General features: G+C 37.9%; 3 protein-coding genes and 1 long non-coding RNA gene across 5 annotated transcripts; 3 read left to right on the top strand and 1 right to left on the bottom strand.

Annotated features, from left to right (window-relative positions):
* Window positions 1-25,321: 25,321 nt before the first annotated feature.
* On the top strand, window positions 25,322-70,043 carry LOC120312891 (zinc metalloproteinase-disintegrin-like NaMP). Its single transcript, XM_039354197.1, has 25 exons — window positions 25,322-25,498; window positions 31,084-31,196; window positions 32,625-32,701; window positions 34,515-34,593; window positions 39,626-39,702; window positions 41,095-41,290; window positions 42,681-42,743; window positions 44,397-44,468; window positions 45,433-45,602; window positions 46,661-46,745; window positions 48,061-48,191; window positions 50,070-50,247; window positions 52,020-52,109; window positions 53,176-53,371; window positions 54,728-54,830; window positions 56,198-56,354; window positions 57,330-57,410; window positions 59,181-59,259; window positions 60,204-60,309; window positions 60,610-60,706; window positions 61,333-61,395; window positions 62,196-62,243; window positions 62,766-62,834; window positions 64,398-64,475; window positions 65,713-70,043. Exons 1-25 carry the CDS (start codon window positions 25,447-25,449, stop codon window positions 65,731-65,733), a joined length of 2,481 nt encoding a protein of 826 aa, XP_039210131.1. The 5' UTR covers window positions 25,322-25,446; the 3' UTR covers window positions 65,734-70,043.
* Window positions 70,044-81,404: 11,361 nt separating this feature from the next.
* Window positions 81,405-104,904, top strand: LOC120312892 (zinc metalloproteinase-disintegrin-like NaMP). Its single transcript, XM_039354198.1, is given in 18 exon segments — window positions 81,405-81,421; window positions 81,423-81,565; window positions 82,349-82,455; window positions 83,239-83,315; window positions 84,167-84,245; window positions 85,700-85,776; window positions 87,640-87,838; window positions 89,123-89,185; window positions 89,709-89,780; window positions 90,721-90,890; window positions 92,390-92,474; window positions 94,276-94,406; window positions 96,094-96,271; window positions 97,573-97,662; window positions 98,735-98,930; window positions 99,923-100,025; window positions 102,452-102,581; window positions 104,456-104,904. Coding segments are annotated over 18 exon segments (1,965 nt in total). The 3' UTR covers window positions 104,504-104,904.
* LOC120312898 lies at window positions 101,746-112,191 on the bottom strand. Of its 2 annotated transcripts, XR_005557988.1 has the most exons (3): window positions 112,004-112,191; window positions 111,260-111,461; window positions 101,746-102,555 (listed from the first exon to the last, which is right to left on the bottom strand). It is a non-coding gene; the product is annotated as an uncharacterized LOC120312898 (long non-coding RNA). The 2 variants fall into 2 exon arrangements; XR_005557987.1 differs by lacking the exon at window positions 112,004-112,191 and having other exon boundaries at window positions 111,260-111,633.
* Window positions 112,192-112,265: 74 nt separating this feature from the next.
* On the top strand, window positions 112,266-136,102 carry LOC120312894 (zinc metalloproteinase-disintegrin-like VAP1). Its single transcript, XM_039354199.1, has 17 exons — window positions 112,266-112,443; window positions 114,246-114,343; window positions 115,205-115,275; window positions 116,742-116,820; window positions 118,067-118,143; window positions 119,906-120,098; window positions 122,481-122,543; window positions 123,205-123,276; window positions 124,097-124,266; window positions 125,681-125,765; window positions 126,873-127,003; window positions 127,530-127,707; window positions 128,725-128,814; window positions 129,859-130,051; window positions 132,553-132,655; window positions 134,735-134,867; window positions 135,642-136,102. The coding sequence occupies exons 1-17, from the start codon at window positions 112,281-112,283 to the stop codon at window positions 135,684-135,686; spliced, it is 1,944 nt and encodes a 647-aa protein (XP_039210133.1). The 5' UTR covers window positions 112,266-112,280; the 3' UTR covers window positions 135,687-136,102.
* The last annotated feature ends 8,077 nt before the right edge of the window (window positions 136,103-144,179 follow it).

Genomic DNA, 144,179 nt, shown 5'->3' with positions numbered 1-144,179 from the left:
TGCTCTAGGAGTTCATGGTGACCTAACCCTAACCCTAAGTTGAATTTTCCTCCAATGGGATTTCCCCATGTATTTTACCAGGAAACATAGATAGGGCAGGCTAGAAAAGTCAGTGCCCTCCTAACCATTCCCAAGGACTCCAAATTTATTGGCGACGTCTATTTTGCTCTAGGAGTTCATGGTGACCTAACCGTAACTAACTTTTCTAGCCTGCCCTATCTGTGATTCCTGGTAAAGTACATGGGAAAATCCCATTGGAGGAAAATTCCACTTAGGGTTAGGGTTAGGTCATGATGAACTCCTAAAGCAAAATGGACATCGCCAACAAATTCGGACTGCTTGGGTATGGTTAGGAGGGCAGTGACTTTTCTAGCCTGCCCTATCTATGTTTCCTGGTAAAATACATGGGAAAATCCCATTGGAGGAAAATTCCACTTAGGGTTAGGGTTAGGTCACCATGAACTCCTAGAGCAAAATGGACGTCACCAACAAATTCAGAGTGCTTGGGTATGGTTAGGAGGAAATTGACTTTTCTAGCCTGCCCTATCTATGTTTCCTGGTAAAATACATGGGAAAATCCCATTGGAGGAAAATTCTACTTAGGGTTAGGGTTAGGTCATCATGAACTCCTAAAGCAAAATGGACATCGCCAAGAAATTCGGAGTGCTTGGGTATGGTTAGGAGGGCACTGACTTTTCTAGCCTGCCCTATCTATGTTTCCTGGTAAAATACTTGGTAAAATCCCATTGGAGGAAAATTCCACTTAGGGTTAGGTCACCATGAACTCCTAGAGCAAAATGAACATCGCCATTAAATTTGGAGTCCTTGGGTATAGTTAGTAGGGCAGTGACTTTTGTAGCCTGCCCTATCTATGTTTCCTGTAAAATATATGGGAAAATCCCATTGGAGGAAAATTCCACTTAGTGTTAGGGTTAGGTCACCATGAACTCCCAGAGCAAAATGAACATCACCAACAAATAGGGCAGAATAGAAAAGTCAGTGCCCTCCTAACCATACACAAGCACTCCAAATTTGTTGGCGGTGTCCATTTTGCTCTAGAAGTTCATGATGACCTAACCCTAACCCTAAGTGGAATTTTCCTCCAATGGGATTTTCCCATTTATTTTACCAGGAAACATAGATAGGGCAGGCTAGAAAAGTCAGTGCCCTCCTAACCATTCCCAAGGACTCCAAATTTATTGGCGACGTCTATTTTGCTCTAGGAGTTCATGGTGACCTAACCGTAACTAACTTTTCTAGCCTGCCCTATCTGTGATTCCTGGTAAAGTACATGGGAAAATCCCATTGGAGGAAAATTCCACTTAGGGTTAGGGTTAGGTCATGATGAACTCCTAAAGCAAAATGGACATCGCCAACAAATTCGGACTGCTTGGGTATGGTTAGGAGGGCAGTGACTTTTCTAGCCTGCCCTATCTATGTTTCCTGGTAAAATACATGGGAAAATCCCATTGGAGGAAAATTCCACTTAGGGTTAGGGTTAGGTCACCATGAACTCCTAGAGCAAAATGGACGTCACCAACAAATTCAGAGTACTTGGGTATGGTTAGGAGGGCATTGACTTTTGTAGCCTGCCCTATATATGTTTCCTCGTAAAATACATGGGAAAATCCCATTGGAGGAAAATTCCACTTAGGGTTAGGGTTAGGTCACCATGAACTCCTAGAGCAAAATGGATATCGCCAATAAATTTGGAGTCCTTGGGCATGGTTAGGAGGGCACTGACTTTTCTAGCCTACCCTATCTATGTTTCCTGGTAAAATACATGGGGAAATCCCATAGGAGGAAAATTCCACTTCGTGTTAGGGTTAGGTCACCATGAACTCCCAGAGCAAAATGAACATCACCAACAAATTGGGCAGAATAGAAAAGTCAGTGCCCTCCTAACCATACACAAGCACTCCAAATTTGTTGGCGGTGTCCATTTTGCTCTAGAAGTTCATGATGACCTAACCCTAACCCTAAGTGGAATTTTCCTCCAATGGGATTTTCCCATGTTTTTACCAGGAAACATAGATAGGGCAGGCTAGAAAAGTCAATGCCCTCCTAACCATACCCAAGCACTCCGAATTTGTTGGTGACATCCATTTTGCTCTAGGAGTTCATGGTGACCTAACCCTAACCCTAAGTGGAATTTTCCTCCAATGGGATTTTCCCATGTACTTTACCAGTTAACATAGATAGGGCAGGCTAGAAAAGTCAGTGCCCTCCTAACCATACCCAAGCACTCCAAATTTGTTGGTGATGTCCATTTTGCTCTAGGAGTTCGTGATGACCTAACCCTAACCCTAAGTGGAATTTTCCTCCAATGGGATTTTCCCATGTATTTTACCAGGAAACATAGATAGGGCAGGCTAGAAAAGTCAGTGCCCTCGTAACCATACCCAAGCACTCCGAATTTATTGGTGATGTCCATTTTGCTCTAGGAGTTCATGGTGACCTAACCCTAAACCTAAGTGGAATTTTCCTCCAAAGGGATTTTCCCATGTACTTTACCCGGAAACATAGATAGGGCAGGCTAGAAAAGTCAATGCCCTCCTAACCATACCCAAGCACTCCGAATTTATTGGTGACGTTCATTTTGCTCTAGGAGTTCATGGTGACCTAACCCTAACCCTAAGTTGAATTTTCCTCCAATGGGATTTCCCCATGTATTTTACCAGGAAACATAGATAGGGCAGGCTAGAAAAGTCAGTGCCCTCCTAACCATTCCCAAGGACTCCAAATTTATTGGCGACGTCTATTTTGCTCTAGGAGTTCATGGTGACCTAACCGTAACTAACTTTTCTAGCCTGCCCTATCTGTGATTCCTGGTAAAGTACATGGGAAAATCCCATTGGAGGAAAATTCCACTTAGGGTTAGGGTTAGGTCATGATGAACTCCTAAAGCAAAATGGACATCGCCAACAAATTCGGACTGCTTGGGTATGGTTAGGAGGGCAGTGACTTTTCTAGCCTGCCCTATCTATGTTTCCTGGTAAAATACATGGGAAAATCCCATTGGAGGAAAATTCCACTTAGGGTTAGGGTTAGGTCACCATGAACTCCTAGAGCAAAATGGACGTCACCAACAAATTCAGAGTGCTTGGGTATGGTTAGGAGGAAATTGACTTTTCTAGCCTGCCCTATCTATGTTTCCTGGTAAAATACATGGGAAAATCCCATTGGAGGAAAATTCTACTTAGGGTTAGGGTTAGGTCATCATGAACTCCTAAAGCAAAATGGACATCGCCAAGAAATTCGGAGTGCTTGGGTATGGTTAGGAGGGCACTGACTTTTCTAGCCTGCCCTATCTATGTTTCCTGGTAAAATACTTGGTAAAATCCCATTGGAGGAAAATTCCACTTAGGGTTAGGTCACCATGAACTCCTAGAGCAAAATGAACATCGCCAATAAATTTGTAGTCCTTGGGTACAGTTAGTAGGGCACTGACTTTTGTAGCCTGCCCTATCTATGTTTCCTGTAAAATATATGGGAAAATCCCATTGGAGGAAAATTCCACTTAGTGTTAGGGTTAGGTCACCATGAACTCCCAGAGCAAAATGAACATCACCAACAAATTGGGCAGAATAGAAAAGTCAGTGCCCTCCTAACCATACACAAGCACTCCGAATTTGTTGGCGGTGTCCATTTTGCTCTAGAAGTTCATGATGACCTAACCCTAACCCTAAGTGGAATTTTCCTCCAATGGGATTTTCCCATGTATTTTACCAGGAAACATAGATAGGGCAGGCTAGAAAAGTCAATGCCCTCCTAACCATACCCAAGCACTCCGAATTTGTTGGTGACATCCATTTTGCTCTAGGAGTTCATGGTGACCTAACCCTAACCCTGAGTGGAATTTTCCTCCAATGGGATTTTCCCATGTACTTTACCAGGAAACCTAGATAGGGCAGGTTAGAAAAGTCAGTGCCCTCCTAACCATACCCAAACACTCTGAATTTATTGGAGATGTCCATTTTGCTCTAGGAGTTCATGGTGACCTAACCCTAAACCTAAGTGGAATTTTCCTCCAAAGCGATTTTCCCATGTACTTTACCCGGAAACATAGATAGGGCAGGCTAGAAAAGTCAATGCCCTCCTAACCATATCCAAGAACTCCAAATTTGTTGGCGGTGTCCATTTTGCTCTAGAAGTTCATGATGACCTAACCCTAACCCTAAGTGGAATTTTCCTACAATGGGATTTTCCCATGTATTTTACCAGGAAACATAGATAGGGCAGGCTAGAAAAGTCAGTGCCCTCCTAACCATACACAAACCATCCGAATTTGTTGGCGGTGTCCATTTTGCTCTAGAAGTTCATGATGACCTAACCCTAACCCTAAGTGGAATTTTCCTCCAATGGGATTTTCCCATGTATTTTACCAGGAAACATAGATAGGGCAGGCTAGAAAAGTCAGTGCCCTCCTAACCATACCCATGCACTCCGAATTTGTTGGTGATGTCCATTTTGCTCTAGGAGTTCATGGTGATCTAACCCTAACCCTAAGTGGAATTTTCTTCCAATGGGATTTTCCCATGTATTTTACCAGGAAACATAGATAGGGCAGGCTAGAAAAGTCAGTGCCCTCCTAACCATACCCAAGTACTCCGAAGTTGTTGGTGATGTCCATTTTGCTCTAGGAGTTCATGGTGACCTAACCGTAAACCTAAGTGGAATTTTCCTCCAAAGGGATTTTCCCATGTACTTTACCAGAAAACCTAGATAGGGCAGGCTAGAAAAGTCAATGCCCTCCTAACCATATCCAAGCACTCCGAATTTATTGGTGATGTCCATTTTGCTCTAGGAGTTCATGGTGACCTAACCCTAAACCTAAGTGGAATTTTCCTCCAAAGGGATTTTCCCATGTACTTTACCCGGAAACATAGATAGGGCACGCTAGAAAAGTCAATGCCCTCCTAACCATACCCAAGCACTCCGAATTTATTGGTGACGTTCATTTTCTCTAGGAATTCATGGTGACCTAACCCTATCCCTAAGTGGAATTTTCCTCCAATGGGATTTCCCCATGTATTTTACCAGGAAACATAGATAGGGCAGGCTAGAAAAGTCAGTGCCCTCCTAACCATTCCCAAGGATTCCAAATTTATTGGCGACGTCCATTTTGCTCTAGGAGTTCATGGTGACCTAATCCTAACTGACTTTTCTAGCCTGCCCTATCTGTGTTTCCTGGTAAAGTACATGGGAAAATCCCATTGGAGGAAAATTCCACTTAGTGTTAGGGTTATGTCACGATGAACTCCTAAAGCAAAATGGACATCGCCAAGAAATTCGGACTGCTTGGGTATGGTTAGGAGGGCACTGACTTTTCTAGCCTGCCTTATCTATGTTTCCTGGTAAAATACATGGGAAAATCCCATTGGAGGAAAATTCCACTTAGGGTTAGGGTTAAGTCACCATGAACTCCACTTAGGGTTAGGGTTAGGTCACCGTGCAGCCTGGTTGGAGAAGTGCCCAGGCGGGGAGAGGGAGAGGGAGAGGGAGAGGGAGTGGGAGGGAGTTGGAGAGGGAGGGAGAGAGAGAGAGAGAGAGAGAGAGAGAGAGAGAGAGAGAGAGAGAGAGAGTGCCAAGAGGATGACAGCAACGGAAGAGCTTAGTTCAGCCTCCTCCGTGGAAAGGACCATGAAACAACGCAGCCTCCCTTAGGAGATGCTCGATGGAAATGAATCCGATGCTGCAACGGCCCCCAGCTCGAAGCCGTGCAGAGATGGATAGAAGAGTGGTGTCTCGGTTCCTAAAACCATTGGAAATATGTGTTTTCCGATGGTCTTAGGCAACCCCTGTGAAAGGGTCATTTGACCCCCAAAGGGGTCGTGACCCAGATGTTGAGAACCGCTGATCTAATCCTTCTCTTCAATAAACTAGACATACATAGTTCCCTTTACCTTCTTTCCCCAAAAAAGAGTTGGACCAATTCGTAGAAGTCATAGAGATCAAAGCTGTTTCTTTTTCAAAATCTATTGCTTTTGAAATGAACCGTTTGGTGTTTGGCTCTTCTTCATGGTACTGAGGAACATTCCTTTCTGAACATTGTGATTGTTTACCTCCCACTCTTTCCTCTCATTTTAAAAGTCTAGACAATCCTCATTTACAGCAGTGGATCAAAAGACAACATCATAAGGAGAAAACACCTCTTCACTCTTTTACCTTATCAATGGCGAAGTATAGCAAATACTTTGTACAGTACATTTCATTCGTGTCAAGTACCTGTAATAATAAGAAAGACACCCTCAGAAGAAGAGGTAATAAATAAGATTTTATCCTGTGCTGTTCTGAATCGTATAACTCTATGTAACCCTGACTAGAGCATGTAGGCTTGTATGTTAGAATATCTGGCATTTATTGGGTTAAATGCTGTCTCCTTAAGAGATGGCTTATGGGAAATGTAGTTTTAGCTAGTCAGTCATCCCATGTTAATGGGTCAGTGGGAGGAGTTTCTAAAGGGCATTGGGAGACTTCCTGGACACAAGCCAGATTGGAATGTCTTTGTCTAAAGAGAAGCATGGGCCATTGGATGTCACCCAATTACCCTGTTCTGCTATAAAGATGGTATGGAGAGAGCATTATCTTCTCACTGTTCTGACTCAGAATTAAGTTGCGCTGAAATGGATAGGTTGACGTTAGAACTTAAGGATAAGAGTGAAACAGATTACTACAAAATCTGGAACAAATTGTTATGATTGGTTGGTGAAAAATAGAGGAAGAAACGCTCCGATTCAGCAAAACTCATTGATCAAGCATGATACCGATTAAAGGGAAAATATTTCAATATTAAAGTGAAAATTAAGAATATTGATGACGGGAACAATCAGAGAGAATATCTATGGGAAAAAAGAAAAGAAAAAAGAAACATTTGTGTGAATACGTGGATTATGGATTATAGATATTAATTGTTGACGATTTTCCTTTATAAATGTAAGCCAGGCAAACACACTGTTAATCAACTATTATGTGATTTATGTTTTAAAAACCAATAAAGTTTATTAAAAATAATAATAATAACCATTCCCTCTGAGGTTTAGATTTTCTCATGACAGGGATTAGGAAATCATATAACCTGATCACTACTGCAGAGGAAACTTTTTTAAGAAAATGAAATTAAAACCTTTATTGATATTTTATTGATGTCCTCCACACAAGGTGATAGATTTTTCCACTCTGGCATCTTATGTACTCCAGCTTTTCTGTTCAAAAATAATAATTCTAAACTTCACAACATCACCAAAGCTCGTCTCAAAATTTGAGTATTCATAATTATGCTTTCACTAGATACTTTCACAGAAAGATCTTCAGATTTAAGCATTTATTTTTTATAAAGTATATACTTTGATTTGAACTGTGAGTTCATGGGCATTATTTGGACTCTTGGAACCTGCAAGCAGTCTGTTGCCAATGATTGTCAGAAGAACACACACAATGATCTCAAACCAAGTTCCATCCAGATGTGTTGGATGGCTGGTATTTATGAAAGCTGCAGCTCTAGAAAGAACAGGATAAAAACTAATTTAATTCTGCCCAAATTCAGTCCATTAATTAAATGCAGTTCATAGAATTATTGACACTTCTATTAATTTATAAAATGCAGTTTGGTAGTAGCTCTTAGAAATACAGGTCAAACTGAAGGCCATTAGTGGCTACATCTGGCCCTGGGAGAAAGATGGTTGTAAAACTGAGTCAACAATTCAGGAGAATTAGTTTTGTGAAATGGTTTCTCTGCCAACCCCAGTTTTAAAAACGTTGCTTCCTTGACATTCTTACTCAGCAGTAGTTCCTGTTGAATTCAACAGGACTTATATCTAAGTGAAAATATGCCCAGAATCAACATATTAGGAATGGAAGCTATCACGACCAACAGCTATTGCTATTTCCTTCAGGAATGTGTTTAACACTTGTTGTATCCCCCAAAGTCATGGAAACCTCTTCTGCAATTGACTGTGCTCTGCTTGGCTTATGTATGTACAGCTGGTTTTCTTTTTTACAATTGGTTTCTTGCCTTGGTGACCTCATTTGACAAGACAGACTCAGCAGTTTTATGTTAGCCATTGAAGTTTGAAAGTCTTCCCAGCTAAAGAAGATGAGTAGGAGAACAGTATGTAAATAAAGGAGAGGCTTCATAAAATGTCTACATGAGGATAGAATTGAATAGAATAGAGCTGGAAGGGACCTTGGAGGTCTTCTAATCCAGCCCCCTGTTCAAGCAGGCAATCCTATACTATCTCAGACAATTGATGTCCAGTCTCTTCTTAAAAATCTCCAGTGATGGAGTGCCCACGATTTCTGAAGGCAAGCTGTTAATTGTCCTCACTGTCAGGAAGTTTCTCCTTAATTCCAGGTTGCTTCTCTCTTTGGTCAGTTTCCAACCATTGTTTCTTGTCCTACCCTCTAGTGCTTTGGAGAATAATCTAAAGCCCTCTTCTTTGTGGCAACCTCTCAAATACTGGAATTCTTATTGACTTTTGTGTGTGTGTAATTTTCATTCAAAGAAGTCTGAATCATCTTGGTACTCAGTAGAGACCACCAAAAAATCTGCAAAATGAGAATGTTTATAAGATGTTTTGACTGACATCATCATCAGCCCTTTCAAATGCAGAGAACAAAATTAGTGTGGGAGAATAATGTTCATGGACACATGATACTACCCACAGAAAAATACTCACTGAAACTTTTGCAACATTCAGAGAAGTAAAAATTACTTCTGACAAATTTTCCCTGAAAAGTATATGTGTTGTTTTTATCTTGAAATGAGAGAGGTTAGGTTTTTTTTCCAGAATCCGTAGTGTGTGTTTTTATCTATATATTCATTTATTATTTAGTAAGCAGCCATCGAAGGAGAGTGAACTAATATGTCACTTCCTCCTTTATATGAGATTTATATGCTTTTTCAAAGACTACATTGGAAAAAAAATCTATTCTCATTTAGAATTTATTTTGCTGAGGGGTACAATTCCATCAATTTGTAGTTAAAATGAAACATCCTTTTTTTTTTTAAGCCAGCGATATGCTTTGGACTTGCTGGTTCCTCTAACAGGCCAGTCAAACAGGAGATTCCTATTTTTCCCTACAAAATTTGTGCAATTTAGGGACTGCAATTTACCCACCTAGACTTGCAGGATCAGCTGAACAATAGGAACCCAATCATGAGATTCTTTCTACCATTAATGGAAAGCAATCAGGTAATCTGAGTTCTGCTATCCAGTTAATTATTGTTTAACTGGGATTTCTTCACCAGTTTCCCAATGCAAGTGACAATAAGAAACCGGTGATCTTCAAGGGATGACTGAGAAGATGGAGGAAGACTCATCATTTCTTTTATCTCCCAATCTTGTTAGCTTCCAACTTCCAATCCAGCAAGGCACCTGGGCTTCAGAGCAAAAAGTTCTCCATCCATGCTAAGTGCAAATGTAAGGATTGTCAGTCAGCTGCCATTGAGAGGAGAAAGTATAGCATAGCAACTGAGGTGTTGAGTTTAGATCGGGATGATCCAACATTCTCCTTATCCCCAACCATGGAGCACTTGTAGCTAGTTACTCTCTTAGTCCAACCTATCTCAAATTGTAGTTATTGTGAAGATATAGGAGATGAACCAGCCTCCTCCTGAGCTACAAAAGAATGATAAAATGATAAAAATACAGTGACGGAAGATTATATCAAATAACTCCAGAACCCAAGCTATAATATCAAATATATTTATGGACGCTCACATTTTCTTCACCTTAAAGCTTACCATGTTGTTAAGAATGAGGTTGACACTTTCAAGGCAATCTGATTCAGGGCTAGGGAAAATTGGTCTTCCTCCACTCCTTTCGGCTCCAAATGGTAAAATACACTCCACTTTCATCCATGCATCACTTCTGAAGATGAAAAGAAGGAAAACGCCAGGAAGAGATATGTGCTTTTAAAAAGCATTTTGTAACTAAATTTTGCAGGTGGTAGCTTCAACTTGAACAAGTGAGTTACTCTTGTTGACTAATCTGGTGTTGCCTCAGAGGAAATATTAGTCAGTCTGAAGAGAAGAAAGAAAAGAAAGAAAGGGGGAGAGAGAGAGTGAGAGTGAGAAAGAAAAAGAGAGAAAGAAAAAAAAAAATTGGTATTGAAATGTTTGAAAAAATAACCCAGCTCAGAGAGTACCTGCATGGTATTGATAAGCATTAACTGCTAAAAAAAACCCAACAGTGTTTTACAATGACAAAGCCTGCATTTTCAAGAATAGCCTTAATAACAATTGGCCTCCAAAAGATTAAGCATAATAATTCTTTCACAGTTGTTCTGCTTGGTCTCTCACCAGGATTTGATTCAAAGAATCAGACTAAAAGAGATGAATGCCAAGGAAAAGGTAAAAAGCAACCACTTCCCTCCCTGATCTGTTTCTTTATTTCTTTTCACGTCTCTGTTTTTGTTGTTGTATTTTCTAAAACTGTTAAAGGGTCATACTATGTCTTATGCAATATTAGAATTAGACGCAGTTAAGGATGCAGACATTTCACCTGCACATATAAAAAGGACAGGGCTTTATGACCATCATCTTGACCCTCTTGTTCTAACTCTCCCTGCAGATACCCACTGGAGCTTGTCAAGGGTGGTTAGAATTGGGGCAGAGATTCATTAGTAAAATAAATAACAAATGGAGTAACAAAAAGCTAGTTTGGTTGAGAAACTAGGAGACTGTGAGCCTTAATCCTGTCTTAGGTATGAAAGTCAGTTGGGTGAATTTGGGCCAGCTATTCTCAGCCCAAGTGAACTCATACAGTTGTGGTTGAGGAAAAGAGGAGTATTATGTTCACCACCTTGACATATTTATAAAAATAATAAAGGCAGGGGAAAAAAAAATCTAAACAAAACCCAGAAATCAAGAACAAAGCATTTAGTTGTATACCATAAAGGTCTATAATTATATTATGGGAACTGCACATTGTCAACAATGCTGATATTCAGGAGTCTCCATTAAGACTAGCCAAGGTTCCAAAGACTTTAATCTGACTCTTCTTTTTTGATGCCTAGTTTCCAAGACAATTAAGACTTTAATCATAGTGCCACTATGCTATAAGTGTATTTGCAATGGTTGCCGCCACTTATGGAATGTTGTGGTTTGGCAAGGAGCCACTTCTCCTCAAGTATAATAAAACCTCATCGTCTTGTCCAGGTGGGAACTCACAAAAGCCATTGGTTTTTTACTGACAGCTTGTAAGTGACAAATGAAGCCTTGTTTTCCATTCTTGTTCATTGGGGGCGTGACTCAAGAGGGCCTGCAGCCAGCAGCCTGCAATGTGTGTGCCCACACAAAACTTTACAGTTTTCCTTGACCTCAAGTGAAGTTTTATGAGCTGGTGAGTGGGAAGAAAGGGATATTAGCTGTCTGGAGAAAATATTTCTCTGATCTTTCTTACTCGGCTTTTTCCGTTAAGGCTAAGTTGCAAAGAGGAAGAATGGTTCAAGCATGTTTTGAAACATTTGCAAATCTGCTGAGGTTTATCCTAGACTTTCTAATTGATTTTTTAAAAAAAATTATTTTACTTTGGTATCCTTTTTGGGGGGCCAGTATGATATAGGTTAGGGCACGGGTGTCAAACTCGCCACGTCATGTGACGTGTCACGACATATCGTGACTTTTTTTGCACTGCCAGAGCTGGGGTGGGCACGGCTTCTGTATGATGCAACCAGCTCACGGGCCGACAGTTTGACACCCTGGGCTAGGGTGTTGGATTGGGCTCAGGATACCCATGTTTAAATCTCCAGTTACCATGCACCTTACTGGGTGACTTTGGGCTTTGGACTTTCTTCAGCCCAGCCTAGCTCACATGATTGGTGCTGTGGATAACATGATAAGTGAGGTCATGTATACCCTCTTGAACTCCATGGAGAAAAGGTGGGAGATTAATGTACAAAAATGCTAGAGATTCTTGATTATAGCTCTTACGCAACAATTTTCTTAGATTATATTGGCAGGTTTTCTGTTTATGTTTCTTCTCCTTGAACAAGACAATATCATTTGATATAGATCCTAATAAATCTTAGCTTATGACAACAGATAATAGACCAGCAAATAAAGCACAAGAGTACAGTTAAGATAAAAGGAATATATATAGTCTTTCTAAAATATCTAAAAAGGATTGGAATTAAGACTACATTGTCTGTGCTGACTGTAGAACAGTACTTGATGATGAAGGAAATAAAATCAGATTGATAACATTTTGAGATAAATCAGAATGACCAGGATATTTGGTAAAGGGTGAGAATAATGATTCTTTGTAAACACTTGCACAAAGAGAGCAATAAAGAATAATGGATTCCATTGATTCCAGTCTTTGTTCGAATAAGATTTTTTAGTATCTTCCTTCAGTAATGGCAGTTGGGAGGGCCTTGAATCTAGCTAAGGATAAGGTCCTTCTGAATTTTGGCATTGTTATGTCAGTGGGATATCTGGGCTAGCTGGAGAAAATAGAGTACTTCAAGGAGGTGTTTTTGGATAAAACTGCTTCCAGCTTTATCTGCTTCCAGCTCTAAAACAATGGCACATTGTTCAAGATCAGCCAGCGCACATTCACAGCCCTTCAAGGTGATGGCCAGCCATGAAAAGCCATAAAGTTGCAATTTAGCATGTGTTGCCTGGCTCCAGAAACACTGAAAGCTTTCCATCATAATTAAAGGGACCAAGCCAACTGGAGAAATCAAAGTCTGGATTGTAAAGAGTCATATTTTCACCAGCCTAACCTCCAGCTAATTTTAGTTAAAACGGGACCTTCAAATAGTTGACATACTGATTTCATTAACAGTCAACATCAATGGTGTCACAAAAAAAGCTTTTCTGCAACAGATAATAGTCATCTGAAATAAATGATAGTTATATTGGAAGACTTGAGCAAGGAATCTTCAGTGTGGATCCCTTCAAGTCACACTGAAGATGGCTTGAGGAAACCTATGTCCAAAGGTCTTTGTGTACTTTGTAACTATGGTAGAGACCCAAAGTAACATTCAGATTCTCCAGTTCCATTTATCTTTAGGCACCATAGTGGAGAGTTTAGCAGCAGAGTTAGCTCCAGAACGAAGATCTTTGATGCACCCAATATGTCCTTTTTGCAATGTATACATAAAAAAACTTTAAGTTCAGTGACCACTAAGGCATGGAACAATGAACAGCTGAGGATTCTGCCACTAACAGTTTGCAAAATGAACTAATTTCTACTGTTTTGCATTACCAAAAGTTCCCCAAAAAAGACAGTAGCTGAGCCAACCAGGAGAATGTTAGCAAGCTTTCCTATTAAGGAAGAAAGACAGAAAACGTAATCAGAACTATACATATCAAAAATGTGGTAAGCATAGAAAAGAGGAAGGAAGTTGAACATAGTGTTTAGCATCACTCAGTTTTAACAAGTTGCTAATCAAGCACTTGACAACATGCTTACGAAGTTGTGAAATGAGGACATATTTCCAAATATTGAGCAAACTCAAGGGGACAGGAGAGGGGAAATTAAAATCCTTTTTGAAGTTGCACTAGCTAGCTTGGTTTCTCCGTTCCCTTTTCAGCGTCTTCTTAGCCCAAACTAATTTTTATGTTTGTTGCACACTCAGCCAGAGGTTTAGGCTGGATTTGGCAGTTTTATCAATAATAATAATAATAATAATAATAATAATAATAATAATAATAATAGTAGTAGTAGTAGTAGTAGTAGTAGTAGTAGTAGTAGTAGTAGTAGTAAAGTTGGAAGGGACCTTGGAGGTCATCTAGTCCAACCCCCTGCTCAGGCAGGAAACCCTACACCATTTCGGACAAATGGCTGTCCAGTCTCTTCTTAAAAACTTCCAGTGTTGGAGCATTTACTGCTTCTGGAGGCAGGCTGTTCCACTGGTTAATTGTTCTAACTGTCAGGAAATTTCTCCTTAGTTCTAGGTTGCTTCTCTCCTTGATTAGTTTCCACCTGTTGCTTCTTGTCCTGCCTTCAGGTGCTTTGGAAAATAGCCATCTATTGAGTCCTTCCCAAAGACCTGGAACAGGCAGATGTTGATGTTTGATAGTGTTAGAGGTATCATTTCAGGATATGAGCTGTTCCAAGTAAAGCTGCTTTTTACAATTAATTGGCCATGTCAACAGCTTCCAGAGTGCTTGGTCAGTTGGGATACAGAATGGGAAAGCATTAATTCAGTGTATTCCAGGAATACCTTGATGCACCAAAAGGTTCATCATACTTTTCTTTTTTGCACATTGATGACTGTGGCTAATCAATCAATCAATCAATCAGAATAGAGCTGGAAGGGACATTGGAGGTCTTTTAGTCCAACCCCCTGCTCAAGCAGGAGACCCTGTACCATTTCAGACAAGTGGCTGTCCAGTCCAACCTCCAGTGATGCACCCCCCACGAAGTCTGAAGATAAACCTTTCCACTGGTTAATTGTTCCAACTGTCAGAAAATTTCTCCTTACTTCTAGGTTGGTTCTCTCCTTGATTAGTTTCCATCTATTATTTCTTGCCTGCCTTCAGGTGCTTTGGAGAATAGGTTGACCCCCTCTTCTTTGTAGCAGCCCCTCAAATACTGGAACATTGCTATCATCTCACCCCAGTCCTTCTTTTCTCTAGACTAGCGATACCTAATTACTACAACTGTTCTTCGTATGTTTTTGTCTGCGGGCCTTTAATTATCTTGGTTGCTCCTCTCTGCACTTTTTCCAAAGTCTCAACATCTTTTTCGTAATGTGGTGACCAAAACTGGATGCAGTTTTGCATCTGTACGTATGTATGTAATCCGGATGCAGATTACATAGGGAGGAGGTGTCTAAACAGAACGCAAAAGTTTGCAGCAAGAAAGTATGTTTGAGACATTTTGACAAATTTAGAAGGTCTAAGACTGAAAGGTAGCAAACCACTGGTTTCTAGTCTAGAGAAAGTCATGAAGCACCTTTCACCTACTTTTTAAACCAGTCAAGAGATTAACGAAGGATTTGTGAACTTAGAAGTGCAAGACGAAATAAAACCTAGAACTTCTGCTCTGAAGAATAGAAGCTATGATTTTTTAGCATTATAAAGAACAGACGACTAAGGCGTCATTCTTGCCTGCAGTGAAGATCCTAATCTCGTGAAACCATGTCTGATAGTCTTCTGCCAAGCCAAGTCTTTTTCTAAACAAGAATCTGGAGAGCTGTGATAGCTGAAGAACTGAAATCTGATCATCTAACTCAGTGGTTCTCAACCTGTGGATCGGGACCCCATTTGGGGTCGAACGACCATTTCACGGGGGTCGCCAAACAAGGCTATCCGCCATTTTTTCCCCTTTTCTTTGGCCACGCCCCTGGCACCCAGTGATGTATAAGTGGTTGGGGGTCACCACAACATGGGGAACTGTATTATGGGGTCACGGCATTAGAAAGGTTGAGAACCACTGATCTAACTAACCTGTTGCAATCCCCTGGCTGCCTTCATAAAAATTTACTTGGCTTTAAGTAAAATCTTGCAGCATTCTAAGAATAGGTAGAAATAGCCTTTCCCAGAGATAGTAAATATTTTGGCCAGGTCTATAGGCATTTCATCAATGAAGTAGTTGCTGCCTTTGAAATTTGATTCAAGTGATGCGGCAGTTCAATCATTTATGAAAATTTCCATTAACTTGACAACTATGATAAAAAAGCTTTTTTTTAAAAAAACTGATCAAGAAAAGAGATCAAACAATGAGACAGGACATCAAAAAGACAAGAATTATCTCTATGTGTTCAGATTTGGCTGCTTATGTAGTAGGGATATATATATAACAGAATCAGGAATATTTATTGAGAAGTGAGGTATGGGGGAAAAACAATTATCATCAGGACTGACTTCAAATTTTCAGAGTAGAAAAAACATATTTGTCAACATTCAAAGGCTTTTCCACATCAATCGGTTTACAGTCCTAAGAATTTGTTTTTTTATTATTATTATAAGAGTGTGATATTTACGTGACGTTCTATTGCAACAGAATTTTGCAACATGTTCCTTTGTGGTTTTCTGATTGACTTCACATTTCAATCAGTGCTCAAAACTCTTTTTTGTTTCGTTTTTTACTTGGATTTTGAAAGTACAGGAGGTACGTAAATTGCAGGAAATAAAGACAAGGCCACCACCAAGTATAGTTCGATAGTAGGACTGGTACTGATTGAAATACATGATTTTTTTTAAATGACCAGCATTATCTAGGCATCATTTTGCAAGAAAATTTACATACAAAACTAGTAGATGCGAACATTTGTCTCAAAAGGTTTCGCTCCCAGTGTAATTAAAAAGAACGCACAGATCATTGAGATATAGCTTCTTGTTCTAAAGATCAAAGTTCTGCAGATTGTTTGGGCACCTTTCTCCAAGTTTGCCATCTTCCAGTGATGTGGATTCCCACTTCCCAGAATTCCCTAAGCAGTGTGCTTGTTGCTGGGAATTCTGAGAGTTCATCTACCTATTTCAAGAGTATCCTTGGCTATAGTAAAGATTCATTCATACATGGTTGGTTTTGTTATTTGCATAGGATGATATTAGAAATGTTGCTGTCTGTTTCCTTTCCAAGGCGAATATAAAATAACATTATTCTCAGAATAATAGAATAACAGAGTTGGAAAGAGCCTTGGAGGTCATCTAGTCCAACCCCCTGCTCAAGCAGGAGATCCTATACCAATGATGCAAACCTATGGCACGGGTGCCAGAGGCGGCACTCGGAACCCTCTCTGTGGGCACGTGCGCCATCACCCCAGTCCTAGGCCTTCAGTTGGGTTTTATAAAACCTTTTCACTTTAGGCCGCCGTGTTAAAAAAAAAAAAGGTTCAATCAATCAGTCAATTTCAACTTCTCGTGGGAAAAAAAAAGATCTTGCAAAGTTGGAATTGATTGATTGAACTTTTTAGTCCCACCCAGTCTGCTGTTACCACTGCAGCCACGCCCACCCAATGGGCCACACCCACCCAATGGGCCACACCCACCTAATGGGCCACACCCACCCGGCACCCGACGATGCATAAGTGGGTTTGGGGTTGCAGTTTGGGCACTCAGTCTCTAAAAGGTTTGCCATCATTGTCCTATACCATTCCAGACAAGTGCCTGTCCAGTCTCTTCTTAAAAGTCTCCAGGGATGGAGCACCCACAACATCTGAAGGTAAGCCATTCCACTGGTTGATTGTTCTCACTGCCAGGAAACTTCTCCTTGGTTTTAGACTGCTAAGGAGTTCTGTTTGATCTCATCTTCAATAACACAAAGCATTCCTTTCTAATGTACGTGCCTCTTTCCCCGTTCCTTCTGTTTTCTGAGAATTAGCCTCAGAGATGACTCTAGACGGTTAGATATAATGTTCTAATCAAAGGTCGTAACGTGAAGCTAACTATATCTCAGTTTTATGGGAGGATGCAATTGAAAATGACATCAGTGGAACTGTTAACCACATTGATCATTCCAACCAATTGGGGATACTGTTGGCGTAATGTAACATGGTGTGAATGCAAAGCTAATTTTCTATATTTGTGCATGAGAGATACAAAGAGAGAATGCAAAGAAGGATTTGTGCAGATTTTATTTTTCAATAAGGGGGGGAGGGATGAGAGAATTTGGAAATGCAAAGTACATTAATATCACTAATATACAGTAGCTCCCTTGATACAAAATGCAATCTTATCCTTTTTAAACCTATATTAAACCATCATACAAGTGTTCTATATGATTAAAAACCAACATAGTCCACAAGGACTCATCTTTCCCAAGCACTGTTCTTGCTTCTCTGTTAATAAACTGAAGTGGGGAGTACAATTTTAGATCATCATAGAAAAGTAATGATGTGATTGAGCTGTGCAAAGGTTAGGTGTTTGGATCATGGCTACACTGAAAGCATTTTTAGTGTACTTGCCAGCAAAACTCAAAATATTGATCTAGCTGAGTAAGGGTGATACATTCTCTTTTATTGTTCAAAACAGCATTACTCATATCTGCAAAAATGATTTTCGTTCGAAAGCAGATTGGTTTTCGATTGCCAAAGGAAACTCAGTGGTATGAAAACTATCCACAAGCTGTTTGCAAGACAAGTTGATGTATGAGTGGCAGCTATCATAGCAACTTAAACCGGCTTCACCCCTTCTGTGCTCAGCCCTGGGCAAAGCCAGGGCACCCTGCATTAAAAAAAACCCTCCTTGCATTAATATTCCAAGAAATAGGAAGCCAAATGCAAGGGGCTTGTTCACTTGTTGCCTGAAAGGAAAATTTGATAAGTGTACTCACCATTCATATGAAAGGCTATAGCAATAGCACTTGGACTTATATAATAGTGCTTTTATAGCCCTATCTGAGCAGTTTACAGAGTCAGCCTATTGCCCCCAACAATCTGAGTCCTCATTTTACCAACCTTGGAAGGATGTAAGGCTGAGTCAACCTTGAGCCAGTCAGGATCGAACTGCTGGCAGTGAGCACAGTCAGCCTGCAATACTATATTCTAACCTCTGTGTCAAATCAGAGAGTTGACTTTGATGGAGACAAGAACAAAGAAGGCTGAAACATTCCTTAAGTCCAGAGAAATAAGCTAGTATTTAGAAGCGCCTTCTCCTGATTGACTGGGGTTTGCAAGGGAAAGTAAAAAGTTTGATGTCAGCCCTTGGGGGTGCACTGTGTACAGATTGAACAAATGTTTACCTGTGAGTCAGATGACATCACAAATTAACTAAGTGTTGCTCACACTCCTATTAAATAGGGGGATTTTTTCTGGAGAATACATGAATAAGGCTTCTGAGAACATGACACAGAGATGCTTCTGTAGAAGAATTACATAGACATGTTTATGACAATTGCAGTACTTCTTGAGTTGATAGATATCCTTTAATAAGGAGATGACACATCCTTTCTGTATGAGGACACTGAAGATCAACTTACTCTGAATATGGATTCTTTGCTACCAACTCATCTTGTCACTGTCCAACACTATGTATTATGTTCCTAGAGGGAGAGGCAACCAATGTGATATTCCAAATGCTGAGGAAATGGCAGTGCTGACCTGTATAGCTAATAATAAGGGATACTATGAATGGCGAGGTGCTGGCTCATTTGGAGTGCTTCAAGTTGGTATTACCAGCACTGAATAATACTGAATCTCCACGAGATGCATCCATTTCTCTCTCTCTTCCAGGAAAACAAAACAAAACAGAAACCCCCAAAACACCCTGGATTTATTTAGCACAGGGGTCCTCAACCTTGGCGACTTTAAGACTTGAGGACCCCTGATTTACCAGACGAAGAGGAACAATTACTTCAACTGATTTCACTTTTTCAGTTTTTTTTTAAAAAGGAGTTCTATGAGAGAATGAACCTGCACTATTTTTTGTCTGGTGATTGCAAAATTAGGAGAGGCCAGACCCGCAGAACTGAAGGGTCTTTGCAAATTCAGTTCTCAAACACTCTGGTACAGGAATTCTGAGCTACAGCATCCTCTGCAGATGTTTAGATTCTGGATGAAAACTTCTGGTAGGAATCCTTTACCTCCTCACCAAATTGCTTATTTTCCTGCTTATAATGTCACTTTTAGTGTTCAACTGATACCAATCCTTGTGTAACTTGCTTTATGAGAGCTAGTCCATTTTCTGAGGCAGACAATAACAATGGACTTTTCTCTGTGACAGTCTTCTGAAAAGTACTGTCAGCTGCCCCAGTTTTCCAGCATCTCCTCCACACTTAACAATACAAGTGCCTTTATTCTTTATGTCTTTTATTCTTTTTTAACATACTTTGTTTTCCATATCAGTGATAATTTCTGTGGTCCTTCCCCGAAGTGGTTCTAATTTCTTCACTTTCTCCTTGAATGGTAGAGACTAGGGCTGTCACACATGAGATCTGAATAATACAAGACAAAATTTAAACTTCTTCTTCTTGGAATTTGGAAATTACGTCTCCAGTAACGTACCCCAAAGCATAGTGAATCTTCTGTACTATACTGAGATCTACCTCACTGCAATCATCAAGGACTTGAGCTGTCTCTAACCAAGAGCAAACCAGATCCACTGGTCCTCTAGTTTATTTCCACTGGCCCGGTTTGCACGTTGATCACTGAAAGGCAGAGAGAAAATTCAAAAGAGAATGAAAAAAAAATACAGGCTGAAGATAAGTGAGTGCAAGTGTATTCCACATCATACAAGGAAGGAATTCAACTTCATTTTTGGCATTTGCCTCCTTCCAATTGTTGGGTCATTCCAGTGAAAGTGTAAAGATTAGTGAAAGCAGACCCTAAAAGGGAATCTGGTCATACCTCTTCCAGCTAATACATTTCATTAAAGTAACCTATCATGAACTTCATCAAATGCACAGAGTAGCTAGACTGATGCGGCATTTAAATTGGGGGTGGGTGGTTATGCAGATGCAAGTTACAGGTAAAACAGGTTACCAGTACCTTATCACTTAATGGATTAAGACTCCATTGTGGTCATTGAAGCCTTCTATTACTGATAAAGCACTTTTAATATGTAATTTACATCTGTAAATTTGCATCTGTCTTATGTATTTCATGATAACACATCTTGTAAGCTAACAATCAATGTTTCCTTCTGCAGCCCACAATTAATAATATATGCGTTGTGCATAAGATGAGACTAGAACTCAGTCCCCCAGTTTCTAGGCTGGCACCTTAAACCAATTCAGCAAACTAGCTCTCTGACTCTTAAAGCAGTGACACTTTTTTCCCATGTTCAAGTGAAAGCTCAAATAATGTTGGGCTGCTTTAATGAATACCGAAGACATATTGCACCCTGCAAGTTCCAGAATAATGTTCGAAGTATACATAGCCCTCTTGCTGTAAATAAAGATTGCAGGGTTTTTTCCATTTCCATTTGTTTTTAATTAAAAGTGTCCATATAAGATGGTAAAGGTCAAGGGATTTATGGACACCTGCTGCACATGTATACCACATTGCTTAATCCAAAAACTAGAGAATGACCATGAGTATTTAAGGAGATGAGCAATCTGAGCAATAAAGATACCAGTTTTGTCTATTTACACACAAACTCCTCAACTTGTTACACTCAATAGCCGAGGAATCGGGTCTGACCGCTATTGGAAATTGCATCATTTGGAGAATATTATATGACGCTGCTGGGTAATTCTTTTTTGCACTGACATAAACTATGAACATCTCAGGAAATTGATGGAATATCAGTGTGAAAGCATTAGTATTTTGAGAATCTTGGGCAACACAGAAGAGTGCATCAGGAATGAAGGACAGGAGAAATGTCCCACTGCCAAGCTAATGGTCAGATAAGAGGCACTTGAACCTTGGCCAAGAAAATAACTTGAGAAATGTCTTAGACATGCTCCTCCCTTAGTTCAGACAAAGATAAAGTAAGGGAGGGGGGAACCACATTCAGACTTGTAGATTATGTTACTGCAGATGTGACAATAAAAATAGTCCTGACTTATATGGCATTGGTTTCCTAGCCTGTGCTACCAAGTTGCGTTTACAAGACCTCATTCCACAGACTGTTCCATAAACCTGTCATAAAAAAATCTGGTCTTAGGAATTAAATTATGGATAAATATGGTTGAATATTATGATCTCTTAGCAAGAGAATTGTATCGGGTTGGAATGCACATTGCCATTAAATTACAGCTCATCTCCTTGTCTTTTGGCATATTTTTGTCAATATATCCACTAGGGAAAGGAAGACGGAGTGCCCTGCTATACCTCAAATGCCATGAATGAAAAATGATTATGAATAACTAATAGACGTAGGCACAATTTTCTTTTATAAGCCACAGTGACATCAAAATTATGGGATTGTGAAACTGATTCATCATGTCTTGGCGAATCAGCTCAGCCAGTCAAGATGAGGGCAATTCAGTTCACAGAAGCCAATAAATGCTCAAATGTTCATCTATCCTAAGAAATTGGTGATCAAACCCAGTTGTTTGAGCTGTGGTGGCGCAGTGGTTAGAATTCAGTATTGCAGGCTAACTCAGCCGACTGCCAGCAGTTCAGTCCTGACCAGCTCATGGTTGACTCGGCCTTCCATTCTTCCAAGGCTGATAAAATGACCCAAACTGTTGGGGGCAATATGCTGACTCTGTAAATTGCTTAGACAAGGCTGTAAAGCACTGTGAAGTGGTATATAAATCTAAGTGCTATTGCTATTGCTTTTTTTCTTTACCGAAAGAAATGTTTAGATAGATATTAATAGTTTAATTTTGTACCTTTTAACTCTTATACCATGGGACAATATATGTTTGTTTGCATATGTATACATTATTTTTTCATTTCCTCTATGAAAACTAGCATTTATATTTTGTGACTTTTCTCTTAAATATATATATGTATCGCAGTAGCGACTTGAGCCTGCTTAACGCCCCTAGTTGGGGGGGCTGCAAGGCAAAAGTGATTATAAAAAAGTAGAACTGCAGTATAGCAGTCAAAAATGCCAAGGTGCAATCAATCAGACCTGTCTGTCTGAAAAACTTTCAGCTTTGAGGCACGAAGCTGAAAGCACCAGCCTGAAGATGACGAATGGGACTTCGTCGAAACGTCGCCAAGACACTTCCAATTTTACGTGGGAGAAAACCCGAACAACCAAAGACCTACATATATATATATATATATATATATATAAACTTTCTGTGTATGTATGTATGTATATATATATATATATATATATATATATATATATATATATATATATATATATATATATATATATATATATATAAACTATCCAGTACTGGAGTTCTTTGGACAGTTTGTTAATTAAGAACTGAAAATATAGGGAAATAAAACAAGGACAGTAAAACAGTTCTGATGAATAAAAATAGAATCATAACCCCCCATAAAAGGGTCTGCAGGAGAGAAAAAAATAGATAACGATGATTTTACCAAATAAGGCAGCATATGGAAGAAGTGAACAGATGGGGAATCCTAATGCCTTGCATTCCCCTGAATCTGGAAGAAGAGATGGAGAAAAATAATAACTTGGATTGAGCTAAAGAAAGAATTGGAAACAAATTTAGATAAGGGAGGGAGTTGAAAGTATGTATTAGGTATAAGTGTCAAAAGATTATTTTTCATGTGTTGTGCTGAACAACTAAAAATAATTTACAGAGAGTGGGCTTAGGAAGCAGTTATTCTCAGTCAATAAACTGTCATACAGTCATTGACCAAATCATTAAAAAAAGACAAATATTCTAGCTGTAGCAAATAAAAATGGAATAAAACTGAATATTATAATTAATAAATGGTGCTGTTAAAATACAACATATTTTACAAGCAATAAAGCAAAACGTAGCCACATTCAGAGAAAGGAAAACTAAGATCAGGCAATAATAATTTAGACAGAATTAATCTGAATCACCTGGAAATGAAGAACAATTATCACAGGGGAGAAGTATGTGATGATCTAGAAGTTTCCTTGTCTACCAACGTACTGTATGTGTGATCACCTTTTCTTCAGAAGTAAAATATATTGCTACAGAGAGACAAATTAATGGAGGAGAGTGAGGTTGTTCAGTTGAGTAGTAGCTATGAGGAAGGACCTCAATCCTGGAATATTGTATTTTTTAATCTCTTCATTCTTTGATCACTTTAAAACAGAACCATGTTCTCGTTTCAAGAAAGCTCATTGAATAAGCCTTTCTAAGAAGGCAATGGATGGAAAAGTTTTTCCTTCTCTTTTTGCTATTATGAGGAAATAATTTAAAGATTCTAGAGATCAAGGCCAGCATCAAACTGAGATAAGAAAAGCATTAAAGGCAGGTGTATACTTGCAGAGGCATGCATATATTGTAACACTGGTTTATCATTTATTCTCCCCTCTAAGAGAAAGGTTAAAATCGGCATTAAGATGTGGCTTGAGGCTACTTTTACAGCTCTTCTCCTAGACAGGCTTGCAATTTTTAATTAGTTTGGTGCCCTTTGCAAGAAAGGATTGTTAATGATGGTAAGGCCAGAAGTTCCCAAAGAAAACAAGCAGGCTACCAAGAGAGTTTTACGGGCTCACATACCTTCTTGTTTCTAAATGAAGAGAAGATTGTTTTCTACTGCTATTTCTACTGTGGCTTCTCTCCCCCCCCCTCCCGAAATTGCCAAACAGACTAATCAAAAGTAGATCTTTTTTTTCCCCTTTTCATTCACCAAAGAGTCCTATTTTGCCTTTAACAGGAGGGTGGGTTCTGTCCCCTTTTTCTACATTCCTCTTTATTTTGGCCTTGTAGAGGCCGATCCCAGATAGAGACAAAAGCAAAGATTATAAGGGAAAAATGGGTCCTCTTAAGGCAATTGAAAATGATTCACTCGGCTCTGTGATTCATCTCATAGTTCCCCTTCAAAAACCCTTTGAGTGCATATTACTGCAGCTGACATTTGGACAACCAACATATAATAATAATAATAATAGTAGTAAAGTTGGAAGGGACCTTGGAGGTCATCTAGTCCAACCCCCTGCTCGGGCAGGAAACCCTACACCATTTCGGACAAATGGCTGTCCAGTCTCTTCTTAAAAACTTCCAGTGTTGGAGCATTTACTGCTTCTGGAGGCAAGCTGTTCCACTGATTAATTGTTCTCACTGTCAGGAAGTTTCTCCTTAGTTCTAGGTTGCTTCTCTCCTTGATTAGTTTCCACCCGTTGCTTCTTGTCCTGCCTTCAGGTGCTTTGGAAAATAGCTTAATTCCCTCTTCTTTATGGCAGCCCCTGAGATATTGGAATACTGCTATCATGTCCCCCCTTGTCCTTCTCTTCGTTAAACTAGACATACCCAATTCTCGCAACCGTTCCTTATATGTTTTAGCCTTTTTTTTTTTCCTCTCTCTCCAGAAAATGGAGAATAACAAAAGGTCTTGGGTTCTCTACAAACCGAAAGCTCTATTATGGCATAAAGTAGTGAAGTCAGGGGTCCCTTTGGCAGATACGCTGACATGGATTCAGTCTTTCCCACAATAACGTCATTTTTCAGAGGCTACATGTCAGCTCACTATGCTTCCTGGTTAGCAACTACCGGTATCGCTATATCCTAGCAACATTGAAAGGATGCTAGATTGTTCAAAAAAAGTGCCTCTTACTCACAAAATACTACAAACACCAACTTACTGCTGTCTTCTCCTTGGCATTTAAAACCCCTTGCACACAAGCACCCAAATTTAGTTGTATTAGTATCCCAGTCAGGGAGAGCTCTGCTGTGACCACTTAATCCCTTCCTTCGGGGTTCTGGCTTTTAGGGATGCCCTGAAAGGATCCTTCCAGCTATCACTGTTGGAGTGACATGCGCTAAGCCAGCTGGAAACCTGCCCTCTAGTAGTACTGTTGCAAGTCTGAAGTTGTGCAACACCTTTAGCAAACACTTCCTCATGTAAGGGCATGAATAAAGCTGAAGCACTCATTACTTACTTCTCACAGTCAACAGGAGAGCAGCTCAGGTTGGCAACTACTTGCCTGAAAGTGGAAAGAGATTCCTTGTCCTCCAGCCAAATCCAGGATCCAAAATGATCCAAGCTCTGTTGGTTACTCTATGTTTAGCAATCTTTCCATATCAAGGTAAGATTTTTCATCAGTTTCATTTTTTCAGATTCTTACGGCTAAAAGACCTGACAGGTTTCTATGGTTTTTCTTTTGATGATTAACAAGCACTTTCCCCAAAGAATGTTCTCAAAGATCTCGTTTGTGCTAACATTACATACAGGCTTTTTTGTATTTGCTTAAATGTTGTCAAACAGGAAACGGATCCTAAGAAAGAAAAAGTCCTAAGATCCTAAGAAAGAAAGCACGTTCAAGTTAAAGGGAAAGTTTTCCAACAATATGAGTAAAAACAGATTAGAAGACTGAAGAGGACAGAGAGTTTGTGGGAAGAAAATTTCAGGAAGCAAAATGTTAAAGGAAAAATAAATGTTTTTCAGTTTTAATTTTCTTCCAATTGACATCCTGTAATTAAGCTTGCCTAATGTTCAGCCAAACAACAGCTAATGTTATTGTTATCTTCAGAGAATCTTCAAACTTGTACTCAAACTAATGTGAGATACTTACTTTTCTCCATACAAGATTTTCTGATTTCTGCCAGTTGGCAGCACAGAAATGCAGATTTTATTTTCCAGTTAGCACAGGTGAATTTTCTTTAAAATCCATGTTAACTATGAGCTTAAATACTTTCCCTTTCATATGAGACTTCCGAGAAAATTTATTTAGTATGGTATGGAAAGCTGTATTCATGAAACATGCTTAACTAATTTGGTGGAAGTCCTGGCAGGGGTATCCACTAATGGGATATACTCTATTATAACCTTTTGTTATATAGTTTTGGGGTTTAGTAGACAGTATCTCTAGTTGGTAAATTTAAATAGGGCTCAGTGTACCATGCTGGTTTAAGGTTGTGGCATGAACCACTTTCAAGGCAGGATTCAGAGTGAGGTACAGTACGAAGATCTATTTTGGTCACACTTGTTTTTGATCTGTGGTAAGCCTAGGATGTGGGTAGTGCATTCATCCTGATTTCCTTGATCTCTCAGCAGCCTTTGATGCTATCAACCATGGTATCAAAGGCTGCTGAGGGGGTTAGAAGTGGGAGGCACCACCTTAGGAACATGGAGTCTTTCCATCTTTGGTTCTGCATGGAATAGCACACTCCATTCAGAATTGATGAGCAATCTGGGGATTCTTCTGGATTTATAGCTCCTACTTGAAGAGCAGGTGGCAGATGTGGCCAGGGGGACCTTTGCACAATTGCATTTTTGTACTAGTTGGGTCCATTCCTTAGCTGGAAGGCCCTACTTGCATTTACTCATGTCTTATGTCATTTCCTGATTGGACTACTGCAAAACATACTTCATGGGGCATATATAGTCCTTGAAGACTATCTAAGCTTCAGAAACAGTACCTCAAGTCCACCCTATGCTTCTTCCATTTGTGCGCCTTTCCTATGCAAGATAATGTTAGTCAGGAAGAAGAAAACATAGTGTCTTTCTTGTAAGTAGAGGCAGAGACTGGTTGCTTTAAGATATCTGAAGGGAATGGGGAACTGGATCAGAATTCACTGTATAATATGCACACTTGGACCTGATCAACCAGAATCAGCACTGTGGCATGGAAGGAGAATGCCTTTAACTCTCTCCCACTTCTTTCTTCAATCCTGCTATTTGCATTAAAGCATGTGTGGTTAACCGGAGCTTGGGATGGCTAAGCTAGCTGTGGAATTTTGAGAGTTGAAGTTCACGCATCTGGAAATTGCCAAGGTTGGGAAATCTTACTCTATATAGTCAGATAAACAGCCATTGGTCCCTTAGAGGTTCTTCTAATTAGAAGTTTCTGAGCAAAATAGCAAAGTGTCTATTTAAAAAGCAAGTTCCTAACCAGACAAATCAACAATTCCACACAGGGAAGGAGACACTGTGTTATTTCAGGCCAAATCATTCTTTGTGTGAACCCCACTTGAAGTTAGCTCACAGGTTCCTCACATCCATCCATTTTCTTATGAAAAATTAAACATGACTTCATGCTTTCAAAGCATCCCAGAATTAAGAATTTTGTTTCTACCACTCCCTCTAATGAGGTAGCTGAATGTTTGCTTGCCAGCAGGAAGAATAGAAGAGATTAGTGTGCCAAACCTTAAAATATACGCCAATAGAAGTTCTAATCTTTAACCTTAAATTTAAAGTTTAATTTAAATGCAATCCAGTTTTTGGATTGCTCATATCCACTTTTTGGAGTACACACCAGGTATGGTACCTAAAGATCAAATATGGCCCTTGGTGGGGAGAGGGGAATGCACACCTCTGTTATAGGGATTGTTATATACCTTGACCCTCTTCTTCACCATGTTTTGAATCTGTTCTACTTGTTTGTGTTCTTCTGAAAGGGTCATACCAGAGACAATACCTTTGGCATCTTTTGAGTTATTTCCACCATTCATAGCTTGCTATGTAAGATCCATACTATGGATATAGTATATCCTGCTCCTTTGCTGTCAAGCATTCCTATGTAATGACCTGTAATATAGACCTACTGTATTTACTCCCTAATTACTTTGCTATTATTCAAGCTCAAGTGTAGGTTGTCTGCACAGTTTTTTTTTAAACTCTCTGAATTACTCACCACTACTAATGTTTTATAGCTTCAGGCTGGTATTAGGGTTTAGGTGTTATAAATATACAAGTGGTTTTCAAAGAAGTAAGCAGCTGAAGGACCTTTTACCTGTAAGGCATGTTCCTTCATGACCTGTGTGAAAAGAACAGCCCTTGTGAAACAGTCCTTATTGAAGGGATGATTCCAGATTAACATAGTTCTTCAGGCATATGTGTATTAATTTCAGGGGCCTTTTGGGAGGGATCAGATCTCTGACAAAAACCAACCATCCTCTTTTTCTGCAGCCTGCTATGTGAGGAGGAAGACAAGACGGAAGGAGAACATTAGAGAAGGAGAATGACTAATGGCCCTTCTTGCTTTTAGCTTTGTCCCTGTCCAATATTGGTACATTTATACAGCCTCCAACAAATTGTAACGTGTATGCAAACAACTGCTTTGAACTTACTGTAAACTACCTTAAGCCTGACTGTAAAAACAAAACAATTTTTGTAACAGAATTGTCAAAGTCTGGAATATCTTACCTGATTCAGTTGTTTCAATTACTGTCACAGTTTTAATTCCAAATTAACTTCTGTGGACTTCATTCCATATTAAAGAGGTTCCTAAGGGGGCATGCCTAAGTGCAACTAATATGCCTATTGTCCCTGTCACATTTTAGTTCTTTCATGTTGTCCATTGGGATTTATAATTTTTGTTTTATAAATAAATAAAATAAAATAGTGTTTGTGGGAGAAAAGCCTCCAACAGAACCTGTCCCTGTCCACAAAATGGTTTTTTTTTGGCAAATTATCCACAACAGGTTATGACATGACACCCTGAGTTATTGCAGATAACCAGTATAATACAGTAGATAAAGGTTAGTCAAGAGTTTGGGAAGGCCATGTTAGAATCCAAGAAGGCAAAGTCCTGAGCATACATATATGTATGTATAGAATTATTCTGAATCATAAACCAGGAGCTGGAGCATTTTGTTTCTCTGCTCAGATACTCATTTCCTTTAGGATTAGGGAAATATCCCTAATTGTAGAGAAATATTTAAATCTTTGTTGGCATCCCATTCATCTTCTGATGAACATTACAAAAGGGACTTTCAGAATGGATTTGTCAGCTCATCTCAGAGTCTAGGCCAGGAAAGAGGATTGTAGAAATGTTGAACCAGACCAAAAGACTCCAAAGCACAAATGCACCAACCATCCTCTTTTTCTGTGGCCTGGTGAGACAGAAGGAGGACATTCCTTCTGTTTCTGTTTCAGGTATAGGTGATTCATAATTCCCTCTCTGACCGATTCATCCTTGACTTTATATGTTCTTGATAAATACGCTTACACTCATTCACAGCCCAACCCTCACCCACATCTTTGAGAGTCAGACTATTTACTTTTAAAGCTGAAGGCAGGGAGTTTTCTAGTTTCTGGTTGAAGAGCAGTTCGTACAGTAGCCTCAGGCCTTGGGAACATCTACATTTTACTTACAACAGGGACAATGATGAATGGAATGAAAGAAAGCTGGTTATGTATTTATTTCTTTAGTAGTACAGTATTTATTCGCTGTCCAAAAGCATAGTGAGAGAATGCATTTATTCAAAACACATAGCAATGAAAATAATATTAGCCCTCTGAGGTAGTCCCTGCAACTAGCACAGCCATGAATATTAATTCTCTATAAAGTTACATTAACAGCATCTTGCCAGACTGAAATGATTTCTTCTCTCTCTGCTTTTACTCTCCAGAAAACCAGGGATGATTCTTTCTGAAATGCTTCCCACGTTCTCCTTCCTTCTGTGGGCTAAGATACCTTTCGCATGCCTATTGACCAGTCTGTGTCTCTTCCTGCTGTCTCCTAAGCCATTCCTACTTATCATTACAAATAATGATACTCAACTGATTCAGATGGTTGCCCAAACCCCATTAAGAGTCAGAAGCTCACTGGGGTAGCCCTGATTTAAAAAAAAAAGCAAGGAAAAATGGGGTTTGTTCTTACCAGGAGGCAAACTTCCAAAATTAGAACAATAATTGATGGAGAACAATATGGTAAAGAAGAAAGGGATGTGGCATTGCTGCTTTTTCTGTGCTCTAAGTAGGAGAGAATAGTAACCTTTTTTGCCAGTAGGGCAAGCAACTGTACCTCTTCCATGTTTCTGGGAGCATCAAGTACAAACGGGCAGGTACATAAAAGTATGAGGAAGATGTAAACTTTTGGCTGGGACTACCTTTGGAAGATGTCCATCAGTCTTAGAAGATACATTTCCAAGGCCAAATGCTTAGAGTTCAGTCACTCTCTACCTCAGTGGTGGCGAACCTATGGCATGTGTGCCAGAGGCAGCACTCAGAGCCCTCTCTGTGGGCATGCGCATCGTGGCCACTAGTAGCTTGCGCAGGTCCATTAGGCTGCTGCCGCCCAGAGCAGCAGCCCCGCCCAGCACAAAGCATCAAGCTCGAGTAGAGATGTTAGAGTATCAAGGTGGCCACATCCACTCAGTCTGCTGTGACCACCCTGGCCATGCCCACCCGGTGGGCCACACACCCCGCCCTCCCTGAGGGAACCACAATGCGGATGCGGCCCTGGCACTTTGCAATAAATAAGTGGGTTTTGGGTTGCGGTTTGGGCACTCGGTCTCTAAAAGGTTTGCCATCATTGCTGTAGGTGTTTGGATATTAAGTTGCCCCTCCACAGAGTGGCTATTCATATTTTACTTTATTGCCTGGCTTTCACTTGCAGTTACAATTACAATTATTGTTGTCCTTTTTTATAATGTGTACGGGTTAATTAGATGTTTACAACATGATAGAAAGATTAGATTAAAGAGTAAATAAATCAATTACTTTGCTAGTCTCCCAGTTGCAACATCTACTGTAGGACAAACAATCCTGAGTTGAATCAGCTTCTGGTAATTATATGGCAATAGTCATGTAGTTGCTTGGCTGCAGGATGGAAGTGGTTTTCCACTACTTTCATTCTTCATCGGTAACTGAATAACAGATTCAGTGCTGTAGATGTCAAAAAGGTAGAATAACACACTAAAGTGAATTTTTTTTTTCTTTGTGAAGGGAGCTCTACAAAGGAGTCCTGGAAGCTTAAGGATTATGTAGTAGTCTATCCACAAAAAGTGCATGCATTGCACAAAAGAGACGCAGGTGAAACTCAGAAGCCTGACCAAAAGGTAAGAAAAAGTTTTGCTCTTCATCAACTTATTTACTGATGAAACTGACCCTGAGTTTGCTCAAGATTCATGTGGACCAGAGTTAAAACTATATTACTTTCAAAATTTTGCAGTTAGATTCTTGAGGCAAAGTCTCAACTGTTTTTATTGTTTATTTGTAAAGTTTAGGCTGCTCTGCTTTATAAAGGGGGTGGTTATAAAGTCACATATTTGTTAGAGTTCATAGAATATGAAAAATGATGATGGGAGGATGGTTATAATTTGGAACTATCACCTGTTCCATTTTTAGATTGGATCTGCTATTGTCTAGGATCCTAGTCCTCTCCTTAGAGACCTTTGAATAATATTTGCATAGATGGATTTTTATAGGCAGTTGTAAGTGTAAAGAATAATTTCCTCTTTTTTAGACACACACACACCATAAATCTCATAAGACTTTAAACGTCCAAAGGTCTCTTTCATTTTGTTTAAAAATCTGTCAAAAGTTGCAGAAATCTGAGAAAAGTCCTTGCACACTTATATCAAGATTTGTACTTGATGTGGTTTGAATGAAACTTACACAGCCCTAATATTTCATGAGAGTGAAATATCCTATTCTGCAGGATCATTAAGTCTGGATAACTACTTGTTGTCAGCCAAGAGAGCTTTTTGTATCCTTTTGCTGCCATCTAATGCTTATCTGGATTTTTGCATTGCAATCTACACAACTGCTTCGATTATTATTTATTTATTATTAAACAAATTCATATGGCCGCCTAATTCAACACAATTGGGGAGACTCCAGGCAACTTACAACATTCAAAATTCACAATATTAATAGGTTATTATAGCTAATACATGTACTGTTAATCCTTTGAGGGATCTCTTCTTCCTTTTTATGGTCTTGGATCATCTTTCATAAAAGCTGATGGGTAGCTGTAACAACGGTGAACCAAGAAATATGAAAATAGCAATAGCAATAACAATAGCACTTAGACAATAGCACTTAGTGCTTTGCAAAATGCCATCCTTTCTGGCTTCCCAGAATGCATCACTTTGAAATATAAAAGTTGCATTTGTAGGTGAAAATGATATAGTGAGCAGAGGTCAAGTTTAAGACTGAGGACCAGATTCACGTCAATCCTCAGCCATGGAAAAGTTTATGGAATGACTTTTGCATAGTCACTCTGTCCCAACCCAACCTTATTCACCAAGATGTTGAATTGGACAAGGAAGTCTTGAACTTCTGGAAAAAGTTTAAGAAGATCTTATAGTGGCTTTCAAGTACCAAATGAAATAATCCAAATCTAGTAAATGAATTGGCTGGAACTTTCCATTTGAAAATTGTTGAGGTGTTGAGTTGTTAAGAATGCACACATTTTATTTGCCTATTTTTTAAAAGGATACTCAGCTGTTACTTCTCTAAACACTGAACTCTTTGCATTTCAGACTAAGTATGATGATACCATGCAATATGAATTTAAAGTGAATGGAGAACCAGTGGTCCTTCACCTAGAAAAAAATAAGTAAGTTAACTTAGAAGTTCTCTTGTCTTTGTTAAGACAATGTGAAAAATATATATTCTTGGACCCAATCCAAGAGAAACTAAAATTGTATTGCTTTGTTTGGGAAATTAAAACTAAATTAAATGAGTTAATTGAGTTAAATTAAATATAATTATTGTAAAGAAGAAGCGGATATGGTTAGTGAACATGTTAATTATGTCTTACCCAGGAATTGAGAATTTATTTTTCCTGCTTTCTATGGGACACTGCTCGACCATAACAATTCTAGATAAAGTTGAATCATTCAAAGCTCATAAATGTCTGTCCCTTGAATTACCTAGGTTAGTTATGAAATATTACAGAGATTTAAAAATGATTGCTTGCCCATCAATCTGTATAACTTTTCCTAAGAGCTTAACTTAACTGCTCAACTTACATTGGAGTTTACATGTTGAAGCATGAAAGGCATGAAATGTCATGTCCTATTAAGAAGGCATGAAAAGGGGACATAACCTAAAACCCCCAGATTTCAACACACCTTTTTTGTTGTTGTTAAGAATGCCATTTCATTCTTCTCAGTGGTTCTCCATTTGAACTGTAAATCAAGATATTAATAAAGATAATAAATAGATTTGCCACCTGGCTTATATCTGCATAATAACTAACCAGCGGAACAGGTTTTGGGTCTTTCACTGACTCGTCTAGCCAGGCCTTAGCATTTTTATTAGCAGCTTTGTTTCAATAGGGGGAATAGACATGGACTGAAACTATTTCTCCCATGTAAATAAACTACTTCTACTGCTAAAAGAAGGTGTGCTGTTTTCATTGCCTTAAATCCAGTAAATGTCACCTCAAAGTTGAAATTAGTATAGCAGCCACTGCACGGTAATACATGGGAACAGTTGCTTAGAATCTCTGCAGTCCGGATGTAATTTAATATTAACATTAAGACCCAGATTCATACTGAATGCTTTGGGAATGACTTCCTGCTTTTGATTTTAGAATATATTTTTCTATTCATCATACTATAGGTGCCCTCTAAATGTACATTAATCTTATTAGTAAGGATGAACTGTAAAGAAACTGCCTTATGTGGGTGTCACTTTATCTTATACTGTTGAGACATTTCATGTTAAATTAGATGATATATGTTTTAGAAATGGCTGTGTTACCCTTTCCTATTGTCTAAATATGAAGGATGTGTAGAAAGTCAAGGGTAGCATCTGGATGACTTTGTTTGGGCTTGAAGAAAACCAGGTCTAAAGGTGGAAGACCAATAAGAAATGCCCAGTGTATGTCTATATTAGAAAAATGGAAGGCAATGCCAAGGGAAATGCATGAATGTCTCTGCATAGCCAACTGGAGGAAAAAGTAACTCCATTGTGTTGATTCAAAACTTCAAGAGAGATGCTTCTGAATGAAGGTTCAGAGTATTCCTTCCCTTGAAGTGGCTTCATGAAGCAATATGAACTCCTTTGGTCTTGAATAAAAGGAGATAAATTGCTCTCCTTTGCAGACCTAGCAGCTTCATCTGGTTGTTGTATTGGCTGGAAGAGGCAAAGAAGAGGCAATGTTTTCTCTTGATCAATCATGCCCCTCTGAGCCTTGATGAAAAGAATTGCACAGCTTCCTTGGTGCAAATCTCTTTGCTAAGGTGAATCCAAGATGCTCTGCAATCCTCTTAAATAACCATCCTCATTAGATTGAAATACCTGCTCCTTCCCTTTGATACCAAACAATATCCTTAAAATCCCATTATACAATAGTTGTAGACTTATTATGCAATTATCTCTGTTCCCAAGATTAAATAATGTCTTCTTTGTGTTGTTTCCAGGGGACTTTTTTCAAAAGATTACAGCGAGACTCATTATTCTCCTGATGGCAAAGAAATTACAACAAGCCCTCAGGTTGAGGTAATATCCAGAGCATCTTACTTTTATGAAATTAATCGAGAATATTTGTGCACACTATTCCAAATATACCAGATCAGGCTATTCAAACAAGAAGGGCTGTATATGCATGAATTGTTTTATATTGAGCATGTTCTGTATAAGGATGTGTGGCTTGTTAAAACACAGCCTGTTTTACTTATTGAATTTATAGGGCAATATGCTTTTTAAACCCGATTACACTGATAAATACAAAACCATTTGTTTGGAACACCAAAAGTAAGAGGAATTCACTTTGCTTCCACAAAATACAGAAATGCATTCTATGTTCCTCACACTAAAATGGGTCAGAACCTTTTACAATATCACAGCACTAACATGCTTTCTTAGGTCCATGGCCATCTCCCCCCAGATTGATCAAAAAGTGCAACCTCTGTCTCCAAAAATTGCCTACTCCTGGATTAGCATCTTCAAAGTTCCTACAAATTGTTCCTTCTTAATGTGTAATAGAAATCTGCTGATTTTGGTGCCTACATAGTTCCAGCTTCCAGAAGATGCTAGGAACCAAATTCAACACCAGCTGGAGGCTTCCAGGTTATATAGAAATCTTTAGTGTAGTGTTAGTACTGTGTGTATTTATATCTCTGATGTGTTTCTCAAAGCTTTCATTGTGTGGGCTCAAGGAAATAACTGTGTAATTGATAAGTAAAGAGTGACATAATGATTAGAGTACAGTACTGTAGGCTACTTCTGTTGACCGATGGTTGCCAGCAGTTCGGCAGTTTGATTCTCACTGGCTCAAGGTTGACTCAGCCTTCCATCCTTCTAAGGTTTATCAAATGAGGACCCAGATTGTTGGGGGCAGTATGTTGACTCCGTAAACTGTTTAGAGAAGGCTGTAAAGCACTGTGAAGCGATATATAAGTCTAAGTGGTAATGCTGTTGCTAAATGTGGATTTTCCCCCCCACATCCGTGTTTCTCAACCTTGACAATTTTAAGGCATGTGGACTTCAACTCCCAGAATTCCACAGCCAGCAATGCTGGGAGTTGAAGTCCATATGCCTTAAAATTGTCAAGGTTGAGAAACACTGCCCTACATTATGATAAGATTTCAGAACATAGGACAATGAGCAAGTCTGAAAGTTTATTCAGCAAATCCTGTGGTGCAGCACTAGAGTTGACTTCCAAGAAAAGGGCTTGGAACCCGAAGAGCACATTTTATATTCCTTTTTTGATTGTCTGCCCAAAGGTTCTTAGCTTTTTCCATCAATGGGGTTCCTCCTGCAGTGATATTCTGTACTTCCAAATAGCCAAGAGTTATTATTTGTAAAATACATTTGTTTAAAATTCAATGTCTTTTGGCATTTGTGTACTACATGTGATTATTTGTCTCTGTTATAGACGTTCACTTCCTTAAATTCAGAACAGTTCAAAGCCAGTTCTATTTGAGGACCAGCATTTGCAGGTCATAATCTCACTTGCAATCAGCACAGGTTCTGGTACACCTTAATTTCAATCTCTGTGGGAGGACATTTGATCTATTTTGGGGACTGGGTGGCTTTGTGCTTGCTGAGAGATCTCAGCTTCAGCTTATCACAGGGACACAGGTGTTGCTGTCTGTACTTCAAGTCAAACCTTACAAATGAACCCCCCACACACACATACCTCAATGTTACTAATAAATTAAAGAGATGTGTTGCTTCAACTCCCAGAATTTCCGAGCTGGTATTCTCTCAAGCATTCTTTGCAATTTTCTACAGAAAAAAGTAATTAGGTCATAATACAAATTATGTCTATGTTAACTAAAACAATATGAGGAAGTCATTGCTTTGCAGGCAATTCCAGATTTCCTTTGGTCTGTGAAAATCAGTAGTTTAATTAAAACGACAACAAAGCTGTGTCATGTTCCTCTTTCTTTTTTGTTTTTGTCTGAAGGATTTTTTCCCACACTCCTCTTCGACACGCTCAAAGAATTTTCTATTTTTATCCCTTTTTCCTGATAAAATCTGTTTCACACAAGGCACTTCTATTAAAGCATTCTAGAGAACTTTTGAAGGAAATGGCAAAAGCCAGTTAAATTTCACAAGACTGGTGATTATGCAGCAAGATGTGAATTAAAAATGCTACAACATAAGCTAAAGACTCTCATTTAAGTTAAAAAAAGGTGGGATTCAGCCAGTTCACACCAGTTCGGCAGAACCGGTAGCTAATTTTTTGTTGCCCAAGCCCAGAACAGACTTCTGGAAGCAGCATCCACACAGAGAACCGGTTGTTCACATATCTGAATCCCACCACTGGTCCTAAACATGGCATGATTTAGGCTGGAAAGGAAATTTATATATTAAAAAAAAATCTTATTTAAATTACATGCAAGATAAAGGTAAAAGAGTTCCTCCTTTACTCCACTAGTTGTAGCTGACTTTAAGTATTGGTGCTCATCCCTGTTTCTTTAAATCATTGAGTCAATGCTATCCAAAGACATTTCTACATCATATGGCCAACATGACATCACACCACAGTGCAAAATATGCAGTGAAACACACAATGCTATTACCTTCCTACGAAAGTGGTACCTATTTATCTACTCACAATTGCTAGAGAGAGGCTACAGAGACCCTACTGGTGGAGGGTTTCTCCAGTTCCAGCTGATAGTACATTGCTGGTAATGACCTGATATTGCCTCTTCCCTTTTCTTCATGTGGTAGAGTCTGGTGAGTAGCTGCTTTGTCTCTTGCAAAATATTGCAAGAGATAGTGGTTTTGTATAGGAAATGGTTTTGTATAGGAAGCCTCTTCTTATAGTTAGTTATCAATTTCCAAATGATGTTCCAGATCTGGGTAGTGTGAAGGTGTTTCTTGCTTTGGTTTTTGGTGCTGAAGAGACCTTGGACATAATGCTGTTTCTCAGGGTGTTTATGCCTATGGTTAAGGTGACCAATTGTCCTCCTTTAGGGAGGACAGTCCTTCTTTTGTAAGTTCTGTCCTCTCTCGAAAAGTGTCCTCCTACATGTCCTCCTTTTCGATAGTTGAAGACTAATCTGTAAATCTCCGTCTTTGATCGATGCTGAGCTGATCCGTTGCGTGTGATGTGACGTATTTGTATTTGACATGACAATTCGTCAAGGCTCAGTACAGTGTGGCGAGACGCGATTATGAGATGCATGCGCTCCACACAGGAGATTTGTTTTGAGAGAGTGTGCCGCGCGCAAGAGTGCACCGCATGCAAGTGGCTTTGTTTACTTCTCATTGAAACATGACATGGCACACACACACGCATTAGGCTCACTTTTTTTCTCCAATTTATTTTTTTCCTACTTCTCATTGTAAAAAAGTTGGTCACCTTACTATGGTACATACATAACACATTCCTAAGTAAAGACTCAATGTGCTTGTCTTGCTCTTTGGAATAGAATGATTTATGGGCAACTTTTTTTTATAGCATCATCTAGCAAAGTGACAAGAAAAATATTTTAACACCCTCCTCCCTTTCCACTTTGTCAATCAAAGCCTGATAAAAGAAGATAAGCATAGAATTTTGACCAACAAAAGTCTGAATCAGACCACAGGGCGATGCAGCAAAATCCAAGTAGTGACTATTTTTTTTTATTCTTTCTGTCAATTAAGCAAGAAATCTTCATTGTCTGCTTTTTATTTTTAGCCACTGTCCAAAACACTAAGTCAGCCAATGATTTTTCCAGCATATACTGTACACCAACTAAGAAAAAAAAAAAACAGAACTGCTGTTGAGTCAAATCATGAGAAAGAGCATCTGGGAGAACTTCTTTGGCTGGGGAGAAATTATTGAATAGGAAAAATGAGATCTTAATGACCAATTGAGATGATTTGAAAAATGCCACATTGGTGGAACAAATTGCACACAAAATGTACACTAAGGATCACCAATCTAAAATTTTATTTCCCTTTAGTTGTTTTTCATGCATTTGTCTCTCTCGCTCTCATTTGGATACCCAAGTATTTTATATAGCCACCTATAGCCTCCTCATTAGTAAACGTAAAGCTATCTTTAAATAACATTTTTAACATCTTTTTATGGGAACATTTTTGAGATTTTTTAATGGCCTCAGCACAGAATGATGGCGTCAGAATGCATGAAATCTGGAGGATCACACATTCCCCAGTTCTGCAATGGTAATAGTACAGAATGAGAAACAGTCTGATGATGAGTTTAAAAAGTAGATGTACTTATTTATTGATTCGTTCAATTTCTATACCTGCTCATTTCAATCAATGACTCTGGGCAACTGACAAAAATCAAGATAGCAGACATAATGGTGCCATCAAAGCTCTGCATGCTTTTTATCTGTATTGCAATGGTGCCAGCAAGTTTTCTTTATTGACAATATTCTATGGATATCCTTGGATTCAGGTTAAGTTCTCCCATATAAATTCTGTTATAAAGTTCAATAATTTGGGAGCACAGGTGAGAGACTTGTGTTTCTACTATGCTCATTCTGAAACAATCAGTCACTTTGATTCCCACAATGGATGAACGGCTGCAAATGTTGATGGAGTTAGTAGAGATGGCTAAATTGACTGCTTTGATTAAAGGAGAAAAAAACCCACACAATTACTTTTGTTTCTACTTGGAAATCGCTTCTAGACTTTGTGCTTGAGGTGGAAAAAAGTGAAACTTCGATTTTGGGTTTACCAATTAGATTGGTTTGTTGTTATAGAAATAGCTAGTTTATACTATTATGTGGAAGTAAAAAGTTGAGGTTTGATGCTATTATCTTATTTTACTGCATCAAAGGGAATCAGAAGTTAATGCCTTTTCCTCCTTCCTCTCCTTTCCCTACACTTTTTCCTTTCTCCTTCTCCTACTTTTCTACTTTTGTATTTTTGTATTTGATATTATAAACTAATAAAAAAAAGAAACAATCAATAGTAGACAGATTTTGTATCCCCCAAATCAAAATATTCTGGAATATTTTCTGCCTTACTCATTACTGCATTTATATGGCAGAATACATGGGAACCATATTCCTGTTTAACAAATCACAGTCCAATCCAGTGTAGTCTTCTTGCTTCCATTCAGGATCACTGCTATTATAATGGTCACATCCAGAATGATACCGACTCAAGTGCCAGCATCAGTGCGTGCCATGGTTTGAAGTAAGACACTGTTTTATCTTTTGTTTATTTTATTAAGAATGAGAATACTGTTCTTGAAGCTGTCATAGTTAAAAAGTAGAACATCAGTTTCTTATGCAAATTACTTGGGTTCACTTCTGAACTTCTGCAGAATTAAGAAAGATTTTGGTTGGCTATCTAGAAGAACTGCCAGCCAGCAGAGACAGTGGGGAGCTAAATCAGTTCTGTCTAAAAGAGCTTCAAAGGCCATGCCGTCTTTGTATAAAGGAGCTGATCTTACAAGGAAAAGAAGATAAATAGTTTTCAGATTGTGCACCTTGCTAGGAAAGAGGCAAGCAGACTTTCAGTTCTACCAGAGCCATTCAGTTGAGCCATTTTGCACACTTTTTCTAACCAGCTAGATATCTTAGCCGTATAAAGATTCCAAATTTAGAAGGGCCAAATTACCACTAGCCAGATTCAATGTCCTCCTGACTGTAATTACTGAAGGAAGGCACCAAAAGATCCCCTTTGAACAGAGACTGTGTCCATGTGGTGGAGGAATAATTGAAATGATACAATAAGTTGTTCTGTATTGCAGGTGTTCTCCAGGAATTTACTAAGTATCCTGATGGTTCTGATTTTTATCTTAAGTTGTTATTATCAGATCAAATCTGATTTCATTACCTTGACCACAGCCAAGTCCTTTTGTACAGTTTGTATAGTACACCATAGTGTTTCCTCTTAGATATTTTAAAACTATTATATTTTTCCCTTTTTTACCCTAATTACTTGTGACTTTCATGTTTTATGTGTTGGTCTATGAGCAATAAAAGATTGATTTAATGGAATGAATCTACATTAGGGAAATATATAAGCTATACAATACTTCACCCCTACGAAATAAAGTTTTACACAAAAACTGAATCTTTCCAAATGTTTAATCTTAGATTTTCATAGCTAAAAACTTTCTTTGCTTTAAAAAAAATAATCTAGGAATTATAGTACTGTATATTGGAATCCATGACAAACTAACTCTGCACAAGTATCATATACATAATTCATCATTGTACTGAGAATGTGCAATACAGCTTAGCTGTATTTTTGAGAAGCAGAGAAAGTGATATGTAAGCTGAGGAAAGACAATAAAAGGCTCAGTTTATTTTAAGGGATTCATAAAGATAAGTTACGTTGACTTTGTTAGTTAAACCTGGTTATTCACCATGTGCTCTCTGAGCTTAATTGTTTTGTTGCAGAGGTTTCATTAGCCAGCTAGGTAACATCTAGTGCACTGGTGATGTTACTAGTTGAGTAATGAAATGTTTGCAGGAAAAAAACAAGTTGAGGGAGCAACAAGGACCCCACACTTCAATCCTGAGGCCCAAATATTCTCTTCTATTGGCCTCCCACCTCTAATCTATAATTGTTTTACAGAGGGTATTTCAAGAATCAGGGTGAGAAGTACCTCATTGAACCCTTGAAGCTTCCCGACAGTGAAGCCCATGCACTCTTCAAATATGAAAGTCTGGAAAAAGAGGACAGGACCCCCAAAATCTGTGGGGTAGCCAACACTACATGGGAACCAGATGAGCCCATCAAAAAGACTTCTCGGACAAGCATGAGTGCTGAAGTAAGTCGCATGTGAAACTCTCAAGTATGTAACATGGTTTCAGAACAGGGATTCATTTTGTTGTTGTTGTTAGTTGTGAAGTCATGTCCGACCCATCGTGACCCCATGGACAACATTCCTCCAGGTCTTCCTGTCCTCTACCATCTTCTGGAGTCCATTTAAGCTCACGCCTACTGCTTCAGTGACTCCATCCAGCCACCTCATTCTCTGTCGTCCCTTTCTTCTATTGCCCTCCATCTTTCCCAGCATCAGGCTCTTCTCCAGTGAGTCCTTCCTTCTCATTAGGTGGCCAAAGTCCTTGAGTTTCAACTTCAGGATCTGGCCTTCTAAAGAGCAGTCGGGGTTGATCTCTTCTAGGACTGACCGGTTTGATCACCTTGCAGTCCAGGGGACTCACAGGAGTCTTCTCCAGCACCAGAGTTCAGGGATTCATTTACTTGTTTCTAAAATGTAAAGTAAAAGAGAAATTCTCTGGGACTTCTAAAAGAATTCAGACGAAATAGGATCCCCTATTTCTAAAATTCTATTCCAGTCACACTGTAGAAGAAAATATGGAAGCTCACTGAACAGAAAATACATATTTCAGGTTTATACCATTTTCTATGGTCATGCAAACTCAATTTGGAGATGTGGCTCAAAATAGATTTAACTGACTCTCCAAATCATCTTAATTTTCTGAATCAGTTTAGAAAGTTTAATCAAATTATCAATTCGAAGCCTCTTTATGCATGCATAGGGGACTTGGGATAGGGGGAGAAACTGGTTTGAAATAACGGAATAACAGAGTTGGAAGAGACCTTGGAGGTCATCTAGTCCAACCCCCCTGCTCAGGCAGGAAAGCCTTATCCCATTTCAGACAAATGGTTGTCCAATCTCTTCTTAATAACTTCCAGTGTTGGAGCATTCACAACTTCTGGAGGCAGGTTGTTCCACTGTGAGTTCAAGATTGCTTTTCTCTTTGATTAGTTTCCATCCATTGCTTCTTGTCCTACCTTCAGGTGCTTTGGAGAATAATTTAATAAACTAATAAGCATTAAATCAAAGTGGTTTGCAATGTCTAACAAGACCACTATGTAATCTTGATTCAATTTTCCAGTTTGATTTGAATCATCAAGTTGGATTGAAGCAATGACTGAATCAAAACTGACACAGTGAATCTGGTCACCCATTGAATAATGTACTTCTTCCTGATAAATTTCTCAGCATATTCTAAAGTGCTAAAGTTTTAACAAGTTCTCTCCCTATAAATGTTTTCTTCAAAGAGCCAATATTTCTGAAAGTTCATGTACTTTGTCCAGAGAGCACAACAAGATTATCTGATGACCCAACATTTCTGTTGATTGCAGGAAGCAACATGTCTAAACAATATTTTGTTTAATGTTTTGTTTAGAAAAAGGAATACTTGCAGGCCAAAAAACATGTGGAGCTTTTCATAGCGGTAGACAACAGAATGGTAAGTATCCTGGATATCAAGTTGTTTTCTGCACTGAGCACGAATTTTTGTTTTTGTCTTTTTTAATGTGGGCATTTTTGAAGGCATTACCAAACACAACATTCTAACTAAGGTTTTATCCAAAAATGTGCTTTAAAGTATATTTATATAATTTTTGTTTTTTTGTGATTGGACCCAGCCCCTTTTTACAAAGTTAAGATACATTTGAAATATAATTATTCTGTGATTTGTACTAAGCTGTTCCTGGACTTTATCTAAATGCCAAGAACAGGAAGCTGAAGTTAGGAAGTTAGTTAACACGGAGAACATAAATAAAGTTTTTAAATAGAGAAAAGAGAAAAAGAGAATCATATATTTTTTCTATCTGGGCAATCTAGTTTTCCAAAATCCAGAATAAAATTCAGGAGGAGAATTTTAAATTGGTGGGTAGCCAATCTGGATGTATTGCTTTCTCTTATTTTTTCATTTATTTCAAAACTTTTACATTCAAACTTTTACATTCAATTAATTGCAGTGAAATAGTAATTCATGCTTTTGCATCCATTCCTCCCAGAATATTTTTTCATTTATATTTTTGCTTGATATAATTTTTGAAAATATGTTTCCCTATTTTACTTAATTTATTTTTTTAATAAGTATTTTATTAATTTTCTATTTTTACAATCAAGTAATAGACAATGTGCTGACTAGGTTCATTGGTAATTCCATGGTACATATAAGCTTCTTCAAACTAAATCCAATATTACACCATCCAATACATCCTCTCTTCCTCCAGGAATAGACATTTTCCCACACTAAGCAAATACACTTCTTATTGTTATTAATAAATATACAGTTGAATATAAGACTTTACTTTATTTTTATGGGTGTATGCATTTGAAACTGATTTCCTCATTATATGTGTCTGTGCATGTATGAATTTCAATTTACAACTGAATTTTAGTAAATAAATTGATTCAAGAAGTCAAAATTATACAGTGTTAATGTTCATACTATCACTCAAATTAAATCTAGTTCTCCACCACCAGTAGCTCGAATAGAAACTAACCTTTGGCTAATAGACAAGTAAGATCCACATTTGACTTAGCCAATCTCCTTTGCAGCAATGCAGCATTTGCAGTAAAATAACTCTTGGGGGTATTTGAACTCTCTGAATGTGTGCACATTTTCCCCCCAGTAAAATAAAACTATGTTCATGAGCTCAGTGAGTTTCCCCTTTTAATACTATTTCAAAAGAGAACATCTTATGCAAATTCTTTTCAGGGAAATTGGTCTAGGGCTGGTGGTATTTAAATTCAGTTTGTAATGAAGAATGCTTATCTCTCAGTTCTCTGAACAAGGAAATATAATGTCCACTTAAGGGAAGGTTTTCAAATTTTCTCCAACCAAGAGGAAAGCCTATTAGTGATGCCCAAAAATTCATACTGTTAATATATTAATGTAGGTAGGGTTATTAAAATCAGCACAAAAGAATTCATTGGAGTGCTTGGATATCGAATTATTATTTTTGGTCTGAATCAACAAATTCAATGAGTATTTTTTTTATTTAAAAAAAGTCTCTTTCTTTCCCTGACATATTCTTTCTCTGACTTTCCTTCAATCCCTCCATCCTAAAATTATGGTCTCTTCTTAACCTTTTTGTCTTTTCTGTAGTTCAGGCGATACAGCCGTAACATCAATGCTGTAAAGATGAGAGTATTTGATGTAGTCAATTACATAAATACGGTAAGAGGACAGGGCGAAAGTTCATTCACTTTTTAGATTGAAACCTCTCCCCCGCCCCAATCCAGATTTTCACTGTGTTTATGCAACAAAATTAATCAGGTAACGGGACCTAGGGAATGGACTTCTACAAGAGGGCCAGCTTTTGTGGCTTCAAGTGCAGCAAAGCTGGATCATTTGGTAAGCTTGTGATCCAGCAAGCAAGCACATCTGAGAAAATGGGTTAGTTCAGTAACTAGGGGAATAAGTCTGTTATATGAATACAGGCACTGTGTTGGGAGGATACCAATCCAAAACTGTTGCAAGAATTCAATCAGTGCTACATCTCTGTCACTGGATTCTTTCAGGGCTGTGGTTAATCTTCTGAACTTGGAGATTAGAAAGAAATGGACAGAGTAAGCCTATTCCAAACTCAACTGATTATGAATACAATTCTTGAGAAGAAGGCAGGAAAGAAGAACCCAGTTTGATTTGGATTGTGGCACTTAGGAGGAGATCTACTCATATTGTACTGCTTCTGTCCTATGTGCCTGGTTGACCATCTTCCCTGTTGATGATCAGTTAGCATCAGGGAGGTAACAGGAACATCAGTGGGTGAAATCTCCCTTTGGTTCTTCTCCTCTTCTGTTCTTGATGAAAGAGAATAATCAACTGGTTCTTTTTTATCATTTCTTTCTCCTGCTTAATAAATTGTTATTATTCCCCCTGTAGAGTCCTTGGTGCTGTCTGAGCTTGGTGGTTTCCTTGCAGACATTTCGTTACCTGTCTAAACATCCGCAAGCAAACCATCAATCTCAGAGAGGACCAAGGACTCCACAATTCAAATTCTTATTAAAGAGGTATTCTTCTATTGATCCCAAAATCTATTTCATTTCACCTGCCCGTAGAGACCAATGTCAGTTGCCTTTTAGTCTTGAAATGTTTCTCAAGATTTGAGTTTCTGATTGATGCCATGTCCACCACACAGGTTTACAAACCTATGAAAGTTCACATAGCATTGATTGGCTTAGAGATTTGGTCTGATGAAGATAAGATTGAGGTCAACACAACAGCAGGTGTCACTCTGAACCACTTTTCGACATGGAGAGAGTCAGTTTTGCTGAAGCGAAAAAGGAATGATAATGCTCAGTTGCTCACGTATGTCTCATTGTGGGGAAAGGGAATGGGGGTGGCTGGGAGTGGAGGATTATGGGAAGGTTAGTGCTTGCAAAGAGCCTCCACTCTATACTGCATTCTTTAAACCATGTGTGAACTATGTTTCTGGATCAAAGCCAACAATTTTTTTGTAGATGAGAACTGGTTTTGAGAAATCTTTGAATGATTGCAGGTCAAAATTTGATTTCATTTCACCTGGATTTAAAATTGAAACTCCTATTATCCTACTATGCTTTGGCTGTACTTAACACATGCAATTTTAATCTGATTAAATGATGATTTGGTTCCTATTCTGCACCAAATAAATGAACACTTGCATTATACAAAGTAAAATAATAAAATAACTAATTGTGAGTAACACATGTTTAGCAGGTTGTACAAATTTGTCATCTAGATCTTAATGGGATCTGGTTATAGAGGCAGTGTGAGTTCAGCCTATATATTGCCATACAGTTTTATAAGCGAGAAAATGCCAAATTTATTGATTATATCTTTAATATATTGGACCAGCAACAATTGTGTTGTGAGCAATCCTACAGGATATGTGCATAACAAATGGGTCTTATAAAATATATTAGAGGCTAGATGGAATGCATATCAAAGTAAAAAGAGAGAGTATAAAAAATAGAAAAAATCCATTTTATTTTTTTCCCACGGATGTTGATTTGATTTGTTCCTCAGCTCACCTAGTCTTTAATAACACCATGGCTAAACTGATAGAATTATTATATAAATCTGAAATTTGGGGGTTTTACAGTACATGGGCTGGATTCACACAACCATCTCCCCATCTTAGTGAAGGCTAACACCAGCCAAGCTTAGTATGTAGTGGAAATGCATCCTGAATACATTTAACAAGCCTGCTTAGTTAAATGGCTTGTGTGAGTAGAGTCTAAAATGAATTCTAACACCCTGAAAACTGGCAGGAACTGAGGATGGGATTGGGGGTTTGCGAAAAGCATAAGGGGTTACATATGCCCCAAGGCTATAGAGGGTGCTCCCGTCTTCTACATATTTTACCCCCTTCTTCTTTCTTATAGGGCTATTAACTTCGATGGACCAACCGTAGGACTGGCTTTTGTTGGTACCATGTGTAGTCCTTCGTTTTCTTCAGGAATTGTTCAGGTTAGTAGAAAAGCTACCTGTTACTTGTTTATGGTCAGTGAAAACACTTAATGCAGGAATAACTTTATTACCAATAAAGACTATTCTTATATTTGATCCATATCATTTTCATCCATCTTTATTTATGAATTTGACAACTCCAAACTGTAATTGCCAGGCTCAAGTTCGTAAATTGGGGACTACCTGATGTGGGACATGATAGCAGTGTTCCAATCTCTCAGGGGCTGCCCCAAAGAAGAGGGAGTCAAGCTATTCTCCAGAGCGCCTGAAGGCAGGACAAGAAGCAACGGGTGGAAACTAAGCAAGGAGAGAAGCAATCTAGAACTAAGGAGAAACTTCCTGACAGTTAGAACAATTAACCAGTGGAACAACCTGCCTCCAGAAGCGGTGAATGTTCCAACACTGGAAGTTTTTAAGAAGAGACTGGACAGCGCTTTGTCTGAAATGGTGTAGGGTTTCCTGCCTGAGCAGAGGGTTGGACTCAATGACCTCCAAGGTCCCTTCCAACTTTATTATTATTATTATTATTATTATTATTATTATTATTATTATTATTATTATTATTATTCCTTTAGTTTAAGGTTTCAGATAAACAGTATACTTTCTTAGTACTTTTCCATGTTAAAAACCAATAGTTTTAATTATCTTATTATCTTTGATTTAATTTGTTAATATTTGTTTGGAGAAGGAGTTAAAGTGTGTTATGGTTTTGATTGATAGTATAGTTGGCTTATGTTAGTTAGATTATGTTTGTTTATTTTATTTTTTATCCTGTAATCAGCTCTGGGAAGTGGGGGAGGGGGGAAGGGGTGGGGGGGTTTATAGTGTAATAAATTTATAAAACTTTTAAATTAAAAAAAAAACAATTACTAATAGCACAATCTGTTGCCTATTAAAAAAAAAGTAGCCCAGTCTGGAGAAAGTTTCTTACCCCCTCCACTCCCTTTGAAGCTAGCTTTCTATTTACATCTCATTTTTTTTTAACATGGCCAAATAAATAATTCTTTTAATTAATAAAAATAATAAACAATAGAAGACACCTTTGTACTCCAGTGAGATAATTATGGAGGAATGTTTCATCTCTAAGCTACTAAAAGGAAAGCTTTTAGTACGCTTTGCTGCTTTAAAGAAAGGAAGTACTTTTTGCAGGAAATCCTATCTCAGCTCTGCAAATTATTAATCTCTTTTTTCTAACTCTTTGATTTTTCATTAGAAAGTGCTGGAGCAAAGGTTTCAGCTCAGTGCTAGTAATAATTGAATTCACTTTCAGTTTCTTGGTGGACTAACAATAGACAAAGTGTTCTCTTGTTTTCAGGATCATAGCACTAACCCAATTGCTATTGGAGCAACAATGGCCCATGAGATAGGTCATAATCTTGGCATGAATCATGACACAGATTTCTGTACTTGCAAGGCTGACTCATGCATTATGACTCCCCAGCAAAGGTAAGAGCTCAGGAAAACTTTTAATGCCTTTCAAACCGAGCTATTTTCAAACAGTTGCAGTTAACAATAGTGTAAAGAAATAGCATAGGAAGTATAGCCCAAGAAACCAAATATTAATATCTGTGATGGATAAAAGAGGAAACCAAGTTAGACATTAAAGACTTTCTAAAGGGGGAAGCAGAACCATGCAACAGGAGGAAGAAAAAAATAAATTAGCATCCTTGGGGTTTTTCTACCTTGCCCCTTTATCAAAGTAGAAGATATGTTACATCTCTGACAAATATTGCAGCCTGCTGAAATCAGCAGGCAATAGCCAACTTACAACCATTTGTTTAGCAACCATTTGAAGTTACAATGGCACTGAAAAAAGTGACTTACGACTACACTAACAACCATTGCAGCCTCCTCTCAGTGACCTGATCAAAATTTGGGGGCATGGCAACCAGCATATATTTATGATGGTTGCAGCATCCTGGGTTCCTGTGATTACCATTTCCTGACCTTCCCAGTTGTCTTCCGATAAGTCAACAGAGGAAGCCTGATTTCTTAGTGACTGTGTGGTTCACTTAAAAACTGTCTTGTTTACCAGTGGAAATTCTGATCCCAATTGTGGTTGTACGTTGAGGATACCCTGTATTTTATTCCTAGTCCTTGTTTAGGCTCTACTTCACCAAGAAGGAAAAGGGGAAGAAAAAGGAGGAATGGAATGGAACAGAATGGAGTGGAGTAGAGAGGAGTGAAGAGGAGTGGAAGGAGTGGAGAAGAGAGGAGAGGAGGAGAGGAGAGGAGTGGAGAGGAGAGGAAGAGAGAAAAGGAGAGGAGAGGGAAAGGAGAGGAGAGGAGTGGAGAGGAGAGGAGAGGAGGAGAGAAGAGGAGAGGAAAGTTCTCAGGAATTGTCTATCTTGTGTAAGATTTCTGTAGTCTCAGTGAATGTGCCCCCTGTTGTCAAATTTCTGGTATTTCTGTCAAAGCCCTAGGACTTTGTTGCCTCATATTTGATGCAATGGCAATGCTTACAGGAAGTATTGGCAATGCTATGTAACCTTTCCTGTCCTTACGGAAGGAGTTCTGTACGTCATGATTACTTTTTAATACTTCAAAACCACTTTCTGGTATTTTGTACAGAAGGGCTTGCTTAGAGAACAATTTTGCTCAATAAGCCTCACCTAACGGGTCTGTTGCAACTTTGACCTTGAGAGAAGACCATGTGGTCTCTTTAATGGCCACCAGCAGATGATCTTTGTGTTCTTGCTTTCACCCTCTTCCTTGAGGGCCAATGATTATATTCCTAATGATTTGTAATAGTATTAGGAAGGTGCTTGGGCGGACTTATGATGCCATCTTTGCATCATTACTACCTTTACAACAAAAGAAGTCCAATAAGTATATTAATGCTCCCTTTGCCTTAAAACATTCATTTGTTATAAAAAGTAGAAGCCTTTTTTTCTCCAAAAGAAGAAAAGAAAAAGAAGGCCAAGATTCCACTGTTTTTCCTTCAATTATATTAAGGCTCCCTCTTCTTTACCACATCAGCAATGTCACTGTATTATTTCCAGGGTCTCACAGAGAGGCTGACTAAAAATGAAAATGAAAGGCAGCCCACTCAAACACAAGAAGCTGCTTAAGCAACTAACAGCACATGGAGTTCTTATTGCAAATTTATTTTATTAAAAAAAAGAAAAAAACCCAGTGGAATTAAAACTGAGGGAACATAATCTGGAACTAAGATCAAGGGGTATAAAGAATTGTTAGCTTTAGAGAAAAATCATTGCATTTGTTCATTAGCCATTTTTTCTATCGTATATGTTTTTGCAATGAATTCTCTTCCTGGTTGAAATATGGATGATGTCATGATCTTATATTGGTTCACTTTTACAGCTATAAACCACCCCGGGAGTTCAGTTCTTGCAGTTTCCAGGATTATCAGAAGTATATCCTGAGTGAAACCCCACAATGCATTATCAACAGACCCTTGAAAAAAGATATAGTTACACCTCCAGTTTGTGGGAATGACTTTGTGGAAGAGGGAGAAGAATGTGACTGTGGCTCTCCAAAGGTATGCTTTTTTTAATGAACTATGATGGTTCCAAGAAGTTTCTCTTAAACAGGAATCCTTGCAAAATCATCTGTTTTTCTGAGCCATCCAACAGGTTGTGAATCCAGTTCTGATCAGCACAATAAAAAAAAGGTGTTGAGACTTTAGAAAAAGTGCAGAAAAGAGCATCAAAGATGATAAGAGGCTAAAACATCCAGGAGGTGGATATGTCTAGTCTAATGAAGAGAAGGTCCTACAATATTTAAGAGGCTATCACAAAGAAAAGGGGAACAACTAGTCTCCAAAGCACTTGAGGCCAAGACAAGAAGTAATGGATGGAAACTTATCAAACAGAGAAAGAACCTAGAATGTCCTGACCGTGTGAACAATTAATCAGTGCAGTGATTTGTCTTTAGAAGTTGTTGCTGCTCATCACTGGAGGTTTTTAAGAAAAGATTAGACAGCCATTTGTCTGGAATGGCATAGGGTCTCCTGCTTAGGCAGTGGGTTGGACTAAAAGATCTAGTAATTTTACACACAAACAGTAATTTGGTAAAGTGTTCTCTTTAGATTGTTAAATGGAATCAATGGTAAGGGTGTAATGATCTGTGAAAATCTCTTTGAGAGATCCAAGGAGGATGAACTGACTAGGCAGTCATTAGATAAGACGTAGCTTAGCCTATAGAAGCAATGGGGCATGGCAAACATCTCAAGAGGAACACCTCCCACCTATTTTCTTGGACCATAAAGATGAGCGGGGAGAAATGTACTTTCAGTCTTGAAAGATTCAATTATTGTAACCTTACAATAAAGGTAGTGTTAATATTCATGGTTGCTGCTTCTTCACTGGACTACCTCGAAGTAGTTGAGTAGAAAATCACGAGTAGAAAATTCCTCAGAATAAGCAAGAGGCTGTAGTTTATGTGGACTTCACAATTGTGAGATGAGGATGTTTTTTATTTGTTTTATTCCTTTCACACAAGAAATATCAGATATTTCTTATAGATATGCCATCATCCGTTTGTAATAACAAACACTCAGATGGTCACATTGATTTGCTAGCATGAATCCATAAGAGGGAGCAGAATATCAGTTTATTTGGTAGTTCTTCTCTTCAAAATAGACCAGTAAGAAGACACCAGCAGGAAAGCTTATAATGTCATATAATAATAATAATAATAATAATGATGATGATGATGATGATGATGATGATAAAGTTGGAAGGGACCTTGGAGGTCATCTAGTCCAACCCCCTGCTCAGGCAGGAAACCCCATACTATTTTGGACAAATGACTGTCCAGTTTCTTCTTAAAAACTTCCAGTATTGGAGCATTTACTGCTTCTGGAGGCAGGTTGTTCCACTAGTTAATTGTTCTAACTGTCAGGAAGTTTCTCCTTAGTTCTAGGTTGCTTCTCTCCTTGGTTAGTTTCCATCCCTTGCTTCAGGTTGTCCTGCCTTCAGGTGATTTGGAGAATAGCTTGACTTCCTCTTCTTTGTGGCAGCCCCTGAGATATTGGAAGACTGCTATCATGTCCCCCCTTGTACTTCTCTTCGTTAAACTAGACATACCCAATTCCAGCAACCATTCCTTATATGTTTTAGCCTCCAGTCCCCTAATCCTCTCTGTTGCTCTTCTCTGCATTCTTTCTAGAGTCTCAGCATCTTTTTTATATCGCGGTGACCAAAACTGGATGCAGTATTCCAAGTGTAGCCTTCCCAAGGCATTGTAAAGTGGTATTAATACTTCACGTGATCTTGATTCTATCCCTCTGTTGATATGTTTGGTTTTCAGGAATGTAAAAATGAGTGCTGCAATGCTACAACTTGTAAACTGAATCCTGGGGCAAATTGTGGATATGGGGAGTGTTGTGAGAAATGCCAGGTAAGTCTTGTTTATTTTTAACACCAGGAGAGATTTTACCCTTCTCCTTCCTAGTCACATGAAAATGTGATATTTCCTTGCTACCTATTGTGATCAAAAACATTTTAACCCTATTCCCATCTCTTCTTCCAATTTATTGAGCCCTTATGAACATACCCATAGGGAGGACAATTTAACAAAATGTCTCAGTCTAAAGTATACCTGCTGTTTCATTTGGATTCACTTCTGTGAAAATAATATATACGGTATATTTTTCTTTGACTGAGTTTGCAAGGAAGCCCAATTTAAAAGAATTTAATTCCAAAACGGCAGTTAAAACACAGCACTGTGGCGTTGTGTGGGGAGCCCAAAGGAGCATGCAGGCATGGTGTTGGTCGGTGCTATGAGATCCTTCCCTTATTCCTTTATCAAATACTGAACAATGTTTACTTATTTTTGCCTCCTTAAACATTTTTATAATTTTTTAAGGTTTTTAATTTTAAAATTTGAACTCTAACATTTTAATTTGTATGTAGTATTTACTATTTTGATGTTTTAGGGTCTTTCTTTGACAGAGATGGGCAGTTCGTTAAATAAACAAAACAAACAAACAAATAAATAAATGCAATGTTTGATGCCTGATTCCTGTTTTTTGGGAAATTCTAACTGGCCATCTGATAATGTTATGACATTACTAAGGACCATTTTTGGCACTTATTTTTTTTCTCTAAGACTTTTGGGGTGCAGAAAATGTCTAAAAATCAAATTACTTTCTTTCCTACCAGTAAGTTCTCCAACTGCTCCCCAAAGCTCTAAATTCAGTTATTTTGGTAGCACATTCTGGAGGTGCTGTAGGACCATGAATTGAGGGGTGCAAGTTGCTTGTTCCTTCTATACAGTTGACTCTGTAATGAACTTTTTCAGCTGCGGGATCCAAAACATTTTGATATTTCCATACTTCCATCACAAGCCAAGACTCACAGCAACATTTTTTTTTTCATCACATACCTCGCTTGGTAATCCTTATGTCTTTGATCTCTGCTGCTAAAGAGTGATAGCTGGGAATATTTTTCATTCTCACCCACAGTTTAAGAAAGCAGGAGCAGTGTGTCGGGCAGCAAAACATGACTGTGATTTGTCTGAAATGTGCACTGGCCAGTCTGCTCAGTGTCCCTTGGATCGCTTCCGTGTGAATGGACACTCATGCCAAAACAACCAAGGTTACTGCTACATGGGGAAGTGTCCCACCTTGGCAAACCAATGTATTAGTCTCTGGGGGCCAGGTAAGTCAACCTTAGGATTTCACAATTGTGGTATTATAAAAGACTAAGACAGTCATTGCATTAATCAAAGATATTTTTTCCTTTCTATCCACAGTAAATCATCATTTCATTTCTGTTCTATTTGTGCTTTGTGCAAATGGAGTAATTTTTCAAAGTGAAATTCTTTGTTTGGTGGCTTTAGAGCCCAGCCCTCCAGATCTTTTGGTTGAAAGCTCCAAACATCCTTTTAGAACCTGGCCAATGGTTAAAGATGATAGCAATTGTAGACCAGAAATCTGAAAAGACTGAGACAGAAGGATGCATTTCCAATTTGCACAAAGATCTCTCACCCTTGCCCTCCCTCCCTCCCTCCCTCCCTCCCTCCCCCCTCTCTCCATGCACACCATAGATAATTTTCTATATTATAGGAACAGCTGAAAATTATTCTCCAATACTCTTTGTGTGAAATCAACCGGTATTATGAAGCAAGCCAATACTACTGGAGAATCACAGAGAATAACATCAAGAATCTGTCATATGTTTAGAGTTGTATCCATCTAGTTTTGTTCTTCTAAGAGTTAATTAGGGTCACTGATTGACCCATCACTTTTCACTGTTCTCAATCAGAGATAATGGAGATTGAAAATGGGACCGTCTGCTAAGAATATTCAACCCCTGAGATTAAAATTTTCTTTACATATGGCATAATACTTAAATAAACAGGTGTTGAGGGATGTGATTCTTGTCACTCGCTCATTGAACAAAATTGGAAGGGACCTTGGAGGTCTTCTAGTCCCTTCTTGTCATTCTGGACAAGTGGTTGTCCAATCTCTTCTTGAAATTCTCTAGTGATTGAGCACCCACAAACTTTTGGAGGCAAGCTGTTCCACTGATTAATTCTTCTCACTGTCAGGAAATTTCTCCTTAATTCTAGGTTGCTTCTCTCTTTGATAAGGTTCTATTCGTTACTTCTTGTCTTCCCCTCAGGTATCTTGTCTATGACAGCCCCTCAAATATTGGAAGATTGCTATCATGTCACCCCGAATTCTTCATACCTAGTTCCCGTAGCCATTTATTGTACAATTTAGCCTCCAGACCCTTGATTATTTTTGTTGCTCTTCTCTATGCTCTTTCTAGGGTTTCAGCAACTTTTTTCTATCACGTTGACTAAAACTGGATGTAGTATTGTACGAGATAGTGAATGCTTCATGCATAATGAGGATTAGATAAGGAATGGGTTACAAAATATTGGGTTACAAATAAGTGAACTTTAACTATATTATTTGGAACTCCTCTGAGATGTCTTAAGCCATTCTTTATCCTGCTGGCATGTTACACACTCAGATATTTGTGTTTCTTCCTCACTCCCTCTTATAGGTGGAAAAGTGGCTGCAGATTCCTGTTTTTCAATCAACCAGAAAGGGGTTTATTACGGCCACTGCAGGAAAGCAAGTGGCACCTATATCCCATGTAAACCAAAGTAAGCAGTCTAAATTATTTCCTGCTATGATGATGATATCCTGTCAGGGTAATATAAGAAAAATTTTCAGGTCCACATGTGTGGGAACCTGATTCTATCATTTCACTAAGACAACAGAAATATGAGTCAATTTCCGAATGGCTAATTTTCTGGTGTTTTCTGCCTTGGGTTACAAGATAGGGGTATAAAAGGAGACCATGAGAACTTTTAAAGTGCCCTTTGAAAGATTGTGTGAGAAAGGGCAGAAACTCCTCAGTCAGTCACCGTTATAACACTGAAAGTGACTTACAACCGGTCCTAGCATCCCTATAGTCATGTGATCAAAATTCAGGTGCTTGGTAACCAACATATATTTATGAGGGCTGCACTGTCCTGAGGTCACATGATCACCATTTTCCGTCTTCCCAGCCAGCTTCCAATAAGCAAAGTCAATGGGGGAGGTTGGATTTGCTTAACAACCATGTGATTCACTTAACAACCAAGGCAGAAAGGTTATAAAAGTGAGTGCAACTCACTTAACAACTGCTTTGTTTAGCAATGGAAATTCTGGTCCCAGTTGTTGTCATAAGTCAAGGACCACTGCACAGTCAGCCTTTCTCTCTGGGTTGACACTGCCCAGCAATCTTATTGAATAAGTCCTGGCTGGCTGAGTTTAGGAATTGCACTTAGTTATAAACCATGATTTAGAAACCACAATGGCTAGATTTGCACCAGAAGTTGAATCCAAATCAAACAATAAGCCACAGTTTCTTTTAGTGACATGTGTAAACCGGACTCTGCCTTTTAGACAGTTTACACCCTGTACCCTTTTTTTTGTACTAAAACAAGGGCAGTACTTATTTAAAATTTTAATTCCCCCCCCTTATTTTTCTTAAATTGAAATGGAATAATGGCCATTTTTCAGGGCAATTTCTCTCTCTAATATTTAATGCTGCTACCCCAACCTTTAGATTTCAACTCACATGAGAGATTATGGGAATGTTAGGCTAGAGGTCTGGAAAAATCAAGCGTCCTGAATCTGCTTTAGGAATTTTCCAGGTAGATAACAGATACTGTACATCCCCTGTCCAAAGATAAGAATTCTGTCTCAAACTATTTTCACCCTTAAAAATAGAGAAACCACACGAGCTAGTTAGAAATACAGAAACTGTGTTTCTCTATTTCCCCTCCAAAAAAACCTTAAAACACTTCTTGAGATTTTTGTTTAGTCATCTCTTAAATGCAACCAAGTTCATTTTGAGGCTGAGCAAACTTCGGGTCATCTAGCTGTAATTTAAAATAAGGTTAATTCAAGAATGATTGATGTTTGCAAATGAGCAAAGGATCCATTCTTGTTAATTATAAGGAAGTGGTTGTTTCCTTTTCAGAGATCTAAAATGTGGCAAGTTATACTGCATAGGTGGTTCAAAAATGCCCTCAGCCGGAAGCCTGGTGTCATTTGAATCATGCAAAGGCAGCTTTCCGAGAGGAAATGCAGAAGACGTTGGAATGGTTGATCTTGGAACAAAATGTGGAGAAGGAATGGTTAGTAAAAGATTGCTTCTCATTTCTGTGCTGTAAGGGGTAATCAGTAAAAATAATTTTGCAATGGATCTTGCTGAAAGCTGGTTTAGATTTTCTGTACTACAGTGCATCTATGTTAAAAAAAAAATATCCATCCAGCCTTATTTTTGTTTTATTATTTTGTTTTTCCTTCAAACAACAACCACAACAAATCAACAATAGCAATAGCACTTAGACTTATATATCACCTCATAGTGCTTTAAGCATTCTCTGGGTAGTTTAGAATGTCAGCACATACCCCCCAACAATCTGGCTCCTCATTTTACTGACCATGGAAGGATGGAAGATTGAGTCAACCTTGAGGCCCATTAGGATCGAACTGCAGGCTGTGGGCAGAGTTAGCCCATAGTACTGCATTCTAATCCCCGTGCCACCAGAGTTACTCGGCCTGACTTTGTCAGAGCATTATGCTTCTCCCTTGCAGCACTTTCTGGGTAGACTGTCAAAGAGACAGTCCTTTCTTTTCACTTGTAGATATTTCCACAGAGATGAGAAAATCAGGACAGAGCTGATTGTAACCTAAAGCAGGGGTCCCCAACCCCCAGTCCGTGGACCAGTACTGGGCCGCAGCATGCTAGCAACTGATCTGCACAAACAAGGAAAGCCCCATCCACAGGATGCAGGCAGCCTACAAAACCACGCACTCTGCAGTCCACGGAAAAACCTCTCTCCATGTAACTGGTCCCTGGTGCCCAAAAGGTTGGGGACCTCTGACCTAAAGGACATCAGTTCAATGAAGCTACTTAGAAGTGCTGAAGCAATCCTAAAGCTTATCTTAAAGGATCAGGAATAATTTCCTCCTGTCTTTTTTTATGCAGTATAGAAATTGGAATAAGTTTATTGAATATCCTGGTTTTGTTCTAGAGAATGACAGAGTTTAATTGTGTAGGAAACTGCTGTCTTACTCTGCTGATAATCTCATTCTTTGACTTTCAGGTCTGCAACAATGGGCAGTGTGTTGAGATAGAAACAGCCTACAGATCGACCAACTGTTCACACAAATGCACAGGACACTCTGTAAGTATTTTATAGTCTATATTCTGGCTGCTCTTTAGTAGGCGTTAAGACTGTTCTGCTTAGGGATTGGCCTATAGAAAGTTTAGAGGTTAATCCTTGACTTAGAGTAGTTCATTTAGTGACCGTTCAAAGCTAAAAAAAGTGACTTATGATCGTTTCCCACACTTACGACTGTTGTAGCATCCCCGTGGTCACGTGATCAAAATTCAGATGCTTGGCAACTGACTCATGTTTATGACCGATACTGTGTCCCATGGGTCACATGATCCCCTTCTGAGTCCTTCTGACAAGCAAAGTCAATGAAGAAGCCAGATTCACTTAACAACCATGTTACTAACTTAACAAGTTCAGTGATTCACTTAACAACCATGGCAAGAAAAGTTGTAAAATGGGGCAAAACTCACTTAACAAACATTTCACTTAACAGCAGAAGTATTGGGCTGAATTGTGGTCGTAAGTTGAGGCCTACCTGTACTGTATTCCACCCATATATTTGGCGATTTCACTTTGTCTTTCATAGTATTCTCTGCTCCTCTTTGTTCTTCTGGTTTTCTCCAGTATGGTTCTTTTTGTTTCATTGGTTCCTTTTATCACACCCCACTGTCCACCAGTCTGGGTTTTCTAGAACAATGCATATGTTGATCCCTGAAAATAAGCTATGCTTTCTTTTGATATTGGCATAAATCTGAAGCATCTGCAAATAATCCACTAGAGTGTATTTGTAAATGTTCTTGTGATGATGTTGACATCTATGTCTAAATATTTTTGTTATACTAAAAAGAAAATGAGTATTATTATGATTATTATAGATTAGGTAAAACTTTATGTATATGCGTATATGCATAATTTACATAATTTCCTTCTTATTCTTTTCTTTTTTTCTGTGGTATTGTTCTCTTTTTTCTTTGTTCTGTTTTATTAAACAAATAAAGACCACCCATCTACCCCCAAAAAGTGCTTTCCAGAATCCTTGATGCTAAAAATACTGCAGTTTTTTTTCTGTAAATTTGAATAGAACTTAGAAAGAGATGATCCTCTGTCATAAATTGGAATAGTCAAATACCAATAAATCAAATGAGAATGTCCCCTCTCTTATGGCCTTTGAGAGATCACAAAGATCTGGCACTTTCAGAAGGTTTTTGAGGACTAAAGGTAGTGCGAACCAACACCAAAATTAATTTTTATTGTATTGAATTATATTGTTCTACCTCATCAGTTTTGAATTAACATCATTGTGCTATTTTAATTTTGGTACATTTTGATAGAGTCTGATTGGAATGGGGCAGTCAACAAACTAGATGGATGGATGTATGGATGGAAGGAAGGGTAGTAAACAGAGATCTATTTGCTCTAAGTTAATATTTTCCTGATAGCTTTGAACATCACAAGAAATCTCAAAGCTTGATTTCGTTCTTTTCATCCTGCTGTCCTGTAGAAGTTCTTTGACCACAGTTCTCCTAATTTCAAAAAAAAAAGAAACACTTTGTCCATGCTGGGCTGTTGTTAGACTTAGTCTAATAAGTCAGTTGATCCCCAAGAATAGTGACTTGGCTGTTTAGATGACCTTTGGGACTGTCTAGACAGTCCCAACAGCTTTGGTAGATTAATTAATTTCTTTTTCTGTGTGGGATTTCCATTTTAAATTTGGATCAGTTTTATGTTTTAGTGCTTTCTGCTTTCTTCTGACTTCATACAAATGCAAGGGAAATGTTGACTGTCTGTTTTTCCTTGTATTTGTTCGAAGATTAATACTGCTCTTGGCTATCCTAGGTGTGTGACCATGAACTTCAGTGCCAGTGCGAAGAAGGATCAGCACCACCTCATTGTGATGACCCAACAGGAAATAATTGTGAGTTAATACAGGGAGGCACTTGTCTTTTCCCCCCAGAACCTGATTAGATAGGGTCCAGGGACCTAAATATATATTTTTTTGTGTTAAATAATCCTGATTTGAATTAGGATTTGATATCTCAGTTTTTGTATTATTATCTAGCACTGGGTATTGTTAACTATCAGCAAACTATACTTTAATTGGAAATTCCATTTTTAATCTCATTGTGCACATGAAATGAAGAGAGGAAGTTTAAGTCTATTTGCAATTTATTTAGCTATGGATAGTAAGATTGTGGTTAATTTAAAGCTACCTAATAGTGAAAGTCCAAGTATATATTTAACAGATGATCATTTGCTTTCTTAATTATCCTGGTACATCCATTTACATGACTATCTTGGGAATAAGTTGGACCTTCCTTGAACCAGAATTATTAACCAATATGGGAACTGTAGTCCCAACACATCTAAAGGTCATGGAGTAGGGTTAGACCAGGGGTAGGCAACCTTGGCTCTTTTATGACTCGTGGACTTCAACGCCCAGAATTCCTGAGCCAGCGTGGACTTCAACTCCCAGAATTCCTGAGCCAGCATGCCTGGCTCAGGAATTCTGGGCGTTGAAGTTCACGAGTCATAAAAGAGCCAACGTTGCCTACCCCTGGGTTAGACTGTGTTAGTCTTAAAGTGATGATCACTAGTTAAAGTAATTCATGAAATGACATTTATATTCCTTGTCTTCCCAGGTTAAATTTGATGTCCAAAGTTGGTTCTGAGCTGGGTGGCATCTAAATTGAATCAATAAATACTTTCTAGCCAATTCTGAACAGTGGCTCTTATTGCATGGATAAGAAATGCCAGGGCTTGGAGCAATATAATTTTCAATTGATTGTCTCTATGTTTCCACTGTGATTTCATCAGCATAACTTTAAGCTTATTCATAGCCTTTTCTCTCTATCTCTTTAGATATCATCATCATTGTTGTAGTTGTGGTAATAATTTCAGTAGTCACGGCCATCCTCCTTGCAGTTCTCTTCGGCCGCCACATTTTAAAGAAGAAACAAAATGACAGGTGAAGATTTTCTCAGCCAAGTTTCTTTTAAGTGGGGTGGGGAATTACTAGGTGAGCTGAGTGCCATAAAACAGCAGTGGTGGGTTCTCCTGACTTAATTGAGAGGATGAACATATACTGACTTGGAAAAAGTTGTATAAAGTGGATATTCAGTTCAGGAAATCTCTCACCAAAGTTACTGAAAGAACTGAATTATACTATATGTGTACAAAACAAGTTCTAGGATATTGATATTGACTTTGGTGTTGGGTATAGTTCGGAATCCTATCCTGATTATAATAGTCTATTCTTTTATGGCAGCATTCACAAAAGTGCACCTGCAGCCACAAATCCTTCTTTCCCTGGTCCAGATCAGAAGAGGAAACAACATCTTAGTCCAGTGTCCAATGATTCAAAGGTGAGAGGTCAAATGGGCTGCCTGAGCAGAATAAAACCTTCAAATGCAATCATTTTATAAAATGTTTTATCCACTGACTTCATAATAGGTCATAAGAAGAATGGTTCTTCAGTGGCAGTTTAAGGAATTGGGGATCCAGTGTGGGGTTAGAGGCTCTTCACCCCATGCACAATGCCTAGAGCAATAAAAGAGATGCTGAAACTGTGCTAAACTGGTCAAAGGCCAAAACAGTGTAATAAAAAGAATATGGGAGCTTTTCATCAACACAGAGACAAAATATTTGCATTTTTTATTTCTTATACACGGAGGGAAATGTTGTCATTGTTGCTGTGATTGTAAGATAAGGTCAATCAGCCAATTATTGTTTAAGATGCTATACAACTCTTTGTTGTTTTCAAAAACAAGAATAACACAATTGCTGTAAATACTAAAATATCATTTGCAAAATAAACTCAATAAAATGTGTTTGCAAAGAAAGCAGGCTACAAAATAATTAAGGTTAACCTTAATGGACTTCTGTATGTATGTAAAAGAGCACCTACTAGGTTTCTAACTCATCTGGCTAAGTGTTTGAAGATCTTGGCTTTAAAAATATTTTAGGTATTTTGTTTGTTTCTTCCTTTCAGATAAATTCTTTTAGATTTCTCCTCCCAATTTCATCCCAAGCAAATATACCAGAGGTCCATGTTGTAAGTAGAATTTAATGGAATAATTGTTGTGTATGAGTCTAAAGCAGTCTTTAGTTAACAAACAAAATAAATACATATCACAAAGCAAATAAAATATGCTGTGTATTGTGCACTGGTGTGAATAAATGTATATGTTACCTTGAGTCAAATAAGTTTTATTTTGTTTCACATTAACATGATCTGTGGATCACATTATTGTGATTTATCAATCATGGTTTATGGTTTAATGTAAACTAAGCATTGTGGCTCATACAATATATTTTGATTAGAACAAATTATAGCTTTTTGTGATATGTGAATATAGTTACTTGACAAATGGGAAGGATTTTAAACAAATATGAAAACTTTTCTTTGTAATTTATTAATGTTAATTTGGTTGCAATGCCCATTGGACTCAACGTACTTCTTTATGAGCAAATATAGAAGAATGTAATTGTACTTTAGAAAAATAGATATGTACATAAGAAAAAGTTTTTCAAACTTGACAGCTTTAAGATAGGTGGATAGTTCCAAGAATTCAAGCCAAGATGATCTAGAATGTTGCAAATGAAAAACAAATTATCTGCAGACTTTTAAACTTGATTCTTGAAAAATCTACACTATTGTTCTGAAACACAATAAGTGATAGTTTAAATTATTATTTGCTTTCTACACTCTAAATCCCTGTATAGAGTAAGGATAATCTGCATAATTTCCAGTGTTTTAGAAACATCATGATTCTTTCATCAGGGCGTTCTACAAAATTAGGGAGTTCACACAGGCTTTTAGAAATTCAACTGATACTATTTCATTATTAACAGAAAGTCCCAGATGAACCATTAAGGCACACGTATGAAAATGCCAGAATGGTAAGTTTCTGAATGAATGGTCATTTGATCTAACAATTTCAGAATAATGATAGACATTGCTTCTGATTCTAATTCCCTGATATTTTTTTTTTCCTTTTTGGAGTATCATGCCTCATTCTGTATAGCCTATAGAAAAGTGAAAATCATATGGGATGAGTATTTTTGAAGACAAAAAAATCACCTATTCTTCATCTACAAACACTAACATGGAGTATTATGCTTAAATTTCCCAAACATGACTTTAGGAAACAAATCTAGACAAAATAAAGAAACTACAAATTTCTTCAAAGAACCACGGGAATTGCTTGCTTTGTGAAAATGCTGAGACTTCCGAGTTCATACAATTGCACATTTGATGGAGAGAGAAAGGGAATAAAGGTTAATTTTTGTTGCAGACAGATGACTCAAATTTTAAGCCTGACAGGAAATGTGATCGATGTTGAAAGCACTTTTTAAAATGCATCTGGACTACTGTGTGTAAAGGCAACTAAAAAAAGCTTCCATTTTTTTTTTTCATTTCAGCCCATTGTGAAACCAAATATTCCTCCACCTCCTGTTCCAACAGCAAAATCTACCATATCTCCAGCTATGGTATGTCAGCTTCCTAATCATCACTCTTCCAACATATTTTGTTCCTTTATAGCAGGATGCTAGGGTGAAGCTTTGTGATAATAACTCCTTCTAGCCAGTGCGAAGTTTTCACTTTTCCAGCCTGCCGGATGAAAAATAAGGCAAAGAACTGCACTGGGAGGAAAAAAAAAATCAACTGGTGGGTTTTTTAAATGGCCCCGACCCTCCAGGGATTGTGCCTATCCATATAGTAGCTTAAACTGCTAGTTGAACACGGCAGTAATTCAGTCCTTTCTTCCTAATGCCGAGAAAGGACATAAAACCTTTGGAAGGTTGCATATCAGATCTAGGTCTGAGTTGCATTGTGGTCTTATTCTTGAATATCCATCTACTTAGGATAGTTAACCTATGATTGTAACTATAGGAAAAGAACAGGCAGAGCTGGGGGGGATGGAGTTAAATGAGTTTAATGTCAGGCACAAAGAAACAGGATCATTCATAAAGTTGGAGCATAGAAGATTTATTCAAATCTATACACAAGAATCTGGTCAACTAATGGTCAACATTAAATTGGCACTAGGTAAGGGTCAACAGAATTCAAGAGGGGAGCTCTTGTGACAATGCAGGGACTCTAAACTGATAAAGCATTTAACTCCACTCTCCAATTCTGCCTGCTCTTCTGGACAGTGACAGAGTGATGGTATTCCCATGCAAACTTTGTTCAAACTCCAATTTTAAAGGGAAAAGGTTTGAACATGTTCCATTATTAAAATACTTCTTTCCTCCGTATATGAACTTAAGGGGCCAAAATAATATTCACTTTCAAGATTTTTATCCTTGAAAGTTCCTTTTTCAAAGAAACAACTTCCCATAAAAAAAACTGAAGCCATCCAATCTTATTGTAAAAATTGTAACCCTTCGTCATGAATTGCCTTTCAAGCTGTGATTTCCACTCTTTATAATCAGCTAAGTTGTTTAAACACATAACTCTGAAGATCTTGGGTTACAAAGTTTCTTGCAGATAAATTATCCAAGAATGGTGCCAGAATGTGGGCATTAGGCAGAAGCTGGTTCATTTCTTGAAATGTTATATATCACAATAACATCTGTACTCCTTGATGCTGTTCTTTTTTACAACCAAACCAAGTTTTAGATCAGGACTGTACCAAGGTTTAACTAGAGATTAAAAATGGCCTTCCATAATCAATGTTGCAGCTGCCAAATTGTATGCAGAATGTCCTGGAGCAAAATGCTTGGCCCTCTTTCATTTGGTACTTAAGGTCTCATACATTAAAGTTCCAAATCTAACCCCACAAAATGACCCTTTGCCAGTTCAGTTTTTCAAATATGACCCTCAACTTTCCATACAAATCCTGGTGCAGGCAAGTGTAAAGTCAGTGACCAAGGGAAATTCAATGGAAACATTTATTTGTAACTTATTTGTTTATTTGTTAAAGCTATAAACTACTGAATCAACCAAGGATTCTTGGCTGTTTGCAAATGGCAGTTTAGCAACAATATACTCCACATATAGTAAATGACTGGTTAATATTTAACAGGAATAATCTGACATTTCTCTTATAGATAAAAAGAATAAATCCAGCTCCTTCTTCTCACCTCAAGTCTAAGGCAGCTCCTCCTCCTCCTCCACCTCCACCCCAGGTAAGAGACAGGTATTCTGTGAAAATACAAAAATGATAAAGATGTTAAAACATAGAGTTATGACTTTTTAATTGGTAGAGGTAGAAAGATTGAGAGGCTATACTTTGTTTTCATGTGACAAGATTACATTTGGGCAGAAAAGTGCCATTGTTGAAAATGGCAACATATGATCTTTGATGCACAGATCATTAACAAGAATAGTACAAAGGGTATTGTGACATCTAAGCTAACATTTCCAAGGTCAAATAATTTAGTTCAGAGAAACTGCCTTTCTGGGATGAAGAAGTTATCTGTGGACAAATGGAACTAAATCTACTAGTTCTTTGTTTGGAGGTGGTGCAGCAGTTAGAGTATAGTACCGCAGGCCACTTTAGCTGACTGTGGTCAGCAGGTCAGCGGTTCAAATCTCACCGGCTCAAGGTTGACTCAGCCTTCCATCCTTCCGGGGTAGGTAAAATGAGGACCCAGATTGTTGGGGGCAATATAAATATATATATATATATTGCTTACTGGTGTACACCGCTTAGAGAGCGCTTGCACTTAAAGCGGTATATAAGTCTCATAAATAAATAAATTTCTAAAATAAAGCATCTGGAGACTTGGATGGATGGGTGCATACTGGCTCTGTTGGATGTAACTTCTCCCACTGATTCCCCCCCCCCCAAGCATGGTCATCCACTTGATTAGTCTAAAGCTATCATAATCAATACACATAGAGTATATTTTTTTCAGAAAAAAATCAAAACAACAAGAGAAAAGCTATTGCTATTTTAGATGGGGAAAATTTCTCTTCATTACCTGTTTATTGTGGTGCAGTAGCTAAGTGGTTAAGATGCTGGGCTTGTTGGCTGGAAAGTTGGCCACTCAGTTTCAAGACCCAAGTGCCACATCATGGGGTGAGCTCTCGTCCTTGCCCACCTCCTGCCAAACATGCAAATGCGAGTAGAAAAATAGGTACCACTTCGGTGGGAAGGTTACATTGTTCCATGCACCTCAGTATGCAGTCATGCTGGCCACATGACCACGGAAATGTCTTTGGACTACACTGGGTCAATGGCCTTGAAACAGAGTTGGCAATAGCTAGTGGAGTAAAATCTGCAGGACTCCTACCTGTTTATTGCTTCCTTCCCTATTCCACTCTGGTTTGTTTTCCACTTTCAGGATTGATGGCTTGAATCAATTTATAATGCTTTGCTTTCAGTCATTTATTTCAACATCTGTTTGCTTTTGTTTGCAGGCACTGAAGCCCACTAAGTAATCTCAGGGTATGAAACAAAACAAGAATCAGAAATAATACTGATTCTCTGATTTCAAAGAAAACATTTTCCATTTTCTTGGTTCCCATATCTGCAAAGGAAAACTGAATGGCGAGTTCTTTCCACAAGTCTAATACTTCCTCTGCAGTGTGGAATGTCGTGTTAACTTTGGGGACAGCATCACCTGCAGTAAGGATGGGAACTCATAGGAAGATCTTCAGTGTTCTTCCATTATATCTTTGGATATCAAATGGGGAGATCCTACTAGAGTTGGGATGATTTTGTGAATTGTGAACTGAGCCAAAAGATGCATAGAAGGAAATGATGCATCCATGGATTTAAACCCCCATCATTGCCAACTGTAGACAAAATCAAAACTAAAGAAAGGTTTTTTTTGATGCTTGATGCAAGTGGAAACAGAAACTATCCCGCCTATTGAATTAATCACTATATTCTCTTGGAGTACAAAATGACTGAGTCTTGCAGGATGCCACCAGATTATTTGACATGAGCAAAAGCTGATCCCTTTGAACCTTCTCGCTACCTGTGCAAACAAGAAACACTAGGAAGTCTAGTGCCTATTGTTTATTGCTCAAGGACTTTTCAAGGTACAATTTTGTTAGCTCTGCCAACTTTTTTCACTAGACTCTGCTCATATTCCCTAAGGCCACATGTGACCTTTGGCTTGATTTCAAAAGCCATTGGCAAGTGAGTCTTTCAGGCTTCTAGTAGAGATGTTTAACCCTTTAAACATCTTTGATCATGCAATTGAAGCCCACTCCCCTTTTTTTACATATCTGCGTTAAAAGAGGTAGGGCATTTACGGCATAGCTCAGCTTTCATCTGGACTTTTTATACCCATGGATGCCCCTGAGTATAATTCTAAAGGACCAGCTGTAATCTGCAATAGGCTTCCATGCTGTCAAAATCTTCTCCCACTGATTCTTGCAGATCAACCTTCTTATAAAGGGAAAAAGTAATGAACATCTGCAGAAAAAAAAAACAATCTCAGAGAACACCAAGGAGCCAATAATTAAACATTGAGCTGCATATATTCTTGATTATTTAAAAGGAGAGATAGAGACAGATCTGAAGAGCTGATAACTCTAAATAATAGGATTTCATTATTAGCACTGAATAGCTGAGATTCCCTTGGAGCTAATTTTAAGTACTTCCTTTTTGTTACATTACAATAAAAAAAAAAAAAACATTTAAATGTTTAGACCTTTCAAGGATAACATTTTCATTAAGCAGCCAAATTGTTCATGGGTTAAAATGATAGGAAAAGTTGGGAGGCAGGATTTCATAAAGCAATACAATGTTTTTTTTTAATGTGCTACTGTTTGAAAAGGTCAGTTGTGAGACTAAAGGAGATATTGGGATAAGTGCAATAGGAGCCAATAGATTTTAAGTGATTTGAAAAAAAAAAATAGGTCAAGGAACAGAACCAAAAGTACATAATTTTATTGATTTTTTTTTGTATTTTTTTAGTTATGTTTTAAATAAGGCCTCTTCTGAAATCCTCCATATCTAAATTTCTTTCTGAGTTTGTAAGCTTTTGAACGATTGATCCTGTCCGTAATTTTCCATTGTATTTTTATGTGGAAGAGGAAGTGACACTGTTTGCTCAGTTTTCACTCCATTCATGTTTCTTCCTTCTCCCTTCTTCATTTTGCACATGAAAAAAAACACTGCAAAAAAACCCAACCTTGATACACTTTTCCACATCCACACGATTTTATATGTTGCTTGCCTATTGCAAAAAAACACACAGAATGCGAAGGAATTATGATGCCCCTTCTTAGGGTATCCCAAAGCTGCTGCTTTACAGTGCATTTTACTGTCCATTTTGCTCAATAGGAGGTGCAAAGGTATCAAAGAAATTGAGGCTAACCTGTACATGTTTAGGAAATGTCAGTTAAATTGGAATTTGAGAGGAATGGCATGGAGAGCTGCCTTGATCGCTGCAGCTGGTGACTTACATTTTTCAGCATGCTTAGAGATTTCTAACCCTAAGCAGAAGATGAGAAAAATAATGACATCTAAATGAATCAAAGACTGAGTGCAAATGTCTCTCAGTCTAAGTTGGGAATACTTTGCATACAGTATGTGGAAGATATGACTAGGACAGCATAAACCTGTGATTTGGATTTTCAGCTTGAAGGCAGTTGGATCAACTTTCCAACCAGAATAATAGAATAATGCAGTTGGAAGGGACCTTGGAGGTCTTCTAGTTCAACTCTCTGCTCAGGCAGGAAACCCTATCAATTCATATAACTGATTTTCTGAATTGAGTTGAAATTAGATTTTAAAGTGTTTCCAAAATAACCTTTGGTTCTGAGTAAGCATCTCATGCTCAGTCAACGAAAGTTACATCATCTTCAGAAAGACAACAGTCTATTAAATTACAACTTACAGTCAGTACCATTATAACTAATTACAATTAGAATTACATACTTTAAATAGTTTTCTAACTTGGCACCTTCAAAGTGGTCAGATGGATAATTTGACCATCTTAGAATTTTCTAAGCAGCACCACCATTTTACAAGGCATGGAGAGGTAAGCTCTTGGCATGAAAGTCAACATTGCCTGATGAACAGAGAAACATATGGGCATTTGTGAAATTGATGGGGCATTATTCTCCACTGCATGTCCTCTGCACCACAAATAGCCCAGTTTGACACATGGAAATAACCATAAAAGGTGCCTTATCTATACTGATTGTACCTCTTCTATCACTTCTCTTCAAGTGGCATTATTTTATTCTAGAGGAGAGCAGGGCAGATTCTTCAAGTGTCAAATGTTTTTTTTTTTTTTAAATGAATTGTCTTAAAAGATTTCAATGTTTCACATGTTCTTGTATGTGGATGCCAAAACTTTGCATGCTCTGATCTGAAATTTTGAATTATTTCATTGTCGAATACTGACATCGTGTGGAGTTTGGCACACTTGGCTGTTTTCATAGAATTAAACATATTGCTTTTTAATTTTAGGTTTCCATGTATGCATAAATACATGTAGGAAACCTCAAGTCCAATTTGGGTGTCAAGTATCAATAGAGGATATTCATTTCTGTTAGGAGAGTGGGAGCATATATACTGTCCAGGTGACAGTTATCACCAACCCTCCCTCAAGTACGATTGCTAGATTAGAAGAGGAAGGGGCATTTGCATTGGCTTGAATTTAAATACAGGGTAGTCCTCAATTTACAATGGCAACGGAGACTAAAATTTTCATCACTGAGTGATGTGGTCATAAAGGAAGGGTGTACAAGAAGTTCTGGTTGGGAAAGGGATTCCAAAGACCCGTCATAACTCCCATTCAGAATCACCATAATTTCAAATTGCTGAGCCAATGGTTGTAAATCGAGGACTACTGCAGACGTACCCATGAGATTAGATTTTCTAATCTATTGGGATTAGAAAATTAGTATACATTGTACATACTTGTCATCTTGAGAACTGAGAATTTTTAATGGGAAAAAGCAGGGTGTTGGCAAAAAAAGAATGCTTGCAGATGAAAAGTAGGATTCTACTTCTCCTCTTGGCCTCTGTGATTTCTCTGCAGTTTCTCCCCCAGGCCTGTAGGACTGTTAGAAGCAATTGGCAAATTGCTAGTCTGCTCAAACTCTCAAGTTAAATGCAGATAGACTTAATTTTTCATTGAAATCTGCCTTGCAATTTCTCAACCGTTTGACCACTGTAAATAAAGATGTTCTTCCGTTTTCTTTTCAGAATGCTTGTGGGGTTTTTTCAAACTTTCCTGTTTTTTTTTTGTTGGTTTTTTTGAGCTTATTTTATTGTTGTCATTGGCAGTGGGGATTTCTCTTAAACCTTGTACAATGAGATACAGGACATAGTTCCTCATCTCTTTGGCATTTGTAACTAAATCACTGTAAGACCACATTCTACCTATCTCAGCAAAATTTGGCAGAATATATTCTAATTTGCCATCTTAAAGAACTGGTAGAATGAAATTTGGGGAAACGTTCCTCCATGGCATTAGATAAATTATTGACATGCCCAGTCTTTCGCTCCATAGAATTCAGTGGAGCCAGTGCTGGGTGAGGTCTTGTGCCTGAGATAAATAATTTTTCCATTGATTGTTTGTTCCCTTTCCCTTCTCCCAATGCCAACCTGTGCAATTATTTTTGTTTCCTTTGCACAAACACTTTTACATCTAGTTAAATTGTGATTTAAAATATTATGTTATTATCTGTAAAATATGTATTTGGAATAATATCTCTATTTAAAATGTTCTTATATAAAACTTTGCTTATAAAAATAAATATGACCATGTCTTTCTTGTTAAGATGCAGATATTTGTGATCTGTTCCCTTTAGTGGATTTATGACCCTCCAGGACTAACAAGAACCAGGCCATCCTGGAACCACATTTTTCAAGGCTCATCTTAGTTATGGTTACAAGAATCTCCACAGACTCTTAGTTAGAACAAATGTATCTAATCAGCATTAACAAAGTCAACATTTCCTTTTTTTTTCATCACTAGTATAAAATCCGGAAGTGATATCCAAATAAAAAACATAATTAAATGTAGTCTCCTCTTTGAATAGAACAATCAATTTAACCATTTCTGCTTCATCTTCCTTGCTGTGGAAATAATATATATTTCTATTTGCACTTAATAATCTTTATAAACTATCACCATTTATATTAACAAGATTCATGTATTCTTTCAGAGTCTTTAACCATAAAAGGAAAAAAATACTTTTTTTCATCCATTTTAGAAATAGAAATATTTCTAAATATTTTAGAAATAGAAATATTCCTAAAATAAGAACATTCTAATAGATTAAAAAAACCTTCCTCTTAACATACATACTTTGAAGTTCATTTTCAGACCAATAAAATTCCAACTAATTCCAATTAATTCATTAAATTTAGATCACTCCCCCCAAGTTGCCCTCATAGAATAATTCTGTCAGGTTTTGGGCAGGACATTTTTTGAGGGAGAGTTGCCTGGAATCCTGAAAGGTGAGGGGAACATTTTATCTCAGACAAGGTTAGAAATTGAGGAGTTAGACTTTTCAGTTAGAATAGCCCTTGAGTTTCAGCTGAGGGGCGAAGAGGTGGAAAAGATGGAGGCGAGTTGACCAATGCGAGTGGGCAAGCCAGTGACTAAAGGGGCATCAGACATCTCAGTGGACCGTTGAGGTGGCCTGAGTTGGGCTATCAGTGGGATATCTTGACTCCAGAAGCTGTGGGTGCTCCATCTCTGGAGGTTTTCAAGAAAAGACTGGATATTCATTTGTCCAGTTATAAAGTCTCCTGCCTTGGCAGTGGGTTGGACTAGAAGATCTCCAAGGTCCCTTCCAATCCTATGAATCTATTAAAATGCTAAGTGCTGACTCCAAATAAAGATTGTCTGAATTCAAAAAGGTGCAAATTCCCCAATTTCAGATTCCTACATTTTCTATGTTTTAAATAAGCTATTTGTTTAAGTAAGCTTTCCATTGTACTGAAAAACTCAAGAGGGCATTAAAAGTCATCGGTTATAAAGATTTAGATTTTTAAAAAGTGAACTGTATTTTTTTTTTAAAAGATGTTTATCTGTAAAACAATCCTGACATCTACTGCTCACGAGTTTCAACTGCATTCTTAAACACAATAACACATGATTTGCTTTCCATATGTCAGTAACAATGTTTGATAGTTATTCCCTCATATTAGGCAAGACGATTTTGTGAACAACAGAGCTAAATGAAGTCTAACAGATATGTGGATTTTGGCAATGTAAACACAGTAAAGGTTGCATTTCTGGTGCCAGCTCTTCTTTAAAGACTTTGTACTGATGACATGCCGGGTAAAATTCAAGAGTATTTGGCTATGGTCAAGGAATTAAAATCAGATTGATTCAATAATAACAACTTAAGATAAGACTCAGAATGACCAGGACATTTAATAAAGAATAGAAATAATAATTCTTGGCAAATATCTGCATAGAGAAGGCAATGGAGTGAATAACAGTGCAGAATAACATGGAGCTGGAAGCTGAAACATATGATGAATAGTGGCAGGAACTAGTCTTAACAAAAAGGACTACGGGTGATATAATAACAGTTTTTCAATATTTAAGGAGCTGTCACAACAAAGAGGGGAACAACCTATTCCCCAAAGCATCTGAGGGCAAGACAAGAAGTTATTAAAGAGATATCTCACCTAGAACTAAGAAGAAGTTTCCTGACAGTGAGAACAATTAACCAGTGGAAAGGGTTGCCTTAGGAAATTGTGGCTGCTTTATAACTGGAAGCTTTGAAGAAAAGATTAGACAGCCATTTCTCTGGAATGGTGTGGGGTTTTCTACATGAGCAGGAGTTTGGACTAGAAGACCTTGAGAGGTCCCTTCCAACTGTATTATTCTGTCATCCTGATATTATTTTGTTATTCTGTTATGTTCAATCATTTCACAGTCTCTGCTCAAAGGGGATTTTTTTTAAAATATTTTCTTTCAGTAATGCCTGTTGGGAAGGCATTGAATCTGGTTAAAGATAAAGCTCTTCTGAATTTTAGAATCTTTAAATGGCTAAAACATCTAGATCAGTGGTTCTCAACCTGTGGGTCGGGACCCCATTTGGGGTCGAACGACCATTTCACGGGGGTCGCCAAACAACGCAGTCCGCCACTTTTTCCCTCTTTTCCTTAGCTACATACTTTTATTCTATTGGCTTTTCAAAGCCAATAGAATAGACTCTCTTGAATAGAGTCTAATTCTATTGGCTTTCAAAAGCCATTAGGAATTGTCCAGGCTGTCTCTGCCCTGCTGAGCCCGCCAAAAGTCCCATTCTGCAAACGGTGCTGCACCAGTTGAGTAGTCCTCGACTTACGACTGGTTGAGTAGTCCTTGACTTACGACCGGTTGGGGGTCGCGGCATTAAAAAGGTTGAGAACCACTGATCTAGACGGTTGGAGAAGGTGTGCAGAGTAGGTGTTTCTGGGTAGAATTGAAAAGTCTGCTTGCCTCTTCCTGCACCACTTTCTAGCACGGTGCACAATCTGAAACCTACTTATCTTCTTTGCCCGTAACATCACCCCTGATATACAAAGGGGACATGGGCTTTGAAGCTCCTCTAGAGAGAGACCTGGTTTAGCTCCCTATTGCCTCTAATTGCTCTTCTTGATTTCAAACAAAGTCTTTCTTAATTCTGCAGATGTCTTGGATCAAACCAAAATAACCTGAATGAAAGAAACTGATATTCTTTGCTTTAACTATAACAACTAAAAGAGCAGTAATGATATTTTCACTCTTAATAAAATAAATGATAAGGCACTATCTTACTTCAAACCATCGCATGCACTGATGCTTGCAGTTGAGTCAGCATCATTCTGGGTGTCCATGATAATAGCAGTGATCCTGTATGGAGGCAAGTGGACTACACTGGTTAAAGATTGTTTGCAGTGTGATTTGATGAGCAGAAGTATAGATCCAATGTATTCCACCACATCAATGAAATAAAGAGTAAGACAGCAACTAGTCCAGAATGATTGAGCGGGACAGAAAACCTGCTTAGTATTGATTGTTCAAAATGATAACCAACAAAGAAATAAAAAATGATCTGTTCAAATAACAAGCTCTTTTCTCCACCAACCTTGTCTTCTTGGGGTCATAATTCTTTAAAAAAAGGCTTAAAAACTCTCTCTTCTATATCATTTGGACTGAAAAAGCCATTACCCCTATGTTCACATAGTTTACTATTTGTCAGGCTCAAGAAACCAGGAGGCAGGATAGTTTATTCCGCACAATCTATTTATAAGAATTTGATCTACTAATGGTCAGTGCAAACTGGCACCAGGTAAGAGCAAATGGACTTCAAAGGGAGGCTCAACTTGCTTTGCCTACATCTAAAAACCAATGAGAAAATGGCCAAGTTTCAGCATTTGAGATTTAATTAGTTGAAGGTAAGGTGATTAAGAGTCGATATTAGAGGAGATGGCTTTCTTAGAGTCTCATCCCTCCATTTTGACTTCTCTTTTGGAGTAGGAAAAGCTCCTCAGATAGAATCACTAAAAATTGCTTACTTGGCCCCTGGTTCTCTTAATACTCTCTTCAAATCCATAATTCAAAAGAATCTACTTTTAATTTTCTTCAGTTCCAGATTTTACCGCCATCTATTAAATCCCATTTCACCACTTCCAGAGTTGTGGGTGCTCCTTCTGACCCAGATCAGTGAGTAAGAGTAACTCACTTGTTCAGTTAAAGCTTCCGCATGCAATGTTTTGTAACAAAAATGCTTTTTAAAAACACATTTTTCATCTTTTCCTAGCATTTGCCTTTCCCTCGTCTTCAAAAATCTTACAAAAACTTCAAGTGTGTTTTACCATTTGCAGCTTAGGAAGACGTTATTCCTTTAGTGCTGAATCAAATTGCCTCATTCTTAACATAGTAAGCTTTAAGGTGAAGAAATGTGAAGGCTAGCATTAATATATTTGATAATATATCTTAGGGTGTGGAGTTATTTTATATATTTCCAAGACTATGTTTTTACCATTTCTTTGCTCGTATTTATTTCTTTGCTCATATTTATGTAGTGTATATTGGAGGTGGTGACCCTTTGAGAGCTGCATGCAATGAAATTACATTTTAATGTATGCCAACTAGTGTACATTCAAAGTGATAATAAAGTTATTAAAGTTATTCTTTTCTCTTGTAGCTCAAGTCATTGCAAAGGAGGAGACAGATTCTTCTTTTTTATATCTCTAAAATAGCTACAATTTGAGATAGGTTGGACTAAGAGAGCAACCAGCTAAAAGTGATTCATGGTTGGGGATAAGCTGAAAGTTGGATCACCCCGATCTAAGCACAACATCTTAGTTGCTATGCTATACTGCCTCCTCTCAATGGCAACTGCCTGGCAATCCTTACATATACCACATGGATAGAGAACTTTCTCTTCTGAAGACCACATGGCTTGCTGGTTTGGAAGTTGGAAGCTACAGAGGTTGGTCTCATGTTCATAAGGGTACCTTTGCTCAGCTTCATATATGCAAAAGTCATATTGGCATAAACCTTAGTTTCTCTCTTGTCATCTCTCCACCAAACTTGAAAAGTAGCAATGATAAGTCTTCCTCCAGTTTCCCAATCATCCCTTGAATAGCATGGGTTTCTTATTGCCATAGCCACTCAGAAACTGATGATGTATTCTCAGTTTTGCCATTAATCAGCTGAATAGCAAAAATCAAATTACCTGATTGCTGTCCATTAATAGTAGAAAGAATCTCATGACCGGTTTCCTACTGATCAGCTGATCCTACAAGTCTTGGTTTGGTAAACTGCTGTCCTTAAACCACTCAAATTTTGCAAGGAAAAAAAATATGAATTACACCCATAAGCAGGTTGGCAGCCAGTGAAGCTCACGTAACAGAGGTGTTACATGTGCCACCCAAGGACTCTCCAAAATTATTGATGCCACTGCATTTCTGGACCAAGTGTAGCTTCTCCAAAGTCTTCAAGAATAACCCCACGAAGAGCATGGAATACGGACAATAGTTGGCAACAGGTTGCTTGCTAGTTCCAAAGATAAGAAGGGTTCCCATGAATTTAGAATTCAAAGCAAAGAACATACTTTTTTTTAAAAAAAAAAAAAATCTGAAATCTGAAGATCTATCTGAAGAATACTAACTTTTGAAATAAAAATTATTGAAATAAAAACACTAGTATCTTGAAATGAGTTTGGTGATGCTGTAAAGTTTAGGATTATTTTTTGAACAGAAGCTGTGACATTAGATAAAACTGTAAGATGCCATCCAATGCCAGAGTGGAAAAATCCCTCACCTTGTATAGAAGTCAGCAGTGCAATATCAATAAGGGTTTTAGTGTCTTCATTTTGTCAAAGAGTTTCCTTTGCAGTAATGTTAGGGTGTATGTTTTTTATTCTTTCCTAATCCCTACCATGAGAAAGTCTAAATGTCAGAGTGTATATTTATTATTAAAATTTCTTGACACGGATGTGATTTACTGTGCTCGATTTTTTACTTGTTTTTCAAGGATTAGGACCATCTCCTTTACTGAAACTCTTAATTCTTTCAAAGCTACTGATGAGATCAAAAGATCATTATGACAAACAGAATGGAGATTTGATATGTGATGCCATAATAAGGAAGGCCAGTGAAATGCCATCACAAGGCATGTGAAAGTTTTCTACACGCAAAATGGAAAGTGTCAGGTGAGGCCATATGGACAAGGCCATTCATAAGGCTGAAGAGCTAAGAGCTCTTCTCTTCTTCCTACACTGTCATTTGAGCCACTGCTGTAAATGAAGGTTGTCTTCTCTTTTGAAATAAGTGGGCAACATGGGAGGTAGACAACCTCAAAGTTCAGAAATGAATGTTTTTGAGACAGTAACACAAATAATCGCCAAACACCAATGAATTTATTTCAAAAGAAGTAGATTTTGAAGAAATAGGTCTGAAAACAGTATTTTTACATTTCTGAGTATCACTCTTTGCAGACCTCTTAGGAACAAAAGGATATATAATTAAGAACATACACTGGATTGGACCTCTGGCCCATATAATCCAGCACTCTTATTCTCATTATAATCAACCAATGACACAAGAAACCATTTGGAGAGAGTTGGAGAGAGTTTCCCCCTTCAAATCCCTGGGAGTGTATTTCTGTGAAGATCTTACCTGGAAAATTAATACAGCCCAGGTGGCCAGAAAGACCCAACAGAGACTCCATTTCCTCAGAGTCTTGCGGAAGAACAGGGTAGAATGACGACTCATGACCGTCTTCTACCAGTCTACTGTCGAAAGCATTCTCACATACTGTATTGTGGTTTGGTATGCTGGCTTGACAGCCGTGGACAGGAAGGTATTACAGAGGGTGGTGAGCACAGCACAAAACATCGTGGGCTGTTCCCTGACACCACTGGATGACATCGCCAGGGCCCGTTGCCTTGGTAGAGTGAGGAAAATTCTCAGGGATGACTCTCACCCTGGTCGGGTAGGAGATACAGAAACATAGCCAGCCGTAACAACAGGCTGAAGAACAGCTTCTATCCATGGGCTGTCAGGCTCTTGAATGGGACATAATAATTTCATGCATGACAGACCCATGAGGCTGGTGTGCTGTGCAATTAGCTCACAGGGTGTAATAAATCGGGGGTTTGTAGTCACTGTGAGTTGTGGTGGTGGGGGGGCATAGAGGGAGGCTTAACCAATCTCACTGTATACATGTTATACTTTGATAATAAAGGTTCATTCATTCATTCATTTGATCTCCTAGCAGACAGCTTTCAGACATAGTCCTTCTGCCTTCAAGGCTAACAACCTTTGAACTCCATGACATCCATGAATTAGTCCAACTCTTTTCTGAAAAAAAAAAAAGGTATTGGGAGCGCTGTGTGTCTAGCCTATTGAAGAGAAGCGTTAAGGGAGACATGATAATTGTCTTCCAGTATCACAGAGCAGAAGAGAGATCCAATCTAGAAATAAGACACTAAGAACAATTAATCGATAGAATAGAATTGTCTGTGCTCCATCACTGGAGACTTTCAAAAATAGATTGGACAGGCATTTGACAGTCTCCTGCTTTGAGCAGGAGGTTGGGCTTGCTGACTTCCAAGGTCCATCCAGCTGTATGATTCTATGTTCTATGAAGCTAGTCAAGCTAGTAATCAGTGCCACCTTTCAAAGTGGCAAATTCAGAAATGAATTGTATATTCTGTAAAAAAAAAAAAAACTGATTTGTTTCTCTGTTTTAATTCTTCCAGGTTGGAATTTCATTGGGTGATTCTTCTTCTAAATAACCTCTCCAAATTCCTCACCCTGTTTATGGGCAAAAATCCTTCATGAGATGCCTCAATAGGTAAGGTTTTCTATGAATTAGAATTAGAATTAGACCTCCAAGGTCTCTTTTAACAGTATAATTCTATATTCTATGATTGCTCTCAGTTATTTGTGCCTGACAATAGGTCTATAATTATATAATGGGAACTGTACATTGTGGACAATACTGATATTCAGAGATCTCCAGGGACAGGTCATGGTTCCAAAGACTTTAATCTGGCCCTTCTTTCTTTGATGCCTACTTTCCAAGAAAAATAAGAGTTTAATCATAGTGCAACAATGCTATAAGTGTATTAAATATGACTTCTGCCAGTTATGGAATATTTACATGAATATTTAAATGGCAAGGAGCCACTTCTCAAGTACAGTAAAGTATCATCCTCTTGTCCAGGTGGGAAATCACAGAAGCTTTTAGCTTTTTACTGACAGCTTGTAAGTGACAAATGAAGCCTTGTTTTCCTTTCTTGTCTGTTGGTGCTGTGACTCTGGGGGGCTTTTGGTCAGCAACCTGCAAAGTCAGTATCCACATAAACACTGAGTCCAAGATACCCATGTTTAAGTCTCCAATTACCTTGCACCTCACTGGCTGACTTTGGACAATTACTTTTCTCAGCCTAGCCTAACTCACAAGATTGGGAATGCGCATAGAAAATGAGAGGTGATCCATATATACTACCTTAAGGTCCCTGGAGAAAAGGTGGTAGATAAATATAATAACAGAGATTCTCAATTGCAGCACTTTTCTTAAATTATATTGATGATTTTTTGGTTTATGTTTCTTGTCTTTGACCAAGACAATATCATTTGATTTAGTTCCTACTAATTACTAGCCTAAGACAAAGGACCAGGAAATAAAAGATAAAAGTCACAAGTAAGTAGGGGGAAAAAAGGAAAAGTATAATTAAATAAAATATTAAATACTATGGTGTACTGTACATACTATAGAATAGTAGTTGGCTGTGGTCAAGGAAATAAAATCAGACTGATCTGATAATAACATCTTGAGCTAAAACAAATCAGAATGACCAGGATATTTAATAAATAGAAATACAGTGGATATAAAAAGTCTACACACGCCTATTAAAATGCCAGGTTTTTCAGATGTAAAAAAAATCAATCCAATGTAAATCACTTCAGAATTTTTTCCACCTTTAATATCACACGTAAACTGTACAATTTACTATTTGAAAAACAATTAATTTTGTACATTTTAACTCCTATACCATGTGGTGATATATATTTTATTTGTATGTATATGTATGCATTTTTTTCATTTCCTCTGATGAAAACTAAAATTTGTCCTTTTTTCTTTAAAAAATGGTGATAACAGAATTTCTGCTGTTTGGGAGGCTAAAATATGCAGATTAAATAGAGGTGTCAGTGAGTGAATTGTATCAGGAACATTAATGTTTTCTGGTATCATTTTTCTTACGCTTTAAACTACACAATAAGTGGAGTTCTCTGGACAGTTTGGAAATTAAACACTGAAAATATAGGAAAATAAAACAAGGACAGTAAAACAAAAAAGGGTGTGTAGCACAAATCTTCAGGTATCTGAAATCGGAAAATGGAATTGAGACTGCATTGGATAACAAATCTTCCTTTTTTCCCCCTTTCTATATCTTTTATCTCTCCCAAACGTTACTCTTTACTTTAGAAGATTGCAAAATATGAACAGAGCACCAGAATACACAATATTTTCACATAGCCCTTGCACACCAAATGCAAGATAGACTTCTCCTTTGAAAGTATTTCTAAGATAAATTTCCTTTCACACATTTGAATAAAAAACAGCTAGAAAAAAAGTCTCAGCAATTTCTTTGACTAACGTGAATGAATTCCCTCACAGAAGTTACATATATAGCTTTTCTTTTCATAGTGGAATAGAAGAAAAAATAGATAATGATGATTTTAACAAATGAAGCAGCATATGGAGGAAGAGAACAGATGGGGAATCCTAACATTTAGCATTCCCCAGAATCTGGAAGAAGAGACGGGGAAAAAATTATTAGGATTGAGTTAAAGAAAGAATTGGAAATAAACTTAGAAAAAGGAATGTGTCAGATATAAGTGTCAGAAATCTATTCTTCACATATTGTGGTGAACAACTAAAAATAATTTATGGAGAATTGTCTTATGGAGAATTGTCTTATGGAGAATTGTCTTATGGAGTAATTATTTTATCATTATTATTAATCAGTCAATAGGCTTTCTTACAGTAATTGAGCAATACATAAAAATAAAAATATTCTAGCTATGGCAAATAAAGTGTTAATTAAATTAAATATTATAATCATTAAATGGATGTAATCAAAGAACAACATATTTTACAAGCAGTAAAGTAAAATGGGACCACATTCACATAAAAGAAAATACATTGGTCAGACAATAATAATTTAGAAAGAATTAATCTGAGTCTCCTGGAAATGAACAATAATTATTACAAGGGACATATATGTGATGATCTAGAAGTTGCCTTGTCTACTGACTTCTGAACGATGATCTGTTCTTCAGAATTAAAATATAGAGATATAGAGAGACAAATTAATGGGGGACAGGTTGAGGTTGTTTAGCTGAGTAGCAGCTATGAAGAATGACCTCAAACCTGGAATTCTGGAGTTTTTAATCTCTTCTTTCTTTGATTATTCTAAAACACAACCAAGTTCTCACATCAACAAAGGTCATTGGATAAGTTATTATTAAGAAGGCAATGAGTGGGAAAGCTTTTCCTCATTTTTCCTATCACGATAGAAGAATTAAGAGATTCTAGATCAGACTTGCATCAAATTAAGATTTTTTTAAAAAAACCATAAAAGCAGGCATATATTTGCAGAGGCATGCATATATAGTAATACTAGTTTATCATATATCCTCCCCCCCCAAACAGAAAAGATTAAATTCAGCACAAGATGTTGCTTGAGGTTTCTTTTATATCTCTTCTCCTTTTTATATCTCTTGCAATTTTAATTAGTTTGGTGTCATCGCAAGACAGGACTGCTGGTGATGGTAAGGGCAGAAGTTCTGAAAGAAAACAAACTGGCCACCAGAGATAGTTTCCAAGGCTCACATACCTTCTTGTTTCTAAATGAAGAGAACGTTCTTCCCTTTTGTCTGTGGTCCATCTTATAGTTCCCATTCAAAAGCCCTTAGATTAAAGAATGCATTCTTAGATGTCTTCTAGTCCATGCAGGAGACCTTATATCATTTTGGAGAGAATGGTTGTCCAATCTCTTCTCAAAAACCTCCAGTGCTATAGCAGCTACAGACACTGATGAATATTCTCACTTTGAAAGCATGTCATGGCAGCTGAAATTTACACCACCAATGCATAAATCTTTTGTTTCAGAAAATGGAGGGGCTTGTGGAAGTGTTTTACAAAGGCTCCCAGGGTCTCTTAAAAACGGAGTGATCTTTTATGGCATAAAGGTTTTATATTCCTGTAATGAAATCAGAGATCTTTTGACATGGATTCAGTCTTTCCCACAATAACATCATTTTTCAATACATTTTTCATTCAGCTTCTTCATTAGCAACTAGTGCTAAATACTAGCAATATTGAAAGGATGCTAGATTGTTCAAAAGTGCCTCTTACTCACTTATTACAAAAAGTATATCTCCTTGGCATTTAAAATCCCATGCACAAGAGCACCTAAATTTAATTGTATTAACATGCAGGCCAGGGAGAGATCTGCTGTGACCAATTAATCCCCTCCTTTGGGCTTTTACTTTGGGGGATGTCTTCAAAGAACCCTTCCAGATATGACTGTTGATACTAAGCCAGCTGGAAACCTGCCCTCCAGTAGTATTGTTACAACTTAGAATTGTGCAAATCCTTTAGCAAACACCTTCTCATATAAGGGCATGAATGAAGCTGAAGGACTCAACTTGCTTCTCATAGTCAATGGGAGAAGAGCTCAGGTTGGCTTGAAAGCAGAAAGAGATTGCCTGTCTGCCAGTCAAATCCAGCCTCCAAAATGCTCCAAGTTCTCTTGGTCATTATATGCTTAGCAGTTTTTCCATATCAAGGTAAGATGTTCTCTTTGGTTTCCTTGTTCAGATTCTTACTGCTAAAAGACTATTGCATTCAACAGATTACTGTTTTTTCTTTGTATGATTCACCAAAATTTTCTCCACTTCAATTTCTACAGACTTAGGAAAAGAATGTTCCTAAAGATTGCATTTGTTAGGAATTTACATAGATTGCTTTTTTGTGTATTTGCTTAAATTTTGTCAATCAGCACTCCAGAAGATGGTAGAGGACAGGAAGGCCTGGAGGAACATTGTCCATGGGGTTGCGATGGGGCGGACACGACTTCGCAACTAATAACAACAAAAGTCATGTAGTTAGCTTGGTTTGCATAACAAGCTATCTTTGCCTAAGTTTGATTAATTGAATTATGTGAATCAGACTATTGTGATTTAAAGTTTCTCCTGTTATCCTTATCACTCAGTGCACAAACATGCACATTGGTTGAGATGTATTTATTTATTATTCTGATTATTCAAGCTTCAAAATTTCTTTTACACCTGCCAAAAGAAATGTCTCCAGTCTTCAACATCATTCAGCAAATTGTATACCCAAAGAAAATCTGTATTTCTGTGCTGTGTTCCACTAGAAAAAAGATTCCATTCTTCATCGCTGAATAACAAATTGCGTTGTAGATGTGAAAATGGTAGAATAACATAGAGAAGTGACTCTCTCTCTCTCTCCTCTCTCTCTCTCTTTCTTTCTTTCTTTCTTTCTTTCTTTCTTTCTTTCTTTCTTTCTTTCTTTCTTTCTTTCTTTCTTTCTTTCTTTCTCTCATGAAGGGAGCTCTACAATCCTAAAATCCAGGAAGGTTAAAGATTATGAAATAGTGTATCCACAAAAAGTCCTTCCATTGTCCAAAGGAGGAGTTCAGCAGCCTGAACAAAAGGTAAGGTTTTTTTTTCATTTCATCAACTTATTTACTAATGAATCTGACCCTGAGTTTTGCTCGAGATTCAAATGAAGCAAAGTAAGAATTAAACTCTGCTACGTTCAAAATTTTGCTAAGGACAAATTTACATGAAATTCCTGCTGTTTTTATTGTCCAGCCCTTAGGGACCTTAAAACTTTAAATAACATCTGCACAGATGGATTAATATAGAGAGCTGGAAATAAATATGACATAAGATAAGTCTCATAAAACTGCACAATTCCAAAAGTCTATTTCACAATTTATATGGTTGCCCAGTTCACACATAATCGAGGAGACTTAGAACATTAATATTTCCTAATGTTAATAGGTTACTATAACTAATAAAATCTTTGGAAATGTTCAGTCATAAAGGGAGGAGGTATCAATTAGGGAAATAGTCTTGCATCTTTGTAGAGTTGCAAAAGATCCAGGACTTACACCCCACACCCTGAAATCCCATGGAATCGTACCTATCTGTTCCAAGAGAAGGCAAGCACTTTAGGGAGATTCCTGTAATCTAAGCAGAATACAATAAAGTAGTTAGTTTGAACTGCACACATATGAATCTGGTCACTTGCACCTGACATAAAGTTAATATTTAATTTAAGAAGATTTTACAGTGTCTTTTAAGCACCAGATAAAACACTCCACATCTGATAAATGAATTGGCTGTGGCTTTTCATTTGAAACAGGTGTAGAGTTAAGAGGGAAGACATTTAAAAAAAAATAAAAATAAACACTGAACTCTTTGTATTTCAGACCAAGTATGAAGATACCATGAAATATGAATTTAAAGTAAATGGAGAGCCAGTGGTCCTTCACCTAGAAAAGAATAAGTATGTTAACTCAGAAGTTTTCTTAACTTTACTAGGACAATGTGGAAAATGTATATTCTTGGGCATAATTCTACAAAAATAATAAATATATATTGCCTTTATTATTAAGTATAAGATACAAAGAAACTGCCCTATGTGTGTTTGTGTGTATGTGTTATTTTATCTTATATTATTGGAGATAATGTATGTTAAATTAGATTATGTGTACCTTAGAAATTCTAGTGCTCCAATTTTCTACTTTTTAAATATAAAGGCTTTGTAGAACTTCAAGGATAGCATCTGGATGACCATGTTTTGACTTGGAAGCAAAGCAGGGCTAGAAGTGGGAGACTAGCAAGGAATACCAGGGCTATGCCTAGTCTGGAAACAAAGGAGGCAATGCCAAGAGAACAGCATGGATGTAACACCAGGAGTAGAAAATGACCCAGTATTATTGTTTTGGAACTTCAAGAGAGTTGCTTCTAAATGAAGGTTCAAGGCATCTTTTCCCTTGAGGTTGCTTCATAAAGAACTACACTGCTCTCCTTTGTAGACTTAGCAGCTTCATCTGATTGTTGCATATATCAGAAGAATCAAAGGAAAGGCAATACAAAATGTCTTTTCCTAGTAAATCTTGCCACTTTCGAGCCTTGATGGAGAGAATTGCATAGCTTCCTTGGTAAAAACCTCTTTGCTAACGTGAATCCAGAATGTTCTGTCTTCCTCTTAAAATTGAAATGCCTGTTCCTTTCCTTTGATACTGAGCAAAATCCTTAAAATGCCATTAAACAATAGTTGTAGACTTGTTATGCAATCATCTCTGTTCCTACTTAATTCCTGGCTAAATAATGTCTTCTTTGCGTTCTTTCCAGAAGACTTTTTTCGAAAGATTACACTGAGACCCATTATTCCCCTGATGGCAGAGAAATTACGACAAGCCCTCCAGTTGAGGTAATATCCATCTTACTTTTGTGAAATAAATTGAGAAGAATATTTGTGCACAATATTCCAAATATGCATATACCAAACCTGGCTATTCAAACAAGAAGGACTGTATATGTATGAATTATCTTATATTGAGCAGGTAATGTATGGAATCGTTAAAATTTATTCTGTTCCACTTTATGAATTAATAGGGCAATATTTCAATCGACCAGTTATTTCCTACTGGTTAATAGCAAACATTTTGGGGAGTGATTCCCAGAAATAGGTTTATTATTAGAACATCAGGTTTATAGGATCTACTCTGCTTTTTAAACCAGATTACTGTGATACCTGCAAAATCATTTGTTTGGAACACCAAAAGTGAAAAGAATTCACTTTGCTTCTACAGAATACAGAAATCCATTCTATGTTCCCCATAGTTAAAAGGATCAGAACCTGTTACAATGCCACAGCACTAACATGCTTCCTTAGGCCCTTGGCCCCCTCCCCACAAAGTGATCTAAAAGTGCATCCTCTGTCTCCAAAAATTGCCTACTCCTGGATTAGCATCTTCCAAGGTCATACAAGCTGCTCCTACTTAATGTGTAGCAGAAATCTCTTGATTTTGGTGTCTACATGGGTCCTGCTTCAAGAAGATCTAGGAACCAAATTCAACACCAGTTGGAGTCTTACAGGTTATATAGGCATCTTATATCTGTGATGTGTTTCTGAAAGCTTTCATTGTGTGGGCTCAAGGAAATAATGATTCATTGTTAATGATTAGTAAATGTGGATTTCCCCCCCCTATGTTATAGTAAGATTTCAGAACATAGGACAATAAGCAAATCAGAGACTTTATTCAGCAAATCCTGTGTTGCCGTACTGGAGTTGACTTCCAAGAAGACAAAGATGTCTAGAGAAAAGGACTTCTAAAAATTGCTTTTTTTTTTCAAAAGGCAACTGAACTGTTTCTTTCTTGAGGAGGAAGAACAAAATGTTTCATTTCTCATCCAAGAAACTTCATCAGTTGTGATGAGAAATGCAATGTTTTGTTCTTCTTCCTCAGGGAAAAAGCAGTCCAGTTGCCTTTTGAAAAAAAACAAACCAGCACTTTTGAGACAACTATGACCTGGGTGACTGAGAATCTCCACAGACAAGAAAAGGGCTTGTAACTTCAACAGAACATTTTATTTTTTTTTGTGTTGATTGTCTTCCCAAAATTTCTTAGCTTTGTGCCATCAATGGGGCTCCCCCTGCAGTGTGACTTACTTTTTATAGAGACTTGTGTTTCTCCTACGTTCATTATGAACTATCAATACTACGCTGGTTTTCTGTCCCCCTCAATCAAGACATTCTGGACTAGTTGCTGTCTTACTCATTATTTCACTGATGTGGTGGAATACATTGGAACTGTACTTCTGCTCATCAAATCACACCACAAACAATCTTTAACCAGTGTTTGCCTTCTTGCCTCCATACAGGATCACTGCTATTATCATGGACAGATCCAGAATGATATTGACTCAATTGCAATCATCAGTGCATGTGATGGCTTGAAGTAAGATAGTGCCTTATCCTTTATTTATTTTATTAAAGGTGAAAATAGTATTACTGCTTTTGTAGTTGTTGTAGTTAAAGTATAGACAATAAGTTTCTTTCATTCAAATTACTTGGGTTTGATGCAAGACATCTGCAGATTTTATTTGAAATTAAGAAGAACTGCTGCTTAAGAGACAGGAGGGAGCTAAACCAGGTCTCTCTCTAGAGGAGCATCAAAGCCCGTGTCCCCTTTGTATATAGGAGGTGATGTTACGGGCAAAGAAGATAAGTACGTTTCAGATTGTGCACCTTGCTAGAAAGTGTACAGGAAGAGGCAAACAGATTTTCAGTTCTACCAGAAACACCTTCTTGAGCCATTCTGCACACTTTTTCTAACCAGCTAGATATCTTAGCCATATAAATATTCCAAATTTAGAAGGCCAGATTATCATTAGTCAGATTCAATGTCCTCCTGACAGCCGTCACTGAAAGAAGACACCAAAAGATTCTTTGAACAGAGACTGTATCCATGTGGTAGAGAAATAATTGAAATGATAGAAGGTAACATAACTTAAATGATGAAGTATAACAGCAGAATAACAGGATGACAGATTGGGTTGGAAGAGAACTTGAGGTCTTCTAGTCCAATTTCTTGCTCAAGTAAAAGACCCTGTACTATTCTGGACAAATGGCTGTCCAATCTCGTCTTAAAAACCTCCAGTGATGGAGCACCCACAATTCCCTAAGGCAAACCATTCCACTGGTTAATTGCTCTCACTTTCATAAAAAAAAATTCTTAGTTCTAGGTTTAACCTCTTTTTTGATAAGTTTCCATTCATTACTTGTCTTGGCCTTGGCCTCAGATGCTGTGGGTATATGTTGTCCTCCTCTTTTTTTTTTTTGACAGCCCCTTAAATATTGGAAAACTTATCATGTCAGCCTTAGTCCTTCTCTTCATTAGTACCCAATTCATGCAATCATTCATCATATGTTTCAGTCTCCAAGTCCCTGTTATTCGGCACTGTTATTCACTCCATTGCCTTCTCTATGCAGTTGCTTGACAAGAATTATTATTTCCAATCTTTATTAAATATCCTGGTGATTCTGATTCTTAAATTGTTATCATCAGATCAATCTGATTTTATTTCTTTGATCACAGCCAAATACTGTTCTAGAGTTTGTACAGTACATCACAGTATATCCTCTAATGTTTTTTAAATATTTTAGAACAATTATATTTTCCTTTTTTATCCTAATTGTGTGACTTTTGTGTATTATCTGTTGGTCTATGACCAAATAAAGACTGATTGATTAATTGTACAAGAGGATTCTGTCATTCTGTCTGTCTGTCTGTCTGTCTGTCTGTCTATCTGACATAAAGTATTTCACTCTTATGACAATAAAGTTTTATTATCTTTCAAACAAGTTTAGCCTTACACTTCCACAGCTAGAAACTTTCTCTGTTTTTTTTTTAAGCCCTGGGAAATATAGAGCATTGGATTCCAAGCCAAACTAGCTCCATACAAATATTGTACAGATATTTCATGTTTATCCTGAAAATGTGCAATCTCTTGTATATCTTATTGTATCTTTGAGAAGCATGAGAAAGAGATTTGAGTGCTGAGGAAAGAAAATTAAAATTTCAGTGAGTTTCAAGGAGGGATTCAAAACTACAACAGCTGTTGACTTCATTAGTTAAAAATTGGTTATCCACTGAAGGGCCTTCGGTGCTCTCTGAAAATAGTTGTTTTTTTGCAGACATCTCATTACCCAACCAGCTAACATCATCAGTGCAGTTCATACCTGAACTACAAATATTCTCTTCTATTAATTATCCATCTCGATTACCCTTTTCAAAAAGTGCCTATAATTGTTTTTACAGTGGGTATTTCAAGCATCAAGGTGAGATGTACCTTATTGAACCTTTGAAGCTTTCTGACAGTGAAGCCCATGGAGTCTTTAAATATGAAAGTCTGGAAAAAGAGGATGAGACTCCCCAAACTTGTGGAGTAACCCACTCTACTTGGAAAGCAGATGAGCCCATCAAAAAGATTGTTAAGACATTTGTTACTCCTGAAGAAGTAAGTCTCATATTAAACCCTCAAGTACATAACATGGTTTGAGAACAGGGATATATTTATTTGTTTCTAAATGGTAAAGTAAAAGAGAAATTCTCTGGGATTGCTTAGATAAAAATCATAGAAGAGGAACCCCCATTTCTAAAATTCTATTTCAGCCATGCTGTAAAAGAAAATATGGAGACTCACTGAACAGAAAATATATGTTCCAGGTTTATATAGTTTTCTATAGTCACACAAACTTAGTTTGGAGATTTGATTCAAAATGGTTTCAACTGAATCACCAAATCATCTCAACTTTCTGAATTAGTCTAGAAAATTTAATCAAATGATCAATGCCTCTTTTATGCATGCATAGGGGACTTGAGATAGAGGGAGACTTGGTTTAAAATATTAAATCAAAGTGTTTTGAGATGTCTAATAAGACCTAATAAACATAATCATGACTCAATTTTCCAATATGATTTGAATCACCAGGTTGCATTGAAGCAAGGATTGAATCAAAACCGATCAATTTGGTCACAGATGACCCTCATACTCCCAATGTTTCCCTCCATTACTGGAGGCAGAAAAATTCAAAGACAAAACATTACATCCAAAATCATAGTTCCTCCTTCCTTTTGATGACAGAGGTTGAAACTGGCTGAAATATATACAGAAGTTCAAAACCTCAACTTTTTTTTGTTAAAATGTGATAGACTTAAACAAGAATTCTTATTACAATGGAATAACAAAATGCAGATGCAGACACCAAACTCTGCCGCTCGCTCACTGGCTTAATTTTTGTCTTCAGTGATTCTAATCATTGGACATTCTTTATCATCAGCAAGTTGTGGTTATATGTAGTGTTTTTAATTGGTACATTATTCTATTATCACCTTTTGAATGTTCTAGTCTCAATGTCAGGTCACAGTCTTTTCATTCAAACTGGATCTTGCACAGCAGAGTTAATAAAGTGGCTGTCAGAGAGCAAGGAGAGAAATTTTACTCTGGAATTGGCAATCTTGAGCCCAATATTGACTTCTTATGTAGTATGAATACATGTTTTTCCAGCATACAGAAAAAGAATAAGGGGAAGAAGCAAGTAATACACGCTCACACATTCTCTAGTCTAGGCATTAAAGTTTTAACAAGCTCTCTCTCTATACATATCTTCTTCAAAGACCAATATTTCTGAAACTTCAAGGAGTATAACAAGCAGTTTTCTGATTATTTGATCATGCAACATGCCTGTTGGCCTCAGGGAGCAACATGTCTAAACAGTCTTTTGTTTACTGTTCTGTTTAGGAAAAAGAATACTTGGAAACTCCAAAATATGTTGAGCTCTATGTAGTTGTGGACAATTTAATGGTAGGTATCTTGGATACTATTCCATTTTCTTTCTGCATTGAGCACACAATTTTGTTTCTGTCTTTTTTATGTGGACATTTTTGAAGGCATTACCAAACATAACATTCTAGTTGGATTGTATCTTAACATGTACATTAAAATATACTGTGATAATTTTTTTGATATTGAGCTCATCCAATATTTACAATGTGAAGAGACATTTAAAATTTAACTATACTCTAATTTGCACATTAGTTCTTCCTGGACTCTGTCTAAATTTTAATTACGCTTTATCCAGAAATGCCAAGATCAGGAAGTTGAATATGAAGAGCATAAATGAAAATTTGAAATTGACAAAAGAGTAAAAGAGAATCATCATACATTTCTTGTACTTGGTCAATTTTCTCCAACCAGGAGGAGAGCTGTCTGACTCAGCAGATTCACTGATTTTTTAAGTCTCTTCGTCTCCCTGACCTGCTCTTTTTCTCTCTCCTTCAATCCCTCCATCCTAAATTTTTTAATTTTTTTTTTGTCTTTTTTGTAGTTTAAGAAGTACAGCGGCAACATCACTGATGTAACGGCAAGAATATTTGATATAATCAACTATGTAAATTGGGTAAGAGGACATGTCAAAAATTATTTCACTTTTTGAATTTAAACATCTCCCTAGCCCAACTCAGATTTTCACTGTGTTTACACAACAAACTTAATCAAGTAAAGAGACTTAGGAGATGAATTTCTACAAGAATTTAACTTTTCCAGATTTAACTACAGCAAAGTTGGGCCATTTGGCCACCTTGTGATTCAGCGTATAAGGCTATCCCAGAAAATGGGTTAGTTGAGTAACTAGATTAATAAGACTCTTATGAGGATATAGCCACTGTGTTGGGAGGATGCAAGGCCAAATCTGTTGCAAGAATTCAACCAGTGCTACATCTCTGTAGCTGGATTTTTTCAGGGCTTTGGTTAATCTTCTGAACTTGGGCAGAGTAAGCCTATTCCAAACTAACTGATTATGAACATGATCCCTGAGAAGAAAGCAGGAGAGAGGAACCCAGTTTGAGTTGGATGTGGCACTTAGGAGGAGATCCACTCATATTGCACTGCTTCTGTCCTATTAGCCATGTTGACCATCTTCTATTGATGATCAGTTAGAATCAGGGAGACAACAGGAACATCAGTAGGTGAAATCATCCTTTAGTCCCCCTCCTCCTATTTTCTTGATTAAAGAAAATAATCACCTAGTTCTTATTTATCATTTTATTTATTTCTTCTGCTTAATAAATTATTAGTATTTCTCAAAATGGGGAGTTTTTGATGCTGCTTGAGCTTGGTGGTTACCTTGCAGATATTTTATTACTTGACTAAATATCTGCAAGCAAACCACCATCTCAGAGAGCACCAAGAACTCCACAGTTCAACCCTGGGCTGTAGAGATTCTCTTCTATTGATTCCCAAATCTATTCCAGGGCAATGTCACTTGCCTATTAGTCTTGAAATGAGCCTCAAGTTTACTTGTGTTTGAGTTTCTGATTGATTCCACATCCACTCCACAGTTTTGCAAAGCTTTGAATATTCACATCGTACTGATTGGCTCAGAAATTTGGTCTGATAAAGATAAGATTGCGATCAATGGATCATCGGAACCCGTCGTGAGGTCCTTTGCAGCCTGGAGAGAATCAGATCTGCTGAAGCGCAAAAAGAATGATAATGCTCAGTTACTCACGTATGTCTCATTGTGGGGAAAGGGAGTGGGGGTGGCTGGGAGTGGAGGGTTATGGGAATGTTAGTATTTGCTCAGAGCATCCACTCTGTCTTACATGTTATAAACCATGTGTGAACTTTGTGGTCCAAAGCAAACCATTTTTTTCTTAGCTTACAGCTACTTTTGAGAAGTCCTTGAATGAATGCAGGTCAAAAACTCAGCTTTATTTCATTTTACCTGGTTTTAAAATTGAAACGCAAATGAATATCCTGCCATAAATTTCCGAATTTTCCTCTTCTGTTAATGAAACATTCTCTTTTGGTGACAACTTTAATGTAGGTCTTAATGTCAAAACTTTAAAAGAGAGAGGGAGCTGCCAGAGGCTTCTGACAGCTTCCCATGTTTAATATTTACCAGTAACAAAATGATTTTCATGTTTTCCTGTTTATGGAAGCATCATTTTCTCCAAAAAGTAAAAATGAAGACTGCCAGGTCAATTGATATTCAAAAAGAATTATGCCTGTAATTTATGTGAAATTTTCAAATAAATTGGCAGAAATATCCAGACTATGTGAATAAATCTCTTAGAACAATGTTTATAGAAGCAGAGTGAGCTCAGCCTATACATTATAAAATTTATGAGTGGGAAATTGGCAGTTTTATTGGCTTAAATCTATAATATAGACTAGACTAGACTAGACTAGAACAGAACAGAACAGAACAGAATAGAATAGAATAGGAGTTGGAAGAGACCATGGAGGTCTTCTAGTCCAGCCCCCTGCTCATGCAGTAGAACTTATACCATTTCAGACAAGTGACTGTCCAGTCTTTTCTTAACAACCTCCAGTGATGGAGCACCCACGATCTCTGAAAACAAGCTGTTCCAATGGTTAATTGTCCTCACTGTTAGAAAGTTTTTCCTTAATTCCAGGTTGCTTCTCTCTTTGATCAATTTCCAAACATTGTTTCTTGTTCTACCTCCTGGTGCTTTGGAGAATAATTTGACCCCTTCCTCTTTATGGCAGCCCCTAAAATATAGGAATATTGGACACATAACAGTTGTGAGCAATTTTATAGGGTCTGTGTATAACAAATGCATGAAACATGTTAGGGCTAGATGGAGGGCAGATCGAAGGGAAAGAGAGAGTATAAAAAATACAAAAAAAAATCCCTTTTATTCTTCCCACAGCTATTGATTTGGCTTGTCACTAAACCAGCTTTTCCAATTTCAACTAGTCTTTAATAACACCGGAGTTATGTTGATAGAAGACATCTAATGACTAAAGAAACCTGAATTTGGGGTTGTAAATTAATTTAATGGACTGGATTCACACAACATGCTAATCCCTCTCCCCAGCCTAAGTCTAATACTAGCCAAACCTATGCCATTCTGAATACTGGCAAGAACTAAGGTCGGGCAAGGGGTTGCAAGAAGCTATGGAGATTCTTGTATGTCCCAAGGCTTTAGATTGTGCTTCCATCTTCTATAAATTGTATCCCCCTCATCTGCTTTCTTACAGGAGTATTCACTTCGATGGTGGAACCTTAGGAGTAGCTTTTATAAGTGGAATGTGCAATTCTCATCTATCTGCAGGAGCGATTCAGGTTGGTAGCAAGGACAAGTCTTACCTGTTTGCAGTCAGTGAAAACATATATATATAGTCATCACTTTATTACAAAAAAAGAGACTCTTCTAATTTTTGATCCACATCATTTTCATCCATATTTATTTATGAATTTGACCTCTCCAGGTCTTTCCTCAATTGATGGCATTTTGGCACAATGCATTCTGGACATGTCATAGAACAAGATATTTTTAGTGCTTTGACGTATGTAGCAGAAGATGAAAATACAATTCTTTTGGATTAGGAGGACTCAAGGGAAAACTGCCATAATTGGCAAATGAGCAGGTCAAGTCCTGTTGCATATTTGCAAACAATGCTTCTAAACAATATTCTTAGTAACCCTAATGACAGACATGAATCATCCTTCTTTCATTCCAAGAAATTTACGATCTAGATTTATATGGCTGAATTCATATACAGTGAGAAAATGGGAAAATATTAAATCTACTTTTTAAAAAACTTCCAATATTTGAACAACCTATCAGAAAAACACATTAGTTAAGAAGGTGCTAATGATATTTACTGTGAAACTTGGCTTTGTTCGCTTAGAATAGAGTGGAGCCACATGGAGGTTATAAAGTTTTGTTCCTTAACAAGCAGAATTAGGATCTTGACAGTATGGGGTAACCATAAACTTGTTTGCTTAAGAAAGTCATTTTTATTCAGAAGGACCAACTCACTCATAAATCTATTCAGCATTTCATCCTTCAATATTCTGAAAATGCTAGCTTGTAGCAAAGCCACTGAGTAGTTTTTGGACCGAAGCCCATAAGTTTTAGTAACTAAAGAAATGCAGTCAGACAGATGGATGCAGAGGTTTTGATTATCTCCTGTGCTGTAGATTCAGGGCTTTAAAGTTTTTTTTTTTGAATGCAAGTATTTGTGTATCTTCAGGAAACATGGTGCACATACATGCATTCAGAAGAACTGGAAGAATGTTGAGATGGTACAAGTAATCCTCAAGTTACATCTGGTCAATTAGCGACTGTTCAAAGTTACTATGGACCCCCTGACATCATGTGACTGCATTTTGAGCCCTTGGCAATCAGCCTAAATGTAAGGCCATTTACAATGCCCTGGGATCACGTGACTGTAATTTATGAGTTTTGCCAGAAATTTACTTCTGGTTTCTTAGAAAAACTAGCCCAAAGAAAACAATGGGTTCATTTAACAACCACAATTTTCTCTTAATGACCACAGCATTTGCTTTAAGACCACTGTGTTTGCTTAATGACTCCTATAAAAAGGTGATAAAATTAGATCAATCATGTCATGACCCACTGTACTTCCATCCTAACCTATCATCTTAATTGCCAGGCTCAGTTATTGTCATACATTGAGGACTACTTTAACAATTTTCCTAGCAATTCTCCATTTAAAACCAATAAATAATAAGAAATCTTGTTGCCTATAAAAAAGTAGTACAATCTGGAGAAAAGATCTTATCCCTTCTACTGGTTTTGAGGCTAATGTTCTATTTACATTTCATTATTTAACCCAGAAAAAATAATAGGAAGACACTTTATTGTCAAAATATTCCAAGGAGTCAGTTGTGGAGAAATTTCCATCTCTAAAGTTAGAAACCATCAAACTTTGAAGAAACAACTGCTTTCTGCAAGAAATCCAATCTCAGCCCTGTAAATTATTAATCTCTTTTTCTAACTCTGATTTTTTTACTAGAAAGTTGCTGAGCAAAGCTTTCAGCTCAGTACTAACAGCTGGGTTCAATTCTGGTTTCTTGATGGACTAATTGTAGACAAAATGTTCTCTTTTTTTCCCAGGATAACAGCATCTATGCAGTTACCACTGCGGCTATAATGACCCATGAGCTGGGTCATAATCTTGGCATGGATCATGACCCAGATTCCTGTACTTGCAAGGATGGCCCATGCATTATGAAGGCTGCAATAAAGTAAGGATTCAGAAAAGCTTTAAATGTCTTTCAAATCAAGTTACATTTAAATGATTGCAATTAAACACTAAATTAAGTATGCCGGGAGCTTAAAAAAAAAATGAAACTGTCAAAGTTACAGAACAGTAGGGTTTGGTCAAACGTGAGTCAGTTTTCAGTATGTAATTAAAGTGTGTTGTATTTAAAAAGATAGAACTGCTCTCAACAATTGAATAGCCATCATTCAGTAGCTCCCTCCAAAACAGAATAGTTTAAAGAAACGGCATAGGAAGCATAACCCAAGAAACCAAATATTAATGTGATGGAAGTTGTTATTAAAGAGGAAGCCAAGTTAGACGTTAAAGACGGTCCTAAAATGGGAACCAGGAATAGGAAAAAATAAGACATGCTCTGTCTCTCTCATATATTGCAGTCTGCTGAAATCAACAGGTAGCCATATACAGATGGTCCTCAACTTACAACCATTTGTTTAGCAACCGTTCAAAGTTACAGTGGGATAGAAAGACATTATTGATCCTCTCAATTACAACTGATGCAGCATCCGCTCATTTAAGACTCAGAATTCAGGCACTTGGCAACCAGTTTGTATTTATGATGGTTGCAGCATATTGGGTTTATGCAGTCACCATTTGCTGGAAAAAGGAGAAAGGGGAAGGAAAGGAAATTGTTTATTGGCCAAGTATGTGCGTTCAGAACCTAGAGGCAAGTTGCTGATATTAGAGCAGAATTCTAATAATAATAATAATAATAATAGTAATAATAATAATAAAGTTGGAAGGGACCTTGGAGGTCATCAAGTCCAACCCCCTGCTCAGGCAGGTAACCCTATACCATTTTGGACAAATGGCTATCCAGTCTCTTCTTAAAAACTTCCAGTGTTGGAGCATTCACCGCTTTGGAGGCAGGTTGTTCCACTGGTTAATTGTTCTAACTGTCAGGAAATTTCTCCTTAGTTCTAGGTTGCTTCTCTCCTTGGTTAGATTCCATCTGTTGCTCCTTGTCCTGCCTTCAGGCCCTTTGGAGAATAGCTTGACTCCCTCCCTCTCTCGCCCCTGAGATATTGGAAGGCTGCTATCGTGTCCTCCCTCGTCCTTCTCTTCATTAAACTAGACATACCCAAATCCAGCAGCCTTTCCTTATATGCTTTACTCTCCAGTCCCCTTATCATCTTTGTTGCTCTTCTCTGTACTCTTTCTAGAGTCTCAACATCTTTTTTACATCGTGGTGACCAAAACTGGATGCAGTATTCCAAGTGTGGCCTTACCCAGGCATTATAAAGTGGTATTAATACTTTGTGTGATCTTGATTCTATCCCTCTGTTAATGCAGCCTAGCACTGTGTTGGCCTTTTTGGCAGCTGCATTCATTTGTTATAAAAAGTTCAACCTCTCCAAAAGAAGTAAAGAGAAAGAAACAATTCCACTGTTTTCCCTTTAATTGAATTATTGCCACCTCTTCTTCATTCCATCAGCAACATCACTGAATCATTTCCAATCTCCTTTCCCACAGAGAGGCTGAGTAAAATGAAAATGAAAGGCAGCCCATTAGACACAAGAATTAGCTTAAGCAACTAACGTCACATGGAGTTTTCATTGCAATTCATTTTGTTTAATGAGCATAGATCAATGAAATCTGTGCCTGGTCCAAATTGGATGATGTCACAATCTTATATTGGTTTATCTTTTCAGCCTTCTACCTCCCCGGGAATTCAGCTCTTGCAGTTTCTGGTATTATAAGAATTATATCATGACCGAAGCTTCACAGTGCATTCTCAATGACCCTTTGAGCACAGATATTGTTAAAAATGCAGTTTGTGGGAATAGCTTTGTGGAAAAGGGAGAAGAATGTGATTGTGGCTCTCCAGAGGTAAGGTTTTTTTTTTTTTAAATCAACAAGGCTGATTCCAAGAACTTTGTCAAAAATGGGAATCCTTGCAAAATCATCTGGCTTTCTCAGTGGTTTGCGCCATCCAGGAGGTTGGTTTGTGAATGGCATAGATTTGTGTCCTTTATGTACATGCAAGTATGCATGGTTTCTTGGATTTGGGAAATCAGTTGTACACAGATGGAGAACTAATATCTCCTTTTGGGAAAACAATGCATTTTTTAAAATGGGTGTTTTACCATTCTAAGAATATCCTTCCCTACTGAAAACCCCTCCTTTGTTGACATGGCCACATTAAGAATGAAGTCAAATATGTATATCCTAGGATAACATTGCAGGATCCAATTTCGGTCAGTCACCAGGATCAAAGGTTTACTCTTCCGAGCTTGCAGACACGTGCTGGAGCCCATCCTCAGGGAACTTCTTTCTCAACAGAAGGTGTGAGAGAAAAGTTGTGAGAGAGAAATTCCTTGAGGATGGGCTCCAGCACACGTCTGAAAGCTCTGGTCTTGGTGATCAACCCAGGTTGGATTCTGCAACATGGACACATTATCTATCCCACTATTTTCTTGAGCTGCTTCCTCTCAGAACTTAAAGATCTTCAATCTCTGTTCTGCTCTCTAATAGTAATTTTTTAAAAGAGCAATTTATTAAAGTATTCTCCTTAGATTTTTAAATAGAGTCAATACACAATGTAATTGTTTATGCTAATGTGCTTGAGAGACAAAAGAAAGAGGCTACTTAATGGTCACATAAATAGTAGCTTAGCCTGCAGAAGCAATGGGGTATGACAAACATAACAAGAGGAACACCTCTCACCCACCTTTCCATATTGATGAGGGGAGAAATGTATTTTCAGCCAAGAAAGATTCTGTTATCATAACCTTGCAATAAAGGTAGTCTTAATATTCATGGTTGGTGTTTCTTCTCTGGCCTACCTCAAAGACTGGAATCCTGAGTAGAAAATTGCTCAAAATAAGCAAAAGATTTGGACTGCAGGTTATGTGAGCTTCACAGTTTGGAGATGACAATATTTGTTTTTGTTTGTTTTATTCTTTTCACATAGGAAATATCAGATAGGTATGTGTCATGTAGATATGGCATCATTTATTTGAAATAACAAACACTCAGGCTGCTATTAGACATATTCATTTTCTAACATGAATCCATAACACATGGCAGAAATGTCTTTTTCCTTGGCAGTTTCCCTCTTCAAAATAGACCAATTAAAAAAGACCAGGCAGAAAAGCCTATGACATCATTTGATATATTTTGGTTTTCAGATATGTGAAAACGAGTGCTGCGAGGCTGCAACTTGTAAACTGAAACCTGGAGCTGAATGTGCAGATGGGGGATGTTGTGAGAAATGCCAGGTAAGATTTGTTTACTTTTAACACTAGGAGAGATTTTATCCTGCTCCTTACTAGTAGTATGAAAATGTAGTATCTTTTGGTTGTTTAATGTGATCAAAAATATTTTAACCCTGTTCTCATTCCTTCTTCCAGTTTACTTGACCTTTATGAACATGGGGAGGACAGTTTAACAAAATTTCAGCATTGTCTCAGACTAAAATGCATTCCTTTGGCATGTTAAGTCACGTCTATGAAAATAATACATATCCTTCTTAGACTTACTTTGCATGGAAAGCCAGTTTAATAAGGGTGGGCAATGTCTGGGATTGGTGCCCTAACTCAGCTTCCTGATTTCTAGAAGGTTATAATAGTTCTTTGATGATGTTATGACATTTTTCTTCTTCTCTGCTATGGCTTTTAGGGTGGAGATGGGTTTAGGAGACTTCTGGAAGTCAAATTGCTTTCTTTCCCACCCTTAAGTTCCCTAGCTGCTCTCCAAAGCCCTAAATATTTTTGTGGCACACTTTGGAGGTGCTGGAGGACCATGAAGTGAAAGATGCAAGTTTCTTGTTCCTTCTATGTGGGATCCCAGTTGACTCTATAATAAACGTTTTGAGCAGAGAGGCTGAAAACTTTTTGTTATTTCCATACTTTCATCACAAGCCAAAATTCACAGGAACAGAAAACAGCCATGGTTTTTCAGCACTTGAGAGAAAATGCTATGAATGCCTCTTCCCATGTAAGGAAATAAAAATATACCACGCAAAAGTTCAGCAATTCACGTTTTGCTGCTCTTTCATAAGGACCAAATTGATTTTCATTGATATTCATGGTCAGCCAACATGTAGAACTTGTGGTTTAGGAACTGAGCTTTTCATAGCAATCATTTTCTCATAGCAAATAAGAGAAGCTGGGACTTCTAGGCGTTATACACAATGTCTTAATTTGTGGAGCCCATTTGTAACATTGAAGAGAAACCTTGCTTGGTAATCCTCATGGTAGATGAAGAAAAGACTTTGAAATGTGTTGTGAATCATAGTTTGACTCTTTGATCTCTGCTGCTAAAGAGTGATAGCTTCATTCTCGCCCTTAGTTTAAGACAGCAGGAGAACTATGCCGGGCAGCAAAGGATGACTGTGACCTGCCTGAACTCTGCACTGGCCAATCTGCTGAGTGTCCCATGAATCACTTCCATAAGGATGGACACCCATGCCAAAACAATTTGGGTTACTGCTTCAGGGGGACATGTCCCACTTTGACCAACCAATGTATTGCTCTCTTTGGGCCAGGTAAGGCAACCTTAGGGTTTCAGAATAGTGCTGTTATAAAAGACAGTTGTTGCAATTGATCAAAGGTATTTTTTACCTTGGTATCCATAGTAAATCATCATTTCATTTCTGTTATATTTGTGTGTTGTCATAATGGCATAAATTTTTCAAGATGAAGTTCTTTCTTGGAAGCTTCATAGCTCAGTGCTCCAGATCAGTTCATCTTTTGGTTTAAAGCTCCAAGCATCCATAGAGAACATGGCCGATGGTCAAAGATGATGGCAGTTATAGAAATCTGGAAAGATGGACTTTGGAGGAAGGGTGCTTTTGTGGGTTGTGGACAAAGATCTGAGACAATATGCTGCATGTGTGTGTATGCCATAGACAGACTGCTATGTTGTATATTACAGCAACAATTCAAAATTATTGTCCAATACTCTTTGTCTTAAATCAATGGGTATTGTGCAGTAAGCCAGTACTAGTGGAAAAATGCAAAGAACTACATCAATAACCTGTTATAAGCTTAGAGTTTTGTCCATTTAGCTTTGTTCTTCTAAGAATTAATTAGGGTCACCTTCCACCTTTCTCAAGCAGAGATTGAATATGGGACTGTTTGCTAAGAGTATTCAAATCCTAAGATTGAATTTTTCTTCAAACTTGGCATAGTAATTAAAGAAACAGATGTTAGAGATGTGATTCTTGTTACTGATCACTCATGACTTTAATGATAGACTATCCCAAAATGTTCGTCGTGATTTTATGTTGAAAAAGGAACATACGTTACTGAAAACAAGTTTCTTCTTTTCATATAAAGGAGATGTTTTTTTCTGGGAAACAGGAAACAAGGAGATTTATCTTGATCATAGATGAGTGATGCAGTAATGTTTGTATATAAAATATCTCCAATACAATTTTTTGGTCCCTAATGAAAAGGATCAGGTGGCATATGGTGATTTGGAATCCTGCTGGCATGTTACACTCTCATGTAATTGTTCCTCACTCTCCTCTTACAGAGGCAGAAGTGGCTCCAGATAGATGTTTTCTGGATAACCAGAAAGGGAATGATTATGGCTACTGCAAAAAGAAAACCAATACAAACATTCCATGTGAACCAAAGTAAGCACTCTAAATTATTTTCTGCTATGATGATGACATCATTTAAGGATAATATAAGAAATGTTTTCAGGTCCACATCTGTGGGAATCTGATTCTATCACCTGGCTAAAACAACAGAAGTGTGATCCAATTTCTGAATGGCTAATTTTCCTTTGTTTTCCATCTTGGGTTACAAAGCAACATCACTACTAAAAGAAGTGTCTTACAACTGGTCCTTGCACTTACACTGTTGCAGCACCCCTATAGTCATGGGATCAAAATTCAGATACTTGTCAGTCAACATGTATTTACGAGGGATGCAGTGTGCTGAGGTCACATGATGATACTTCCCTGCCAGCTTCCAGCAAGCAAACTCAAGGGGGGAAGTCAGATTTGCTTAAGAACCATGCGATTCAGTTAACAGTTATAGTGAGTCACTAAAAACCATGGCAGAAATGTCATAAAACCAGGTGCAACTCAATTAACAATAGCCTTGCTTAGCAATGCAAATTCTAGATCCTGTTACAGTGATAACCTCAAATTGGGGTGGCAAGATGTTGAGGCAGAGGGAACAACAGAGAAGGTCCTTCTCCTGGACATGAGACAGCTGGAATAATTGGGCTGGCAGGACCTGCAGGATGCTTCTACCAGCATGAGCGGAATGGGACAAGCCCAGTGGGTGAGGTCAAGTAACCTGGACCCATATGCCATGAAGGGCTTTAGAGGTGATCACTGACACCTTGAATTGCACCCAAAAGCAGACTGGCAACCAATGCAGCTTGCAGAGCAGTGGTATTACAGGGGCCATTTTGGGGATCAATAAACGAAAGGTTGCAGCTAGTGCATCTCCTAGCTGTGACTGTCTCCCGCTCCAGGAGAACCCCTAAGTTGTAGACTGGACCTGTCTGGGGCAGAGCAACCCCATTCAGAGTCAAAGATGAAAAGTCCTTTGGTCTTGCCAGGGTTAAGTTGAAACAAGGCCACAGGGTGGCACTCTGAGGACACAATAAGAGCAGAGAAATACTGCTGTTTCACCATACTTTCCACCATGAGGTAGGCCTCAATAGTGGTTCTAAGTCATGTCTGGTCAGTCATCCTTTCTCTTCCTCTAGAGGCTCTCTAGGCATCTCCTGGCCCTTTTTAGAACTTGTAGCTCCTCTATGAACCACAAGGAGGGTCAGGAACAATGGAAGGCAGCACATGGAGCCACAAGAATATGTATATGTATTGCACTTAGTCATACATCATAACTTAAAAACCACAATGATGAGATGTGTACCATTGAATCCAATATAAACAATAAGCTACAGTATCTTTTTGTGCAGTGTGTAAATTCACTCTGCCTCTAACCCTTACACAAACACACAGAACCCTGTGCCATTTTTTCCTACTTAAAGAAGAGCAGTCCTTATTTTATATATCCGTATTTCAATCGTAATTAATTTTTTCTCTCATAATTGTATTAAATTGAAATGGAGTAATATCTGACTTTCAGGACAATTTCCCTCTCTAATGTTTAGAGCAATTGCCCTAAACCTTTAGTTTTCAACTCACCTCACACTCCCATCATTCACTAGTCACAGATTATTGGAAATTTAGGCTACAGATCTGGAAAAATCAAGCATCTAAATCTGCTTTAGGAGTTTTCCATGTGGATAATAGATACGTTACTTGTTCTGACCCAGACAGAACAGATTGCTTTAGTCCCATCCAGGACAGACAGATAACTCAATAGAAACAATTGCATAACAGAAATATATTTATTCAGAGGAATTACTTGCAATTATGTTGGTTGCTTCTGGATAATATGTCTCTGTTCATTTCCATAGATAATTTGATAATGGATTTCTGCATAAGCATCACATATTGGCATAGGAGCTCCAAACCGTGTGACTAGGAGACATGAGGCTGGATGAACAAAGGCATTCCAAACTGGGCACATAGCCAGTATGTCCTGAGAAGAGCTCAGAGGCTCCTCCTCCTACTGATCTGTTAACATGAGATAGCTAACTAGCTAAAACTACATTTCCCATAAGCCATCTCTTAAGAAGACAGCACTTAACCCAATAAATGCCAGATATTCTAACATACAGATACATGCTGTAGTCAGGGTTACCTAGAGTTACACGATCCAGAATATTACTACTCTGATGATAAGAATCTTGACTCAAATTATCTTCACCTTCATAAACAGGGAAACCATGTGAGTTAGTTGGAGATAGAGAAACTGCATTTATCTAATTTTCCCCAAAGCCTTGAAAAACTTCGTGAGATTATTCATTTACCTGTTAAAGGCAAACCAGTTCATTTTGAGGCTGAGCAAGCTTCTGATTCTCCATCTCTCTCTTTTTTTATTTTTTAACTTAAATATTTGTGAATGAGCAAAGAAACAGACATCTTCTTATTCCACTTTGTTAATTAGAAGGAATTGACTGTTTCTTTTTCAGGGATGTTAAATGTGGCAGGTTATATTGCACAGATGATTCAGCTGAAGAGAATTCATGCAAATTCCACTTTTTAAAAGAAAATCCAGATGTTGGAATGGTTGAACCTGGAACAAAATGTGAAGAAGGAATGGTTAGTAAAAGATTACCTTTTATCTGTCTGCTGGAAGATATGATTCCAATGGGTGATCACTGGAATAACTTTGCAATGGATCTTGCTGAAAGCTGATTTAGATTTTCTTTCTTTTTTGGTTCTATTTTTATTTTAAAACACAAAACTTCAATTTTTTTTTTAAAAAAAACAATGAAGAAAAAACAGAAAACAAGAGATTAAAAAAGAAAAAAAAGCCTAACACATAAACACATATTATCCCTCCTAGTTGAATACTGATTAATATATTACTGCAATATTATTTTCCCACCTCTTGAGAAACAGGCTCGAGAATTTTTTGAACTACTAAAATTATTTACAAATTATTAACTTGTCATCTATATACTATATTAATGACAAAATAATTAACACGAATAACAATAATAAAACAAGCAAAATTAAAGTTTCAAAACCATCTGCTAACAAACTGTTATTCTGATCAATGTGTAGAAAATTTACCACAGCATCTTATCTATCCCGAATTATCCCAGGAATTAACAGTGATTTGTCCTTGATCAAATATTCACATTTGTTTCTTAATACCATCTCTTATCAATCATTGTCTAGTTAAAAATAATAAATCCAATGTCCAAAGTTAGTCTATTTTCCCCAAAAAATACAGTTAAGTATGATAAATTCATTTCCCTAATCACTTTCAATCCTCCTTGGAAAAAACAATTTCCACTTAGATTGTAAAAAAAATGTGCATTGTTCAACTTCAGGGAACTATGTGCAATCAACTCAGTTCTAAGTCTGCATAGTCCATATTTATTTCCAACAATTTTGCTGCTTTCAAATCACATTCCTAATTTATTCAGAGCTACGTGTACATGGATATTTTCTGCAGCCATGATCATTTCATCAAAATTTAAGAAATAGATTGCGTGTTGCAAAATGGTCTTTCTTCACATATCAGCCGCAATTGCTTCTTTGTAATCTGATACATTGTTACTTTGTGTAACATAGCAATAAAAAATTATTCTAAACAACAACATAAATCAAAGAGAAAATGGAGAAAGAATAGATAAAACGTCCAGCAGGAGGTTAAAATAAATCAATATTCAGATACCTGGTCAAGTTATAAAGTAAAAGTGAAGTAAAACAAAAGATTCAAAAAGTAAAATTAAAACCCAGGCATGCTTAAGAAAACAAACTACCTAGAGGAAGACCGATGACCAGTGACTTTCTGTTCACTCTTTAAGACTACCCTTTGCAGGATCCATGGCCATCCAAAAGCCATCTTGGGTCATTCCTAAATGCTCCCATTCAAATCCAGGGAGCAGCACTGCCAAAGAATCAGCTTTGGCAGCAAAACCAGCAGATCAGGAAAAAGAAAAATTCCTACTATCCAGTAACAGTCTTGGGGAGGCACTGCTGATTTAGATTTTCCATACTACACTGAATCTATGTAGAAGAAAAAGTAAGCATCTAGCCTTATTTTTGTTTTGTTATTTTGTTTTTCCTTCAAAAAACAGTCATAACAAATGAGTTGAAAGTCCAGGGTTGTTTCTTCTAAGAACAAAATGCCCCACCTTCTTAGAGCATGGTGCTTCTCCTTGCAGCACTTTCTGGACGGTCCTTTCTCTTAACATGTAGGTATCCCCATAGGGAAGATGGAAGAGAGATGATAAATCAGGGCAGAGCAGTTGTGACCTAAAGGTCACCAGTTCAATGAAGGCATTTAAAAGTACTGAAGCAATTCTAAAGCTTTTCTTAAAAGATCAGGAATCACTTCTTCCTGTCTTTTTACACCATATAAAACCTGAAAGAAGCTTATTAAATATCTTGGGCTAGAGTTTAGTTGTGTAGGAAAGAGCTGCCTTACTCTATTGATAACCTTTGACATTGACTTTCAGGTCTGTGGCTTTGGGCAGTGTATTGACATAGAAATAGCCTTTGGATGAATCACTAGCCTCTCTCAAATTTGATTTTGGCAATCCTCCTTCCAGAAGGCTTGGCTTCCTTCAAGCCCAAAGAGACCCATCTTTCTTCATCATATTAGTAAATCAATCTTAACTTCTAGATGGCATCTAAAAATCTGCAATATTTCTTCTCCAAATTTAATCTGACTAACTGTTTGCTGTAATTAATCTTTTTTCCAGCCACAAAGCTTCATGGTATATGTGCTGCCAAGAAAAAATATTGGTTGTTTTACTTTTGCCAATTGCAAAACATGTTTTAATGGGAGAGGTTTTACTTTTGGTGCTGGCATATTCAAAGGCAATGCATTCTGTTCCAAAATTTTCTTTGTGATAATCAAAGATGTAGCTTCTTCCATCAATAAACAAATCTAATTCTGCATTTAGTAAAGGTTGATTTTCAAATTTGATCCTCTGGTGTAAACCACATCAAGAATCTGGATGCAAACATGAGGTAAATCATCAGGTTAATTATCTACTGGCATTAAAGAGGTTGGATTTTGCTCATTCAATCAGCCAGAAAATTCAAAAGGCTGATTTGTTCACATTCTGTCTCAGAAGGAATCCCTAACAATACATCATACACATATGGCAGTACAGAACAATTTGTTACTGGTTAGGGGGTGGGTGGGTCCATCTTAATAGGTCAGAGACAAGGGCTTTATCAAAAATGGTTGAACTATTTTCAAATCCTTGAGGTAACACAGTCCGGTTCCTCGTATGTGTTCAAGTGATAGAATCAAGATCAGGCGAAGTGTTAATACCATTTTATAATGCCTTGGTAATACTGAATCCAGTTTTGGTCTCCATGATGTAAAAAGATGTTGAGACTCTAGAAAGAGTGCATAGAAGAACAACAAAGATGATTAGGGGACTGGAAGCTAAAACATATAAAGAACAGTTGCTGGAATTGGCTATGTTTAGTCTAATGAAGAGAAGGACGAGGGGGGACATGATAGCAGCATTCCAGTATCTCAGGGGCTGCCCCAAAGAAGAGGGAGTCAAGTTATTTTCCAAAGCACCTGAAGAAGCAATGGATGGAAATTAATCAAGGAGAGAAGTAACCTAGAACTAAGAAGAAATTTCCTGACAGTTAGAACAATTAACCAGTGGAACAACCTGCCTCCAGAAGTTGTGAATGCTCCCACACTGGAAGTTTTTAGGAAGAGATTGGACAGCCATTTGTCTGAAATGGTATAGGGTTTCCTGGCTGAGCATGGGGTTGGACTAGAAGATCTCCAAGGTCCCTTCCAAGTTCATTATTATTATTATTATTATTATTATTATTATTATTATTATTATTATTATTTTGTTGTTGTTGTTGTTGTTGTCCGAAATGGTATAGGGTTTCCTGCCTGAGCAGGGGGTTGGACTAGATGACCTCCAAGGTCCCTTCCAACTCTGTCATTCTATTATTCAGTGTCAAACTGCTGGAAAGCAAACAATCTCTGGCTGTCTGCTTGAAGAGGGATGCAGAAACGGGTACCCTTTAAGTGCAATATAGCAAACCATGCAAAAGCAGGTGAAATCAACAACATCACAACACAAGGATTTGGCACTGTATGGTGAATTGTCACTGCGAGTAAATTGATAATTCTCAAGTCCAGATGAAAAGACACATTACTTTTTTATTTAGCAGAAATTGAACTATTCAAAGACGTTTTCCTGTTCTTCAGAAGATCATACTGTAGGAAATGATTAATGATTGGCCTCAGCCCTGCTCTAGCTTTCCCAGAAAAACCATACTGTTGACTTTGCACAGGTTCCTCTGCTGGTTTCAGGGCAATTTCCACAGGTTTATGATTCTATGACAATTCTAAATGCTGACTGCTAGTAAAGATTCTCTGGATTCAAAAGGGTACAGTAGCAAAGCCTGTATCTTAAAAAAAAAAGCCATAGCCTTAATAACAATAATAATAAATGATTGCCAAAACGGTAAGCATAATAATTCTTTGACAATTGTTTTGCCTTGCGTCTTTTGCCAGCATCTGATGGAAAGAAACAGAGAAGGAAATTAATGCCAAGGAGAATGTAGAAAGGAACCATTTTATTCCCTGATCTGTTTCTTTATTTCTTTGTTTTCTCTGCTTGTTTTGATTTTATCTTCCAAAGTTGTAAAGGGTCACGTGGTGCTTATGCAACATTAGAATTAGCGGCAGTCAAGGATGCAGACATTTCTCCTGCCAATATGAAAGAGAGAAAGCTTTGTGGCCACCATTTTGGCATTTTTATTATTAACCCACCCTGCAGATGCCCATAGCTGCAGTCAAAACTCATGAAAAACACTGGATATTGTTAATGGTGGTTCTAATTGGGGGAGAGTTTCATAAATGAATAACAAATGGAGTCATAAAGAGCCAGTTTGGTGTAGTGGTTAAGATGCTGGTCTAGAAACTAGGAGACTGTGAGCCTATTTCTGGCATGAAAGCCAATTGGGTAACTTTGGGCTTCTTTCTTAGCCCAGCTGATCTCACAGGGTTCTTGTTGGGGAAAATAGGACAGGAAAGAATATTAGGCATCTGCACAACCTAGACTTATTTATAAAAAATAATAAATACAGAGATAAAATATAAATAAAAACTAGAAATCAAGAACAAAACATTTGGCCACATATCATATAAATATAAGAGAAGAACAGACATGCCAATTCTCATGCCAATTCAACACTGACCATTAGTTGACTAGAATGTTGTGTACAGTGGCATGAGTAAACCCTTTTGTGCCTTGAATTCAATGGCTTTTTTTGATTAATTGTGCCTGCATTGTGTTGAATTCTAACATGACATGGTCACCTTCTGCCAAAGTTCCTCAGCTTCTATCCCCTCTATCATTCCATCTCCTTAATAAGAATTAAGTCTAGTACAGCTAACCAGCTCTTAATTAAAACAACCCTCGAACCTGGGCAGTCTACATGCTAGGCAGTTGTATTAACCACCAGGGTGTGGCTAGCTGATGAGGACTAATGAGTCCAAAATAGCTATACTAGTCTCCCACTTAAATCTTTAACTCTTTGTCAGCAAAAAGAAATCTGAATTTGTAATGTATCACAGTTGCGACTTGAGCCTGCTTAATGCCCCTAGTTGGGGGGCTGCAAGGCAAAAGAGATTCTAAAGAAGGAGAATTGCAGTATAGCAGTCAAAATGCGAAGGTGCAATCAATCAGACCGGTCTGAAAAACTTTCTATATCTATCTATTTATCTATCTATCTATCTATCTATCTATCTATCTATCTATCTATCTATCTATCTATACATACATACACACACACACACACACACACACACACACACACACACAAAGTTTTATTAGTTTATTGCATATGATACAAAGAAAATACAAAAGGTAGGGAAGGGAAAGGGAATAGAAAAGTGAGGGAAGGGAAGGGAAAAAAAGGCAATGACTTCCAACTTCCTTTGGTGCAGTAAAATAGAATATCAACATCAAACCTCAGCTTTTTAGTTTTACAAAATAGTGTAAACTAGCCATTTCGACAACAACAAATCTATCAAATAGATAAAGCCCCAAATCAAAATTTCATTTTTTTTCACCTCAAGCGCAAAGTCCAGAACTGGTTCCCACATAGCAGTAAGAGTATTCATGTTGTTTTCTTTAAGCAGTACAGTCAGTTTAGTCATCTCTACTAGATACACCAGTTTTTGCAACCATTCCTCCCTTATGGGAATCGATTTGGTCTTCCATCTCTGAGTATATAACATCAAGGTTCCCTTTTTTTTTTTTCCAGGTCTCTGTTCATTAGCCACCAAGGAAAAATTCTGTTTTTTTTTTCTATTTTCACTTTAAGAATTTTATGTATTAACATATGAATCCTACTCCAATATTTTCTTGCTTTATCACATGTCCACCATAAATGGTAAAACTCCCCTCTTTTCATTTACATTTCCAACATTCATTTCAAAAGCCTTTATCCATTGTTGATAACTTAACTGGTGTTAAATACCAATGTACATCATCTTGTAAAACTTTTCTTTTAACTAATAGTTTAATGTAAATTTTAATCTTTTATTCCACATATTCTCCCATTGTTCAAGCATTACATTATACCCAAAATCCCTTGCCCACTGAATCATACTTGTTCATTTTCCAGATTTGAATTCAATAACATTTTATAAACTTTAGCAATGATATATTCATCACGACCACACAGTAGGATTTCCAATTCATTTTTAATAAAATTAAACCCATGATTCTTTTTGCCTAGATTAAATCTTTCTTTCAATTGCATATGAATGAACCAATGGCAGACATGACATTGTGATTCTAGCTTCTCCTTGGATCTGAGGGTAGGCTCCCCCAAATTAAAATTAATTATTTCACTATAGATCCACCAATTGGGCCTCATCACCATCTCTTTTCTAAAAAAAGGCTTCTTGTGGGGAAACACAAAGTCGCACCTTCACAGAAGACCTTGTTTTAAATTTATTCCAAACTCTCAAAATGGCATGTCTAACAAAATGATTGTTGAAATCAACACTTTAACTTTATCAAACCACAAGTAACCATGCCAGCCATACCTTAATTCATGGCCTTCAGAAAAAGAGTTAGATAGGATATCAACTTTCAAAATTCTATTTGCTACATTTTTTAGAGGTCCATCTCATGTCAATCTTTGAAAAAGATTTATGCCTTTCTGAAAAAAAGCTACATTCTCTTGCCGAGCCATTTTTATGCCTCCATGAGTCTACTAGCATTAGATTGCCCATCATTTCAAAGAATGTCTTTGGCAATTTACCCTGGGAGGGTTTGATCCCTCTAATAAATGTTCTATCCCAAAGTGGAAAAGTCACACCATTCCAATCCCCCACATAAGCCAATTTTCATATGAAAAAGGCAAGAGTTGGTCAAAGAAATTGCTTTTCCCTCTGTTGGCACATAAAGACCAATCACTATTGATTTTGTTTCATTAAATTCAATTTCCACCATTACAAATCTTCCATATTCATTTGATCAAAGTAGCCTAGGTTTAAATTGGGGTTTTATATATAACACCACTCAATCAATCTTTTTTAGCCCAGCAGATATAAAATCCTCCCCATGTCTTTCATTTGTTCAATATTTCTGGTCTTGTTTTTAATATGTGTTTTGTGAAGACAGATTATAAGAGCATTAGGTTTTCTCAAATAGTGAAATACTTTTTTACGCTTTAGATGGGGTTTTCAAGAAGAGATTGGACAGCCATTTGTCTCTAACGGTACAGGGTCTCCTGCCCTGGGCAGAGCATGGAAGAGAAGACCTCCAAGGTCTCTTCCAACCCCATTGTTCTATGTTCTATGATTGCTCTCGGTTATCTGCAACGGACAATAGGTTGTAATTATATTATGGGAGCTGCACAATGTGGGTAGAGCTGATATTCAGTGGTCTCCAGGGACAGATCCTGGTTCCAAAGACTTAAATCTGGCCCTTCTTTCTTTGATGCCTACTTTCCAAGAAAAATAAGACTTTAATCCCAGTGCAACAATGCTATAAGTGTATTGGAAATGGCTGCTGCAAGGAGACACTTCTTCTCAAATACAGTAAACTTCATCCTCTTTGGAAACATTTTACTGACAGCTCATGAATGACAAATGAGACCTTGTTCTCCTTCCTTTTCTATTGATTCAGGAGTCTGTGCCCATACAAATATTTCCAGTTTTTCTTGCCTTGCAGAGAGGTTTCTATCAACTGATGAGTGGGGTGAAACGGATATTAACTTCCTGGAGAAAATACATCTCTGAGGTTGTCTCACTAACTTTTTTTTTAAGGTTAACTTACAAAAAGGAAGGATGGTCCCAGCATGCTTTGAATCATCTGCAAATCTACAGAGGTCTATTCTAGACTTTCCAATGAATTTTAACATTTATTTTACTTTGGTATCTATTTCAAAGGCCAGTGTGATATAAATTAAGATGTTGGAATGGACTCAGGATAGCCATTTTTAGGTCTCCAGTTACCATGCATCTCACTGGATGACTTTGGACAATTATTTTTCTTAGCCCAGACTAACTCCCAAAATTGATGCTGTGAGGATAAAATGAGAAGTGATGTCACTTGAGCTCCATGGAGGAAATGAGGGAGATGAATGTCAGAGAATAAAATAGATTCTTGAATATAGCTCTTATGCAGCAATTTTCTTAGATTTCATTGATGAGTTTTCTCTTTATATTTCTTCTCTTTGACCAAGATAATATTATTTGATTTAGTTCCTAATAACTCCTAGATTATGACAATAGATAATAAGACACCAGCAACTACAACACAAAATCCACAGGTAAATAGAATAAAAAGGGAAAATATAATTGTTCTAAATATCTAAAATAGATTAGAGTAAATATGGCATTCTGTACAAATTATAGGACAGTACTTGGCTATGGTCAAGGAAATAAAATTAGATTGATCCAATAATAACAACAACATCTTGAAATAAAGCACATCAGAATGATCAGATTATTTATTAAAAATAGAAATAATAATTCTTGGCAAGCACCTGAATAGAGAGGACAATCCAGAATAATGAAAACTGAGATCAGACAATAATTATTTAGAGAGTATTAATCTGAATCACCTGGAAATGAAGAACAATTGTCATGGGGAGAAATATGTGGTGATCTTGAAGTTTCCTTGTCTACCAACATACGTGTGATGATCTCTCCTTCAGAAGTAAAATATAGAGCTACAGAGAGACAAATTAATGGAGAAGAGTGAGGTTATTCAGTTGAGTAGCAGCTATGAGGAAGACTCACATACCTCCTTGTTTCTAAATGAAGAGATGGTTATTTTGCCTTTGTCCTCTTGGAATGAAGCTGCTGTTTCTATTGTGGGCTTTCTTTCTCCCAAAATTGCCAAACAGACTAATCAAAAGTAGATTTTCTTCTTTTTATTCACCAAAGATTTCTGCTTTGCCTTTAACAGGAGGGTGGGTAGCGCCCCTTTTTCCACACTCGTCTTTCTATCCCAGGTGGAGACAAAAGGAGAGATTATAAGGGAAAGTGAGTCCTCTTAAGGCAATTGAAATGATTCACTCTGCTCTGTGATTCATCTCAGAGTTCCCCTTCAAATAGCCTTTATAGGATAACAGGGATCATGGAGATCTTCTAGTCCAGCCCCCTGCTCAAACAGGAGATCCTATACCATTCCAGGCAAAGGGTTGTCTAATTTCTTCTGAAAAACTTCCCATGTGGGAACACCCACAATTTCTGAAAGCAAGCCATCCCACTGATTAATTGTCTTCACTCTGAATGCATATTATTGCAGCTGACATTTGCATCAATGTATAAATGCCCTGTTTCAGAAAAGGGAGGTCCTGTTGAAGGAAGAGACAACAAAAGTTCTTGAGTTCTCTACAAAGTGAGAATCAAGTATGGCACAGAGGGTTTTTTTCCCCCCTGTAGTGAAATCAGGGATCCCTTAGGCAAATGCATTGAATGGATTCAGTCTATGCTAGCAATATTGAAAGGAGGCTAGATTGCTCCCAAAGTGCCTCTTACTCACAAAATATTGTAAAAACCAACTCTTGGCATTTAAGACCCCATGCACCAGAGGCCCCAAATTTAGTTATATTAACATGTGAGCCAGGGAAAGGTCTGCTGTGACCAATTAATAGCCTCCTTTGGGCCTTTTCTTTGGGGATGCCTTGAACGAACCCTCCTAGCTGTCATTTTTGGAGTGACATGTGGTAAGCCGGCTGGAAAACTGCCCTCCAGTAGTATTGTTACAACTCAGAATTGTATAAATCCTTTAGCAAACGCCTTCTCATATGAGGGCATGAATGAAGCTGAAGGACTCATTCCTTGCTTCTCATAGTCAACAGAGGAAGAGCTCAGATTGGCTTGGAAGCAGGAAGAGATTGCCTGTCTTCCAGCCAAATCCAGCCTCCAAAATGATTCAGGTTCTCTTGGTAACTATATGCTTAGCAGTTTTTCCTTATCAAGGTAAGATGTTCTCTTTGGTTCCTTGTTCAGAATTTTACTGCTAAAAGACTATTACACCCAACAGATTGCTATGTTGATGGGTTTTATTTTGGGTTTTATTTTTGACAATTAACCAACATTTGTTCCACTTCAGTTTCTACAGATTTAGCCAAAGAATGGTCTCAAGGATCACATTTGTTGTAAAGATACAGAAATGGTTTCTTGGTATTTGCTTAAATTTTGTCAAGCCACAAGCAGATCGTAAGAAAGAAAAGTCCTAAGATTGTATATTATTCAGCCAAACAAAAGCTAGTGCTATTGTGGTTGCAGAGATTCTTCAGACTGTACTTAAATAATATGACACTAACTTTTCTCAATGCAAGATTTTGAATTATCTTAAATTATTTCTCCCCTCCTTTCCTTTTACTCTGCAAAAAACCAGGGAGATTCCTCTCTGAAAATTTTCCCATGTTCTCCTTCCTTCCTTCTTTTTACCTACTGGTTGACTAGTTTGTGACTCTTCTTTCTGTCTCCCAAATCATTCCCACATATCATTACAAACAATGATACTCAATTGATTCAGAAGTTGCCAAACACAATTAAGAGTCAGAGTCTCACTGTGGTAGCTCTGTTTTTTTTTTTAAAAAAAAATAGCAAGGAAAGATGGGGACTACCTTACTGGGGTAATTTATGGAGAGCATAAGAAAGAGAGATGGAAGGGAAATTACTGCTTATTCAGTGCTCTAAGTAAGAGAGGAATAGTAAGCTTGCTTGCTAGTAGGTGGAGTTGAACCCATCCCATGATTCTGGGAGCATCAGGTACAAATGGGTAGGTACATAAATAAGTATGAGGAAGATGTATTCTTCTGTGTGGGGCTGCCCATAACTGAGAAGACACGTTTCCAGGTCCAAATCTCTCTCTCTCTCTCTCTCTCTCTCTCTCTTCTCTCTTCTCTCTCTCTCTCTTCTATAGGTATTTGACAAGCAGTTTCTTCCCCAAACCCTGTGGTTATTGATATTTCAGTTTATTGTTTTTTTTCCACTTGCAACTATAAGCACAATCTTACGCCCTCCCTTCCATTAACCTGCTAACAAATCTTGGTCTCAGTTGTGATTGTGCATCCAAGAGGATCTTCAGGTGTCAGACGGCCATTTTTACAAAATAAGTTAAGGAATAAATAGCAGGTGACCCTTCAATGTCCATATGGGGGCCAACTCTAAATTTTTCAACTCTTGGTCTAATTTTGAATTCAATGAATTATGTACATGTTGTTAGGTGCCCCAGTGATAATTATGATGCTGTGGGCTGTCCATAGATTCTTCTGAAAGTGAAAGAAAGGAAAGTCAGAAAAACTATTAGGATGGCAGTGAGATAGCAGTTCAACTGAAGGGAATTCCTAATAAGCTGCATTTGCATAAAAATTTAAATTTGCCTAGCTTTTTGACTAATGGATATGCTAAACCAATTACTGAATTGTATGAATCACATTATATTGATTTACTATTTCTGGTGTTATCCTTATCACTCAGTGCACAAACCTGCACATTGGTTGAGATTTATTTATTTATTTTATGATTATTCAGGCTCTGAAATGTTTCTTTTGCACCTGCCCAAAGCAAGGTCTCCAGTTAGACTTCCAGCTCCCAAACCTCATTCAGCAAATTGCATTCCCAGAGAAAATCTGGATTTCCATGCTGTGTCCCACTAGAAAAAGATTTCATTGTTCACTGATAACTGAATAACAAATTGTGTTGTGGGTGTGAGAATGGTAGAATAACATCCCAAAGCAAACCAAAACTTTCTTTTCTTTTTCCTTACAAAGGGAGCTCTATAATCCTGGAATCTGGGAACGTTAATGATTATGAAGTAGTGTATCCACGAAAAGTCACTGCATTGCCCAAAGGAGCAGCTCAGCCAAAGGTAAGAAAAAGATCTTTGTTTCATCAACACATGATTTCTTGTCAGCCACAGAAATTTTTATATTCCTTTGCTGCCATCTAACGCTTATCTGGATTTTGCATTGCAGTCTATGTTCATGCTTGAATTATTTATTTATTTATTTATTAAACAAATTTATATGGCCGCCCAATTCATACCAAATTGAGGAGACTCATGGCAACTTACAAACAGAATTTCCTAATATTTATAGGTTAGTATAACTAATAAAATATTGGGAAACACCCAGCCAAACAGTGAGGAGGGATCGAGTGGGGAATTAGTCATTTCATAGCTGCAACAGATTCAGGACTGACATCGCCCCCCCCCCCCCAAACCAGGAAATTCCATTAAAGTTTATCTATCTGTTCTGAAGAGAAGGGAAGCAGTCTAGGGAGATTCCTGTATTATAGGCAGAATACAATAAAGTACTTAATTTAAAGTCTACATGTGTGGATCGGATTACTTGTGCCTAACATAAATTTACTGTTAACAGGCAACTTTGAGGGATTTCTTCTTCCTTTTTGTGCTCTTCAGTCATCCTTCACAAAAGCTGTGACAACTGTGAACCATGAGATTTCAAATTATCCTTTCTAGCTTCCAAGAATGCATTACTTTGAAATATAAAAGTTGTGTTTCTAGGTGAAGATGGTATAGTGATAATGGTTACAGCTCCAGATTAGGACTAAGAACCAGATGACTTTTGAGTCAGTCCCTCTGTCCCAGCTCAACCTCATTCACCAAGATGTTCAATTAGAGAATAAGATCTTGAACTTATGCAGGAAAGTTCATTTAACAGCAACAGATGAAATACTCTAAATCTAATGAATAATTTTGCTATTTCAGTATGAAGACGCCATGCAATATGAATTTAAGGTGAATGGAGAGCCAGTGGTCCTTCACCTGGAAAAAAATAAGTATGTTAACTCAGACTATTTCTTAACTTTACTTGGTTAATGTGGAAAATGTATATTCCTGGACAGAATCCAAGAGAAATAAAAATTGCATTCCTTTGTTTGGAAATTAAAACTAAATTAAATGTTACTGTGTAGGAAAATTTCACTACTCTTTTTTTTAAGGATGCCATGTGGGTATTCTCAATGATGTTCCATTTGAATTGTAAATTAAGATATGAATAAAAATATAATGCAAATGTAAGCCACAGAAATGGAATGAAACTATTTTTCAGCACAAAAGACAAACATAGTTGGAAGGGACTTTGGAGGCCTTCTAGTCCACCACCCCCCCCCCCCCGTTCAAGCAGGAGACTATACCATTGCATAGCTGTCCATTCATTCCTTGAAAACCTCCAGTGATGGAACACCCACAACTTCTGAAGGCAAGCTATTCCACCGATTAATTGTTCTCAGTCTCAGGAAATTTCTCTTAGTTCTAGGTTAGATTTCTCATGTGTAAATAAACCACGAACACCACTAAAAGGAAGGGTGCCATTTTCAGTACCCTGAAACCTGTATATGCCATATCACAGTTTAAATTAGTACGGCAGCCACTACACTGTAAATATGTCTCGGCAGCCTGGTACCATTGAATACTAGTGTTAAGACTGAGATACATAGTTGGTGCATTGGGAATGACTGCCTGGCTTTGATTGTAAAATGTATTTTGGTTTTGACCATTGTATATGTGTCTCTAAATGTATATTGTCATTGTTATTAAGTATAAGCTATAAAGAAAATGCCCTATATATAAGTATCTGTGAGTAACTTTATCCTATACCACTGGAGACATTTGATGATAAATTCTAATGTGTGCTTTAGAAGTTCTAGTGTCCCCTTTTGTTTATATATGAAAGCTGTACAGTAGCATCTGGATGATCTTGTTTTGGCATGGAAGCAAAGCAGGGCTACAGGGGGAAGACCAGCAAGGATTTCCAGATTGGAAAAATGTAAGGCAATGATGTGACATCAGGAGTGGAAAGTGACTCCATATACTGGTTTAAAACTTCAAGAGAGATGCTTCTGTATGAAGGTTCAAGGCATCCATTTCCTTGAGGTGGCTTCATTTTGCTCTTTAGTAAATAGAGCTATACTGCTCTTGTTTATAGACCAAGCAGTTCCCTCAGAGTGTTTTATAGATCAGAAGAATGAGAAGAAGGGGCAATACAAAATGTCTTCTTCTGGTAAATCATATTACCTCTGAGCCTTGATGAAGAGGATTCTTTGTGTAAATCTCTTTCTTCAGGTGAATCTAGTATGCACTGCCCGCCTCTCAAAATAGCCATTCTCATGGGATTGAAATACCTGCTCCATTCTTTTGATACCAAGCAAGATGTTTAAAATGCCATTATACAGAAATTGTAAACTTATTATAAAATTATCTCAGTCCTACTTAATTCCTGACATAGATATTCTCTTCTTTGCAGAGGACTTTTTTCAGAAGATTACAGCGAGACTCATTATTCCCCTGATGGCAGAGAAATTACAACATACCCCACAGTTGAGGTAGGGTCTCACTTTTAAGAGTCTTGCTTTTAGGAAATAAATTGAAATAAATATTTGTGCACAATATTACAAATATACAAGAACGAGACCAGGCTACTCAAAAAAGAAGGGCTATATATGTATGAAGTATTTTATATTGATATGTTCTTAGAAGGATATATGTATTGTTATACCCAGCTTGTTTTACTCATTGAATTACCATGGCAGTATTTCAATCATCCAGTTCTTTCTTACTGGTCAAAAATCAACATTTGTAGGAGTGAGTTTTCATTTATAAACCAGACTACAGGAATACATGCAAAGTCTTTTATTTGTAATAGCAAAAGTGATAACAATTCACTTTCCTCCTATATAGAAATCCATAAAATATCTTTCACATTAAAAGGGTTCAGAACATGGCCTGCCAACTGCAAACATATGACAGCACCAGGTTTTTTTTTTCTCATAGAACACCCAGAACGGAGTTCCGGCACCTTTTTTGGATGGAACCTTGTAGGGTAGGCAAGGCGGGTTGTGTGATGTGTGTGAGTTCCGGCACCTTTTTTTTTTTTTTTAAAAAAAGCACTGGACAGCACTAACATGCTTTGTGAAGTCCTTGGCTCCTTGCCCCCAAACTGACCTAAACGTGCATCCTCTGTCTCCAAAAATTATCTACTTCTGGCTTAGCGTCTTCAAAGGCCATACAAATTGCTCCTATTTAGTGTGTAACAAACATATCTTGATTTTAATGTCTACATGGATCCTACTTCCAGATAATGCTAGGAATTATATCTCTTGGCATATTTCTGAAAGCTTTCCTTGTGTCAGCTCAAAGGAATAACGATTATCTGATATCATTGGTAAATGTGGAATTTTCCATACATTATGGTAAGATTTCAGAATGTAGGACAACCATCAAGTCTGAAAGTTTCTTCAGCAAATCCTGTGGTTCAGCACTAGAGCTGACCTCCAAGAAAACATTTTATATTTGTGTGTTGGTTGTCTGCCCAAAAGTTCTTAGCTTTGTGCCATCAGTGGGACTCCCCCTGCAGTGTGACTTGATTTATGGAGACTTGCATTTATCCTATGTTCATTTTGCAACAATCGATATTAAGTAGGTCTTCTGTCCCCCTGAATCAAAATTTTCTGAATAACTGCTGTCTTAATATTTCATTGATGTGGTGGAATACATTGGAACTGTACTTCTGCTCATCAAATCACACTACAAACCAGCTTTAACCAGTGGAGTCCTCTTGCCTCCCTACAGGATCACTGCTATTATCATGGACGCATCGAGAATGATGCTGACTCAACTGCAAGCATCAGTGCATGCAACGGTTTGAAGTAAGATAATCTCTAATCTTTTATTTATTTTATTAAGAATAATATATTGCTCTTGGAGTTGTCACAGTTAAAATGGAGGACATGAGTTTTTCATGCAAATGAGTTGGGTGTGATCCAAGACTTCTGCAGAATTAAGAAAGACTTTGGTTGAATACCAAGAAGAGCTGCTGACAGCCAGTAGAGACACTAGGGAGCTAAATCAGATGTGTCTAAAGAAGCTTCCAAGCCCCTGACTCCTGTACATATAGGAAGTGATGTTACAGGTAGAGAAGATAAGTAGGTTTCAGATAGCATACCTTGCTAGAAAGTGTACAGGAACAGGCAAGCAGACTCTTCAGTTCTACCCAGAAACACTTTCTTGAGCCACTTTGCACACCTTCTCCAACCAGCTTGATATCTTAGCCACATAAAGATCCCAAAATTCAGAAGGTCCTTATCATTAGTCAGAATCAACGTCCTCTCAACATCTGTCACTGAAGGAAGACACTGAAACATCCCCTTTGAACAGAGTCTGTGTCCATGCAGTAGAGGAATAAATGAAAAGATGGAACATAAAAGAAAAACAACAGAATAATAAAGGAAAAACAGAATGACCGTATAACAGCATTGGAAGGGACCTTGGAAGTCTTCTAATCCAACCTCCTGCTCAAGTAGGAGACCTATATCAATTTAGACAAATAGATGTCAGTCTCTTGTTAGAAAGCAGTAGTGATGGAACACCCACAACATCCGAATGTAAACTTTTCCACTGGTTAATTGTTCCAATTGTCTGAAAATTTCTCCTTAGTTCTAAGTTGGTTCTCTCCTTTCCATCCATTGCTTCTTCTCCTTCCATCAGGTGATTTGGAGATTCAGTTGTCCCACAATTTTTTGTGACAGCTCCTTTAATATTGAAAGGCTATCATGTCATTTCTACCCCTTGTCGTTAGCCTGAATGTACCCAGTTCTTGCAACCATTCATCATATGTTTTAATCTCCAGCTCCTTGTTAGTCTGCACTGTTATTCTTCAGTGTTACTCATGTTATTCTGCATATCTATGAAAATGCTTGCCAGGAATTCTTATTTCCATTCTTTATTAAATATCCTGGTCATCCTGTCTCTTATCTTAAATTGCTATCAGATCAATCTGCTTTTATTTCCTTGACCACAGCCAAATAATGTTCTATACTTTGCAAAGTAAATTGCAGTATTTCCTCTAATTCCTTTTAGATATTTTAGAACAGTTATATTTGTCCTTTTTATCATAATTAGTTGTGATTCTTCAGCTTTATCTGTTGGTCATCTATATATGATAAATATAAAGTATTTCACCCTTATGAGATAAAGTTTTACCCAAAAACAGAATATTTCAAATAGCTTTAGTCTTGTGTTTTTATAGCTAGAAACTTTATTTTTTTAATATCCTAAGAAATATACAATGTTGGATTCCATGCCAAGTATCTCCAAACAAATACTATACAAATATTTCATGTTTGCATTGAGTGTGTGCAATCTCTTATATCTATCTGTTCATAGCTGTATCTTTGAGAGGTATGGGAAAGGGATATGAGTACTGAGGAAAGAAAATAAAAAATTCAGTGAGTGTTAAGAAGGGATTCAAAAACACAGGGAATGTTGACTTGGTTAGTTAAAAATGGGTCTCAGAGCTGAGTTTCATTACCCAACTAGGTAACATCATCAGTGCAGGTTATCTCTGAACTAACAATATTCTCTTCTGTCGCTTCTCCATCTCTGATCACCTTTTCCCACATTGTTTTACAGAGGACATTTCAAGCTTCAAGGGGAGATGTACCTCATTGAACCCTTGGAGCTTCCCGACAGTGAAGCCCATGCAGTCTACAAATATGAAAATGTAGAAAAAGAGGATGAGGCCCCCAAAATGTGTGGGGTAACCCAGAATTGGGAATCATATGAGCCCATCAAAAAGGCCTCTCATTTAGATGTTACTGCTGAAGTAAGTCTCATAGTAAACATAGTTTGAGAACAGGGATTCATTTACTTGTTTCTAAAATATAAAGTAAGAGAGAAATTCTTTAGATAGAATTCAAAAGGAAGGACCCCCCCATTTCTATCTTTTTTATTCTAGCCATGGTATAAAAGAAATAATGGAAACTTGATGAACGGAAAATATATGTTTCAGGCTTATAGCATTTTCTTTGGTCATACAAACTTAGTTTGGAGATTTGAATCAAAATGGATTTAAATGAATCTCCAAATCATCTCCACTTCCTAAGTCAATTTTGAAAAGTAATCAAATTATCAATTTGGATACCTCTTTTATGCATGCAGAGAGGACTTGGGATAGGGGGCGAAACTGGTTTGAAATATTTAACGGGTTTGAGGTTTGTGATAAGATCATTATATCATCTTGACTCCATTTTCCAATTTGATTTGAATCATCAAGTTATATTAGCAATAATTGAATCAAAAGTGACAAAATGAATCTGGTCACAATTGACTTTCAAATTCCCAATATTTTCCTTCTTTACTGGAATAACAAGAATTAGAAAATAAAACATTGCATCCAAAGTAACAGTTCCTTCCTTTCCTTTTGGTGGCAAAAGATAAAACTGCCTGATATATATCTAGAAATTCAAAATCTCAACTTTTTTAATTAAAATGTTAAAATTGACATGGAACAACAGTTGTTCTTCCAATGGAATACCAAAACTGATTTTGAAGTCTGGCTGAAATATATCTAGAAGTTCAAAACCTCAAGTTTTCTATTAAAATATTAAAGTTGACATGAAACAACAGTTGTTACAATGGAATACAAAAATACAAGTTCAGATACCAAAATTGATTGTGAAATCTGGTTTGGCTTTTGGCTTCATCGTTTCTGGCATTTCAAGAATCTTTATCCTCAGCAAGTTGTGGTTATATACATTAATTGGTCCTCTATCTTGAATGTTCTTGTCTCAATGTCAAATCATGATCACTTTATTCAAACTGGATCTTGTGCAGCAGAGTTAAGAAAGTGGCTGTCAGAGAGCAAGGAGAGAAATTGCACTCTGGAATTGGCAATTTGGCCTTGTAGTTCTGTATGCTGAAAAAACAGGAGTACACTTTCCTAGGGAAAGAAGCAAGTAATGCACACTCACACCTTCAGGTCTTAGCATAAGTCTACTTCCCCAGCAATCTGGGTACTCTAGTGGTGGAATCTAACAGGGGAATGCAGGAGGGAGGGGCTCTTTCCCAGGGAAACAAGAGGCAGATCAGCAATGAGTCTTTGGATGGCAGAAAGAAGCCCTGAAGGGATCCTCCCTAAAACCTTCACAGGTGTATCTCATGGTTGCACACACAGTGTGCTTTAGTCTGGCAAGATTCCCATCTATACGAGAACAGCAATAAAGAAACTACTCTGAGCAATTAACCATGTTTTCTTGTTCCTTCTGCCTGAGAGGTCTGAAGCAATATTTCAGTAATCATTTTAAAATTACATCAAAAGAAAGGCATAATTATTTGGCCATTTAGAGTGAGTTCAGTGGGTCAAAATGTCTGATTGCCTCCCCTTACCTTCTCTTTGATGCATAGTGTGATATGATTGTAGACAAGATCTAATTGGTTCCATAGCATGACCACATCATCTTGTTTCTCATGTGATTGGTTGGGATCCTTTGTTCGAGAAAGGGAAGGAAAGGTGAGAAAGTCATTGGAGCATCGTTTAGACAGGCTGAAAAATGGGTCAAAGAGAGCAATTTTCTCATGTGCCTGTTCTTATTCCTATTAAATTGTGTTCAGAATTAGATACTCATATATTTCTTTATCTTTAAATGTAGGCATCATAAATTCCAAAAACAGATTAACTGGAAACAAGGGCCACACCTTATTAATAGAAAGAAAGTGATTTTTTTAAAATGAAACCACTTTTGTTTCTGCTTGACAATCCATTGCATAATGTATTTTTTTCCTCAAAGCTTTGTCAGCACTTTTCCCAACCTTTCCAGTTTTGCGGACAAGTGGGGGGGAGGGGATGGTTCCATGTGAGCAGTGGGGTCATGCATGCACCCAGCTCTATTTGTGTGAGCAGTGAGCACACACACCCACTCATGCAAATGGAGCACACCCGCCCATGCTCACTCGTTGGACATGCAAGTGGAGATGTGGGTGCTCACCTGCCACTTCCATGGCCCAGTTCCAAAGGCCCAGAGCTAAAATGTTAACAAGCTGTCTCCCTGTAAATATCTTCTTGAAAGAACCAATATTTCTGAAAGTTCAAGTATTTTGATCAGAGAGTAAAACAAGCATTTTTCTGATTATCTGATGATGACCAACATTCTTGTTGGCTGCTGGAAGCAACATGTCTAAACAGCCTTTTCTTTATTGTTCTGCTTAGCAACAAAGATACTTGAATGCCAGAAAATACGTGAAGCTTTTCCTAGTTGCGGACTACATAATGGTAAATATCCTGGATATCTTTCCATTTTCTTTCTGCATTGAGCACAGCATTTTGTTTCTGCCTTTTTTAATGTGGGCATTTTTGAAGACATTAACAAACATTCTAACTGGCTTTCTCTTAAAATGTGCTTTATCATAAACTGTGATATTTTTTGTTATTGGATCCAGCAAATATTTACAAAGTTAAGAGACATTTGTGAATGTACTCTAATTTGCACATTTGTTCTTCCTGGATACCATCTAAATTTATTTTTATCCCACACTGGTTAAACAATTCAGTAGGTTTCTTTGAAACATTTCTGCACTCTTTGTTTATCCAAGTTGACAACACACAAAGAAAAAGATGTATAGTGAAGAATGCTTATCTCACACATCTCTGAACATGGAAATATAGCATCCAATTTAGGAAAGCATTTTAATAGGCTGACTAAAATTTTCTCCAACCAGGAAAAAAGCCCATGTATGCTGCTGAAAAGTTAAAAACTTTACTATATTAATGGTACAAATGTAGATTAAAAAATCAGCACAAAAAATTCTTTGGACTGCTTGGATAAAAATTATGATTACATCAGCAAACTCAATGATTCTTTCACTGATATGTCATTTCTCTACCTTCTTCCTATAATTATGATCTCATCTTAACGTTGTTGTCTTTTCTATAGTACTTGAAATATGGCCGCAATTTAACTGCTGTAAGAACAAGAATGTATGATATTGTCAACGTTATAACTCCGGTAAGAGGACACGGTAAATATTATTTCACTTATTGAATTTAAACTAGAAGATGGATTTCTACAAGAATGCTAACTTTTGTGGCTTTGTGTGAGGCAAAACTAGATCATTTGGCCAGCTGGTGATCAAGCATGTGAGGCCATCTCAGAAAATGGGTTAATTCAGTAACTAGGTTAATAAGCCTCTTATGAGAATACAGCCACTGTGTTGGGAGGATGCAAATCCAAAAGTGTTGCAAGAATTCAATCAGAACTATATCTGTAGCTGGATTCTTTCAGGCTGTGTTTAATGGTTCTGAACTGGGAGATTAGAAAGAGATGGACAGAGTCAGCCTATTCCAAGCTCAGTTGATTATGAAACTGATCCCCGAGAAGAAACCTGGAGAGAGGAAGTCAACTTGACTTGGATTGTGGTTACTTAGGAGGAGATACACCCGTATTGCAGTCTTCTGTTAGCCTTGTTTACATTTTCACTGTGGATGATCAGTTAGAAACAGGGAGACAACAGGAAGATTGATGAATCAACTCTCATCAACATTATTATTACTGCCCAATATATAGAGTCCTTAGTGCTGTCTGAGCTTGGTGGTGTCCTTGCAGACATTTCATTATCTGACTACTCCACATGAGTAAGCAAAGCTGCAAACTCAGAGCACCCAGGACTTCAACTTTGAGCTCCAGAGATTTCTCTTCTATTGATGCCTAGGTCTATTTTTTTTTCACCTGCTTGTAGAAACCAATGACAGTTGCCTCTTAATCTTGAAATGTTTCTCAAGGTTTACTTGTGTTTAAGTTTCTGATTGATGCCATTTCCACCTGACAGATTTACCATCGTATGAATATTCATGTAGCACTGGTTGGCCTAGAAATTTGGTCCAACACAGATAAAATTATCGTGCAGTCATCAGCAGATGTTACTTTGGACTTATTTGCAAAGTGGAGAGCGACAGATTTGCTGAGTCGCAAAAGTCATGATAATGCTCAGTTACTCACGTAAGTCTCATTGTGGGGAAAGGGAGTGGGGGTAGCCGGGAGTGGAGGATTATGGGAAAGTTAGTGCTTGCACAGAGCTTCTGCTCTATGCTCTATGCTTTAAATCATGTGTGAAGTATTTTTCTGGGTCAAGGTCAACCACTTTTTTTTTTGTAGATGAGAGCTGGTTTTGCGAAGTCCTTGAATGATTGCAGGTCAAAAACTCAGCTTGATTTCATTTCACCTGAATTTAAAATTGAAAATCAATTGATTATCCTGCTATACTTTTGCTCTACTTACACATGCATTTTTAATTCAATTAAATAAAGTTTTGGTTCCCATTCTGCACCAACTAAATGAACACTTGCATTATACAACAGATAAACCAAAAATAAAGTAAAATAATAACATATCCAATCTATCCATAGTGCTTACCAGTGTGTGTGTGTGTGTGTGTGTGTGTGTGAATGTTTCCCTGCCAGTCATATCCACCTCTAGGAGTTTGTGCTCAACTCTGTTTCATAGCTGAAAAGCCCGCATTGTCCAAAGATGCTTGGGTAGTCATGTGGCCAGCATGATCAAATGCCAAAAGCACATGGAATGCTATTACCCTCCCCAAAATGGTACCTATTTATCTACTTATGTTTGCATGCTTTTGAACTGCTAGGCTGATAGGAGCTGGAGCAAGTAACTGGAGTGCATTGCATCAGGCAGAACTTAGGTCTCAAACTGTCCACCTTCCAGTCAACAAGCCCACTGTTTTAACTGTTCAGTTCCACACCCCATCAGCCTATATATTTTCATTCAATTTTATGAGTGGGAAACTGACATGGTTATTGTCTTATATCTATAAAATATTGCACAAATAACAATTGTGTTTTGAGCAATCTTACAGGATATTTGCATAACTAGAAGGTCTTATGAAATATGGAAGGGGCTAGATGGAGGATAGATTTAAGTGCAAGGGAGAACATTAAAAATACAAAAAAAAAAATCCTTTTCATTTGCCCACATAAGTTGATTTGACTTGTCTTCCAGTCACTTTGCTGATACCATCTAGTCTTCAATAACCCTACTGCTAAATTGATAAGACAACATTTATTAAATATGTATTTGGGGTTTTCATAGTTAATGGAATTAAATTAACCTAATGGGCTGGATTCCAAAAACATGGTAACCCCTCTCCCCAACCTAATTTATACTAACACCAGCCAAACTCATCATACAGTGAAAATGCATCCTGAATATTTTTAACAGACCTACTTAGTTAAATGGCATCTGAGATTAGAGCCTAAAATGAATTCTAACATTTTTGAAAACAGTAACTGAGGACGGGACGAAGGGTTTGCAAAAAGCCATAGAAAGTTATATATGCCCCTACATAATGTGCTTCTATCTTCTATAAATTTTATCCCCCTCCTCTTCTTTCTTATAGGGGCATTAACTTCAATGGACCAACTGCAGGACTTGCTTACGTGGGCGGCATCTGCAATACGATGTATTCTGCAGGAGTTGTTCAGGTTAGTAGGAAAAAAAATATATACATGTTATCTATTTCTACTCAAGAGAAAACTTACATAGAGGCAAAATGTGTTTACAAATAAAGTCTCTTCTTTTTTTTGATCCATGTCATTTTCATCCATATTTATTTGTGGATTTGACATCTCTAGGTCCTGCCTCAACTGATGGCATTTTGGCACAAAGCATTCTAGAACAGGCTTTTTGTATGCAATAAGCCATATGTCAAAGACGACAATATATTATAATGTTTCTGCATCAGGAAGAGTCAAATTGTGCTCTAATCGGCAAATGAGCAGGTCAAATCATGTTACAATACTTCCAAATAAGGCTTCTGAACAATATTCTTAGCAGTCCTAATGACAAACATGAATCACCCTTCTTTCATTTCAAGAAATTTAGTATCTAGATTGCATGTGACTGAATTAAAATACATTGAGAAAATGAGAGAATATTAAATCTTAAAAAAGAAAAAAATGCCAGTATTTTATGATCCTGCAAGAAAATCATATTAGTTAAGGTGATGCTATGCATTTATTGAGAAACAGTAAACTTAGCTTTTTGTTCACATAGAAAGAATGGAGAGACATGGCAATAAACAAAACTTATACAATAAAGCTCATAAATTTTTGTTTCTTAATAAGCAGAGTTAAGATCCTGGTAGTACGAGGTAATCCTGTTTCCACAAGAAGGTCATTTCATTCAGAAAGAGCAACTCATTCTTAAGTCTGTTTAGAATGGCTACCTTCAATATTCTGAAAATGCTAGCTTGCAGCAAAAGACACTGAGTAGTTTTTGGACTGAAGTTGCCTCTAAGTTTTAGTAACTGAATAAATGCAGACAGCAAATGGATGCATAAGTTTTGATCTTCTCCTGTGCTATAGCTTCCGGGCTTTAAAGTTTCCTTCTGGATGTATTTGTGTATGTTCTGGAGTCTTGGTGGGCCCACATATATTCAGAAGAGCTAGAGGAATCCTAAGATGGTATCCTTAACTTAAAATTGGTCACTTAGTCACCAAATTTAGCCACTTAGTGCTAATAGTAATAATTGGATTCACCTACAGTTTCTTGGTAGACTAACAATGAACAAAGTATTCTCTTTTCTTCAGGATCATAGCAAAATACATCATTTGGTTGCAATTGCAATGGCCCATGAGATGGGTCATAATCTGGGCATGGATCATGACAAAGATACCTGTACTTGCGGGACTAGGCCATGCATTATGGCTGGGGCACTAAGGTAAGGATTGAGGGAAACTTTTAATGCCTTTCCAATCAAGTTATTTTAAATGGTTGCAATTAATTGTTAAATAAAATGCTGAGAAATTACAAAAATGAAATGGTTGGGGGGTTAGAAAAAAAAGAGGGTTTTGGTCATTTGTGTGTCACCAGGAATACTTTAAGAAAATAGAGAGTCAGCACACTTAGCTCTCTATTCGTTGTTATAAAAAGTACTATCCCTCCAAATGAAGAAAAGAAAAACTGGATCAAAATTCCACTGTTTTCCCTTCAATTATATTATTGTCTTTCCACAGAGAGGCTGACTAAAAATGAAAATAAAAGGCAGCCCACTCAAACACAAGACGCAGCTCAATCAACTAAGATCACATGGAGTTCTCGTAGCAAATACTGTACATTTTGTTAAAAAAAGGAAAGAAAGTTAGTGGAATTAAAAATGAGGGATATCTTATATGTTTTTGCAATGAATTCTGTTCCTAGTCCAAATATGAATGATGTCATGGTCTTATTTTGGTTCCTCTCTACAGCTGTGAAGCTTCCTTTCTGTTCAGCGATTGTAGTCAGAAAGATCATCAGGAGTTTCTTATTAAAAACATGCCTCAATGCATTCTCAAGAAACCCTTGAAAACAGATGTTGTTTCACCTGCAGTTTGTGGAAATTACTTTGTGGAGGTGGGAGAAGAATGTGACTGTGGCTCTCCTAGAGTAAGTCTTTTTTTTAATCAACAAGAATGATTTGAAGAATTTTCTCAAAAATGGGAATCCTTGAAAAATCATCTGGCTTTCTGAATGGTTTGAGCCATCCAAGAGGTTGGTTTGTGAATGGGATAGGTTTCTGCCCTTTATGTACATGCATATATGAAGGGGTTTCTTAGATTTGGTTAACCAGTTGTAGAGGAATGGAGAACTGGTACCTCACTACCCTTTGGGGAAGATGGTGTATTTTTAAAAATGGGTGATTGACAACTCCAAATAAATCTTTCCCTCCTGAAAACTCCTATTTTGTTGACATGGCCACATTATCTGTCCCACTATTTTCTTGAGCTGATTCCTCCCATATCTGATGATCTTTAATCTATGCTCTGATCTGAATAATATTTTTATAAGAACAGTAATTTAGTGTTCTTTTTATATTGTTAAATACACTTATAATGGTCTGTGAGAATGTCCTTGAGAGACAAAAGAAGAAGGAAACGTCTACTCAATGGTCATGTAAGATGTAGAATAGCCTGCAGAAGCAATGGGGCATGGCAAACATCTCAAGAAGAACACCTCCCACCCATTCTCTTGGTCCGTAAAGATGAAGTGATAGAAATATACTTTCAGTATTGAAAGATTATGCTACAGTCACCTTACAATCAAGATAGCGTTAATACTCATGGTTGGTGCTTCTTCTCTGGATTACCTCAAAGGCTGGCATGATGAGTAGAAAATACCTCATGAATAAGAAAGGATTGGGGCTGTAGGTTATGTGGGCTTCACAATTAGGAGATGAGGATATTTTTGTTTTATTCTTGTCACATAGGAAATATCAGATAAGGCTCTTCCACAGACAGATGTCATCTGTTGCAATAACAAACAATTTGTGCATTTGCTAGCATGAACCCTAAGAGGGAGCACATTGCAGAAATGTCTTTGACAGTTTCCCTCTTCAAAATAGACCAATTAAAAAAGACCAGGCAGATAATTCTATGACATCATTTGATATGTTTTGGTTTTTAGACTTGTCGAGATCCATGCTGTGATGCTACTACGTGTAAACTGAGACAAGGAGCACAGTGTGCAGAAGGACTGTGTTGTGACCAATGCAGAGTAAGACTTGTTTATTTTTAACACCAGGAGAGATTTTACCCTGCTCCATACTAGGCATATAGAAATGTAATATCTCTTGGCTTTTTACTATGATCAAAATATTTTAATCCTATTTCTATCGCTTCTTCTAGTTTGTTTGACCTTATGAACATATCCATAGGGAGGATAATTTAACAAAATTTTAGTCTTGTCTCAATCTCAAATGCACTCTTTCAGCACGTTAAACTGTGTCTTTAAAAATAATATATTTGTTCTTTTGACTGAGTTTGCATGGAAAACCAGTTTAAATAAGGATGGGCAATGTTTGAGATTGCTGCCCTAACTCAGCTTCCTAATGGTCTGGAAGGTTCTAAGAGGTCCCTGGTAATGCTGTGAAATTTTCCTCTCTGAGCCTTTTAGGATGGAAATAGGTGCAGGAGACTTCTGGAAATAAAGTTACCTTTTTTTCCCCTTAAGTTCTCTACCTGCTCTCTAAAGCTCTAAATTCAGGTGTTTTTGTGGCACATTCTGGAGGTGCTGCAGGATCATGAAAAGAGAGATGCAAGTTCCTCATTTCTTCTTTCTTTGTGGGATCCCAGTGGACTCTAATGAACCTTTTGAGGAGAGTGGCCCAAAACATTTTGTTATTTCCATATTTCCATCACAAGCCTAGTTTCACAGCAGGAGAAGGGAGCACGTGACAGAAAATTCTATGAATGCTTCTTCCCATGTAAAGAAACAAAATGTATCATGAGAAGTTCAACAATTCATTTTTTGCTGCTTTTTCATGGCAGCCGAATTGATTTTCCCTTTATGGTTAGCCAACAGGTAGAACTTGTCTTTCAGGAACTGAGCCTTTCATTGCATTCATTTCCCCACAGCAAATAAGACAGACTGGGACTTCTAGGCACCACACACAGTTGTAACAGGGCAGGGATGTTTGCTTGGTGATCCTCAAGACAGATGAAAAGGAGGGTTTGAAATGTGTTGTGAATCATGGTTTGACTCTTTGATCTCTGCTGCTGAAGAGTGATAGCTGGGAGTATTTTTGATTCTCACCCACAGTTTAAGGGAGCAGGAACAGAATGCCGGGCAGCAAAGGATGAGTGTGACATGGCTGATGTCTGCACTGGCCGATCTGCTGAGTGTACAGATCGCTTCCAAAGGAATGGACAACCATGCAAAAACAACAACGGTTACTGCTACAATGGGAAATGCCCCATCATGGCAGACCAATGTATTTCTTTCTTCGGGCCAAGTAAGTCAACCTTAGGATTTCAAAATAGTGGCCTTATAAAAGATTAAGACAGTCATTGCCATTAATGAAAGATATTTTCTTCTTTGAATCCATAGTAAATCATCATTAGATTTCTGTTCTGTAACAGAGTTGGAAGGAGACTTGGAGGTCTTCTAGTCCACCTCCCTGCTCAAGCAGGAAGCCTTATACCATTTCCAATCTCTTCTTTAAAAAAAATCTCCAGTGTTGGAGCACCCAGAACTTCTGAAGGTCTTTTCCAGAAGGAATATTTTTTTAAGATAAAGCCTCCATTTTTTGTAGGCTTTACAGCCCAGAGATGGACTTTGGGAGAAGGATACTTTTGTGGGTTGTTCATACGTTCCCAAATTGGAGAAAGATCAGAGCCAATCTTAATGAAAGATAATGTAAATTGAACATGGGACTATGCGCTAAGAGTATTCAAACCTGCAATTGAAGTTTTCCTTACATTTGGCATAATAATTGAAGAAACAGATGTTGGGGGATGTGATTCTTATCACTGATCACTCATCATTTTAATGCCAGACTATTACAAAATTTTCAGCATGGATTTATATTGAAAAAGGAAACTGAAATAAGTTCCTCTTTTTCATATAGGGTAAACAGTTTTCAGCAAACAGGGAGATTTATCTTGGCCATCTATATGCAATGAAGCTTTGCATATAGAAAGTCCCAAACACAAGTTTTGGGTCACTAATTAAAAGATTCAGAATTAACAGAATAATAGAAGAACAGAGTTGTAAGGAGCCTTTGATGTCTTCTAGTCTAACGTCCTGTTCAAGCAGTAGACCCTATATCATTTCCAATCTCTTCTTAAAAACCTCCAGTGTTGGAGCACCCCAACTTCTGAAGACAAGCCATTCCATTGATTAATTGTTCTGTCAGGAAATGTCTCCTTGTTTCTAGGTTGATTCTCTTCTTGATTAGTTTCCATCCATTGGTCGTGTTCGCCCTTCAGGTGCTTTGGAGAATCGGTTGACATCCTCTTTTTTGTGGCAGCCCCTTAGATATTGGAACACTGATATCATGTCACCCCAAGTCTTTCTTTTCAATAAACTAGATGTACCCAATTTGTGCAACTCTTCTTCATATGTTTTAGCCTCTAGTCCCCTAATGATATTTGCTGCTCTTCTCTGCATTTGTGGCAAACAAAACTGTACACAATATTCCAAAGCATTATAAAGTGATACTAACACTTCATGTGATCTTGATTTTATCCTCCTGTTAGTGTAGCCTAATTATAGTGTAAAGCAATTCCGCCACTATTGCAAAAGTGTAGCCTAATACTGTGTGGGTTTTTTTGCAGTTGCAACACACTGCTGCCTCATATTTAAGTGATTGTCCACTAGGACTCCAAGATCCCTCTCACAGTTAGTACTACTGAGCCAGGTATCACCTCTTCTGTACCTGTGCATTTGGTTGTTCTTTCCTAAATGTAGAATTGTTTTTTTTTTTTTTACTTTTTTGCTACTGAATTTAATTTTCTTAGATTGGACTCAATGTTCAAAAGATCCTTCTGGATCTTAACCCTATCTTCTGGAGTGATTGTTATTCCTGCCAATACGGTGTTCTCTGCAAATTTGATGAGTTCCACTTCCATCCTTTTGTCTAAATTGTTTATGAAGGGTCAGGTGGAATGTGATGATGATTGGGAATCTGAATTACAAATCAGAACATTAATCGATCATCTGATTTATGGAGGATGTGATTTAGACAATAAATAGACATTTGTTGTATTATTTCCATTGATTTGAAAATGAAAAACTCTCAGTTCAAACAAAGAAATCGTTATTTTGGTCAGGTAAATAGCATGAAATGAGGTAGCATTCCAAAGAATAGTAATAGCTCAATCCTTTGCAAGTAATCCAACTGGATTCAAAGAGGCTCGTGCCCAGGAATTGACAGGGCTCAAACCAAGAATGACACATGATGGTTATTCCAAGCTGAATTCTTTCTTGTTTCATTCCTATAGTCAAAATCTTTCCAGACTCTCTACTATCTGCATCTACAATACACTCTGTAAACTATTAGGGAGGAGATGTCTTCACCCTCTTTCTTTCACTCATGATATCCAGGCAGAGTTGCCTCTTACTCCTCTGGATTTCACCTCCTCCCTTCTGGGAATCCATGTTGTCACTGCATTCCAGCACAGGAATGTATCCATGATAGCTGAAGTGGAAAAATGAGGACACAGAGGAAGAAATCTGGTTTCAGATTCCCCCATAGCCATTGATTTACCGCATGGTCTTCTGCAAGTTGCATTGTATGGCTTCAGCTTTGTGTCCATAAAATGGAATAAGCAAGTTTAGTGTAACACTGTATGTGATAGTGAAAGCTTCATAATGAGGATTAGATAAATAAGTAAGTAAGTCAATATTAACTAAATTATTTGGAACTCCTCTGAAATCTCTTAAACCATTTTTTATCCTGCTGGCATGTTACACATTCTGGTATTTGTCTTGGTTCCTCACTCCCTCTTGCAGGTGCAACTGTGTCTCAAGATGCATGTTTTCAGTTTAATCGTGAGGGCAATCATTATGGCTACTGCAGAAAGGAACAAAATACAAAAATTGCATGTGAACCACAGTAAGCTTTCTAAATTATTTCCTGCAATGTTGTTGATATAATATAAGGATAATAAGAAATATTTTATAGTCCACATCTGTGGGAATATGACTCTGTCGCCCAGCTAAAACAATAGAAATATGAGCCAAAATTTATGACTAATTTTTCTTTGTTTTCCATCCGGGGTTACAAGATGGAGCAAAAGTGGGGTATAAAAAGACTGCTGTGAGGATGGAAGGTTGTGTGAGAAGGTTGTGTGAAAAAGGACAGATAGTCCTTGACTTATAATCTTTCGTTCAGTGACTTCAAAGAAGTGACTTACAACTGATTCTTCGCTTCCAACTCTCACAGCATCCTATAGTCATGTGATCAACATTTGGGTTCCTGTATTTATGAGGGTGCAGTATCCCGAGGTCACATGACACCATTTTCCATCTTCCCAGCCAGCTTCCAACAAACAAAGTCAATGGGGAGGTGAATCACCATGTGATTCACTTAACAATTGTAATGGTTCACATAACAGCCATGGCAAAAAGGTTGTAAAATTGGCAAGGGAAATTCTGGACATAGTTGTGGTTGTAAGTCAAGGACTACACTATTATCTGCCTTTCTCATTGGGCTGACATCACCCAGCTTATTTAACCTGCATATTACTGAATAAACCCTTGTTGGTTGAGTTTACTAATTGCATTTGGTCATAAATCATGATTTAGAAACCACAATGGCTAAATTGGCACCACATGTTAAACCCAAACTAAACAGTAAGCCACATTATCTTTTAGTGGTGTGTGTAAATCTGGACTCTGCCTTTAGCTCTTATGTAAACACACAGACCCTTGTGCCATTGTTTCCTGTTAAAGGAAGGAAATTTCTTATTTTATACATCCTTAGTTAAATCTTAAATACTTTTTTCTTCCTATTTTTTTTTAAAGTGAAATGGAATAATAGCCATTTTTTTGGGGGGGGGCTCTTTCCCTCTCCAACATTTAGTGCAGCTACCCTAACCTTTACATTTCAACTCCCTGTCATCCACTGATCAGAGATTAGGAGAATTTTAGGCTAGAATCTGGAAAAACTAAATCTCCTAATTCTACTTTAGGCGTTTTCCAGCTGGATAATAGATGCACTCTTAAGATGAGAATCCTGACTCAAACTATCTTCACCCCAAAAAGAAGGAAATCACAGTGAACTAGTTGGAGATACAAGAACTGTGTTTCTCTATTTTGTTTCAAACCTTGAAAGATTTTGTGGGATTTTTCAGTTACGTGTTAAAAAAGGCAACCCGGTTCCTATTGAGGCTGAACAAACCTCTGGTTCCCCATCTCTAATTAAAAAACCAAAACGCATAAAGGATAACCCAAGATCAGCTGATTATCAGCACAGTCACGTGCTCTGGTCATCTCCCAGTTGGATTACTTCATAGGGCTACCCTTGAAGAGTATTCGGAAAGTGCAACTGGTACGGAACACTGTGGTGCTGATAGTTCTGGAGGCCTCTGACATGTGACACCGCTGTTATATGATGCACAGGTTGCCAGTTTGCTTCCGGGTCAATTCAAGGTGTTGGTCATTACCTTTAAAGCCCTTTATGACATGAGTCCAGGGAACTGATGGAACTGTTGGGATTAACCTGCTCCAGTCCTTTTGGTGGAAAAGGTCTACTTCAGATCCTATCAGCCAAAGACTTTTGGCTAGAGAGGTGCAGGAGAAAAGCCTATTCAGCTGTGCCCCCCCCCCCTGCAATATTCAGAGGTGAGGTCTGGCCCCAGAGTTCAGGCTCCCAGGAACAACTTCAAACATGGTTCTGCTGCTTGACCGGGGGGGGGAGGGGCAACATGGGCCTGCTACATTAGGGATGGCTGATGGAATGGTGAAGACACTCATCCCCAGGCTGCCCATCATGTTTCTTAATTTTTACCTTTTATTCTAATTGTAATTGTTTGTGGCACTTTCTAACTTTTTGTTATATCATAAGTCACCCAAAAGCCATTCTATTAGTGAGATGGGGGACATGAGAAATAAATGAATGAATATTTGCAAATAAGCAAAGGAACAAACCTCATTCTTATTAATTAGTATGAATTGACTGCTTCCTTTTCAGAGATGTAAAATGTGGCAGGTTATACTGCTTCCCTAATTCACCTGAAAACAAGAATCCTTGCAATATCTACTATTCACCCAATGATGAAGATAAGGGAATGGTTCTTCCTGGAACTAAATGTGCAGATGGAAAGGTTAGTAAAAGATTACCTCTAATCTGTGTGCTTTAAAGTCTGATTCCGAGGGGTGATCGCTAATTTTTTTTGCAATCAATCAATGCTGAAAGCTGGTCTAGATTTTCCAAACTACAGTGAATCTACATAGAAGAAAAAGTATCCATCTAGCCTTCTTTTGGTTGTTATTTTGTTTTTCCTTCAAAGAACAACCCCCAACAAATGAGGTGGATGTCCAGGGCTGTTTCTTTCTTGCAAGAACAAAACGCCTGGCCTTCTCAGAGCCTTGTGCTTCTCTCTCACAGCATCTTCTGGACAGACTGTCAAGAGACAGACCTTTCTCTGAACTTGTAGGCATCTCCATTAGGAAGGTGGAAGAGAGAAATAGAAAATCAGGGCAGAGTTGGTTGTGACCTAACAATGCAGCCACTTAGAAATGCTGAAGCAAACCCAAAGCTTACCTTAAAGCAGGGGTTCTCAACCTGTGGGTCGGGACCCCATTTGGGGTCAAATGACCATTTCACGGGGGTCACCAAACCACGCTGTCTGCCATTTTTTCCCTTTTCCCTAGCTGTCCTACTCCCTCTTATTGGTGGCCACACCCATTTGGGGGTCACCACAACATGGGGAACTGTATTATGGGGTCACGGCATTAGAAAGGTTGAGAATCACTGCCTTAAAGGATCAGGAATCACTTCCCCTTGATTTTTATACTACATAGAACCTGAAAGAAGTTTCAGTTAGTTCAGAAAGTTCTGTCTTACTCCATTGATCATCTCTTGCTTTGACTTTCAGGCCTGCAGCAACGGGCAATGTGTTGATGTGACTACACCCTACTAATCAATCTCTGGCTTCTCTCAGATTTGATTTTAGAGATCCTTCTTCCAGAAGGTTCAACTTCCCTCAAGTTCAAAGAGACCCATCTGCCTGCATCCTACTAGTAAATCACCCTTAGCTTTCATATGGAATCTAAATTCTGCAATATTTCTTCTCCATATTTAATCTGTTTACCTTTTGCTGTAATCAATCTTTTTCCCGCCACACAGCTCCATGGGCATGTACAACACCAACGACTTATTTGCTGTCAAGACAAAAAAAAAAGGCCAGTTTACCGTTTGCCAATTGCAAGCATATTTAATGCAACAAGTTCTGCTTTTTGAGCTGGTGTATTCAAAGTCAATGCTTCCTCTCCCAAAATTTCATGCTGGCTTTCCAAGATGTAGCTGCTTCCATCAATAAACTATTCTCATTCTGCATTTTGTAAAGGCTTATCTTTCAAATATTGTTTGCTGGAATAAACCACATCAAGAACTTGCACGCAATCCTGAGGTAAACTATCAGTGAATTATCTACTGGCATTAAAGGCAGTGGTCAGATTCAGCCAGTTTGCACCAGTTCGGAGGAACCGGTAGCAAAATTTTCCTGAATTCGGAGAACCGGCTGGCTTCCAGACGTCCAGTCTAGGCCTTGGAGGCCTGAAGGAGGCCTCTCAGGCCTAGAATAGTCCACCAGAAGTGCATGGATACCACTTCTGGAACATTCTATGACAATTCTAAATGCTGACTGCTAGTAAAGATTCTCTGGATTCAAAAGGGTACAAATTCCCTGATTGCAGATTCCTCTCTTTTGTGCTCTTTATAGAAGCTATTTGTTTTGGTAATGTTTGCATCCTAGCTAAAAACTCAGAGGACATTAAAAGAGATCAGTTTTAAACATTTAGATTTTTAAAATATAAATTTGTTTTTTTAAAAAAGATCTTTATAGTTGCAGCAACCCTGACATCTAGTGGGCAAGAGTCTGAACTGCACCCTTAATCACATTCTAGTTATTTGTTTTCTTTCTGCATATAGTCATGCTGGCCACATGAAGCTCTTCATCTGTGAATGAGAGATGAACAGCACCCCCTAGAATCAGACACAAGAGACTTAGCAGGGACCCTCTCTAGTTTCTGTAAAGGGAACAGTGGGAGATTTCTACTTTCAGAGGCTAGAGGAGTTGATTTTCCAGACTCTCAACTTCTACTATTCTGCAGTGGAAAAAGCTCCTCAAATAGAGCCACTAAAAATTGCTCACTTGAAGTACTCAATTCAAAAATATCTATTTGTATTTGTGTTCTTTATCCGCGCCTGTGTTGAAGCAAATGGGCCTCCCCTGGCCCGATTAATAAGGAGTTAATACCATTAATAAAGAGTACCTTAATCTTAAAATGCCATTTAAAAGGTTGATTTCTTTTGGTGGTCACAATACCCACAGGAGGGCACAGTTTTCGATTTTATCATTAAAATCTTATTAATATTAATAAGCCACAATAGGCCTTAACTCGGTTTAAGACTTGAACCAGGATCCAGATTGTTGGGGGCAATGTAAATATATATGAAACTTCCTATGAAAAACTTGAAGTCCAAAGAGCTTCCATTTTATGCGACCTCGCATTCCTACGCAACTGCCGAGATCAAAATCTAATCCCCACATGTTTCCAACTGAAATTCCACTCCAACTCTGCACCAAACGGATCCTGAAAGAACAGAATTGGCCCTAATCAGAAATGAACTTCACACAAAAAGATTCCTCCTAGACCGAATTAACAAAGATCTCCTCACACTCCACCTCAAACTCAGCAACAAGATCCACCCCGCACTTTGGGACAAATCCAAACAACTCACCATCTGGAGAGCCGAAACACAGACCACCCTCAAGACAGATACACACACCAACAAACTCCGAAGACTACAAGAACGCCAGAAACAAACCCCTCCTCCCTCACAGCCACACATGAAACAAACAGTGCATAACATCTCAGATAGGATCCTCACCAAAGCCGAAACCAATGTCCTTTCCAAAGGATTCAACTTTGCAGTCGCTCCCAAACACATCCCCACTGAAACCATTATATGTGGAGTTGAAACCAGCCTGACCAAAATCAACCCCGATGACGCTAACAAAATCAGACTCAAAATCACCAACATCCTCTGCACCAGCAAGCCACCCAAAAGCAACTTACCCAAAGAGGAACAGACAGCACTACGTAACCTGAAAGAAGACACCAGCATAATAATCCTACCAGCAGACAAGGGCAACGCCACGGTGGTTATGAACACATCTGACTACCAAACCAAATTAACCAACCTACTCCAGACTCCACATACAAACCCTAAATACAGATCCCACCACCTACCTGGAAAAAACCACCAGATCCAAAATAAAAGCCTCCCCCATTAGCGAAGAGATCCAGCAAAGAATCATTCCCAGAGAGAAATCATTCAGATGCCCCAAACTCTATGGTCTCCCCAAGATACACAAAGAAGGAACCCCACTCAGACCTATAGTCAGCTCCATAGGCTCACCTCTACAAAACCTAGCCAAATTTCTCGCCAAACAACTACAGCCCTATGCAGAATCCATCACCTCACACGTAAAAAACTCATTCCAGTTTATAGAGATCATAAAGAAACAAACTTACAGCCCAGCGACCTACTAGTGAGCTTCGATGTCATATCCCTCTTCACCCAAGTGCCTATCAAAGAAGCCTTGACAGCTATTCAAAACAAATATAACCCCCCCAAACACATCTTAGATCTGACCAACCACTGCCTATCCAACACATACTTCATCTATAATGGACAAAAATACAAACAAACAGAAGGAGCACCCATGGGATCACCCCTCTCACCTGTCATTGCCAACCTCTACATGGAACACTTTGAAACCCAAGCTCTAGAAAAATCGGATCACAAACCCAAACTCTGGCTCAGATACGTAGACGACACCTTCATAATCTGGCCACATGGGAAAGAAAAACTGGACAACTTCCTCACACACCTCAACAGCCTACACCCCAAAATACAGTTCACCATGGAAACAGAAGCTAACAACCAACTTCCCTTCCTGGATGTCTTAGTCTACAAGAAATCCAATGGCTCCCTAGGACACACCATCTACCAGAAGAAAACACACACAAACCGCTATCTGCACGCTCTCTCACACCACCACCCAGCACAGATCAACTCTGTAGCCAAGACACTCATCTCCAGAACAAAACGCTTAGCTGACGAACAACACCTAAAACCCGAACTACACACTCTCACCAATGTACTAACATCCAATGGATTCCATAGAAATAAGATTACAAACCTAATCCAAAAAGAAACCCCCATAAAATCCAAGACAAAGAACAAGAAAACGGCAAAGCCCTCCTCCCATACATAAAAGGCACCACAGACAGAATCAGTAAGATCCTCCATAAACACAACATCAAAACAGCATTCTGCACAAACAGAAAAATATCCACCATCCTTAGAAACCCCAAAGATAAAATTGAATTAGAAAATCAAGGAGTATACGAAATCCCATGCACCACTTGTCCCACCACATACATCGGACAAACCAACAGAAGAATAAGTGCACGCATTGAAGAACATAAGAACTCAGTCAAAAAAGAGGAACCAACATCTTCCCTGGTCCAACACCTTAAAGCCACAGGACATGAAATTGACTTTAAAAATACCAGAACCATTGCCAAAAGTGAACATTTTAATAACAGAATAACGAAATCCCATGCACCACTTGTCCCACTCTATCTGTGTCAGATAGAGAATGATTCAGTCAAAATGAGGATTAGATAAAAAATGGATTACAAAATAATAGATTACAAATAAGCAAATATTAACTAGCAAATAATAAGCAAATAATCTCTCCTCTGAAATCTCTTAAGCCATTCTTTACCTGGCTGGCATGATACACACTCAGTTATTTGTCTTGGTTCCTCACTCCCTCTTGCAGGTGCAACTGTGGCTGAAGATGATTGTTTTAATATTAATGACAGCGGGGATAAATATTTCTACTGCAGAAAGGAAAATGAGAAATATATTCCATGTGCACCACAGTAAGCCATCTAAATTATTTCCTGCTATGATGATGATGATGATATAAAATAAGGATAATATAAGAAATATTTTTGTGTCCACATCTGTTGGAACTTGATTCTATCACCTGGTTAAAACAACAGAAATGTGAGTCAATTTCTGAATGGCTAATTTTCCTTTGTTTTCCATCTTGGGTTACAAGGTGGAACACAAGTTGGGTGTAAAAAGAGTGCCATGAGGATAGAAATGCCTTTTAAAAGATTGTGTCAGAAAGGAGAGATACTCCTTGACTTACAACTATTTGTTTAATGACTTCAAAGAAATGACATACAGCTAGTCCTTGCACTTACAACTGTTGCAGCACTTGAGTCATGTGAGCAAAATTTGGGTGCTTGGCGACCAACATTTATTTATGAGGGCTGCAGTGTCCCAAGATCATATGATACCATTTTTGACCTTCCCAGCCAGATTCTAATAAACCAAAGTCAATGGGGGAGGTCAGATTTGCTTATCCCAAAGATGCTTTTTCATGAAGCAACTGGACTTTCTTGTTTTTCTTTGAAGATGTTTCACTTCTCATCTAAGAAGCTTATTCAGCTCTGAGTGGATGGTGAGGGATGAAAAGTTTTATACTCCTGCTAACAGCTAGTCATTTGCATTCTTTTAGTGAGTTATTAAAGCTACCTGGAGGCTTATCTGTGTCTTCAGGATCACCTGAGTAGCTCAAATGGGTGTGGAGCCTTCTTGGAATTGTTGAAAGGTCTGTGTTGTAGACGTGAGATAGATGATGTCAGATCTCTCCCCCTCTGTTGAGAGAGGGCTGTTCATGGCCTCTTTGACCCCTCTTTCAAACCAGTGGTCCTTTCTGTCCAAAATGTGGACTTTGCTGTCTTTGAAAGAGTGGCCTTTGTTTTTTAAATGCAGATGGACTGCTGACTCTTGTCTTGATTTGTTCTCCTATGTTGTGCCATATATTTATAAAGTTGTTGTTTTGTTTCCCCCATGTACAGATCTGCACACAGCTCACTGCATTGTACTGCATATATCACATTGCTCAGTTTGTGTCTGGGTGTTTTATCCTTGGGATGGACAAGCTTCTGCCTTAGTGTATTCTTAAGTTTGAAGTGTGCAGGTATGTTGTGTTGGCTGAAGAGCTTTTCTGATATTCCTGCAACGTACGGAATGACTATGTTGCTTCGTTTATTGTTTTCTTCATCTGTTACAGAGGAGCTCCTGCTAGGTCTTTTTTGAGATTTGATGAAGGCCCACTTGGGATAGTGACACGTTCTTAGGGCTTCTTTTTCTTTTCATTCTTTCCAGCTGGGAAGGCCTTCAGCTCTGCGGTGTAAGGTTCTGATAACTCCCATTTTGTGCTCCAGTGGGTGGTGTGAATCAAAATGTACATATTGATCTATGTGAGTGGGTTTTCTGTAAATTTCAGGGTTAAGGCTTTTCTCTTCCTTAATGTATGCAGCATAGTCCAGGAAGTCCTATTTTGTATGCAAAATAATGTATGCAGCATAGTCCAGCATAGTCCTATTTTCCTTAACATCTCCACGTGTGAATTTGTAGCTGTCTACCGAGTTGATATGTTTGGTGAATGCTTCCAATTCCTGTGTTTTGATCTTGGCCCAACTATCGTCCACATACTTATACCAGTGAGTGGGAGGAATTCCTGTGAAAGAGTTTGGAGCTTTGGTTTCTACCTCTTCCATGTAGACATTGGCCACAATGGGGGACACAGGTGAGTCCATGGCAAAGCCGTCTTTTTGTCTGTAGAAACCTTCACTATATTGAAAATAGATACTGATCAGGCAAAGGTCCAGCATCCAGTTTTATTTTACATATGTTACTGGCAAAGTTCTGTGAATTATTGATGTGATGAGTAGTGTTACCAATAAGAGGAGCCATTATGGTAATTAGATATTTTGCAATGTTGTAGGTGATGGAGTTGCTAAGAATAGTTCTGAGTGGTGTTCCTTCTTTGTGGATTTTGGGGAGTCCATATATGCATGGCATGGCTTCCCCAGGATAAAAACGGTAATATTGTGGCTTGTCGATGGCATTATCCATTAGTAATTGTTGCAAGAAATCAATGACCTGTTTCTTGTCACTAATGATGGGATCTCTCTTCAGAGTCTCGTAGGTGGCAGTGTCCTTCAGAAGACTGTTCACCTTGGCCTTGTAGTCATCTGTGTTCAGGATGACTGTGCATCTTCCTTTATCAGCTGGCAAGATGGTGATGTTTGGGTCTCTTCGTAGGGATGTCACTGCTCTCCATCCTTGAATTGTGAGGTTGGAAAGGGGCGTTTTGGCACTGGTGAGGGCTGCAAATACCTTCATCCTTAATTCTTCTGCCTCTGGTTCTGCCAGTTTATTGTTCCTGATGGCTGACTCTGTGACTGGGAAGAGATATACGACTGGTAGATGTTCTGGTGTTACTGCCAAATTCAGTCCTTTGGCTATTTTTTCTTTGGGTAAGCTCTCTATCAGACTGATTTTTCACCCATCGTTCAATTTTCTGAGACATCTCACATTCTCAGTGGGTTGGTTCATCTGTTTTGTGTGTTTTTTCCTGCCGAAGCTGTAGAGTGGAAAATTTGGTTTTTTGTCACACTTTGCTCTTGTTGTATTGTGCTAGTTGTGATTTCTTTGTAAATTCTATGACCTGTTCTAATACGTCTGTTGGTAGAAGTGATTTCGGCTCTTGGAGTTTGTGTTCCACTCTGTCTTTCAAAACCTCAATTGTAAAATTACTCTGTCTTATTCTTTCATTTAGAAGTTGGAGCTGTGTTTTCTGCAGGATCTTTTCTGCCCTGTGTCCCTTCACCATTGAACACAGGCACAGGCTGTTGGGGATGAGTCTGTGTTGTCTGCATCTCAACTCAAACTCCTTGCCATCCATTCAGAGTTGCTCCAATCTTTAGATTTCAGCTCCCATCATCCCCTGTCATCCACTGATCAGAGATTATGAGAATTTGAAGCCAGAGATCTGGAAAAACCAAGCCTCCTAAAATCTACTTTAGCAGTTTTCCAGGTGGATAACAGATGCATTTCTTGCTCTTAAGATAAGAATCCTGACTCAACCATCTTCACCCTAAAAAACAAACAAACAGGGAAATCACTGTGAGCCAGTTGGAGATACAGGAACGGTTTTCTCTATTTTGTTCCAAATCATGAAACACCTTGTGAAATTTTTCAGTTATGTGTTGGGGGCAACTAGTTCCTACTGAGACTGAGCTAAGGTCTGGTTCTCCATCTCTAATTAAAAACACACACACACACGCACACACATGCGCACACACACACACACACACACACACACACACGCACAGGTTAACCAAGATCAAGATTGTTGTCAGAGTCACTCATGCCCTGTTCCCAGCTGGATTACTGCATAGGGCTGCCCTTGAAGAGCGTTTGAAAGCTACAACTGGTACAGAAGGCAATAATGCTGAGAGTCCGGGGGACCCTGGTGTGGCATATGTGACTCCATTGTTACCCAAGCTGCACAGGTTGTCAGTGTGATTCTGGCAAATTGAATGAGTTGATCATGACCTTTATGCCATGGGTCTAGGATATCAGTGGAACTGCCTTACCTTGTTAGGACTAACCTACCCCAGTGCTTCCGTGGAAAGGGCCTGCTTCAGATTCTGCCAACCAAACACTTTTGGCTGGTGAGGTGCAGGAGAAAAGCCTTTTCTGCTGTGGCCCCATTGGCAATATTTTCTTGTCAGAGGTGACAAGACAATTCTGCCCCCAGAATTTTGGCCTCCTGGAACAGCCTATAAACCTGGCTCTACCTGGGTACTCAGCATGGGCCTGCTAAGTTGGGGAGGGCTGACTGGGTAGAGAAGGGATTCTCACCCACAGACTGCCCTTCATCTTGGTTTTTAATTTTTAACTTTTATTCAGATTATAATTGTTTTTAGCAATTTCTAACTATTTATTGTATTGTAAGTCACCCAAGACATGGGGGGGGGGCATGGGAAACAAACAAGCAAACCAAATGCTCACAAATAAGCAAAGGAATGGGCTTCTCATTACTCCATTCTTGTTTCATTTTCAGGGATGTAAAGTGTGGCAGGTTATTCTGTGATAATAAGAAGTATCCATGCCTTTACGATTATTCAGAAGACCCAGATTATGGAATGGTTGATCATGGAACAAAATGTGAAGATGGAAAGGTTCGTAAAAGATTACCTTAATTTTTGTGCTCTAAAGTCTGATTCCAAGGGGTGATCACTAAAAATGTTTTGCAATCGATCAATGCTGAAAGCTGGTCTAGATTTTCCAAACTACAATGAATCTACATAGAAGAAAAAGTATCCACCCATCTAGCCTTCTTTTGGTTGTTGTTGTTTTGCTTTTCCTTCAAAGAACAACCCCAACAAATAAGGTGGATGTCCAGGGCTGTTTATAAATAAATCCACATATTGCAACACAGTTCCAAGGGTGTTTTGCAAAAGGC

Source organism: Crotalus tigris, unplaced genomic scaffold (assembly GCF_016545835.1).
Source record: "Crotalus tigris isolate CLP2741 ecotype Arizona unplaced genomic scaffold, ASM1654583v1 scf7180000018549.3470463, whole genome shotgun sequence".
In the NCBI taxonomy this organism is placed as follows: Eukaryota; Metazoa; Chordata; class Lepidosauria; order Squamata; family Viperidae; genus Crotalus; species Crotalus tigris.
Note: the sequence above shows the minus strand (reverse complement) of the source record. Positions and strands in the feature narration are given on the sequence as shown.

Bases quoted from the DNA above. Each gene is read 5' to 3' on its own strand.
- LOC120312891 (XM_039354197.1), top strand. From the start codon at position 25,447: ATGATCCAAGCTCTGTTGGTTACTCTATGTTTAGCAATCTTTCCATAT. The intron at 42,744-44,396 runs GTAAGTATCCTG...TCTTTTCTGTAG, and splicing joins TAGCGGTAGACAACAGAATG to TTCAGGCGATACAGCCGTAA. The intron at 45,603-46,660 runs GTATGTCTCATT...TCTTTCTTATAG, and splicing joins GATAATGCTCAGTTGCTCAC to GGCTATTAACTTCGATGGAC.
- LOC120312894 (XM_039354199.1), top strand. From the start codon at position 112,281: ATGAAGCTGAAGGACTCATTCCTTGCTTCTCATAGTCAACAGAGGAAG. The intron at 124,267-125,680 runs GTAAGTCTCATT...TCTTTCTTATAG, and splicing joins GATAATGCTCAGTTACTCAC to GGGCATTAACTTCAATGGAC. The intron at 130,052-132,552 runs GTAAGTCAACCT...TCCCTCTTGCAG, and splicing joins TATTTCTTTCTTCGGGCCAA to GTGCAACTGTGTCTCAAGAT.